The sequence below is a fragment of the Plecotus auritus genome, assembly GCF_963455305.1.
Source record: "Plecotus auritus genome assembly, chromosome: 12".
Lineage (NCBI taxonomy): Eukaryota > Metazoa > Chordata > Mammalia > Chiroptera > Vespertilionidae > Plecotus > Plecotus auritus.
In genome coordinates, this window is record NC_137778.1 from 14079687 (window position 1) to 14189961 (window position 110275).

Genomic DNA, 110275 nt, shown 5'->3' on the forward strand with positions numbered 1-110275 from the left:
ACAAAATGACATCCCAGCCAAAACCGGTTTGGCTCAGTGGATAGAGCGTCAGCCTGCGGACTGAAAGGTCCCAGGTTCGATTCCGGTCAAGGGCACGTAACTTGGTTGCGGGCACATCCCCGGTAGGAGGTGTGCAAGAGGCAGCTGATCAATGTTTCTCTCATCGATGTTTCTAACTCTCTATCCCTCTTCCTTCCTCTCTGTAAAAAATCAATAAAATATATATTTTAAAAAAATGACATCCCACTCACTGAGTGGGAGAACATATTTGCCGATACGCCTGATAAGGGGTTAATATCCAAAATGTATAAAGAACTTATAAAACTGAACACCAAAAAAAGAACCATCCAATTTAAAAATGGGCAAAGGACTTGAATAGACACTTCTCCAAAGAGGACATACAGATGGCTAATAGACATATGAAAAGATGCTCAATGTCACTAATCATCAGAAAAATGCAAATTAAAACCACAATGAGATAGCACTTCACACCTGTTAGAATGGCTATTATCAATAAATCAACAAACAACAAGTGTTGGTGAGGATGTGGAGCAGAGGAAACCCTGTGTACTGCTGGTGGGGCTGCAGATTGGTACAGCCACTGTGAAATGTAGTTACATCAAAAAATTAAAAATAGAACTGCTTTATGACCTGGCAACTTCACTTCTGGGAATTTATCCAAAGAAAGCCAAAACACAAATTCTATAGAATATGTGCACCCCTGTGTTCATTGTAGCATTATTCACAATACCCAAGATTGGGAAGCAGAATGAAAAAGCTGTGGTACATTTACACAATGACACGCTGCTTGGCCATACAAAGGAAGAAGGAAATCTTACCTTTTCTGACCAGCACGGTAGACATAGAGCATTTTGCTAAGTGAAATAAGCCAGTCAAAGAAAGACAAATACCATACGATTTTACTCCTATGTGAGAACTAATGAACAACATGAACTAACAAGCAAAATAGAGACAGACTCATAGATAGAGAGCGGGCCAACAGCTGGCTGGGATGGGGGCACTGGGTGGAAGAGGTGGAAGTGGGTATGGGGTGGGGATGCTAATGGACAGAGACTTGATTTAGGGTGATCCACACAATACAGTGTACAAATGATGTGTTGTAGAATTGTGCTCCTGAAACCTGTATAATTTTGTGAACCAGTGTCACCCCAATAAATTAAAAAAAAAAAAAAAAGATTTGTAAAAAATCCTTACTTCATACCAGGCACAAAAATTGACTTGAAATGGAATACAGGCCTGGATGTAAGAACTAAAACTATAAACTTCTAGAAGAAAATATGGGGAAAATATGTCACCAAAGGCATGACCCATAATAGAAAAAAAATTGATAAATTGGATTTCATCAAAATTAAAAAAGATAATTTTTGAAAAATGCAACACAAAAAAAAAAGGCAAGTCATTGATCAGGAAAAAATATTTGCAAAACATATATCTGATATACAATTTGTATTCACAATATATAATGAACTCTTAGAATTCAAGAACTCTTACAAGTCAATAATAAGAGGACAAAAAAAAAATTTAAATAAGCATAAAATTTGGATAGACATTTGCCAATGAAGATATGCAAATGCCAAATGAATGTATGGAAAGATGTCACATCATTAGTCATAAGAAAAATGCAAAGTAAAACCACAATGAAGTACCTATGACACCCACTAGAATGACTAATACTTTCAAAGATTGGCAATACCAACTGTTGTCAGGGTTTTAAAGAAATTGTAACCCTCCCATCAGGCCAGTAGAAATGCAATATGATACAGTGATACAGCCACTTTGGAAAACTGACAATTTGTAACAGATTCAATGTGCATGTACAATAAGACCCAGTAATTTTACTCTTAGGAATCAACCTAAAGAGAAATGAACATGTATGTCCACTCAAACGCATGTATTGACATGTTCATAAACCACATTATTTATAATAGCCCCAAACTGGAAATAATCCACATGTCGATTGGATGGTGAGTGGATAAACAAAATGTGGTGTATCCATACAGTGGCATATTATGCAACAATAAAAAAGAAGAAACTACTGATATATAAAACAAAACGAATGAACCTCAAAAGCATTATGATAATCGATACAAAATACTACATATTTATTTATATAAATGTTCCAGAAAATGCAAAGCCATAGAAACAGGAAGCAGATCCTCTCTTGCCAGAGTCCAGGGCTGGGAGTGGGGGTTTGCCTGTGATGAATTTGTTCTAACATTTCATTGTGGTTATGGTTGCACAGATGTGTACATTTATTATAAGCCATTGGTTGGGTGAATTTTGTGGTATTGAAAGTAGAACAATAGAGTTGTTTAAAAAGGTGGGGGAGGGAAGCATGAAACAAAAGTATGTGTAACGGATACAGCAGCTCCATATGGGGTAGGTATCACATGAGAGGCCCTCACTGTGCCTGTAGAAGTTCACAAGGAAATTCCCAGGATAGAGGGGCAAGGTTGTGGAATACTGGGTGTGTTGGAGTCAAAGACATTTATTTGTCAGGTTTTGTGTGTTTTTTTTTCTCAGACTAAGCCCTTCCTGAGCCTATGCCTTTCCTTCTGTCCTGTTTGCTGTGAAAGGGAAGCTGTGGCTAATCAGCGTTATAAGACCACTAGTGCCCCGGTGCACGGATTCGTGCACATTGAAAGGAAATTAATTAGAAGAAATATTTTAATATCTTCAGAGGTACGTTGTGCCAGTAGTTGTTCTTCAGACATATTCTGTTGACAACACCGCTTTCTTTCAGCTTCAGAATGTCAACAAAAACAACCAAATTCAGGATAGACAATGAAAGATCAAAACCCATATGTGCAATTGGCGCCAGCAAGAGCTTTATATGTATCATGCATGTGTGAGTCAATGTTTATTTTTAAATTGCCAGTGTGCATCATATGTGCCGGTCAGTCAGTTGGTTGGACGGTCAGTTGGTCACTTAGCCTTTATATATATAGATTGTTTACAATCTCTCCACATAGAGTATGCACCATTCTCAAAAAGAAAAAATATCAATAAATGGTCTTCCTTGTTCCCAACCTATTACAAAGTCTAACAAACCCAAATTGTGCCAATCAAATCTTACTTCATGGCTCCCAAGGCTAAATAATAACCTTAAAGTCTGTATTTGAATGCTTTACAGTGACTATGCAGAATTAATATGTTAAAATGTTTTCCAAGCACTGATGGGGATTGCATGAGTGGATCTTAATAAAGAAACTGTCAAAATGGACAGACTCCAGATTTAGCTAATGATGCAAATGAAGACAGCAGGTCTAATTTTAAAACAAAGAAAACTCATTTGTTCAACAAAAAAGGCTGACAATCAGACAATCAAACCATGAACAGAGAATGGAAGGGGTGAGTATATGTATTGTGTGGAGGAATCCCCTGGAACAAATACAGGTACAGCATAAGCCTTTTCAAATGGGTGCTGAGCCTACACATCCTATCTAATTTTGCAAATTGACCATCACTCCAACACACAAGATGGCCGCCCCCATGTGGTCAAAGATGGCCGCCCCCATATGGACACAAGATGGCCAGCAGTGGAGGGTAGTTGTGGGCGATCAGGCCAGCAGGGGAGGGCAGTTGGGCGGGACCAGGCCTGCAAGGGAGGGCAGTTGTGGGCGATCAGGCCTGCAGGGGAGGGCAGTTAGGGGTGACCCAGCCGGCAGAGGAGGGCAGTTGCGGGGACCAGGCCTGCAGGGGAGGGCAGTTCAGGGGTACCAGGCCTGTAGGGGAGGGCAGTTGGGGGTGAATAGGCCTGCAAGGGACAGCAGTTAGGGGTGACCAGGCCGGCAGGGGAGGGCAATTAGGGGCAAACAGGCCAGCAGGGGAGCAGTTAGGGGTCGATCAGGCTGGCAGAGGAGAGGTTAGGGGGTGATCAGGCTGGCAGGCAGAAGCAGTTAGGGGAAATCAGGCAGGCAGGCAGTTGAGCAGTTGGGAGCCAGCAGTCCTGGATTGTGAGAGGGATGTCCCAGATTGGAGAGGGTGCAGGCTGGGCTCAGGGACACCTCCCCACCATGCACGAATTTCGTGCACTGGGCCTCTAGTAATAGATAAGAATAGAGTGATGCAAGTAGGAAAAAAACACACAAAACAAACAAACGAACCCACACACAGTCTTTCTTAAGCTAAAAGAGCAGCTGCTGCTGGCCGAAACCGGTTTGGCTCAGTGGATAGAGCGTCGGCCTGCGGACTGAAGGGTCCCGGGTTCGATTCCGGTCAAGGGCATGTACCTTGGTTGCGGGCACATCCCCAGTGGGAGGTGTGCAGGAGGCAGCTGATCGGTGTTTCTCTCTCATCGATGTTTCTAGCTCTCTATCCCTCTCCCTTCCTCTCTGTGAAATATCAATAAAATATATTTAAAAAAAAAAAAAGAGCAGCTGCTGGGTGCACATATATAGGGGATGTATGTCCACACCAAAACCCGCACACAAGTGTTTATGGCAGCTTTATTTATAATTGCAAAATATGGAAGCAACCAAGATGTCCTTCAGTAGATGAATGGATGAATAAACTGTGGTACGTTCATAGATGTATCATTGGAAAAAGAGTCTTTGAAAAGGAAGCCTTTTATTAAAAAAATTACATCAGTCCTGGGAGAAGCTCACCCTGTCCCTACTCAGCACTCCCTGCCTCTCGTGGTGCGATCAGCACACTGACACCTGGGAAAAGGTCATTTGATGAAAGCAAAGGTGCTACATATCACTGGGTCAAGAAATTAAATACAGAAAATCCACAGGCATTCATTCATTAATTGCTCAGTGCAGGACCGAGTTAGTGAGCAAGTGAGCATTCTATGTGCTCAGGACCCTGAGGCTTCGCTTTTTGCCTGACAGTGGTTTCTGCTCTATCATATTTTCCGTTACATGCAAAGACTTTCCATTATAACTTGCAATGGAAGTTAGAGGTGCAATCTAAGACCCAAGGAGAGGCTTTTTCCTCCTTGCCTGATCTCATTCATCTCTAAACGATAAAGATAGGACTGTTTACCATGCTTTAACTAACCCACGAACTACATTGATCAGTCTTGTCATGGAAGGGCAGCCTGAGGAAGAGACTGTATCCATCTACTATTCCAGTAGGTGGCACCCTGCTCTCTCCATCTGCACTCTCTCTTCTTTGCCAGCCAGCGCTGCAATCTTTTACCCTTTTGATTTATCCAGCCACACAGCTGAAAGCTATGTCTTTCTAAAGTCAGGATAATCTTAGGGTGTTTAGAAGGAACATATAAATATTTAGCCCTTTTCTTCTGTGTAAAAAGTGTATAGTTCAATCCTGCCCTCATTTTGGTAGATGAATTCCATTTCAACACCGGATTCTGTTTATTGCAAATATTTTGAAAACACTAAAACTGCTAAAGTTTATTTCCTTCTTAGAGTTATTTTATTTGAATTCACACCAACCATTTCTTTGAGGGGCAGTGTGGCATAGTGGCTAAGAGCACCAAAATCAAACTTCCCAGGTTCAAATCCCACCTCTCCCAAACTAAAAATTTGGTAATTTTGGGCAAGTGGTTCCAGAGATGAGTTTTCTCATCCATAACATAGACCTGATGATTCAATGGGTTAATATGAATAAAGCATTGAGCACATTACCTGGTGCATAATAAGACAATAAATCATAGCTACAACTGCAAGTATTTAATGTTTGTATTATATGTCCTGTTCTTCTTCTTCCCATCCATCTTCAAGATCCTTCAGAAAAGTGATCATGTCTTCTCCATCAGATTGGGCTAGGTCCCAGGGTTTGTTTTCTCTGTTCTTCCAGACACCCTGCCTAGGATTCTGCGATTTACAAGGGGACCTGGGAAGATGTTCTTGACTTCCTACTAACAGCCATCTAAAATCCCTCTACCTTGCTTCTTAGACTCCTAGCCTTGGGGTCATGTGGCCCGTACTTGCCACCTCTGTGATTCACTATCTACTCCAGCATCTGATCCCATCACATTTAAAGCTTAGATATTATTCTTGAAACAAATGGACTGCTTTATTCAGTTGATGGAGAAGAGGGGCAGGGAGAAACAAATGAATCACAGTCAGTGCTGGTACCAAGGGCCCTGAGCATACCTGCATATATGCATACTAGACACTCCTGTTTCCAGCCAGTAAAAGGAGATATACCTTTACAAAACACATCGCTTACAGTGTCCTGGGGTGGGGATGGGTAATGAGAAAGGAGGAGGAAGGTATACCGTGTGGGGAACAGAGAGAGATACTAAGGTTCATAGGACATCTGCTTTGTGTCAGGAGAACAGGAATGTCATCACCTCATTTCATTCTCACAACAAGATAGTGAGGTGGCTCTAGAGTCCCAGAGCAATGCCGGCAGGCCCCATTTTGGAATGGAGTGGTTAGTCTGGCTCACCAACCAAAAAGTTTGAATCTGAATTTCTGGCTCTTGTTGAAAAATAAAGACAGGCTGGCACTGAGCCTGGCTGCTCCCTGAGACCCCATACGTGCTCTTAAATGCACCAATGTTCCTTCCCTTCCCCAACATTTAAAAAAAAAAAGATTTTTGAAAAATGCAACACAAAAAAAATAACCTCCCGGCTGTATGTTTCCTGCCTGGCTCCTATGCACAGCTGAGTTGGCTATATCATTATTTCCCCCTTTTACTGGTCCGTACTTGAAGCCCAGGGCAGTTAAGTAACTTTCCTATGGCTGCCAAACTGAAACCGAAGAAGCTAGAATTGAAATTTTGGTCCATTTCCACCCAAAGTCTGTGCTCTTTATGTGCCATCCATTTCCACAGAGGAGATTTATATAGACTGCACACATCATTCAGAACATCTGCTCATGGAGAGAAGTAGTGTAAAAGGGCGCCCTATATTTAGGAGTTGGGAGACCTGCATTCAACTTGTGGCAATAGCACTTGCTGAGCGCCTAGCTTTCAGTACATCACTTCATGTCACTTCTCTGGGCCTCAGAGAGCTCCTCTGTGAAACGGGATGACCAGGTCTACTTCACAAGGCTGTTTTGGGGATGGGAAGAGATGCTGGGAAGCTCTTGGTATGAGGCAAGCTCTATACCTCTGAGAGACTGCCAGGCCAGCAGCAAGGAGGAGGGCAGGTGAATACTAACTGTGACGGTGTAGTGTTTGTAGGACTGTGTATAGTACTATTTTCACCCTGAAGGAAGGTGGGTAAGGACAATTTGAGCCAGACCTCAGACCTTGGCTAAAGGGTCAAATGGGATTGGATTGGCCGAGCCTGGTTATCCCTGACACGAGGGTGCCCCTGGTGTTATGGTTCAAACCCACTTGAGAGAAATCAGAGAGGCTTTTTATTTGTAGGTATTAATGATTCTAGAGACGGTGGGTTAAAGTTCTATCTGCCCGCCCAGCCAGCGAGATTCAGTGGCGGACCGTTGACCTATGAACCAGGAGGTCACGGTTGGATTCCCCCAGGGGGCATATACCTGGGTTGCAGGCTCAGTCCCCAGCGAGAGGCGTGCAGGAGGCAGCCGATCAATGATTCTCTCTCATCATTGATGTTTCTATCTCTCTCTCCCTCTCCCTTCCTCTCTGAAATCAATTAAATTTTTTTTTAAAAAAAGTTCTATCTGCCCTGGGTAACTCAGGGACTCCTGCCCATTACCTTCCAGTCCCATGCATCTGAGGGTCTGGATCCTGCACCCACCTTTCCAACTGCTCCCTGGGGCCCCGCCCTGGGCCCCGCCCCCCGTCTCGGGCCCTCCCCTCCTCCTCCGAGGGCGGGGCCCTGCGCTGGGCTTGGGGGCTGAGAGCGCCCCGCCTCGCCGGCCTCGCTGGTCTCGCCGGTGCCTGCTGCCCGGAGGAGCCCAGCGCCTGCGGACGGGCGCCGGCGGAGCCCAGCGCGCCCAGCCACACGTGAGTCCCGGCAGGCCCCGCCCGGGGTGAAGCGCCCTCGGCTGTGGGGCTGGGGTGAGGGGACTCGGGAGCGATTTCGGCTGGTCCCGTGTACTTTGAAACCGAAAGTGCCGCAGCCCCGCGCCCCGCGCCCCGCGCCCCGCGCCCCGCTGCTGGGGCCCCGGGCGAGTCCCCGCCTGGCGCAGGAAGGCCAGCGGGTGCGGGGTGGGGCACGGAGAGGGCTTGCTTCGCAGAGGAGGGGTGTGGCGAGGACGGACACGGGTCCCGGGCTGGGGAGCTGCTCTAGAGCGCGGTTGTGGGCTGGAGGGCCAGGTTCGAGTTGGGGTGCGCCCGCACACCCGCACCCCAACCCCCTGGATCCTTCTCTATACCCTTAGGCATCACCTCCACTTTTGCAAGACTTTCCAACCAGAGCACTCCAGGATGAAATGAAACTTTAATATTGGAATGAATGGAAACCTCAAAGGAAGGTGTCTTGGAGGGAAACCAAGACTCAGAGGTGAATGAGTTTCCCAGGGACAGGCAGAGAATTGGTGCCATCCGGGTTTTCCACACCACAGTGCCTCCCCCGTGTTACCCGTCTGCGGGGTTTTGGCAATTCTGAGAATGTTCAATGAATAGTGGGGCCTCGTTCTTTTTTTAAAAATCCTCACCTGAGGATATTTTTCCATTGATTTCCTTTTTCTTGCCTTTTTTTTTTTTTAAGAGAGAGTGGAAGGGAGGGGTGTGGAGAGGAGAGTGAGAGAGAGGTTGCCTTTCACACCAGACCGGGGCCAGGGATCCAACCTGCAACCACGGTATGTGCCCTTGATCAGAAATCTAAGCCACCGCCCTTTGGTTCCCAGGCCCACGCTCTAACCAAGCCGGCCAGGGCTGGGACCACGGTTCCTGACTGCTCACCCCACTGCAGACTTTCTCAGCTGGTTCTGCACCCTCCTGCAGAGTTTCCTTATTTGGCTATTTCAGATTTACTTTCATCGGAACTCAAGTTATCTCGCTGTGGCAGGCAGGCTGGCCAGCTCTGGGCCCGCCTGAGGTTGGTGAAGTGAGGCCTGGCTCCATGCCCAGGCTGCCCCTCTGCACCCCCTACCCTCCACGGCCCTGGGCTCTGACCCGTGCCTGTGAGAACAGGCATCCAGTAACCGACTTAATTCAGTACATATTTGGGCACAGGTGTTGTGTGGGAACTGGGGTTGGGCCAGTGGAATAAGCTTCCTTCCATCAGAGACATTTGCATTTTAAAAGGGCTGAGGAAGACGTCACATGCCAAAAAAAAAATGGGTTGAAGTCCTCCTGGGAACAGAACCGTGCTGGGTGTGTGTGAAATGATTTCAGGCGGGGAAAGGCTGTCTAGGCCTTCTCAAATCCAGAGTGCAGCTGCCCACTCTGCCTTAGACACACTGCCAGGGACAGGGCTGTTGGCACAATTGACGGTTTGGGTGAGAACCTCCCAACTCTAATGTGAATGCAAGAGACAGAAGTTGCTGCAGGAAATGACTGTGAGAGAGAAGCAGAAGATGCCTACCCTCTCTAAAAAAGTTTTTCTTCTTGTTTGTTTTGAACTCAGTGGAGTGGTTTGGGTTTCGGATCCTGGAGTCCCCTTCTCTGGGTCTTGGCCATAGGCAGGAGACAGTCTCCTGTTGGAGCCAGCTTCTGGAAGTCCTGCTGGAGGGGAGGTGATGGAGGAGGTGACTTTCTCAGGTCCTCTGGGCCGAGGTCTGGGGCAGTGGGGATAGGATGGTCACTGTTTTAGTCTGTCAGCAAGCCTCAACCGGGGTACCCTGGCTGTGGGAGGCAGGGCAGTGGGAAGAATATGGTATGGAGATGGGCCCCCTCCACCGGAAGGACTGACTGGCGGCTTGCATAGTCCAGTGGCGATGGTTTGCAGAGTGATGGAGCTGGAATGGAAGCCTCTCAGTCAGTCCTGATAGGCTAGCCCGGGGCAGGGCTCGGCAGCATTCGCACAGGCCTTCGGTGATGATCTCGGCTTGACCGGGGAGGACCCTGAAGGAAAAATGATAAATCCTTGCTTTAAAGCCTTTTCCTTTTGAAAGCATTTTCCCATTGCTCTTGTCCTTTTGTTCTCATTTTGCCCTCCATGATACCCTTATGAGTCAGGCCAGAGCAGGCTTCTTCTCCACACTTCCCAGGCAGTGACGGAGCAGCATGGAGTGTAATCGGCAGTTTAGGCTCCACCGCTGGGCCAGGCCGGGCTCTGGAAGGTGTCTGGCTCCTCTGCCCCAGGCCCCTCACCCTGGTTTCTCAGAGAGCTGAATCTGCCCACCGCTCCTCAGTCCCAGGGGTCAGCAAGGGGACCCTGACTCTGGCAGTGCCTGTGAGGTCTGTCTCTTCATCATGGAGCAGATTCTCCTGTAGATGCCCAGGCCACCACGTGAATAGACAGCCACTCTCCCAGCCCTTCGAGCTGGGCGTGCTGGGGGCAGCTCTGTGTCTGTTCCTGCTGGTATTCTGGAACCTGATGCAGAGTAGGCCTAAACAAATGTTTGCATTGTATTCATTTGAGATGTGTCTCCCACGGGCTCTGAGCTGCCAGGGACTGGTGGCTGGGAGCATGTGCAGGGTGGGGCTCTGCGGAGAGAGGTTGAGCTGCCAGCAGGACCGGCTTAGATCCCAGAGCTCAGAATAGCACCGAACAATTTCCAAATAACCTGTCCCACCTGAGCTTCTCACTGCCTTCCTGAGAGAAGAGAGATGCGCATGCTGTTGCTTCCCTGGTTGCCAGCTGGCGCTCAGAAAGATGTCATAGCATGCAGGGCCCGGCCAGAGCCCTGGCCCAAGTCTGCTGATTTCAATCCCTGTGCTTTCCTCATAGTACTTGGGCTGAAGGAAGATGGGATTGTGGGCAGGAGGGGTGTGAGGGAACCAGAACATCATTCATAAAAGGCTGCCTGGTGTTTTGACACTGGTGGGCTCTTTGAGAGCTGACAGCCCTCGGGGAGGGGGAGCCGTGGCTAGCCCAGTCTCTGAGGAGCTTTTCCTGCACAGGTGGTGACTTTTCTGCCGTTTCTCTGGGGCAGGAGCTCTCACCCCAGCAGAGTGTAGTAGGTGGTCTCTGTGTGTGTCGGGGTGGCGGGGAACATGTCACGGGCCAGAAGTCATCCCCGGGGCTGGTGGGCTCCTGCCACTGCTGAGGCCGAGGTTGGACCCCAGGGAGTGTGCCACTCTGCCCAGAGGACAGATTTATTTGGAGGGTCAGACAGTATTTGACTCATATGGTCCCCGCAAGCCCTGTCTTGTGAGGAAGTGGCTGGAGGACCAGGGAGAAAATAGAAGTGAAAATACTCCTCACTCCTGACAGAAAATGTCAAGTCCACTTGCAACGACAGTGCTGAGCACACGCTGCATATTGTTGTCTGGAGCCGGTGGCGGTGCGTGGATGGCGCTGTAGCAAGAACAGGTTCACCCGCTTATGGGTGCGAGGTCTGTGGGCCCAGCGCTTTTTACAGTTTTGTTTATTGAACTTATTGGGGGGCTGGTTAATAAAATTACATGGGTTCCAGGTGTACAGTTCTATAATACATCATCAGTATATTGTATTGTGCTCACCACCCCAAGTCAAGTCTCCTCCCACCACTATTTATCTCCCTTTTACCATTTCAGCCTCCTCCCACCTCCTTTCCGGCCCAGTGTTAAATGACAGCTAGTGGGCATCCCTCCTGGGGTGTGTGGGGAGGGAACCCATCTTACTTTCTGCAGATCTTCAGCCTCGATTTTTGTCATGTGCTCCATCAGCGTCCCCTCTCATCGGTTCAGAGCATCCCTGAGTGTCCCCCACAGCTTTTTTCTCTCCTGTCCCGAGCACCCACCAAGAGACAGCCCCTTCTCCACGTGTATGCCTGATTCAGCACTCTCCTCCCTCTGACACAAGACAGTTCCTGCCATTGCTGTCTTAAAACTGATCCCCCCGTACACATGCTGTGTTAAGCATAAGGCCCCATGTGTCCCCAGCCCCTGTCCTCTCCCTCACTGACACGCTTCTAGAGTAGCAGCCAGCCTTGCACCTGTGCGTGCACCTGTTGCGCTGCTGGGACCTGGCTTCCAGGGCCTGGTAATCCTCTGTCGCCAGCCTGCTCCGCAGCTGCTGCCCATCTCCCTGGAGGGTGCCACACTGTCCCCACCGCCATGCCCTTCGTGACCTCGAGCCTCTCATCCTCCTCCCGCCCTGCAAGCGCCCACGTGGGGCTGGGTCCTCAGCTGGCTTGCTATTCCCTGGGCTCCTCTCCCTGGAGCTCCCCTCTGCTCCGAAGGCTAACCACCACTCTGAAGGAAAGCAAAGGAGGAGCAAGTCTCTCACCCAGCTCTCTTCTTGGCCGCTCTGATTTGTGAAACACAAAATCTTCCCTGTGATGGTTGAGGACCCCCTTAGATACTTGTCCCAAGCCACCTCTTCCCCTGAGTTCTCCCTAACCAGAGATCGGTGCTGCCCTCAGTCACCCCAGCCTGTCTCCCTCAGCCCATCCTGATCTGTCTATCCCCAGGGCTGCTACCTGAGTTCAAGTTCGCCCCCCTTCTTCCCTGAGCTACCTTAATAGTGCATTCACTCCCCTTCCTGCCCTTCCAGGTTCTCTCCCACTGCTGCGGAGGGACCTCCTTCATGCACAGCCTAATCAAGACCTACCGCCTTCACGCGTGGCATCCTGGAAATAGTGTGGACTTCAGGATCTGCCAGGCCTGGGCTCGGTTCTGGATTTGTGACTTGCTGGTTATGGTTGTATGGTCTGAGCAAGTTGCCCAACTTTGATGAACTTCTGTATCCCCACTGGTAAACAGAGATAGTAATGTCACCCATTTGGGGGTTGCTGGAAGGATTAAATGAGCACACACACACACACACACACACACACAGAGTCTAGTGTCTGGAGGGTATTTGGTAAAGTTGGTTTTCTTCCTCCTTGTGTTTGATAGCAATAGGGAATTGTGGGGCCTCTGGGAAGGTGGAAAATGTATGTCTAGCCCAGCCGTGGGCAAACTACGGCCCGTGGGCGGGATCCGGCTGTTCTATCCGGTTCTCTTGCTCTCCCCTCCACTCCTTTACTTGGAATTTATATTAGTTCACACAAACACTCCATCCATGCTTTTGTTCCGGCCCTCCGGTCCAGTTTAAGAACCCATTGTGGCCCTCGAGTCAAAAAGTTTGCCCACCCCTGGAGCCTAAAGGCATTCAAATTTAAATTAAAAACAGACAAGCAAGAGAACTGCCCCCTTCCAGGGTAGGTGAACTTATAGCATTTGGTCTGGCCCTGCCAAGGCATTAGGGTTGAGTTCATTAAATGTTTGACCAAATACAGCAGGCTAATTTTTAAGTTGATAACTTTGGCCCTTGAATGATGTTATAGATATCGAAATGGCCCTTGGCAAAAAGAAAGAAGATTCTCCACCCTGCTTTAGTGGGATCCAACTATGAAGTCAGAGCAGGATAAGGAGTGAGGCTGCCTTGATGCGATTCTGCTGGCCAGCGCCCTTTCTGTTCCCTTTCACTGAGGGGATGGCTTGGAACAGCAGGCTGTGCTCCCAGGGCCCTTTGATGCTGGAGGATGGAGGCAGGGGGTGGGGTGGAGCTAAGCAGGCCATGAAAGTCCCTCTTCTGCCTTTATGATGTTGGGAATCTGAGGAAGAGGCTGGGCAGATGCCTGTGGTGCAACCTAGGAAAACTTACCAGGCTTCCCCAGGTTAAAGGGAAAATAACTGGAGCTTACCAGTATGTCTAAGTAGCTGCAGAATAAAAGAAGCGATTAAACAGGTGTGTGGGGTTATTCCTGAGGCGTGAAGAGGGCTGGACAGGAGGGATAGGATGGGGATATTGGATTGTGGGCAAAGGCATTTCAAAGGGATAAGGGAAAAAGTCAAATAATTGCCTTGAATAAAAGGAACGTAGATTATTGTGGAGCAGGTTAGTTTCCTTACGTTGAGGAATAATTTGGGATGTTACTTCAACCTCCAAATGGCACTCCCCGGACCTTTCTGAGAAGTGCAATGCCATAGATTAGCTGTGGACAGCCAGACAGACACTAAATGCTTTCAGTCCTTCCTTGGTACTAGCAGTTCCGTGTGTATGATTTCACATCACTGACCCTAGATCTTTCTCACAAGCGTGACCTCTCCAGCTCCCATCTCTGCTGTGTCATCACCGTAATGCTCAATGTGCTCAGCATCCACTCTGTTCAGGTCGAATTGCAGAGCTGTGGGGACTGTACACCTGACTTATCTGCTCTGAACTTTCTCCACATCATTTCTTCTGCCCAGAATGCCTCCTGATTTAATCTACAAATTTAAAAAAAACAACCTTCAAAACTCATTTCTTCTTAAGAAAGTTTCTGGTGCCCTGGTTTGATGCTTTGCCGGGAGGACTCGCAGGGTTCAGCATCTGGTCATACCGCGATGATTTATTCCAGTGAAAAGATTCAAAGCTATATAGGCAAAGGGAAAAGGCACACAAGGCAAAGGCTAGAGGAAACCAGGCAGAAACTTCCAAGACTCTCCCCAGGGAAGTCACACAGGACATGCTGAACTCCTCCAGCACTGGACTGTGACAACATATGTGACAGTGTTGTCAACCCGGGAAGCTCGTTAGAGACTCAGTGCCCAGGGTGTTTATCGAGGACTGATCGTGTAGGCACCCTCTGCCCAACATATACCCAATTTCCAGACTTCCAGAAGAAAACCTGGTGCTCAGCATAAACCACATTGTTTGCAGACAGTTTAGGTACAGGGAGCCCCCATATCGGTTAGGAGAACCTTCCCCAAATCCACCTCCCCAAACATCAGCCAGGGGCCATCCTTGTGAGAAGACATCTCTCAGGCTAGCAGTCTTGGGCCTGCTGTGTTAACTGTACTGCACAGCTTTCCCGCATAATCCCACCTGTCAGAGCCTAACTGTGGTGTTGTAGAGAGAATCACCCCAGAGAAGGAGCCAGAAGACATGGGTTCCAGCTCAACATGGTTACCTACTGCCAGGTGAACCCCTTAAATTCCATTCTCCTCCCTCACTTAGAAAAGAATTGTAATTCTTGTTTGTAGACCTTAAGGGTGACCATGAGGACCAAGCAAGATGACATAGTGTCCACCCTCTTGGTTGAGCACCCACTGAGTCTAAGGTGAGTGTGAGAGCACCGTGGGAGTGCAGAGGGGACATGCAATGTAGTGGTTTTGATGGGACACAAGCCTGAGATTGCGTCCTTACCAGCACTTACCAGCTCTGTTACCTCAAACACATTATATAATTCCCCTGAGCTTCAGGACCTGATGCGTAAAGTGTGAATGGGAATAATAAAATTAGCACCCATGCCTCATTGGTTTGCTGTGCAGAGTGAGGGGAACAACTCATGTAAAGGTCCTAGCACATTGTAGGCAGTTATTAACTCACTGAGATATTTGAGTGCTTGCTCTGTGCCAGCACCTTGAAAAAGAGAGACACAGTTCCCTTCTATTTGCTGGTACAGACCAATATTGAAAAGATCATTACATAAAAAATGAATTGTAGCCCGGCTGGTGTGGCTCGATGGTTGAGCATCAACCCATGAACCAGGAGTTCACAGTTCGATTCCTGGTCAGGGCACATGCCCGGGTTCCAGGCTCAATCCCCATTGGGGCATGCAAGAGGCAGCTGATTGATGATTCTCTCTCATCATTGATGTTTCTATCTCTCCCTCCCTCTCCTTTCCTCTCTCTGAAATCAATTAAAAAATATTTTAAAAAATGAGTTGTAATCATAAGTGCTACAAAGAAGAAGTTCAAGGTGACAAAGGGCACATGATGAGGAAAATGGACCTAAGGGGCTCATGAGGCTTAACTGAGTATGTGTGCTTCAGCTGGGCTTGGATGAGTCTAGCTCAGTGCGAAGGGGGAAGACGGAGGAGAGGAAGTTTGCAGCAGAGACAGCAGCGGGAGCAAAGGGAGACCAGCCTTAGGACGCAGGCTGTAAGGAGGGAAGTTTCTGCACTCTTATGAGGAACAGCAGAAAGACCAGAGAGGCTGGAGAGTTAGGGGTGGGAGGGAGAGAGCTCACAGATGATGCTGGAGATGTGGGCAGGTTAAGGATTTGAAACTGCAAGAGCAATGGGAGACTGTGTGAGTGACAATAGCTTGGCATTTTCAAAAGCTAAATCAAGCTGCTGTGGAGGAGCAAGTGGGGGCAGGAAGATGAGGGGGGATCAGCTATAGGAAGAGAGACCAATTACAGAAGACTGTTGCCGTGGCCCAGGTGAGAGGGGATGTGGCTTGAATTGAAGGGGGCGGGGGTGGAGAAGTCGGTGAGATGTGTCCATCAGGTACATTCAGGGGAGCTCAGTAACGGATTGGATGTGGGGGAGAAGAGGGAAGGCATCACCAAGAATGATGCTCATTGTCTGATGACAAAGCAAGATAAAGGTTTGGTCTTCAAGAGCAAGCTCTGGAGAGACAGCAACTAAGGAGAGGCAAATCGGTTCAGTTTTGGATATGTTGGCTTTGGAGTCAGAGGGAGACACTAGTGGGCAGTAGCGTGTGTGGGTCTAGATGCAGAGAGAGAGACAACTGGGAGTTGCTAGTTCATGTGTGGTCTTTCCTGCCAGGACAGTGTGGTTCCAGGGAGCTAGAGGGAGAGAGAATTTTAAAGTGTGTTTTCTGGGGGGGGGGGTTGGGGAGACGGAGAAAAGGGGGGTATCAGCAATGTCAGATGTTGCACAGAGGCCAGGGAAGATGAGACTGAGAATTGACCATGGCATTAGTGACCCAGGAGTCATTGGGACTTGGTGAGAGCAGTTTGGGTGCCTTGATGGGTGTCAGCCAGGCCAGAGTGGGCTGAGGATTGGATAGAAGAAGGGTCTGTGGAGATAGCCACCCCACTGTGTGAGAATGAGGATAAGTCAAGAAGTTTGGCTGTGAGTAGGAGGAATGCTCGAGAAAGAGGAGAATATTTTGTGTTGCTTTAATCTTAGGGAGCTTGGGATAATTTGAGGGCTGATGGAAGGACCCAGCTGAAAGGGAGAGCTAGATGATGAAGCGGGTGGGGTAGGTGATAATTGACATCAAAAGACCCCTGAGGTGGACAGTCTAGCCTGATTCAGAGGTGACCTCTTCCATGGCCCTAGGAGGGGAAGGGTAGAGCAGGGGCCCTGTGCAGGTAGACACGGAGGTCTGGTGGCAGGAAATGGAGGTAGTTCTGGTCTGAAGACTTCTGTTTTTTTCTAAGCAGTAGGAAGTGAAGTTTCGTGGTAAGGCTGGAGGGAGGGGTCAAGGTTTGTGGAGACGAGAAACATTTGAAGTAGATATTAAAAACAAGAGAGTGAGCTGACAGGGGAAACCTGGCCCTGCCCTCTCTTACCCATTGATGCGATGAAGTCTCCAGGAAAAGACCCCAGTAGATGTGATTTGAGATCTCTAGTACCTGTGGGCACCAAAGTAAGGACCCCATACATGCTTATGGAGTTGAGGTGTTGGCCTATCTACCTTTGAGTCCTCCTCAGGTACCCCCTGCCTCCCAGGTACCTGGCTCCCCACAGTGGCACCTCAGGAGCTACTTCACAGGAGTAAAGACACTGGTCAAGCCCTACAGAGACTGGGCCCTTCCCCTCCTGCCACTCACTGCCCTCCCCAAGTCAGCCATCATTCCCAGCTTTGCTTTCTGTACTATAACTAGTGGGATTTCAGGACTTTTCAAAGAGTTGAGATGGAAAATGTGGGCACTGGGAGGCATGCTCAGTGGGAGAGAGGCTGTCCAGCTTTCTGCAGAACGCCGTTAGGCAGCCATTCAGACTGTTCCTAAGTACTTACTGAGCACGTGTCAGGTGCGCTGTCTAAGTGTTGGGACCTCATACACAGAAGAAACACCCCTGCCCTCATGGAGCTTGGTTCTGGCAGGGAAGACAGGCAGTAACCAAGGAAACACACAAGATGCTAGATGGTATTAAGTGCTTCGGAGAAAAATGCAGCAGGCTAGGGTGGTCAGGGATGTTGAGTTTCCATGTGGGTCAGCAAAGGCCTCACATGTGAGGGAACATTTGAGCAGATGCCTGAAGTGAGGGAAAAGCCATTCAGGTGTCAGGGAGAAGACCGTTCCGGGCAGCAAACAGAAGGCTCTTCTACTTGTCAAGAAAAAGCTAGGCCGGTGTGGCTGGAGCGTGTGAATGAGGAAGGTGCTAGGGAATGAGGACAGAGAGGATGGAGGCCAGATTACTTGCGGCTCTAAGGACACTGACATTGAATCTGAATGAGCAGAGGAGTGACATGTGTGAAAGGATCACTGTGTTTAAAAGAATGACTCTGGCTGCTGGGTTATGAATAGACTAGAAGGGGCGGAGGCAGAGGCAGGAGACTAATGCTGTAACCAGTGGGGAGATGACGGTGCTTGGACCAGGGAGGTCTTGCTGGAGGTGGTGAGCAGTGCTTCGATATGCCTGGAGAGAGCCCATAGGATTTGGTTCTCTGTGATGGAGAGTAAGCCAAGTAGGGCTCCAGAGTTTGGGGTCCATTTCACTGAGGGAGAGGAAGGCTGTGGGAGGAACTGGTTGGGTGGGGCTGGATGTGTTACCTTGAGATGCCTCGTAAACAAATGTGGAGTGTGGGTTAGGTGGTTGGAATGACTTCAGTTGAGGTTAGAGGTCCCAACTGCAGGACCTCGGGAGCCCCAGAGAGAGCCTCTTACAGGTAGAGGAGAACCAAAAAGTGCAGTGTCCCCAGGGCCACTGAAATTGGGACACTGTCAGCCTTAGGGGACATTGGCAGGAGCCGAGATGAGCTCACCAGGAGAATGAGTGTAGATGGAAGATCAAAGAGGTCCAGCACCAGCCTGGGTGTTCAGAGAGATGTGAGGAGGAGAAGGTGACCTAGAAGCTTGCATGAGGGTCCTAGCTCAGTGCCTTTCCCATGCTAAGGGACTACAGAATCTAGCCCATGAGCTTGTTAGAAAGCAGCCTTCTAGCTGCTACTGAGAGATCCTCATTCTGAAATCTATTGACTAGGGTGTAGGCTAAGCTATTGTAACAAATAGGCTCCCAAAACAGAGGTCTGTTTTCCTGGGGTAAGGGTCCTAAGCCATATTTTTATCATGCTCCAGGGCACACTCTTAAGACCCAACCACTCTGGAAACTGTTGCTGTCCTTTGGGAATAGGCAAGATCCCCCCTGGACTGGGAACTGACTGGTAATTTGGGGTCCTGTCCCACTTCACCCCCCTCCCACAAGAGGATGAGACACAGGCCTCTGCAGGCAGTGGGCACTGAACAAAAGCTGGCTGGTCCTGAAGGCTAGACATGCATGGACATTCAATGCTCGGTTATATGTCAGGCACCATGTGCTAGTCATTTGCCTGGATTAGCACATTTAATCTCAACTCGAAGCCTAGGGGCAGGTCCTATTATTGTCTCATTTTCTAAATGAGGGGAAGATGACACAGGTAAATGAATGGCAGAAGGGGCGGAACCCCAGAGGTCTGGTTCCTGAGCTGGTCTCTAGGCTGTGCTGCCTCTCATGAAGAACCCCTTTGGTGCTGGTTGGGATGTAGTTCATTTCCCCCTGGCCATGTCACAGACCAACGAGCGCTGGACTTGGAGTCAGAAAGCCTAGATCCAAGTTCCTGCCCTGCCATGTGCTAGCCATGTGATAGGGGGCAAGTCGCTTAACAACTCAGAAAATGCTCTTCTGCGGAAGTCTAAGGAAAAGAAAGAACGCAGCCAGCTTCTGCCCTGGAGACACCGAAGCCAGCTGTTCCGTGGACAGGACCATGGGTTGGTGGGCTGTTGTCACCTGTTGGCTGGCTATGGTGGTGTCCCCCAGTCCCTGCGTGGTCGCCTGGCCACATTAGCCCTGATGGGAAGTGGGCTCATTACCTCATTGGAAATACGATGATGGAAATATTGCCTCAGGATTCGTTTGAGGACTGGGTATGATATTGTATGGGGAAATACCAACTGCAAAGTAGTAGCATGCGTACGGTGGTATCACTGTTATCGTTGTCATCATCAGCATCCCAGCATCCCAGCATCTTGGAAGATCGAGTGCGGATGCCCTGAGATGACCCAGAGAGCTGTCCCAGGTGCGGTAGAGCCGAGGAAACCCAACAGGCCTTGCGTCAGCCAGTCCCTCTGTACACTCCCTTTTCCCCCTGATGCTTCTGCGGGAGATTTGGTTTGATGAGTTTCACTGTTTTTAAGAAGCTGTGAAACTCTTGGCTAGTTGGTCCCTTCAGTCTTCCCACGGTTGACTGTCTCGGTTGTGAGGGAATGTCACCCTTTCACAGTTTCTGCTTCTCTCGGGTCCCCTCTCTGGGCTCCCCTCCTGCTCTCCCTCTTCCTTTGTCCTGACCCGGCCTGCCAGCCCCAAGCATCCAGCGTTGTCAGGAGGCCCTACAACGTTCTGGGAGCGGGACTCCAGGAAGGCTGCCCATGCGTGGGTAGGGCATTTGGGGTGTGCCTGGAGCGGCGGGGTTCTGGAAGCTTCTCCGCTCAGGCCTGGGTGAGGAGGGGATGGCCCCATCGGTCTCCCAGGGAACACCGACTCATGCGCCAGCCACGGACTCTCCCAGCTCTGGGCAACTGGCAAGGACAGTATGTCACATGTCCGTGGTCAGCTTGGAGACATGAATCTAACGCAGGGTAGCATGAGCATCTGCGGGAGGATGAAGCACAGCTAGAATGATTCTGGCCTTTGCGAGCTAAATTCACCGAAAGGTCAAGCCAAGGTTTCTGAGTCCTCCGCCACTCGTCTGTTCTGTGGGTGGTCTCAGATCTCTCCCCTTTCCGGAGCACCCTAAGGCCGTGGAGAGTGGGACCAGGCAAAGGCCCTGCCAAGTCCTCCTTAGAAGTGCTTCCGAATTCCAAACTAAATCCAAACTGGGGTTTGTTGGCTGAGTATCTGAGCTCCCAATCCCCTCTGCTTGTGGGGCCACTGGAATCTCCATCACCTTCCAAAATGTCCACCTGTCTGTGTGAGAACAGTGAGTGGTTAGGAAGAGCGGGGGATGGAACTGTGAGTCTGAGATGTTGGTGAGGAGGGGGACACCTGCATTCAGAAATAGGGCGGGAATGAGGGAGCCTTTCACATGCAAAGAGGTGGGTGTCTTGGCAAGAATGAAGGGTAGCGGGCTGACCCAGCCTCAGGGGAGCCCCACAGAGAGCCTCTTACAGGCATAGTCAGGGGTGAGAGGAGAACCAAAAAGTGCAGTGTCCCCAGGGCCAAAGGATCAGGGAGTTTCTAGAAGGAAGTACCAAATGCCAATATGAAGGGCATGAGGGCAGCTGTTGAGGGGAGACTAGTTGACAAGTCTGATTACATGATTACAGTTAAGATTGCCCAACTAATATAATAGGATTTTCCAAACTACATAGGGCCTCACACACAAACCCCAACACTCAGGTGATTCGGGTGCCCCAGCTTGTTCAAAGGCAGGGTACAGATGAACTTGGGAGAGGAGGGACGGCTGCCGGGAGGAACCTGTGGCATCTGATGAGGGGCACAGGTCTGCAGGCCCAGCTCTGGAGCCGGGGAGAAGGGAGGTGAGGGAGAGAGTGGCCGGTGGGGATGGTGAGGTGAGGGTGGTGAGGAACCCCGCCCACTGTGCTGGGTTTCTGTTTCCCCATCGGTGTCTGCACTGGTAGGTTCTCAGCAAAGGAATTAGTGAGTAACTGAAGGAATAAATGTTTAGTGGGAGGTAGTCCAGTATAACCATGAACTCTGGGGCAAATGCTATTCATAATAATGGCCCCCCCTAGCACTTATTATTTACCACCGTTATAAGCTCTTCATGCGTGTGTGTGTGTGTGTGTGTGTGTGTATGGGGGTGGGGGGATGTCAGCAGTCTTTTTCTGTAGAAAACCAGATAATAAATCGTTGAGGCTTTACGGGCCGTATGGTCATCTCTCCCAGGATAGTCAAAAACAGCCGTAGACCATTTACAAACAAATAAGCGTGGCTGCATTCTGATAAAACTTTATGTATAAGAACAAATAGTGGGCCAGCCGACCCCTGATGTATAGTATTAACTTGTTTAATCTTCCAAAGTGATATCATTGTCACCATTTTGCAGGTGAAGAAACAGACGCATAGAGAGTAAGTGGCTTGCCTGAGGTCACATGGCTAATTCAGCAAAAGAACCAGGATGGGTGCCCAGGCAGGTCCACTTCAGAGTCACAGGGGTGCCTACTGTACACACGGCTCTTGGCAGACCACAGAGAGGCAGGGAGGATCCCCTCCTTATCCCCGGAGGGCCTCCACTGCTTCCTGGCCAGAGGGCCTGTCCAACCTCACATGGTTGCAGTCAGAACGCAAACGAGCCAAAGCCTGAGAATTAGCTGGTGCTGAGCCTGGACATAGACTCAGTAACTGTAATCCTGGCCCGGACCCTGTTCCAGCCCTTAGGTTTCAGTCACCTCTGTTTGTATCACCCCCCTTGCCCTCTGTCTGCCCTATTCAGATTTGCCCTGCGTTGTTTTCATGGCCCTCCTTCCAACAGCTCTTTGCCACCGAGGCCTCACGTTAATTCTGAATTCCCCTCTGATTTACCACACTGGTTGAGTGCCCTGTGCCAGGCAGAGGCTGGCTCTGAGGACCTGGGGGTGAATGAGGACAGCCCCTCCCTCGAGGAGCCCGCTGAGCGGGCCCTGGAAGGCAGTGGGGACTGGGATAGAGTTGGGGCTGAAGGTGGGGGCTGCGAGTCCTGGAGTCAGAGCTTCCTAAAGAGGAAGAAGTCCTTGTGTGGGAAGATCAGTAGCATTTTATTTTGTTCTCTTGGTCTAAATTCTGAAAGCAAATCTGAAGGGTCTCCTGCAACCTTGCTGGGAGCCAGGCAGACTCTGGCTGGTCTGAGCAAGAGGGGGAGTCCATTCCAGGCTTCCCTCCGAGTGAGACTGGCGTTAGGGTTAGCGCAGCAGCGCAGGGCCCGGGAGGGCGGTGGGGAAGCCCGGCAGCCCTTGAGCCCTGCCCCTTCACCGGCTGTGCTTAGCTGCACTCTCGCTAAAAGAGGAACCAGAGGTTTCCTGACAACTTGGGGAGAAATCACACTTCTCTTCAAAGGAATTAAGCGCGCAGCCAGACCATTCTTCGTCCTGGGTCCAAGAAACGCTCTTCTGCGAAAGTCTAAGGAAAAGAAAAGAGAACTCAGCCAGCTTCTGCCCTGGAGACACCAAAGCCAGCTGTGCTGTGGACGGGACCATGGGGTGGTGGGCTCCCGTCACATCTGGCTGGCTGTGGTGGTGTCCCCCCGTCCCTGCGTGGCCGCCTGGCCACGTTAGCCCTGATGGAAAACGGGCTCGTTCCGTCTGCGTTTCTCCAAGGCCCCTCTCCTTGTCCAGCCCGCATGGTTAAAGGTTCATGCAAGAGAACCCGTTTCTCCCAGAGGCCGCCCTGTGGCTGGGTCGGGGTTGTCGTGTTAAGCTCTGCGGTTAGCGGAGAGGAGGACAAGGGCAGGGGTTGGAGCAGAGGCCCAGCTGCTGTCTGAGGGGTTTCTTCTTCAGAGGACGGACCTTTCGGGGCCGGTGCAGACAGAGGCTTTGTAAGGACTTCGAGCCCATCAAGTTCTCCCTTGTGCCATCCCTGCTGTGCCTCTTATCCTTTCCTGGTCGGAAGGGTTCTCCCTGGAAGAGCAGGGTCTGAGAATTCAAGGGCCAGAGCAGCCCCGAGGGAGGCACTGCCTGTCTTCCTAGCAGGTGAGCGCCTGGTACCCGAGCGGGGCTGTGCCCTTATCCGGTGCTGCCCGGGGCGTGGATGCCACGGTCTCCCTGGGTCACTGCGTCTTGGGACTTGCATCTTCTTCATCACTAACCACCATCTCTCCTCCTTTAACTTAAGCCCAGGCTCCTTCAGTGGGTCTCGGTGGCTTTGGGGAATAATGGGTTTGTACCCAGCCCCCGTTATCCCAAGTGAACATCCGGGCGTTGGCTTCTTATGTTCCTGGCAAGGCCTGAGCAGAGCTGAAAAGAGGCCACAGTCCTCAAGCTCCTCCCAGGCGCCGCTCTCATTTCCCTGCAGCCCCTGCACCCTGAGGGTTTTTGTCTCATCCAGTCATTGGCAGTAGGGACCCCAGGCCTGGGCGGTGGGGGGAGAGGGGGGGTGCGTCACACAGGCGGAATGGGGATTACTTGGGGGAAGCAGCACCGACCGGATTAATTTCCAAATCGGGAGTCACACGGGGCCAGGGCCCGCTGCCGCGGCCGGGGTGGGTGGAAGGAGAAGACGGCCGCTGCAGTCCTGCCTTCGAGATTTTCCATCGCTCTCTCTGGTATGTCTTCTCTCTCCAGGCCTTACTTTCCTGACATAGAGAACTAAACCGATTATGTCAAATGCCACTGAAACAACCGCCAAATGATTTGTAAAGAGAAAAACATTGTAATGCCCTGGGCGGTTTGAAAGTAATCGTTGATACCACAAAGGAAATGAGGCCATTCCTGGGAATTTGTATAGTTTATTCTGGGAGAGCTATCAGATGTCAGCTGCTCTGACTCACCCCCACTCTCCTGGACTGTCCCGAAGGCACCCGCCTGGGTACATCCCCGACCCACATCCTTCGCTGCCTCTGCGTCTCTCCCTCATCCTCTCCATGCTGCCTCGGCTGGCCCAGCCTTCCGGACTGGAACCTGGGTGGTCGTCCTCCTCGTCCCCTCCCTCAGCCCTTCCACCAAAGCCTTTTCTAAATCCATGCACCTCGGAGCCTCACAGACGTGACCTCTCCTGGCCACTGCCGTAGGTCAGGCCCCCACTCTCCTCTGTTCTGTGTGGCAGCCTCCTCCCCTAAACTCCCTGCGTGGTCCTCTCCGTGTATCGTCCCTAAAAAGATAAAAACCATGGGAAACTTGGGAATTCCCGACTGTGGCACACATTCAGGACTCCTCATGCTGTGTTCCTCCCCTCTCTCCCCACACCTGCACCTCACAGAAGCCCTTAAAGGTGTTTCTGACAGATGACATGGTATTTTCTCTTGTGGTCCTCAGCCGAACACATTGCGTGTTCCGTCAGCAGCAGGAATAGGCAGTAAGGGGATAAAAAGCTCTATTAGTAATTACGATGGCTTTGTTTTCTTTTTTTTTTTTTTTTTTGCAAAACCTGAGCTCTTGCTGTTCCTGTTACATAAGCTCTTATCCCCAAAGGAGAACTATTTTAATAAAATGGCACTGTTACTCATTTCCACTAAATAACTGCCTGGGAGTGACAGTGAACCAGCTTCCAATGTTGAATTAATTAGAGAAATGTATTTGGTAGGCAAAAAAAATTGTCAGCCTTTCTAGTGCTATTATTGGGGCTGTCTCACGTCAGTGCGCACAGGAATTGGTTCCATTTCTGGAGCCGGGTCCTGGACCTGAAGAACTTCAGAGGAAGGAGACAGACCCTGCTCAGCTGGATTTATAGAAAAGAACACCACCCTGAAGCTCCCGAAGTCCATGTTGTATAGCAGAACAAAAGCGCTTAAAAAAAAAAAAAGTCTGATTAAATAACAACTCAGTTTCATAGTTGGAACTGAACAAGGCAACAGACTGGAGGATGAACAAGGTCAGTGGATGACGTAGGCATGCCGACCAGGGCAGGGCAAGGCACACTGTGGAAGGCAGAGGGGAGGGGGGTGGCATGTTGGTCCTCAGGCCTCTGCTGGTCCTTTACCAGGAGCAGGAGTCTGTCTGTGAGGGTCATGTGTGGTGGGCCCTGACAGCATAAAGACTGACAGGACCCAGGCCCACCGGCAGCCCGAGAGCAGTGGTTCCCACAGTGTGTGCCAGACCGGCAGCCTGAGAGCAGTGGTTCCCACAGTGTGTGCCAGGGGCGGTGGGGGTGCTGGAGCAGCTCTCACCGGGAAAGCCGCTAGTTAGTGAGCTCTTACTTAGGTCAGGTATGTGCAGGTGCAGAAATCGGCAGATTTTGCAAACTGGAGCTTCCCCCCAACAGAGCAGATTGTTAAGTGTTTACCACCACCACAGCCTGGGGCTCCCTGGGGCCCTTTCAGGGGGTCTGCATGGCCAAAACTATCTTCATAATAATTCTACGCTACTGTTTGCCATTTTTACTCTCCTTTCATGAGCATGCAGTGGTGTTTTCCAGAAGCTACTGTGATACTGCAACAGACGGAATACAGAGTAGATATGAAAATCCAGCTACCTTATATTCAGCCCAGAGATGTGCAAAAATCTAAAACAACACCACACTCTTCTCACTAATTTTTGTTGTTTTGGAAAATGGTCATTTTTCAAAAAAATTTTATTTAACATACTAGAGGCCCGGTGCATGAAATTCGTGCACTGGGGTGGGAGGGGGGGGGTCCCTCAGCCCGGCCTGTGCCCTCTCGCAGTCCAGGACCCCTTGCTCCTTGCTGCCCACCTGCTTGCTGTTCCTTAGTGCTGCCGCGGAGGCGGGAGAGGCTCCTGCTACCCCTGCTGTGCTCACCAGCAGTGAGCCCGGCTCCTGGCTGAGCGGCGTTCTCCCTGTGGGAGCGCACTGACCATCAGGGGACAGCTCCTGCATTGAGCTCCTGCCCCCTGGTGGTCAGTGCGTGTCATAGTGACCTGTCATTCCGCAGGTCATTCCGCCGTTCGGTCGATTTGCATATTAGGCTTTTATTATATAGGATAACTGGCTCATTATTATCTAAAGTGAATTAACAAAATATTCTTCAAAATGTCTCAATTTTAATCTCAAATTTGATAAATATAGGTAGATACAACCCACATAAAAACTCTTTGGTGTTCTTAAAATTTTTTAGAGCAGTTTTAGGTTCACAGCAAAATTAAATGGAAAGTACAGATATTTCCCATACACTACCTGTCCCCTCATATGCACAGCCTCCCCCATTGGGAACATCCCTACCGGAGTGGTACATTTGTCACAGTTTATGAACCTACATTGTGTAAGGGAGGAAACTAATTTTCCCTCTACCCTTCTGAGTTCTTAGCTGAGACCTGTAATGAAAGACACATTAACAAGAGAAAACCAAATGGAAGTTTATACACCTCTTATGCATGGGAGATACCTAGGGGAAGAAGAGGAACTCTCCAAGATGGCTCAGAACTCAGGCTTGAACACCATTTTAATAAGGAAAGGGTATGTGTGTGTAGATCTTTTGGGGGAGAGCAAATGAGTTTTAGGAAAGATGAATGGGCCCTTGAAAGAATATACGGGAGATGAGAGTTTGTAATAAAGTTGGTCTGGGTGTCAACTTCTAGTTTCTTCTTCTGTGATGAGTCAGTCTTCCCTGGTTGATGAAACTCTCAGAAAGGAGATTTGTGATAACTGAGTTCCTTTTCTTTGGAGGACCTGTCTTTAGGCAGATAAGATATTCAGAGAAAGCCACTTCCTGCATTTGCTATTATTTTTCAAGTGTCAAAATAATCAACATACCAATGCAGCATATTTTGGGGTGGCATGTCCTGAACTTCTATAGATCTATTTTGGGGTGGCATATTCCACTACCCTTCATTCAACACATCATTATCACTCAAAGTCCATAGTTTACATCAGGGTTCACGCTTGCCATTATGTGGCACCAATTTTTAGCTGGTGTGCTGCAAGAGGCATGCTGGTGTGCCACAATAATTTTTAAAACATGCAACACCTGACTATAGTCAGGGCACTAACCTCTTTTCCCAGAGTTTGTCAAATAAAAAAAAAAAAATGACCACAGCCAACACAATAGCCGTGTGGTGTGAATAAATGAAAATGATACCTATTTTTTTGGTCAGACCAACAAAAAATATATTTTTTGGTGTGCCGCAGAATTTTAGTCATCAGTTTATATGTGCCATGAGATAAAAAAGGTTGAAGATCGCTGTTCTGTGGGATTGGACAATTGTATAGTGACATGTGTCCACCATTGTAGGATCATACAGAGTAGTTTCATGGCCCTAGAAACCCTTAGTGGTCCCCTCTTCTCCCCCCCCCCCCCCGCCCTCCATCCTAACCCCTGGCAACCATTGATCTTTTTACTGCCTCCATAGTTCTGTCTTTTCCAGAATGTCATGTACTGAGACTCCCCCAGGATGTAGCCTTTTCTACTGGCTTCTTTCACTTAGTGACATGCATGGAAGATTCCTCCATGTTTTGTCATGGCTTGATAGTTCCTTTCTTTTTAGTGCTGAATAATACTGCATTGTCTGGATGTACCACGCTTCATTCATTCACCTACTAAAGGACATCTTGAATACTTGTACGTTTTGGCAATCTATAATAATAAAAGCCTAAGTGACCATTGCAACCGAATGGACGACCAAACAGGCTGCGTGGGGCAACTAGGCCAGCAGGGGGGTTAGTAAGGGACGACCAAACAACCAAGCAGCAGGCTGCATGGGGTGACCAGGTCTGCAGGGGGGACAGTTGGGGGCAACCAGGCTGGCGGGAGGGGGGGGGGCAGTGAGGGGCAGCCAGGGTGGCAGGGGGGCAGTTGGGGGCAACCAGGCCGGCAGGGGGGGCAGTTGGGGGTGACCATGCCGGCAGGGGGGGCAGTAAGGGGTGATCAGGCAGGCGGGCAGGTGAGCAGTTAGGAGCCAGTGGTCCTGGATTGTGAGAGGGATGTCCGACTGCCGGTTTTAGTCGGACATCCGGCAGTCGGACATCCCCTGAAGGGTCCCAGATTGGAGAGGGTGCAGGCTGGGCTGAGGGCCCCCCCATGCACAAATTTTGTGCACCGGGCCTCTAGTTATAAATAAAGCTCCTATAAACATTCGTGTGCAGGGTTTTAGATGGACATAGGTTTCCAATCCTCTTGGGTAAATACCAAGGGCTATGATTGCTGGATCAGATGTAAGAATATGTTTAGTTTTGTAAGAAACTGCCAAACTGTCTTCTGAAGTGTTACATTCCTACCAGCGGTGTGTAAGAGCACCAGTTGCTACACGTCCTCACCGTTGTTCCCGGTGTTGTTTTAGCTTGCCTTTCCATGATGACATAGGATACGGAGCATCTTTTCGTATACTTATTTGCCACCTGCCTATATTCTTTGGTAAGGTATGTTTTGGATAACATTCCTTTATCCTATATATCCTTTGCAAATATTTCCTCCCATTCTCTGGCATATCTTCTCATTTTCTTGATGGTATCTTTCACAGAGCAGAAATGTTTAATTTCAATAAAGTCCAGCTTATTAATTCTTTCATAGGTGGTGCCTTCTTTGGTGTTGTATCTAAGAAGTCATTGCCAGACCCGAGTTTATCTAGAGTTTTTTTCCCGGTGTTATTTTCTAGGAGTTGAATAGTTTTGCGGTTTACACGTAGGCCGATGGTCCATTTGGAGTTAATTTTTGCGAATGGTGTAAAGTCTGTGTCTGGATTCATTTTCCTGTGAACTTGCAGGGGTTCCAGCACCATCTGCGAAAAGACTGTCCTTGAGTATTGTATTGCCTTCGCTCCTTTGTCAGACAGCAGGTGTCTGTATTTACACGGGTCTGTTTCTGGGCCCTCTGTTCTCCTCCGCTGACCTACTTGTCTGTTCTTTTACCGGTACACACTGTCTTCATTACTGTAGCTTTATAGAAAGTCTTGAATTTAAGTAGTGTCAATCCTCCAATTTTGCTCTACTTCTTTATTATTTTGAGCTGGTTTTTCTGGGTCTTTGGCCCCTTAATTATTAAGAGTCTAAAGGGGGGAGGTCCTGAGACAAACGTTTGAGAATCGCTATTGTAGAGAGAGATGGACAGACGCACAGATGAGTGCATTACATTCTTAGGACAGGAAAGAGGATCGAGTGTAGCAGAGGGAAACCCGAACTGAGTGTTGTACGTCCTGCTGCCTTGTCCTGGGGGCCGAACACCCTGCTGCTTTAGGGTGCATCTCTGAGTCCAGATTTAGAGGCCGTGCGACACAGACAGGAGCCTGGTCTCAAGAGAGACACCGAGAGAGGTACAGGGTGTGCATTGTCAGCCTCCCTCGGACTAGAGAACACAGGGCAGTGGGGCCGTTGGGAACTGGTCTTGCACTTCCCTGAGAGGAAGGCGGGTCTTGGTTGTTGGGGTGGCGCATGCAACTCCAGGGCTCTGCCTGCTGGCCTTCATAACTAGCATGTTAAATCTCAAGAGTAAACCATGTTAAAAAGGGGAACAATCACATCTTATATCACCTACCACCCTCTACGTTCTGCAGGAAACACATGCAGAGAAGAAAAGGACGGGCTTCAGCCTCAAACCCCAGAACAAAAACAAATACCTCCCCAGGCCTGTTGGACTCCTCCGGAGAGAAAGTGTTATTTGCTGAAAGAGGCCAGTTGCTTCCTCTGCTCCCTGCACCTGGGCCACACCCCAGACTCAGACCCCTCCGGCAGTGAGAGAGGCCAGCAGCTGGCTTGAGCAGAGCTGAGGGTTGAATGGAGCCGCCTTCAGATCAGGCCACACAGCTGCTCCCCGACCCAGTTGACCTCATCAGCTGCAAGAGCATCATGAGGAATCCCAAGAGCAAGCCAAAGGAAGCAAGGCCGAGGCCAAGCCTTCCTGTACCCGAGCCTTGTGGAAGTACATCGCCCCCAGGGACCACCCCAGATGGCTTCCCCTTCATTAGCCCCAGGCCCCGCTCTTGGCACTGTGCCGAAGTAACCGTATTTCTGGGGGACACTGGTGGGTTCAGAGGGCCCCTAAAGGTCCAGACATCAGGCGTGTGTGCTATTATACAGGGAGAAGGCCTAGAATTTTTATCGAATGTTCAAAGGCAAGGGGAAGTTCTTTCTTAAAAGGTTAAGAATCACTATGTCAGAGGTCAACAGTCACTTCAGCAGCTCTGTTGAGGGTTTTCAAAATGTTCATTTAATAACATCAATTCCAAAAAAATAGCTCAGTTGTTCTCCAAGCCTGGCTCAGTGCTAAGAGCTGGAGATGCAACAATGAACAAGAAAGACCAGATGCCATCCGTGTGCCATTGAGGAACACAGATACAAATCAAACAATCACACACACACACATACACACACACGTGTCAAGTTTCAAATCATGTCTTGCTATGAAGGAAAGGAACCTGGTTTTATGACGGATATAACAGCGGATGTTTAGTTTTTGTTTTTATATGTTTGGGGGTTTTTTTTGAATAGGCAATGCACTCATGTTAAAATTTTTTCAAAAGAATTATACAGTGACACATCCCACCCACCCTAGCCCCCAGCCACTCCCTGAGGGCCATGCATGTTCTCCGGACTGGTGAGTGGCCTCTTGCTGTTAGAACAGGAAGAAAAGAGCAAGCTTACTCGAGAATATGAAGCTTGAAATGAAATTTGAAGCATGAATGTGAGTTAACTAAGTGAAGGGGACTAGAAAGAAACGCAGAAAGTACTCTTGACAGAGGTGCTAGCTTGTGCAAAGGACCTGTGGCAAGAGACAGCATGGTGTAATAGAAGAACTGAAAGAATGCCCATGGCTAGAATGCAGAAAGCAGGGAGGCAGAAGCCCAGGATGCTGGCGGGTGGGAAGGATGCACTCTTGCAGACTGCTCAGCTTTAAGGTTTTCCCCCTGGAAACCCATTGAGTGAGGAGGGGAGATATAACCGAGATAACCGGCACTCACACTTGCATTTTGTATGGAGAAGGGATTGGAGGGGAAAGCAGTTAATGGGTTCTTACTCAGCTCAGGTGAGAAATGATGTGGGTGGTGGTGCTTTATCTACTTACAGCAGGTCCTCGAATAACAACATCATTTTTTTTTATAATGTTGATGAGATGCTGTAAGAACTTCACTCTTGCTTATATCCACTGCTCTATGGTAAAACTGGTTTTGTGATCCGTTGTTTTGCGGCAGTTCCGGGAAGCGTTCCATGACGTTACTGTACACTGCAAGCAATGTGTTGGGGGGTGTGGTTCTTGCTTCTGAAAAAAACGCTAACAAAACGTTTGTTTCAATTCTCTCGGTTGAGTGCAAGAGAATTCACAACAAGAGTTTGCTTAGAATGTAGTTGACACCTGGCTAGATTTTGTGTAAGCACGTGGCCAAACTGACAGAATAATTTAGCGTTCCTGTGAAAAGGAGGATGGGCCAAGGGCTGAATCTCCTGGAACCCTGCTGGAAGACACCTGGTCCAGCCTCCCACCTGCTCGCCCTCTGCAGGAGCCCCCCAGTGGCAGAAGGCTGTCACTGTGGCCACAAGGTCATAGCAGAGTGACCATGTGGGGGATGCTCAGTAAGCCAAACTCCCGGTGCTGGAGTTGTTTGGGTGTGGGCACACAGTTTTCCTTCTGTCCCCCTGACCCCCAGAATGGCTTATCCTGAGGAGCAAGGCGGCATCCCCTGTGGTTTCATCCGCCAGAATTCCGGCAACTCCGTTTCCTTGGACTTCGAGCACCACACTGAGTACCGGTTCGTGGAGCAATTAGAAGAGCGATACAAGTGTGCCTTCTGTCACTCGGTGCTTCACAACCCCCACCAGACCGGTTGTGGGCACCGTTTCTGCCAGCACTGCATCCTGGCCCTGAGGTGAGTGGGCCGGTCAGCTCCGGCCACAGCAGGCCAGACCAGAGGGGGGTGTCCTGGGCTCTCAATGTCACGTGTGGCCTCTCAGCTGTCATCGTGGTTGTGAGAACCATAAATCTGAGGAGGGGCTCTCCCAGGCCCCTCCAGTGAGACCCTGCGGAGCCATCTTCGATTTTTGCCGCTCGCTGACCCTTTTCAGCTTTGGTTGAAACCCAGACCACGCCTGTTTGCATGTGAGGACAAGCCTGGAAGCGCAGTCTGTGTTCCCCAAGGGCCTGCAGTCACCCTGGCCCTTCCTTGCCTAAGGCAGCGGTGGCATCGCGTTCAGGAGCAATCTCGCTGGCAGGGGGGCTGTTCTTTCCTGGGGGGCTGGAAAGCCTGGCTCGTGCCCTGTTGAGGGAGCAGACCAGGAGAGACATAAAAAGCAGGCGTTTAGGGCTAATCAAGGGGCAGGAAGGAAGTTGTATCCTGCCCAGCTGAGAAAGGGGGTTATTGCAGCACACGCCCATTCATTCATGGCCTCGTTCATTCGGTGCCCGTGTGTGCCAGGCACCTTGCTAAACTAACCTCTAGGGTCCAGAGTTAGAGAGCTGGAGGTCCAGTGTGGAACAGGACCCGGTCTCTGCCTTCTAGAATATTCCAATCCAGTGAAGCAGACAGGCGGTGGTATAGTGTAAGCAAAGGAATGGAGAGGGCATTTAACTCTGTCTTGGGGACTCACTATTTGACTTGAGTCCTGGGAACGAAGGGGAGTTTTTTAGGCTGGAGAGGTGCTGGAGTTGGGGTGCTGGGAGCCTTCTGGGAGAGGGAATAGCATGAGTAAAGACAGGGCCTGGGCCAAAACCGGTTTGGCTCAGTGGATAGAGCATCAGCCTGCGGACTGAAAGGTCCCAGGTTCGATTCCGGTCAAGGGCATGTACCTTGGTTGCGGGCACATCCCCAGTGGGAGGTGTGCAAGAGGCAGCTGATCGATGTTTCTCTCTCATCGATGTTTCTAACTATCTCTCTCCCTTCCTCTCTGTAAAAAATCAATAAAATATATATATTTAAAAAAAAAAAAAAAGACAGGGCCTGGGCTTCTCGGGGGAACGTTAGGGGGCCGAGCATGGCCAGAGTGCTGAAGAGCTGTCAAGGTCAACTCTTAATTCTGGCTCTATTTTTATTTTTCTCTCCAGAGAATTAAATGCAGTGCCGCTCTGCCCTGTAGATAAGGAAGTTATTAAATCTCATGAGGTAAGAAAATCACTGCTTTGGGTTAGCAAGTCTCTAGTTGATAGAGAAGCCAGTGTCCTGATTGGACCTCAAGGTTGGAGCAGGAGAGCGGGAGCAGGGGGTGGGGGGGAGGGGGGCGGTCTTCCCTGGGGCCCATATACCTCTGCTGAGGAGTCAGGTCGGACCCCACTCTTGACGCTGTCTGAGAGGCTTGTTTGGATCTTTATTGACTCCCCACGTTTCTTCTCCTGCTTCTTCCTTCCCCCTTCCTATCCCGGCTCCAGCTATCCTGAATCACTTGGAGAAATGAAACACCCTGTTTCCTGGAATTCACTTTCTCATCTGGTTAATTGCGAATACTTCCTTTGGTTATTATGTCCAACAACAGCCTTATTGAGCTAGAATTCACATGTCTTAAAGTTTACTTGTAAATTGTACATGTTTCTTGGGTATATACCTGGGGTGGAATTACTGGGTCAGATGGTAACTATGTTTAACACTCTGAGAACCTGCCAGACTAGGTATTTTCCAAAGCAGCTGCACCATTTTGCATTCCTGCCAGCAATGTCGGGAGTTCTAATTTCTCCTGATCCTTGCCAGGATTTGTTATCATCCATCTTCTTTATTATGGCCTTCCTTGTGGGTATGAAGATATATCTTGTGGTTTTGATTTGCATTTATCTAATGATTAATGATGTTGAACGTCTTTTCCTATGGTTGGCCATTTGTATATGTCTTTTGTAAAAATGCCCATTCACTTCCCTTGCTCATTTTCTCAGTGGGTTATTTTATTTGTGTTTTGTTGTTGAGTTTTAAGAGATCTTCTGGATACAAGTCTCTTATCAGATATATCATTTGCAAATATTTTTCTCCCATTTTGTGGGTCATCTTTTCACTTTCTTGATGGTTTCTTTTGAAGCACAAGTTTTTCATTTTGATGAAGCCTTCTTTATATTTTGTTTGTTTGCATGTTCTTTTAGTTGTACCTAAGCTATGGTCATGCTCAGTTTTCTTCCTTTATTTTTTTAAAATTTGTTTTTATTGATTTTAGAGAGAGAGGAAGTGAGAGGGATAGAGAGATAGAAACGTCAATGAGAGAGAAACATCGACCAGCTGCCTCCTGCACACACCCTACTGGGGATCAAACCCACAGCCTGGGCATGTGCCCTGACTGAGAATTGAACTGGTGACCTCTTGGTTCATGGGTTAATGCTCAACCATTGAGCCATACCGGCCGGGCAGTTTTCTCCCCGACCTGAACACCTGTCTGATACATGCTCCTACGCTGTGCTCTTACGATGCCTTCTGCAAGGCCGAGCATAGGGCAGTGCTATACTGGTGCCTGCCTCAACACTGGGCCAGGGGGTGGAATGTGGCAGCTCGGGATTTGTTGGGACAAATCCAGCCACCTATTTTTGTATAACCTGTGAGCTAATAACAGTTTTTATATTTTTAAATCATTGGAAAAAAATCAGAAGAAGTGCACACAGGAACTCTGTACTATTTTTGCAACTTTTTGTGAGTCTTAAACTATTTCAAAACAAAAAGTTTTAATAGAAGTAAGAATAATGTTATAGTCCTAGCTGGTTTGGCTCAGTGGATAGAGCACTGGCCTGCAGTCTGAAGGGCCCCAGGTTCAATTCCAGTCAAGGGTACATGCCTGAGTTGTGGGCTGTATCTCCAGTGATTCTCTCTCATCATTGATGTTTCTATCTCTCTCCCTCTCTGAAATCAATAAAAATATTTTTTAAAAAGAATAATGTTATGCATCATGTGAAAATTGTATTTCAGTGTTCATAAAAAATGTTCTATTAGATTACAGCTATGCCCCTTTATTTAAGTATTGTATATGGTGGAGTTGAATAGTTCCAACAGAGACCATTGCAACGTGGCCTGCCAACCTGAAAATATTACTCTCTCTCCCTTTATGGAGAAAGTTTGCCGACCCCTGGTTTGTGCTGAAATAGCAAGTCAGCACAGCTTCAGTGATGCTACCTGATGACTAATACAAACCCATCTGCTGGGACAGGAAGCTGAAAGCATCACCCTCAGCCACAGCCCCACCTCCTGACCTTTGAGGATGTGGGGTCAAATTCACCAGGAGCTTCTCTGGACATTGATTTTCTGCCTTCATGTTTAGTGGCCTATCAGAAGTATGTATCTGAGACAGCTTTTCCTTTTATGATGCTGAATCTGACATTTCCATTCCAACCACTGTCTGGAAGTTTCCACCCGACTTCTGAGATGTACTTGAAGACCAAGTTAATAATAATTCATGCTGCTCTAGAGCTTTGGTGTGAGACCTATCATGTTTATCTTTTAGGTGTTTAAAGACAATTGCTGCAAAAGGGAAGTCCTCAATTTATATGTATATTGCAAAAATGCTCCTGGGTGTAATGCCAAGATTATTCTGGGACGATACCAGGTTGGTATTACGAACAACATTTGCCTTCGCCAATTTCCAGTGACGTGCATTGAACACTGTTTTTGTGATAGTTACTGGGCTAAGCATGGGGGTGGGGGGACGGTCATCGGGCTGCCCTCAGAGAATTCCTACCTAGAAATTCTGCAGCACAGCATGCGAAGGGCTAAGCTGTGAGTGAAGAGGTTTGCTCTATCTGGAAGGCATGGAGGACGTGCTACCCGAAAGAGGCCTTACATTGTGGGTTAGGGGCATGGATCCAAAAGTGAAGATGTGAGATATGCTGGGCAAAAGGAACGCTTAAGCAAGGGCATGTCCTTTGGGGGGAACTGTGAAGGATTTGGGGTCCCTAGGGTGGGAGCCAGGGTATGACTGCCCGGAGGCGTTTGCAGATGCCAGAGTGGTTGCTTCCCAGCAGCTGTGGGCCCTGGCCTCTTCGGATTTATGATCTAAGGCGGAAAAAAGATCAGAACAGAGATAGGATGGAGTTTAAAGGTGAAGCATTGTTATGAGATGCAAACAAAAGGTATAGGGGAAGTGAAGGGGCGTGAGCTTCCTATCGGATGAAACTGTCCTACCCTGTCCTACCCAGCTCTTCCATCCAGCGGGAAGCTTGTGAAATTCAGGCTGGAGATGTGGCTCCGCCATGGCAGGCCCCTATCAGGTGTGATCACACTACGAATGAATAAGGCTCAGGCATCCCAAGCTTCCAGGGAATTGCTCGGAGGCTGCTGAGATTTTCCACTCCCGCCCACACATTTTGGAACACATTCTTTTCTCCATCAGACCTCCAGACCCCGCAGGCACTGAGCTTATAAATGTGCAAATGATTTCCTTGTTAGCCCAGGGAGTTCTTTGGAGGTTCACGGAACTTGGCTGTGTTTTCCTATGACAGCCCCTGGCCACTGGCTCTGATAGTCAAATAGTCAGGTCCCGAAGCAGAGCCTCTTTCCAACTTTGTGTTGTTGCTAAGCCTGAAAGAGAAACGAGGCTCAAGTGGACGAGGGATCAGCTTTAGTGACCAGATCATGAGCTTCTAGAGGACAGTGGCTGGTTTCTTTTCACCTCTTTCTTTCATATTTCCCCTCATTCCCTGTCCTCCCCACCTTGTGTGACAGGGTGGGGGATCTCACAGATAGCAGAGTCCTGATGAACGCTGACTGTTTTGATGAGTTGAGGGTAACGTCAGTGAATTTTGGATAAGATGTGGATTTCAGTTGTCATCACCATTTGTTTCTTACCAGCAGAGGCAGAGGAAAATAGGTGTATTTATTTATCTCCCATAGAAAAACTCCTTGCTCCTTTTTTTTCCTTCAGAGAAGGAGTCAGCAAACTGTGTCTGCCAAGAGCCAGACAGTAAATACTTTAGGCTTTGCAGTGTCTGTCACAACTGCTCAGCTTTCCCATTTTAGAGGCTAGATCATCTGAGAACAAATAGATAGGCATGTGGCTATTTTCCAATAAAACTTTATTTACAAACACAAGTAGCAGGCCAGGTTGGCCCAAGGACTATAGCTTTCCGACCCTGTTTTAAAGGATTTTTTTCAGGCAGACAACCTTATTAGGATTTTGATAACTTGTCAGAATCACAGTAACTTACAGTCATTCAAACGTTCTATTAAAATATGCCTGTTTTCATAAATCTCTAATGTGAAGACAACTAGAATGAACACTGATAATGTCATTATTCTCCTATATTCCAGTTAAAAACATTTCCTGACCTTGTAAGACTGGCCATTCCCAGCCTCGTGGGCCTGTGGATCCTATATGTCCTCTACTTCCTTTTCTTGACCACTTTTGGACCAGCTTCCTCTCCCTCCCTTTTCTTCCTTTAATCCCTTCTTTTCTTCCCCTTTCCCCCTCTGTCCTGGCTTTTCCCATCTGCAAATTAGTGCCTGGTGCTAGGGGTGGGGATAAAGAGTGCACAAAGGAAATAAAAAAATATTCTTGAGATCTGGTCAATTCATTGGCAAGCCTTAAGGAAATATTCAAGAACTAACCTGAGAATATGAGCACGTTCCTAGGTAATCTAAAATAAACTTGTTATACCTCCTGATTCCCCCATCTTTCCGCATCCTCCGAACTCCCACCTCGCAAGGCTGCCTTTCACAGCCTGGGTCCAAGCAGCCCTCTGTCCAGCGCTCAGAGACCGCAGGCAGGGCCGTCCTTCCTCCCGGCGCCCCCTAGCGCTCTCCCTAGGCCTTTCAGCGCCTCCCTTCCCACTGCCCTGTTCCGTGTTTGTCGCAGGAGCACCTTCAGCAGTGCTTATTTCAAGCTGTGCAGTGTTCCAATGAGAGCTGTCGGCAACCAGTCCTTCGGAAAGATCTGAAAGAACACTTGAGCGCAGACTGCCAGTTTCGAGAGGAAAAATGCCTTTATTGCAAAAAGGAGGTGGTAGTCATCCATCTACAGGTAAAAAAAAAAAAGATTCCTCACCTTTATGGAGCTGAATTCTGCTTGAGTGATCACAGGGAATCAGATGGGCTACCAGAAGCCCACCTTTCTGGATTTATTTTTGTACAGAAATACTAGGTCTAAAGAATAACTTTATGTGAGAGAGGTTCTGTGAAGGACAGAAGCCTTCTTGGTGGTATTCATGTATCATTGGCAAAAATATTGTTTGGGCACCTGCTGAGGATGAGTGTGCAAGGAGTGACGCTAGAGACGGGTCACAAGGAGGTGGCGGTACTGTCTGTCCTCGGGATGCTGTGGTCTGACCGGGGAGGTTGACTGTAGGCATAAAACAAGAGCATGGGCACCTTCACCTGTGCCAGAGGAGCCACACTGATGACTCCCACAGCCTGCCCTCTTGGAGTCCTGTGCCCTCTGACTTCCTTCGGAATAACTGGGAAATTTAATGGAATTGAACTCCTTTATACCAAGAAAGTGGCCATCTATATGCAATCCTTTCTGGAAGTAGGCCATACCTTCCTGACGGTAAGCCACATACATAGATTCCCAGAGAGACATGTGTATAAACACTCTGAGGGCGTAAAAGGGAACCCTGGAAAGCAAAGGTGGCTTTGTCTCATCACACCTCCTCTGTTTCAGAATCATGAAGAAAACTTGTGTCCCGAGTACCCAGTGTCTTGTCCCAACAAGTGTCTGCGGGTTATTCCCAGAACTGAGGTAACTGTAAATAATTCTCTCAGTAGATTTCATGTAAGATAAGGTTTTAGCAATCATGATGGGGTGTGTCTGACAAACCGCCTAGGCGAAGGCCCAAGGCTTCGGTGACACCCATGATAACCATGTCTCTGTCTTCCCCTCCCATTCCCGAGAATTCTCGTCCGTTTTCACCATAGCACTCCCCCCACCAAGCCTTAGCATCGCCTTTTCCTTCTCCTGTTCCCGCCCTTCTTCCCAAGCCTCCCTTGGCTCCCTGCTTGCTGCAGTCACACCAGACAGTTGGAGAATGGCCGATGAGCTTCTGTAGCGTGAGGCTGTCCATTTCGTAGGTGGATAAACACCTGGCTGTGTGTCCTGAATCGGAACAAGACTGTCCTTTCAAGCACTATGGCTGTCCTGTAAAGGTATGGAGCGCCTTTTTGTTTCTGCCTCTACATTCTGCTATATAATTCATTGGGTGAGTTCCTTGTACTCTTCGATTCCATCTGGGATGCAAAAGGACATTCACTTACGAGAACTTTAAGACTGGGAATTGTATTTGTCAGGGCTCTCCAGAGAAATAGAACCAACAGGAGATATGTAATATATACTTAAATATATATAATATATATTTATATTTGTATATATATACATATATATGCATATATATATATATATATGCATATATATTTGCTATATGTTTGTCTTTGCTATAAGGGGTAGGGTTTACCTTTCCAGTGCATGAAATACAGAATTGCTTTCCAGCTCTGAAAGAAATCGTCTTTATAGTTAGGCCCAAACTTCCAATTGGATTGTATTCTAGAATTTACATCAGTAACAAAGCTGGGGAAGGGATTTATTCTCTGGCCAAGGGGCCAACCCTAAACAGAAGGGAAATCACTGACAAATGTTTGCTTTGAATTCATGGATCACCCAGAATCTCTAAGATTTGGTTTTATTGGTAACATAGGCACTTTGCAATGATTGTGAGGGCAATAAATTTGCTTGGGTTGGAATTATAATTAGGTTGCATACCTTCAGCCTGTGATAGCAAGATGGTGATAGAAGAATGGAAATGTGCTTAGCAGGAGGGAGAACTAACCTAGCTTAGAACTGATCGGGAGCTAATTCACCTAGGAGATAGGTTTTATGTGGGAAGAGTTGAAAGATGATAATAATTACATTTAGTCCACAGTCATATACAGGGTGGAGCAAAAGTAGGTTTATAGTTGTTCGTATGGCAAAGAAGACAATAATTAATAAATAGTAATATAAGAATAGCAGCTCTCTCTATGGAGCACACTTATGCCTTCTCCACCTCCTTCTCCTCCCTCTCCCCCTGCCCCCGGGCACATTTGCCTTACCTCTCTTCCTCCTAAGCTCAAAGGGCCCTTCTTTTGTCTCTGTAACTTGTTTCCTGAGCCCATTTCTTCTACCTCTCTGACTTTCTAAATAAACTCTTCCTTATAGTTTGAGCCTTGGCTCTGAATTCTTTCTTGGCCAGAATTCAAGTACTGATGTTGCTGAACCAAGGTCCAGTCATTGGTAACATTCTGGCGCCATTTTCACCACCAGCATTATGGTGCCGTAACTCGGATACCCTTACCAGTACTCGGATTGTTTTATTATGGTGTAGTGCAGCAGGATTCCAGAGGATCCCATCCAGGGCCACCTTGCAGACGTGGACTGTACTAGGTACAAACAGGGGCCTGTTGTGGCCCACTGGCCTCTTGCTTTGCAATGGTGGACTTGAATGAGTTTTCCATGGAAATCCGGACCTCTCTGTTTTAAAGTAAGAGGCTGACTTTCTTTGAGCTGTTTTGTGAAATCCTCAAGGTGGAGCTAAAGGTTAAGGGGTTGAAATAACTTAGGCTAAAGAAAAGGGTCAGTATAATGATGGACAGGACGGGGAAGGGTGGCTGGTTTTTCAATTGGAATTGCTTTCTGAAGGTCTGAACAAAACCTTTTGCTGGGTAAATGAGAACCTGAACTTATTCGGTTCCAAAGATAAGGGGCACATCCTCCTCCAGCTCTGATCTTGGGTATTCTTAGGCAACTAAGAATCTCTGTAGAGGTATCAGAGGTATCCCTCACGATATACAGGAGCCCCATAGGGAAGTCCAATTCAACTGTAATTAAATAACTGACTCCTGCCCTAGCCAGTTTGACTCTGTGGATAGAGCATCAGCCTGGGGACTGAAGGGGGTCCCAAGCTCGATTCCAGTCAAGGGTACGTACCTCAGTTGCAGGCTTGATCCCTGCCCTAATCAGGGGTGTGCAGGAGGCAACCAATTGATGTCTCTCACATTGATGTTTCTCTCTGTGTGTCTCTCTCTCCCTTACACCCTCTTTAAAAATCAATGGAAAAATATCCTTGGGTGAGGATTAACAACAAGGGCAAAAATTAGTAATTAACTCATGTGGGGATGAGCACGTAAAAGTTGGTCGCCTAGCGCTCTAAGTCCTCACGGCTGTATTGGGCAGCCGGGGAGAGAAAAGAAACACATAAGAGAGTTTGAGATGACTCGGGAAGTGACATCCCCCTGGAGCTTACCCACAAGCAGCACACAAACTTCAACCCCCTAATACAATCTCCCTAGAAATTTGGTTCAGACTCTACCAATCTCAAAATAAAATTAACATGGGGAATTATGCCCCTAAGGCTGGAAACTCCCAGCCTCAGCCCCCATTAATACTCCTGCAGATATACAATAAACAGAAGGCCTTTAGCAATGTGATCGCTAAAACTTTATCTTACATAATACAAGAATAAACTCTGTGTTTCGCGTACTCACAACTGTAAACCTACTTGGCCCCACTCGTTATTCTCAGGGCAAGGAAGGAAATCAGCACTGAGAATTTTGGTAGTGGCCTGATTCTCTGCCCCTGTAAGTTTAAAATTGTCTCATGGGTACTGTAGACTCTTAACGCTGGAAAGGGGACTGGAGGGCCATTTTTTCCCGCAACCCACCTTGAGCCAAGTAAGCAAAGTTGTTAAAGTTCTGTTTCAGCGGAGTATCCCACCACCGTTCTCGTTTGGGGACACTTTCCACCTCCTGCCTTATTTTTCTCTTCCTGTTGAAGGGTAAACGGTTGAACCTGCAGCAGCATGAGCACTCAGCCTTACGGGACCACATGCTTCTCGTTTTAGAAAAGAACTTCCAATTAGAAGAACAGGTAAATGAATAGTCAAGGGTTCAAATATAAAAGGGGGGCAGCAGACTTGCTGGGATTTGCCATTCTTGGTATTCTTATATTCTGTTTCCGTGTAAGTCGACTGGAGGTAGGCCTTTCTCTATTTAAGTGGCCAGACAGAGTCATAGGATTGTAGGATATTAGAAGTGGAAGATGCCTTTGAGATCCTCGTTCAACAGAGGAAGTAACTCAACTCAAAGAAAGTTTGATGTGTTTGTAACTTGTGTCGGGATTCGATCTCAAACCCATGTCCCATAGTCCTATCTGCAGCCTCTCCACACACCTTTTAATTAATGATACCTGGCACCTAGGAGGTGTCTGATGTTTTAAACGAAGCCTATATTACCGTGAAATAACAGTTGACAATCTCTTCTAGGCACTATGGGTTTATGTATTTTGTAGTAAGTCCTAACTCCTGCCTTTGAGAAGCTTTGCAACCTGATAAATGCCCACGTACATATTTAGTTCACCGAGTTGCGATTATCAAGTGAAAGTATGTGTGCAGATGATGATTTTATTGAGTAATTATTATAAGAGTTAATTGTCTTGTTAGCACATCTCAGAGGATCAGACTTTTCAAGCTCACCTTGGGAAGAACACCATCCATCTGCAGACAGGGAGCTGGATTTTCTGTTGCCGGTTATTTTATGACGTCTGAGTTCAGATTAAAGTCCGTGTGTGAGTTCTAGGGTGAGATCCCGGAGAAAATTAGAAAGTCTGATGGAACTGTAACTTTGGTAGAAACCATGCTGCCTGGTAGCCACTCCCAAGTTCTTTCTGTATCATTGCCTCATTCGTCCATCCATTCATTTAACAAACACCTCCCGTAAGTCAGGTATAATGTTAGTGACTAGGACCACTAAGCTGCGGAAGAACTCACAAAAATGTAGACAGGTAAGTTGCCGAGCCTCACAGGACATGCTGTGGGGGTACCCGATGTCTGGGTTCAGACGTTGCGTCAGCATACTCCAGGGGAGTTGGGAAAGGACATCAGAGTTACATCTTGAAGGAAGAGAAGGTCCGTCAGTTAAAATGTCGTGGAAAGAGGACATCCCAGAAGGGGAAAGTTTGTGCCAACACGGGGAGGCATGAGAGAGGCTGATGTTTCAAGGAAATGTGCTTTTGGGGTGGAAAGATACCCAAGTGAGCGACAGGGAATGGCCGGAAGTCTGGTGTGTTGGATCCAGGTTGCAGTGGCCTTGCACGTGAGCTAAGACGTGTTTGAACTTGATGCATTCAGTTATTTTTTCACTCATTAATATTCTGCCTAATACTAGAGAGGATTTAAGGGCCAAAAATTTGAACTAATGTTTTGTCAGTAATAGGGAACTAATGGAGGCTTTTACATTGGAAAAATACTTGGCCAGCTGATTGTTTGTTTGGTTTTAGAAAGTAAGACAGCTGGCAGTAGCATGGAGGATGGATAGAGGGAGAGAAGAGAAGAGAATGAGGACAGCGGGACCAGGCAGAAGGGTGTTACAATAAACTAGACAGTGTAGCAGCAGAGCCAGGAAATTGATGAGCGAGAGCTCAGTGCCAGAATGCCTGGGTTCCAGCACTGGTTCCCCACTAGTCCCATGAGTTAGAGGATGCTACTTCTCTCTTCCCCGATTTCCTCAGTGGTGAGGGTTAAATGAGGTAATGTATTTAAGCTCTTAGCACAGCATTTCAATATTAGGTGGAGACAAGATGCTGGAAGAGGTGATGGGGATGGGGAAGGATCGATCAAGGCTGTGTCAGTGGGAATGGAAAGAGCGTACTGGGAAACATTCAGAGATTGGATTGGGATGCTGCAAGCGTAGAAAGCAAGGAAAATGGTAGTGGTCAGGAGCAGGTTAGATGTGAGGGTGGGGAGACTCCTGAGTTTGCTTTTTTTCAGGGAGATAAGGCTGGTGCATAGGTGGAAGTCAGCTCTTGGGATCTTAGTAGATTCTGGGTCAGAGATCAGATGGTTGTTGCAAGCTATTTGTGCCTTCATTCATAATGCCTTCTGTGTGCCAAGCACTTTGTGAGTCTTTGAGGATAAAGAAATGAGATGTAGCACCAACAATTTAATGAAGGAAAAAAAAAACTAAATAACAACAACAACAAAAAGCAGTAAGAGTAATGAGGGTAAGTTATACACTAGATTATGGTCACGGTGTCATGGAACTTGTGAGGTGGCCTGGGTAGGTGGTCCTAGTAAGGAAATGTAGTTCTGAGAGGATATGCTCTTAAGTGGAGGCTTAGAAAGCAGTACTTTCTAGATGGAGGAGAAAGTATCTGAGAGAGCAAGGCTTGATGGGAAATAGAAATTGTGTAGTCACACTGGGCAGGGCGCATGTGAAATGCGAATGGGCATGAGGCTGGAAAGGCAGCCAGGGAAGACCCAGTAGGGCCCTGGATGGCCTGTAAAAGGCCACTAGAGATAGGTACGTGGGGGTGACAAGACCAGATCTGTCTCTTCATATTATTGTGGACACCATATGGAGTATGCATTGGAGAAAAAGAAGATTAAAGACAAGAAGCATTCATTCACTCATTCAACAAATATTTATCAGGCACCTACTGGTGCCAGGCCCATTGCTGGGGTTAGAGTGGCCTGTGGGATCCATGCCAGTCCCGGCTCCCATAGAGCACCCTTCTGGCACATGTGTGAGGGAGAGTGTAGGACCAATTATGCCGCCGTTGCAACAGTCCTGGTGGGAAGTTCTGAAGGCTGAAACAAGATGAGGTGAAATGAGAAATGGATATTTTGTTTGTTTTGTTGTGTGTTAGGAATTTAAGTTGGCAAGTATTGCTGAATGAGTGGATATGAGGCTGAGAGAAGAGTTGTCTAGGTCACGCTTAGATTTTTAGTTATTTCTTTCAAATAGATTACGAATTCTGAGAGAGTAGTGCGTTTTGCCTACCACTGGCTAGCTCTGTGCTGGGCAGATTACTTAAACTCTCTGTTCCTCTGTCTTGTCATCTGTAAAATGGGACTGATATTCATACCTGACTCACAGAGTTCTTTGAGGATAAAAGAGCTCATGAATTATAAGGCTACTAGAGGCTCGATGCACGTAATTGATGCAAGGGGCTCAGCCCTCGCAGCCCTGGCTTCATCTGGAAAGTCGTCTGGAAGGTCATCCGGAAAGATGTCTGGAAAGTCATTCGGCTGTCCGGTCTAACTAGCATATTACACTTTTATTATTACAGATGATAGACAGTCAGCAAATTTCAGCTATTATTTGATACTATGCACATGGCCTCTAACATGGTATGGTGATCAGCACACTGTGGTTCTGTAATAAGTGCATACTGAGTGAATGAAGAGAACCAGGTCAGTAAATTCAGCCACGTGATGTCACTATCATTAGATGAACCATCATAGCGGGTTAGGCTTAGGAAAAGCTGATGAGAAATCTGTGGATCGGGTCTTTTTCAAAGCACCTGCAAATATTTTCCTAGAATTATATAGGAATCTACCTGTAAATATTTTCCTAGAAATACACACACACACACACACACATATATATATATATATAGTTTTCCTCAAAACACTTTCTTACCTGCAATAAACTATATTAATTTTAATTTGTATGCATGCATTTAAATGACCTCATTCACATTCCTGTTATTAGATTTCTGACTTATATAAGAGCCTAGAACGGAAAGAAAGTAAAATCCAGCAGCTAGCAGAAACCGTAAAGAAATTTGAAAAGGAGTTCAAGCAGTTCACACAGCTGTTTGGCAAAAATGGAAACTTCCTCTCAAACATCCAGGTGAGAAATGACCTTGCTATTCATAGCCAAGATTTAGTCTTCAATTAATTGGCAGTGAGGGTTTCTCTTATAAGGTTTTTTGTTGTTAATCCTCACCCAAGGATATTTTTTCCATTGATTTTTAGAGAGAGTGGAATAGAGGGAGGAAGGGAGGGGGGAGAAAAAGAGAGAGATATAAACTTTGATGTGAGATATAAACTTTGATGTTGATTGGTTGCCTCCTGCACACTCCCTGACTGGGGCCAGAGATCAAACCTGCAACCCAGGTATGTGCCCTTGACCAAAAATCGAACCTGTGACCCTTTGGTCTGCAGGCCGATGCTCTAACCACTGTGCACACCATCAGGCCTCTCCCTTTGTTCTGTTCGAACCAGTTGAGAATAAGCTGCATATATTGTGGCATTTTACCCCTCCATACCTGAGTATGTATTTTCTAAGAATCAAGATCTTTTACAGAACCCTAGTACATTTAGCAATGTCAGTAAATTTAACATTAGTTCTTTTATATCATTTATGGCATTTAGGGTTTTAATTAATGTTGGGCCAATATTAGTCACTTGGTTCATTGAGAACATCTATAGTTCTGCATTTTATAGTCAACACAGTGAAACTATTAATTCTCTTGGGAAGAAAATGCTTTGAATACTACTAAGATATAGCAAAATTATTTGTAAATCATGAATGTGAAATAACCATAAACAAATTCCTAATGAATAATGTCTTTATTGTGATTATAAAATTATAAAGTTTGTAGTGAAAAAGATTTCAAGACATGTGGTATGGGCAATAGTTTTGAAATTTGGATCCAAGAAGATGCAGGCCATATAGTTTGCATACTTTGTCAGCACACTGTGTGTGTGTGTGTGTGTGTGTGTGTGTGTGTGTGTGTGTAGAAAAGGAAATGCATTATATGTTACCATTTAAATTCTTTTTCTGATACAGTGAGAAGTCAGAATTAAAGCATTGGGGAGGGGAACTATAGTTTTATCGTACTTAACCTCTTCCATTTAAAGAGAGCAATCAGAAGTTCAGGCCTCATCTCGGGCACTGTGTACACCTGTAGTGCTCAGGCCAGAACGGGTGGGCTGACTTCCAGCTCCTTCTCTGCCTTCTCACAGAACAGAAGTGAATCAGGAGGGTAACTTCTAAGAAGGCAGTGATAGGTAAGAGGAGAGACAACATGAGACTAGAGATCTAAAGAGAGGTTAGATAACTAAGTGAAGAGAAATTGAGAGAGGAGTAAAAATCAGGTGAGGAGAAACTTAAAGATTTGGAACAGGAGCTGGGTTAGAGAGGAGGAGGAGAAGGAGGAGGAGGAGGAGGAGGAGGAGGAAGAGGAGGAGGAGGAGGAGGGAGATATAGGTGGTTAATCTCTCTGCATCCTCATTGAATTTTCTGTTCTGGACTATGTAGTTTTCATTTCATTAATTGATTAATTAAATGTGAAATGTTTGAATTGAAAATTGCATCTTGATGAATTACTAAGATATTGACTAAGATAGTAATGCCCATTTTGTACTGAAAGGTTCTTGCCAGTCACATTGACAAGTCGGCTTGGCTAGAAGCTCAAGTGCGTCAGTTATTACAGATGGCAAACCAGCAACAAAATAAATTTGATCTGGGACCTTTGGTGGAAGCGATTGATACAGTGAAAGAGAAAATTACCCTGCTAGAAAGCAATGATCAAAGATTAGGTATGTCTAATATTTTCTACTTCCCTTCTGATGATTCTTTTGTCTGCAGGTGTTCATGAAACAAGCTAACACCTGGCCAGATGGAGTCAGAGCTGTCCAGGGTAAACTGGTTGAATCTGGTATTTGCGAAACAGAGCAGCATGATATTCTGTCTACTCAGGCAAAAATTACGAGGATCCATAGTGGGGGCCAGAAGAGGCAAAGGGTAGAAAAGGGCCAGGAAATGCCAGGAACACGGGAATGATGGTTTTTAATTGAGAGTGGAAAATAATGAGAAAGCTAAGAAAAACATGGTCGGCACATTGTTTTCTGTGGAAGCAGACCTTGGAGATACTGAGGGTTTGATCCCAGACCACTGCAATAAAGCAGATAGCGCAACGAAGTGAGTCCCAGGTTTTCTGGTTTCCCAGTACATATAAAAGTTATATTTACACTATACTGTGTAGTCTATTAAGTGTGCAATAGAGTTGCCTGAAAAAAAATAATGTACATGCTTTAATTAAATAATACTTTATCACCAAGGAATGCTGTCATCTGAGGCTTCAGTGAGTCGTAATCGTTTTGCTGGGTGACGGCTCTTACCCTAGTAACATCGAAGATCACTGATCACAGATCACCATAACAAATGTAACGAAAAAATATGATATATTGCCACAATTCCCAAAATGTGACACAGAGATAGGAAGTGAGCAAATGCTGCTGAAAAATTGGTGCCGTGCCGATAGACTCGCCTGAGGCAGCGTTGTACAGAGAAATATAAGAGGGTTTGGTTGTTTAAAAGCATCCCGGTTTGAAAACTAGGGGCTCACATGCTCACACACGTTAGTTGAATGCTGAGTGTCTTCTCTACACGTCGGTGAGTTTCAGTTCAAGAGGACACATTCAAGTTTGCTTGGTGCCGCTCTTGCCAAGACATGAGATTCACTGAGTTGCTGTTAGTAATACAAATGGCCCATTGGTGGACATCGAATTCACTTCATCTTTAGGATGTCAGAATGTTATCGGTTCTTTTCAGATAGCAAAATTCCACTTTGGGCAAATTCTAAAGACAACTCAGGCCTACAGCATCTGTTTGTGTGTTTGTTTTTCTTTGCAGTTGTTCTGGAAGGGGAGACGAACAAACACGATGCCCACATTAATATTCATAAAGCACAGCTGAATAAAAATGAAGAGCGATTCAAGCTGCTGGAAGGCGCCTGCTACAACGGAAAGCTCATCTGGAAGGTGACTGACTATGCGACGAAGAAGAGGGAGGCGCTGGACGGGCACACGGTGTCCATCTTCAGCCAGCCCTTCTACACCAGCCGGTGTGGCTACCGCCTCTGCGCTAGAGCCTACCTGAACGGGGACGGGTCCGGGAGGGGGACGCACCTGTCGCTGTACTTTGTGGTGATGCGAGGGGAGTTTGACTCACTGTTGCAGTGGCCATTCCGGCAGAGGGTCACCCTGATGCTTTTGGACCAGAGTGGCAAAAAGAACCACATTATAGAGACCTTCAAGGCTGACCCCAATAGCAGCAGCTTTAAACGTCCCGATGGGGAGATGAACATTGCCTCCGGCTGTCCGCGCTTTGTCGCTCACTCCACTTTGGAGAATGCCAAGAACACCTACATTAAAGATGACACCATCTTCTTGAAAGTGACAGTGGATTTAACTGACCTGGAAGAGCTCTAGTCACTATTTCTCGGGGGATAAAAGGACTTCTTGGGTCCAGGACCATGGAGGAAACCTTTGGTTAGCACAGTGACTGAATTTCAACTCAGTCCACATTTGTATTTGGCTTTTGCCCTTGGCATTCGAAGTCACTTTAAAACTTCCTAAGTTCTGTCTTCTTTCCCAGTTTGAAACTTAAAACACTTAGGATATCCTCTTATTTATATTTTTCTATCTCTTAAAAGATGGTAAGTTTCTTGAAAGCAAGATCTGGGACATCTCTTTTTTGCTCGTGCTTAGTATGGGGTCTCAGAGTAGGCTCTCTATGTTAAATGTCAATGAGGACACAGATGTAGAATTCCCAGTTGAAAATGCTTGGTATTTGGTCTGCTGGTTCTAGACTTGACCATATGCCTACAAAAGCCGTCTTCTAAGGTGTATTGTTCCAGATCAGTAGATGGATGGTGTAATTACAAGACAGTATGTCCAGTTGGAACAGACGTTTTTGGGTCAGATACTGAATTAATACACCTCTAAATATTTTCATGAAAGTCACCAGTAGTCAGCAGACACAATTTTTGAAGGCTGCATAAGTGGTGACAAGAGTAGGCATCTTCATTCTCCCTGCAGAAATAAAGAAAAAAGTACCACATAACATATAAAAAAGGAGATATAAACATCCAACTAAAGTCCAGATTTTATTAGGGTCAATCATGTGGAAAACTGTTTTTATAGATCAAAAACAAATATTAAGAGTTTAATAATGTTCAACTTAATGTATATTTGTATATGTATACAAATAATTTAAAGGTATTTTGGTAATAACAGTAAATTAATGTGAGGATGGGCAGAATTTAGTATATGATGGAGGAAATGTCATATAAATTAATGAGGAATTTAAAACCTAGGGAAGACATCATTACAATTTCCCATGGGTGTCAGAAGCACTCCCATCCAAAACTGATTGCTAAAAACAGTTCTCCTATTCTTACTGAGAAAATTTTTATTTCATAAATTGGTATGAAAATGGGTATTTATATAAACTTGTAACTTTTCTTGTTGAAAACCTAAGTACTCTGTGAAGAAATGATTATGTTCTTATGCATTTTTCTGTATGGGTCTGAAGGTGTATATTCAAGTCAAGACTGAGTCCTTCTGATGCTTGATAGACCTGAGGTTAGCAAAAAATACCCGGTTTACCTGAGTCCTAATTCATTCTCATGCAACTGAGCACCCCCCTCTCCCCTTTTGGCCTGGCTCCCTTGATCCTGCAAGGACAAGTGCCACCGGCTGAGGGCCACTCAGCGCAGCTCACTGAGGCAATGACCACGCACCTTACAACTTCTAAACAGTTAACCTGAAGAAGCATGATTTATACCAGTGGCTTCTGGAATAACTGAAACTTCCTTAATCTCTTCTGTGAAATTTTCAAGATGCTAAAAAACTAGTGCAGAAATCATCTCAAAGGGGTTAAATTCAAAGAAATAAGTTCACAATAGAAACACACTCAAGAACTACACTGTAGCTGCTGGTGAACCCTGGTACAGTCAATGGTCAACATGTCAGGTCAGACAAACTCAGGAAGCCTTCCTCTAGACCACAAAGGTGGTTCTCTGTGTTCGTTTTCAGTGTTTCTAATCAAGTTCAAGATCATCCCTGTACTCCTGGGGAGTGGGAGATCATATTGTTGTAACTAGTTTTAAGTAGGTGATGTGAAAAACATTTAAAAGTGAATTTACTCAAATACTAGTTTTGTGTTTTATCCAACTTCTCCACATAAAAAGTATAAGTGGTGGCATGGTTTGCTTACAAGTTCGGAATCCCTTCATCATTGAAACAGTGATCACAAAATGAGGTATCCTAGAGTAAAAAGTCCTCCTTTCCTACAAAATAAGAGTTACAATTTTTGTTTTAAAGAGGCAGATCCATGTAAAATATTTTTCCTCTTTTACAATATGAAATCATTTTTATCTATGTCAATAAGATTTCAATTTTATTTCCATTTTTATTTTATATCAATTCCTGGTGAAGAAAAAACAATACACTAGGCATAAAAGAGGCATTAACCTTGAGAAATATATGTGCAGGATTAAAGTAGGGTGTGGAGGTGGGGTCATATTAATGCATAATAACAGATCTGAGTTCTAAACCCTGATTTCCAAATTTGATGTGTTCAGAGAAACAAGAAATAGTCACAGCCAAGTTCAACTCATAGGGCCAGCCTTGGATGCAAGTAAACAGGAGATACCAAGCCTTTGTGTGGTCCCTCAGACAATCCACTGACACCGACTACCTCTTTTCTTTTAGAAAATGGTTGGACACATGGGTCTTAATCTTACCAAGAACTCTGGGCTGGAGATAAAGATTTGCTAGATACACAGCAGGGAAATCAGATGGTGAAATCACCTGAGATCACTACTTTTTAGGGGAGGAGTGAGAGGAGCCTACAAAGAATGTGGAGAAGGAATGTTCAGAGGCAAGTACAAGGGAGATGGGAAAGGAATGTCCATAGGACCAAATGCCACCCTGAGAACAGTAGTTCCCGGTGCACCCACAGCTGACTCTTGAACTCATTATCCACCCCCATGCTGCTCCCGCCTCTGTATCTCTGACTCTGGCCTTTGCTTAAGCTGCAGACTCCTAATATCCAAGTACCTGCTGATCATCTAAATTTTGAAGTCCTACAGGGACTTTAAAGTCAGCTTTACTATAACTGAACTGGAAATCTTCCCACGCTCTCCACCACTGCCAACCTGAATCCTCTGTGTATTCTACCCCAGATAATGACATCACCATCAAATGAGAAGTTTGGACACTGATCTAGATTCCTCCCTCACTGTCTCCATCCAATCACCCCCCAGTTCTGCCAATATGACCCCCAGATAACTTTTTAAAATTATTCCTAACTACTTACCCCTACTGCCTACGTTTTAAAAAAGGTTATCTACCAGAAACCTTCAAAAAACATGAACACATAATATGCAATCCAAATAACTTCTGGAAAGAACTACCCCTGATGCTATTATACAGTGTTGTACTGAATTTGGGGGGGGGAAAGCCAAAATTGATATTTACAGATAGATTAATTCTTACCTATAAAATCCAAAAGAACTGTTAGAATACAAAGGTTCAGCTGAATTACCAGACGGATCAACATACCTGGGGTCCATTATGAAGAGTAAACTAAAACAGCAACAAAAGCTGGTAGGTAAAAACCTAAAAGAAAATGTGCAGACCAGCCAGCAAACTGGAAGACTTCACATGAATAACAGGGAAGACTCCAATTCCCGGAGCAATAACCACATTACCAGACGGTCTCCATATTGTAGTGGTATCAAATCTGGGCAAATTAATCTACCAAAAAACAAATCCCAGAAAACTTCGCCACATGGCCACAATCTGTAACAGAACCTGAAATGAAATCTCAAACAAGTTCCGGGAAAATGCTGCCATTTGTTGACACTCTGTTATTGAATTTGGCCCCACGATTTGAGGTTCTGGGCGATGTACACGGAAACACTGCAACGAGTCAAACGCCAGACATTAAGCCAACCCCGCGCCCACAGGCCTGACTGCAGGCCCTGCGCCGGAAAAGCCACGTGGGCCCCGCCCCTATCTGTGTCGTGGGCGAGACGTTTCCGGTCGCTGGCGTGCGCATGCGTGGAGGCCCCGCCCCGCCCACCCCCGCTCAGTACCTCGTGGTCCAGCGTCGGGCTCCGCGGCGGCGGGCGTAAGCTCTCCTGGTTCCTCAGCACCCTCGGGCCGGGCTGAAGCTGGCCCAGGAAGGTCGTTTCCCCTGCAGTTTACAGTAAGTGTTGGAGCTGTGGCCAGACAGAGGCTGCGCGGGCGTTTTCTTTTTATCTTTCCCCCAACTCCCTCCCCAGCAGGCCTCTAGGTCAAATCCACGACTGTGGGCCTCTCATCCCCAAATCAGGCCTCAGGGTTCCCCCAGGAGATGAGCCCTTTCTGGTAAGCGTTTCTTACTCATAGTCACTGGCTTCTCAGATCCATAGTAAATCCTCAATATCGTGGATAGTTTCTGCGACTTTAAGTAAAACAAGTATCAGGAAAGTCATTTTATCATAGGCTGATATAAACAAGCAACATTCCTAAGGCATCTCATCAACCACACCAGGTTGAGCAACACCGTGTTATTGGAGGTCCTGCTGAACTCTGCAAGGTGTGACCTTGGTCTGACCCTGTTCTCAGGTCTTGCTCTTCCTCGCATTTTGAGGGTCCCGCCCCTCTCTCTTTCCCCCCTCCCCCCGGAAATGTTCTTTCCTCCAACTCCCTTTGGGAATCTACTCTTTGTGGATGCTTCTGAATCTTTCCTCTTTTCATGAAAATCTCTCCCAAGAACCACCCATCTTGGTGCAGGGTCCCTTCCTAATCTCTCCTCTTATTAAATAAAAGAAACAATTAAGGAAAGAATCCCTTAAGAACAAGACACTGACCTAAGCGTTTTACACGTATTTTATTTAATCATCGCACCACTCCTTAGGTAGATACCAATGAGAATACCGAGGCACAGAGAATTTACATAATGTGCTTGCAGTAACAGCTGGGTGTGATGGAGTTGAAATTTGGATCTCCTGTGTAGCTTACCCCAAAGCTGGTGCTGTTACCACTTTGTCTTTTCCATACACCTGGGCATCTCCCTTTTAGGTGTTTTTCATGAGGAATTTTTTTCTGAATGCTGTCTAGAATGTTCCTGTTTCTGAAAATTTGGCCGTTGTCTACAAACTTTCTCAGAGCTGTCCACACTGGCCCTTGAGTGTTCCATTTTTATCAGGTATCTAAGCTCTGAGTTTAGTAATACATATTTCACATCCTCACCAATGTACTTGATGCTTTGTTATGTACTTCTAACCCAGTCCTCATTAATCAACCTTCTTCCCCTGTATGTCATTATTATTATCACTGTTGTTGGCAAACATTTGAGCAGTTTACATAAGACAAGATAATTGCAGCCCTCCCCTCGGAAGCCTACATGTAAAAAACACCTGATTTAGAGACATAAAATGAACTGCAATTCAAAAGGCAAGGCTAAGGCAGATGTGAAGGGTCTTTATCTTGTAGGCAGTGTGGAAACATTGGAAGTTTAAGAAGATAAGTCTGGCAGCAATGTAAAGGATGTGGAGAAAGGCAGTGAGACTCATTAGGTGATAGATGGAATATTTTAGGTAGGTAGATTAGGGGTCTTAAAGGGCTGTGCCAAGCAGTATTGGGCTTAGGAGGAATTTGCAAGGACAAACCAAAAGGACTTGGTATCTGACTGAATATGGAATTGAAAGTCAGTGATAAAAAGGCTTGAGGCTAGTACTGCTGCAGGTATGTCCTTTCTCTACTTTGTCTTGTATTTAATTGTACTAGGTCCGTGGTTAGCAAACTGTGGCTCGCGAGCCACATGTGGCTCTTTGGCCCCTTGAGTGTGGCTCTTCCACAAAATACCACGGCCTGGGCGAGTCTATTTTGAAGAAGTGGCGTTAGAAGAAGTTTAAGTTTAAAAAAATTTGGCTCTCAAAAGAAATTTCAATCGTTGTACTATTGATATTTGGCTCTGTTGACTAATGAGTTTGCCCACCACTGTTCTAGGTCATTTCTATAACATACATGCTCTAAGAGGAGATGTCTTTACTGATCATGATGGACATTAAAAAGCACAATAAGGGAATTCTACAAACAACTCTATACTTATCTCAGATGAAATGGATCACCATCAAAACTACCAAAATTCACCCAAGAAGAAAGAGATAAGCTGAATAGTTCTATACCAAAAAGGAAAACTCCCCAGTGCCATGTAGTTTCACTGGCGAATTTAACCAAACTTTTAAAGACAAAGTAATAGTCATTCTACGCAAGCTATTCAGAGAATAGAAGAGGAAGGGAAACTTCCCAATTCATTTATTAACCCAACGTTTCCTGATACCAAAACCAGATTTAAAAAAATTGAAAACCAAATCAGTGTCCCTCATAAACAAAGATGCAAAAAAATTCTTAAAAAAAAAAAAATTAGCAAATTGAATCCAGCAATGTGTAAAAGAAAAACACTTTGTGACTAACATTTATCCCAGGAATTCAAGGCTGGTTCAACATTTGAAAATAAATTAGTATATCTTACCATATTAACAGACTACATAAGAAAAACTACATGTTCCTATCAATAGATGCAAAAAAAACAAAAACAAAAAAAATAAGCACTTGACGAAATTCAATATTGATGATTTTAAAAACTCAGCACCACGAACCCAACAGATTCAGCTGTGTTCTTTAAAAAAGAAAAAATCGACTCAACCAAGATGAGGAAAATTGTATTTGGAGCCCCAAACAGAGTCTAATCCATCTAGAAGTCATTGGTGCTTTAAAAGCTGTAGAAATGACCACTGTCTATAATCCAGAGAACTAGCAGTGTGACTTGCTGCATAAGAGGACTCAGTAGCTGGAGCTTCTGGCCAGCTGAGCTTTGCCTGGCCTGGCCTGGGCTTCCCAAATAAGTCTGTTTGCACCTGCAATTCAGCACCCCTGCTCCCATCTCCATCAAAGAGGCTATATTGCTGAAATGGTAGAGAGATGGTGAAGAGTGAGGAGAGGTGGTGGTAGCATTTGATACGGTCTTGATAGTCTCTCCAGGAGATGGCATTCACTACTTCTGTGTGTGTGTGTGTGTGTGTGTTGGATTTCAGAAAGGGACAAAGAGAAACATCAAGAATGAGAGACTGCAGCCATTTTGCTTAAGAAGAAGGAAAAAAAAAAAAGAATGAGAGAGAATCATTGATTGGCTGCCTCCAGCATGCCCCCTACTGGGGATGGGGCCCACAACCTGGGCATGTGCCCCGCAACCTGGGCATGTGCCCTTGGCTGGAATCAAATCCAGGACCCTTCCGTCCACAGGCCGATGCTCTAGCCACTGAGCCAAACCAGCTAGGGCTCTATACTTTGCTTTCTGTCTTAAAAATTGTCTCTATTTATAGAGAGCAAATAGAATGTGTACTTAAGTTACATAAAATATGTACCTGTGTTCATGTCAGTGTTCCAAAAACAAGCAAATGAATAAATAACAAACTAGGGATAGCAGGGACTCTGATAAAAGGAATCTACAAAATCTAGAGCTAACATCATGCTTAATGGTTAAAGGCTGAATGTCCCCTAATCCTGATATAATATTGTATGTCAATTGTAATTCAATTAAAATTGTTATTTTTTATTTTATCTTTATTGCTGAAAGTATTACAGATGTCCCCCTTTGTCATAGTCCCCATTGATCCCCTCCACCCCGTACCTGCCCCCCACCCAGGCCTTCACTACACTATTACCTGTGTCAATGGGTTATCCATATGTGCATGTAAGTTCTTCGGTTAATCTCTTCCACAAACCACCACCGCCCCCCTCGCCTTCCCTCTGAGATTTGTCAGTCTGTTTCCATGCTTCTGTGTCTCTAGATTTATTTTGTTCATCAGTTTATAAAATTGTTTTTAAAAGATCATATAGCTGTGCTTTGTGGGGGAGAGATTGTATAAAATAAAATCAGGAAACCCAATTATTGGCTGTTACAGTACTTCAAGTAAGAGATTTTGGCGGTTTGGGCTAGAACAGACTTTATCAATTTTGTCATTGGGACTGGATTATTTTATTTTTTTAACATTTTGATTTTTTTACAAAGAGGAAGGGAGAGGGATAGAGAGTTAGAAACATCGATGAGAGAGAAACATCGATCAGCTGCCTCCTGCACACCTCCCACTGGGGATGTTCCCACAACCATGGTACATGCCCTTGACCGAAATCGAACCTGGGACCCTTCAGTCCACAGGCCAACGCTCTATCCACTGAGCCAAACCAGTCAGGGCGGGGCTGGATTATTTTAGTTGTGAAGAACTTTCCTGTGCATTTTAGGATATTTAGCTATATCCCTGGCCTCTAGCTACTAGATTCCAAGTAGCAACTTAAATTGTGACAAGATTCCAAATTGTGATAACTAAAAATTGTTCCAGATGTTTAAAAAAAAAAAAAAGACACATAAGCCAATAAAACAGAATAGAGTGCCCAGAAATAAACTCATACATATATAGTCAATGCATCCTTGACAAGGGTACCAAAAACACAATGGGGAAAGAAGTACTTCTTCAATAAATGGTAATGGGAAAACTGGACAGACACAAAAATGGATTACAAGCTTGAATATAAGACCTGAAACTATAAAACTCCTTTAAGAAAACATAGGGAATAAGCTCCTTGACATCCGTTTTGGTAATGATTTTTAAAATGTGATTTGTGTTTTTAATCATATGACTGTGCTTTGTTATATATCAGATCTTGACACTCCCCTGCTTAAAAGCCTCCAGTCACTTCCCACTATCTATACTAATCTATACTAATAAAAGGGTAATATACTAATTAGACCGGATGTCTTCCCTGATGTCCTTCCTGACAGCCGGGACCCAGGCGGCGCCCCTTGGGGTCCCGGGTGCCTGTGGCCAGCAAGAGGGAGGGAAGCCCGGGTCCTGGTTGCCTGCGGCCGGCCGGAGGAGGGAAGCCTGAGTCCTGGGTGCGTGGGCCGAGGCAGAGGCGGTTAGGGGCGATCAGGCAGGCAGGCAGAGTTGTTAGTGGTTAGGGACGATCAGGTAGGCAGGCAGGCAGGTGGTTAGGAGCCAGAGGTCCCGAATTGCGTGCACCGGGCTTCTAGTACTTAGGATGAAATCCCAACTCCTTAACATAAAGTTGGTTTTATACTTTTACATTGCCTGGTCCATGTCTACCTCTTAGCTCAGTTCATGCCATTCCCCTTTGACTACTGTGCTTGAGATTAACCTTCCATCTTTCTGAATATCAAAAAATGCTAAACTTGTTCCACCTCAGGGCCTTTGAACTTATCTTCCATCTGATCAAAAGTTTTTCCTACAAGTTTTTCCTTTCACTTGGTTGGATGATTCTCATTTTTCTAATCTCAGGTCAAATGTCACCTATTTAGAAGCAGACATTCCTATCCAGCAGGGCACTTCAATTATAGCACCTGTTTATTTTCTTCATAACAATTATTCTTAGAAATTATTTGGTTTCTTCTGAAACTAGAATATAAGCTCTGTGAATGTAGAAATCTTGTCTGTTTTATTCACCACTATATTTCTAGTACTGGATTGGGGGCTTAGTGAATAAATTAGGTGTATAAATGCATGTATTAGGAGAAAAATGGTTTTACTTACCGAAATGGCTAAGTCTCCAAAGAGCTTAGTTTTATTTTAAAGTGCAGAGTGATAAGAGATGTTCCAAGGAAAGTGTTTATTAGAGATGAGGGAGTAAAGAGCTGGACAAATAAAAGGGCGGGAGGAGTAATATATTCATTGCAATTGTGTGACTAGATGAGATTTCTAAGAGAGCACTGTTTCTCAAAGTGTGGCGTCATGGCTTCTTGAATTGCTCAAGGTCTCCCTCCAGATCTTCTAGTAAGATCTCTGGGTGAGGAGCACAGGAGTTGCCTTTTTAAAGCTTCTTTGTCTTTCTTATGTGTATTAAAGTTTAGGAACCAATGGAATAGTGATAGAGAGGAGCAATCAAAAGCTTCATCCCGAAGATGGCCTGTGTTTAAGGGTGGGAGGAAAACATGAAGCCCAAGGAGATAGGAATGATGGGCTGCAGGTACCAGGGAGAACATCGAGTTCTGAAGGGCAGCCACAATCGCAGCCGTCCTTCATGGGTCTATTAGTCTGCTTGCGCTGCCACAGAGCTACAGTTCCACAGACTGCATGGCTTTTAAACAACAGGAATTTATCTTCTCACAGTTCTGGAGGCTGGAAAGTCCAAGATCAAGTTCCAGCAGAGTTTGGTTTCTGGTGAGAACTCTTTATGGCTTGCAGACAGCCTCCTTTTTGGTGCATCCTCACATGGCCTTTTCTACTTGGGTTGCTCCTGTGTGTGTGTATGTGTGTGGGGTGTGTATCTCTTTCCTCTTAGAAGGCCATCAGTCCTATCAGTTAAGGGTGCACTGCTATGACCTTATTTAACTTTACCTCCTGAAGACTCTCTCTAAATTCAGTCATATTGGGGTTAGAGCTTCAATAGTAAATGACTTTTGCAGGAATACAGTTCAGTCTATAACAGTTGGTGTTTCCCTTCGTCAATGAAGAAAACCAGTTTGACATAATGTAATCCATAGTATCACCACATCAATACCAAATTCTTGTTCTTGTAGGTTACAAAGCAAAATTCAACTAAAACAGGGTTCTTATTTTGATCAAATCTGTATGAGATTTTTGCCAAGGTTATGGAAATACATACTTGACTTTTGTTTTGATGGCAGATACTCAAATTAGGGTTATGAATGGTTATCATTTAATAGAAATATAAAACTATTTTCTGAATAACACCTGACCCTCTTTCCATTCAGAATTTAAAATGTGGTTTCTATTTCCTTTGTTCCAAAAACCATTATTTTGCTTTTAAATTGTCTAATGACTTGTCAATATTTTGGTTTTACAGCCATGGCAGGCAGGTTTTGTAGACATGAATAACAAGTCCCCACACACAAGTCCTGAAGATGCCAGCACCAGCAGAAATGAAGGTAGGAGCTTTTCTCACTTTAAGACCTTTTCAGTAATTCCACATACGTTCTATAAATTATTTGTTTCTCTTTCATTTGTTGCTAATATTTGAGAGAATAATTGTGTCATATTTGATATCAAAGGCAAACACAAACAAACAGGAAAAAAAGAGCAAAGCCAGAAACACCACCAACCCCAACATAGATCAACATCTTTTTCTTCAGATGACCGTGTGTTTCCCTCTTCTTCTTCGTCTTCTGAAAGCGAGACAGATTCCAGTACTAACGGTATGTTTCACCCTGTTAGGGTTTTTTGTTTATAAGTTAAATTATTTAGAGAAAAATTATTAAAACTATAATAATTTTTTTTATAATAAATTATAAAAATCCTTTATAACTTCTGTTTATTCAACAAATGTTTATTGAGAATACTCACTGTGCTCCAGGCATAATGGTAAACAGGCCATGATCCCATCAGCCAAGAAACTTTTATTTTATTGGGCAATAAAGACAAATAGTTCATTGCAGTATAGGTGAGAGCTGTGACTTGGTATACATGAGTTAAGGAGACCAGGAAAGGCTTTAAGAGGAAATTCTATCTAAATTGAGAATTGGAGGGGGAGGAGGTATTTTCCAGACAAAAGCCAGGGGAGTAGAATTCAGGAAGGTTTATTATAAGCTAAAGGAATTGCATGTGCTAAATAACCACTGATGACATTTGGGTTTCTGATTCTTAAGTAACATGCTTTCACTTCTGTTTCTTGATTTATCAGTGGGCTAATATGAGTTCTTGGTTGTAAGTAAAGGAAACAACTCTGGCTGGTTTAAATGGGGAAGGCATGAAAGGACATTGAAAAACCCACAGAATTGCCAAGAAGCTAGAGAATTAATCTCTGAATATGGATAGGAACAAAGTGAAACTTTGCAGCTAGAACCACAAGCAAAGTCATGCCACAGAGCTCAGTCTGCTAAGGGCACACTGTAACCACTGCCATTCCTACGCCTGGATCCCTCAGCCTGCATTGCCATGGTCACTAAATGCCACCACTGTCATCACTGCCACTGCAGCCACTAGACACTGGATATTTCTGCCATCACTACAAAGTGCATTCTTCAGTATCTCTGCTTCTTGTGTCACCAACTCCTAGGCAGTGATTGACTAAGCCTGATCACATGTCCATGTCCCAGCTGCATGGGAAACTGGAAAAGCTAGTATTGGCCTTTTCAGCACTGATGGTGGGAGGCATACAGAAGAACCTTCACCAAACATAGAAAGGAGAATCAGATACCAGGCAATCAAATTATAGCAAATGTTCTCCACATTCAAGTGTAGGCAATATCCATTGATTAGTTCACATTAAATTACTCCTTTGTGTCACCTGTTCTTTCCTCTCTGTGTTTGTTAGTCGTAGTATAGTTTTTCCATTAGTTAATTTGGCATCAATATTATACTTGTAATTCTACTTTTTGTTCCATCAACTTTAGTCAATTATTTTACTCTCTTTTATATAGGCACCCCCCCCACCCTTTCTTTACTCCCATCTTTTCTCCCTACTGTATATATACTTTTTGTTTTCAGTAGTTAATATTTATAGTATGATCTACAACCAAAAGTAACTCATTCATTTTTTTGTTCGTAGTCTCACTTTAAAGGTTCAAAACCAGTAATCAGCATTTAAATTACTATCGCTCTATAAATATATTTATTGCAGTGCCAAGTCGTGTGCTAGGGTTATATTCCCTTTCATGGACCTAATATCCTGTTTACTGGGACTCAAAGGAGAATGTTTCCAGTCATGATATCAAGTTCATTGATAGTCCATCACTTGCTTAAAACCATGCCATGTGTTAGTATTACTTCATATTTGAACTGACTTTCTTGTATAGTTTGGTTTTTCTTAGAGTTTCTAGTTCTAACATTTGTTTTTTATTGTTGACCGGAAGTTAATGTAACGTTACTATAACAAAAGGTTTCCCATCCTTTCAATCATGAAGTTTATTTCTTTTCCCTAGAGATGTTCTTGCTTGCCTGTTATAAACTGGATCATTTCTAATTCTTTTAAAATCTAATTCTTTTAGATTCTACCAACAGAAAAGTTAAGACAAAGAGAGGACAAAAAAGGAATAAAAGGAGAAAAGAAAGAAAGGTAGGTAACTTAACTTAATATAAAATTTGGTTATAGGATTCTGTACCTTATTAATTAAAGAAAACAAAATCAGGGAAATTTTTAAAAATATATTTTTATTGATTTCAGAGAGAAAGGGAGAGGGAGAGAAAGAGAAACATCAATGATGAAATGATGAGAGAGAATTGATTGGCTGCCTCCTGCATACCCCACACTGGGGATTGAGCCCGCAACCCGGGCATATGCCCTGACTGGGAATCAGACCATGACTTCCTGGTTCATAGGTCAGTGCCCAACCACTGAGACACACCATGTGGGCTCTACATGGAATTTTAATGAGATACTAGAGGCCTGGTGCACGAAATTTGTGCACGGTGGGGGGTTGTCCCTCAGCCCAGCCTGCACCCTCTCCAATCTGGGACCTCTCGAAGGATGTCTGACTGCCCATTTAGGCAGTCGGACATCCCTCTCACAATCCAGGACTGCTGGCTCCCAACTGCTCACCAGCCTGCCTTCCTGATTGCCCCTAACTGCTTCTGCCTGCCAGCCTGATCACCACCTAACCACTCCCCTGCCAGCCTGATTGATACCTAAATGCTCCCTGGTTGGCCTGATTGCCCCTAACTGCCCTCTTCTGCTGGCCTGGTCACCCCTAACTGCCCTCCCCTTCATACCTGGTCCCCCCCAACTGCTCTCCCCTGCAGGCCTGGGTCCCCCACAACTGCCCTTTTCTGCAGGCCCAGTTGCCCCCAACTTCCCTCCTCTGCCATTCTGGTCACCCCTAACTGCCCTCCCCTGCTGGCTTGATCACCCCCAACTGCCCTCCCTTGTAGGCCTGGTCCCTCCCAACTGCCCTCCCCTGCTGGCCTGATCGCCCACAACTGCCCTCCCTTGCAGGCCTGGTCCTTCCCAACTGCCCTCCCTTGCTGGCCATCTTGTGGTGGCCATCTTGTGTCCACATGGGGGCAGGATCTTTGACAACATGGGGGTAGCCATCTTGTGTGTTGGAGTGATGGTCAATCTGCATATTACTCTTTTATTAGATATGATAAGGGAGGAAGTGTTTAACAGGGTAGTTAACATGGAGCTAACCCAATACTGTCCCTTTTCTTAAAAAAAAATACTCAGAAAACTACACAGACAAATAAAAACTTCCCAACTTTGAGTTCAATTTCAGGGAGGAAGTGAAGTGGTAGATGGGTGAGGAGGCGGGGGGCGGTCTTTATGTTTCCAAGGTATGGATGGGGAGAAGATACTCACCTAGTTCTCAGTGTTGTCTGTTCATACAGGTATATTCTGGGATGTCTATCATTCTGTCTGGCACTGACATGTCTTCATTCCTGTCTGCCTGTCCCTTCAGGTATAGTGGCTCTCTCTGTTACTTCCATGTCACATGTAAAAACCTGGGCATAATTCTGCTTCCTCACGGCCACTCAGGGTACTAAATGCAAGGCTCTTTAAAGCCTGGTCAACATAACCTCCTCTCCCAGTCATGGTTACTATCCCAAGCCTCAGAATACAGCCTCCTTCCCCCCACCTTAGATTTCTGTGGAATTTTACTGCTTCCTGGTGCTCTATGAGTCAGGATACAGGGCCCTTCTTTTTAGAATCTATCCATGTCCATACTCTTAGCACTTCCCCACAATATCTTCTTCCCCTTAATCTGGAGAAATTTCTATTTTTATTGCAACTTGGGCTCAGGTTGTGGGGAGGTGAGACTTATTCTTATTCTTTTCAGTTGTATTTCTTCCTAACATGTTATCTACATGTGGAAGCTTCTCTAGTCCCCTAATGGCTTACATTTTTAGAAATCAAGTTCAGGAAGACTCCCCCCCCCCCCACCTTTACTACCCTGGTTTATTTCTTCCTAAAGCAATGAGCTCACAGCTGCCTATCTACTTAAAAGGAGTATAGGAGGAGGAATAAGGAAAAAATGAACTAATAGAGAAAAAAGTATTTCAAAACTAGTATCCTGTGTTAGAAAAATTATTGAAATGACAAATTTAGGGAATATTTGCTAATCAATATTTACTGTGTACCAGAGATGTTCTAAGAACTTTACACGTATCAGGTAATCTAATCATCACAGTAATTAAATAAGTACCATTACTATTCTGATTTTAGAGATAAGGAAACAGATACAGAGCAGTCAAGTAATTGTACTAGGTGTCTGTCTGTTTTTCAGTAGTCTCAGAACCTGTATTCAAACTCAAGAAGTCTGGCTCTGTAGTTGACTTTTTTTTTTCCAGCAACCAGAAGCTTTATTGTTTCTATTTGATTTTTTTCCTTAAAAAGCAGCCGATGAAATCTGAAATAAATAATAGCATGGAAGTCTTGCACGGGTCCAGTTTTAGTACAGTGGCCCTTTCCCATTCCTCTCTTCAGTTCATACAGTACTTCACTTAGCCACTCGGAAAGAATTTATTTTCTTAATATCCACTGGGTTCAGAATCAATGTCCCTTTTGGAATTTTCCAACCTGTCTAATCCGTCCACTTGACAAAATACTGGGAACTGATCTCTTCTTTTTGGATTTCCTGTCTTCCTGCCCTTTCCTCTTCTTTTTTGAAAAAAATATCTGTGTCCTAGGCCATTCTTTCCTCTTCCTTTGCTGCCTTTTTTTCTTTGATCTGCTCCTGCAAAACCTTGTAATTCATACAACTCTTTTTGGGAGGCTGCACACCCAGCATAACCTCGAGTTCAGAGGAGAGGGAACTGCTGCAGCAGGAGGGGCCGGGGCCTGCAGGGGCACCAGTGGGGTTCACAGGAGGGGCACATTGCAGCTCTTCTCTGAGCTCCGGGGAAAAGCTCGGGGCCTCTTCCTCTGGCCTCTTACAAGAGAACCAGCTGGGGGAGCAGGCTCTGTCCCCAACACCACTGGAGTCCCCACATCTCCCTTCTTGTTTTCCCTTTTCTTTCTGATCCTTTTCTGTTCTGCTTCATCTTCTGTCTCTCCAAAGTCGTAGCGGTTCTGGAGCACAGCGTCCAGAACAGACAGGAGGGCCCCAACCCCTGCTGGTGTCGGGCTCCGTGGCACGGGATGCTGAGCCCACGCCCTCGCTTGCCTGTAGTTCACCGTAACTACTATGACATTGGTCCTCAAGTGACCCCCCTTTCCAAGGGACACTTGGAAATTCAGAGAGCGTATGAATCGGGTTTTCATGAAGACTGGCATGGGTCAGTGGTTGAGCCTCGACCGTGAACAGGAGGGGGCAGTTCTATTCCCTGTGGGGGCATGTAGGAGGTAGCTAGTAGGTGGTTCTCTCTCATCAGTGATGTTTGTTTCTCTCCCTCTCCCTTCCTCTCTAAAATCAATATATACTTTTTTTTAAAAGATTGGGAAGAATTAGTGGATAGGGGCCCAGAATGTTAAATATCCTATCGTGTGAGGAATGGTTATGAACAATAAAGGATTCCTCTAGACTCTACATAGAACACCTGTTGAGAAACCATACATTACACTAGTATAGGCTCTAAATTGCTGAGATTGACTCAAAAAGTTTTTTTTAAAACATAGACTACTCTTTATGGAAAACATTGCAAATGTTACCTGAAAATAAATTGATAGGCAGTGGAAACTTAGTTCTTTTAAGATTTTTCAGGGAATAGGTAAGTCTGATATTATATATAACTAGAGGCCTGGTGCACGAAATTGTGCACGGTGGGTGGGTGTCCCTCAGCCCAGCCTGCACCCTCTCCAATCTGGGACCACTCAAGGGATGTCCGACTGCCCGTTTAGGCCTGATCCTACTGGTAGGATTGGGCCTAAACAGGCAGTCGGACATCCCTCTCACAATCCAGGACTGTAGGCTCCCAAGTGCTCACCTGCCTGCCTTCCCAATTGCCCCTAACGGCTTCTGCCTGCCAGCCTAATCACCCCCTAACCACTCCTCTGCCAGCCTGATTTATGCCTAACTGCTCCCCTGCCAGCCTGATTGTCCCTAACTGCCCTCCCCTGCAGGCCTGGTACCCCCCAACTGCTCTCCCCTGCAGGCCTGGGTCCCCCCCAACTGCCCTTCCCTGCAGGCCTGGTTGCCCCCAACTTCCCTCCTCTGCTGGCCTGGTCACCCCTAACTGCCCTCCCGTGCAGGCTTGACCGCCCCCAACTGCCCTCCCTTGCAGGCCTGGTCCCTCCCAACTGTCCTCCCCTGCTGGCCATCTTGCGGTGGCCATCTTGTGTCCACATGGGGGCAGCCTTCTTGTGTGTTGGAGTGATGGTCAATTTGCATATTACTCTTTTATTAAATAGGATATTCTCTTCTGGAATATGAAAGGATATAGATTGCCTTTTAATTGATTTTATAAAATTAATAAAGGAAAATTAGATTTTTGAAAAATATTAGAGACAATGAGGAAATTTTATTATGATAAAAGGGTCAACATATCAGGAAGATATAACAAGTATAAATGTACTCATGCTGTTGTGAGTTGAATGGTATCCTCCCCCAAATTCATGTTCACCCAGAACCTCAGAATGTGACCTTATTTGGAAATAGAGTCTTTGCAGATGTAATTAGTTAATATAAGGTCATGCTGGAAAGGGGAACTGGAGTGTTCTAGATTCCATGACTGGCATTGTTATAAAAGGAAAGGACACACAGGCATGAGTTCAAGAATAAACCCTTACATTTATGGTCAGTTGACAAAAGTGCCAAGGTAATTCAGTGGAGAATGATAGTCCCCCTAACAGATGGTTCTGGGACAATAAACTCTCCAAATGCATACAAATATTTTTGAAGATACGTAAAAAATCTGTAATATTTGTTGTAGACTTTGGGAAGAATTAGGTAGCTGGATGACCAGAGTGAAAAGGGGACTTTTTATCTTTTAAATTTCAAACCATGTGGATATAATCATACTGAAAAATAGTTAAATAAAGTCTATGCACTAGCCGGTTTGGCTCAGTGGATGGAGTGTCAGCCTGCAGACTGAAGGGTCCCAGGTTCAATTCTGGTCAAAGGCACATGCCCTGGTTGCAGGCTCGATCCCCAGTAGGGGGTGTGCAGGAGGCAGCTGATCAGTGATTCTCTCTCATCATTGATGTTTCTCCCCCTCCTTTTCTCTCTGAAATCAATAAAAACATGAAAGAAAGTCCTTGTATCTCTGTCTTATTGTAGCAATCATTAATAGGTTTGTTTTTAGTTTTTGTTTTTTGTTTTTTCCTAGGACAAAAGATGAAACATCAAGAAAAAGAAAGAGAAGGGAAAAAGGAGGAAACAACCACATGATAGCACCTTTCCAAGGTCTCATGAACTTCCTGTTTAAGGAGTTTATTTTATGATAACTTTTAGTTTGGGTTTACATTTTTTCTGGTTTGTCAAGACCACAGCAGTTACAGTGTCCAGTATGTTAAAGAAAACAAAATTGTTTGTTGGTGACATACATTGTAAATATACTTAAAATTTAGATTTTTGTCATCTCTTAAATATCTTGATCAAGATTAGTAGAGCAGACCCACATGCTTCAAAATATCAAAAATGGCCAGTTGGATTATTGTAATCTCTGTACCCTGGGAGAGATGACATACAGTAAGTTGTCTACTTTCAAATTTTATTTTAAAAAGTACATACTAACATATTTTATAAAGCTTGTTAGAGTACTTTAGTATAATTAAAATACAGAATTGCAAGTTCTTAGAAAAGGAATCTGTTAAAAAGAAAAATATCCAATGATTCTTAAATATCAGAATGACAAAGTTGGTTTTCATCTTGTCTTGTCTTGTGTTGGAATAGTTAGGATACAATCTGCTCTTCTAAATCATCAGGTGCTTAGAAATTATTTAAGTTGCTAAACATGATATCTAAACTTGAATATTTTATGTATTAGTGATTACTCTTCTTTTTGTATTTGTCCACGTTTTTATGGGCTTTAAGAAGGCAGAGACTTCTAGAAAAGAAATAATGCCCATACAAATTGTATGGGTATCCAGAGCAATGATTAATGTGTTTCAGATTAGCAGATCATGCATGCCTCCCCAAAGGAGATCATAGTATTTGATTTGAACCTTGAAGGATACATAAGTTTTATTAGGTAGAAACTTTAGAATTTCACCTGGTAGTTGGCATTGGATTTTATTGTTATGGAATTAGAAACTCACTAATAAGCTTCACTTCTCTCAAAATTGAGGCAATACTGATAATTAAGTACTTGATTGACTTGAAATAATTTGGGGTTAGAAGTGGCTGAACATTCTAACATTCAAAATAAATATCCAAGATTTGCAAATACAAGAAATTTACTATCTGTTATTTCCATTGCTATTTTTTCTGTTCATTCTTTCCAAGTCCTTATTTGTGGGGTTTTCCCCCACAGGGCAACCTCTTAACATTTGAAATTTAGATTTTCGTAGGTGTACTTTATTTTTCTCCCATTTTTTTAGGCCACAGAAAAGGGAGTTGCTGAAAGAAAGCCACTGTATATAAAACATTTAATCTGATGATAAACCTTGATAATTAATAGTATTATTTAAAGTTTAATGACTATATATTGAGTTTGAAGTAAAGCTCCACTGTTAATTTAACTTAGTTTTCAAGGTTTAATGTGCTCTCATCTTAACATAATGTGATCCAAAGTTTGTTTTCTACACTAAGTATCAAGAAAAGTGTAAGTATATATAATATAGCAAGTCGTGAATTTATTCTAATCAATTTTAATTTTTGTCTGCAGAGGGTCTGAAACCAGGCTAAACTTCTTGATTTCCAAAACTCAGCCTTTTGAAAAGTTTAAGGTGGCCAAATGAGGATGCAGAGTCCAGCACTGTGAAACCACAGAAACACTGAAGAGCTGGGGGAAGGTGTCTCACACCACGTATAGACTCCTGAGAACAGTCTTCACATCCTCTGTAACCACGCAATAAAGAGTTGGGAAGTCACATTTTACTTGCAAAGGTCCGCATCCAACACGCGAGAGCCTGAAGTTGAAGCCGGTGGTGGCAATGGTAGGATGCTTATGCTGTATTCAGGTGTTAGGGAAAGAAACTGAGTCTGCTCTGGTGAATATGCCTAATAATTGCATCTAAACTTACACCCAAGTCCTACACAAAGCAGAAGACTTGCGGATGGCATGGAAAAGACAGGCTTATCCATGTGCTTCTTACTTAGAAGCATAAAACTCGGGAAGAAAGACTGTTTTTAGTGATGCCCCCTTCTTTCAACAAGTAGTATCTGTTTTCATAATCTCAGTATTGTTGTGGAGCACGACGTAGTGTTCTTACTTTTGTTACTCTATCCTGGCTACACATTTCCAACCAAAAGTTTTCGTCTCAAAGGCCATCACATTGTTTCATAAAATGAGGAAGGAGGAAGCCATTCCCCAGGTCAGCCTTTCACGTTGCCTCTTGGGTTTTACACATTGCTGGGCTTTTTGGCCAGTGGGGTGTATGGGTGAATGCACACCCAGTCTAACATGTAATTGGTAGTTGCCTTTAAAAGAAGGTCTAGTTATAAGTGAATGAGAAGAGAGGGCTAGGTTTATATTTTTAATTGGAAGTTGAGGTATTGTTGTTCAGGCAAAATACCTTAAAAAAATCTTAAATGCCATTCTTTGCTGAGTTTAAGATTTTATCCATATTGCTATACTGTAGTGTTGTCACTGAATGCAGTTCCTTGAAGGGCCCTCTCCCCCCAGTAATAGTAACTCAAAACAATAATAGGATTGTACTTAAATTATCTTTATCTTTGATCACAGAGAGGTTTCACATAATTATACATCATCCCCCCCCCCCCAATATTGTCTGGGGCTCATAGTATCTATGTATTAAGAAAGTTACTTCCTTATATTTGAAATGGTGACTTTGACATGTGCTAGCAGAGGACTCAGGTGGTTTTTCTTTTTTTTTTTAATATTTTTTTAATTTACTGAGGAAATAAAGGTATTTTAGTTTATGAATAGACTTTCCCCCCAGGAAAACTAATATTCATAATTATGGGATGAGCATGAAGAAGAGTAAAATAAAATGTAGGCACTAGACATTAAAATTATTTCAAAACTTTTTTAATTTGTAGGCTAATTGAAATAGAGCACATGCTTTCTGGAGACGAGACTGACAGCACAGACGGAGGTCTGGACAGTGCATCCCTTCTCCGCCTTCTCTCCTAGCTCCAGGCCTGCAGTTACCCATGTGAATGGTGTTTATAATGCGTCAAATTACTTTAAAAACCTCACTTTGGAGAACTATAATCCTTTCCAAGATAAAAGTTAAATTGGCTGAATTGTAAATTTCAGACAAGCATGAGGTAGTTTTTATGTTTTTCAATTATAGTTGACATACAATATTATGTTAGTTTCAGGTGTACAAAATAGTGATTTGACATTTATAGAACTTATGAAGTGATCACCCCAATAAATCTAGTACCCACCTGATAGCGAGAGAGAGTTTTAATGAAAAAAGCCTGAAAAGAGGCTTGTAAAATACGTTCTAGTAGAAAAAACTGCGGGGCTGTGTGTGATCAGGAGCCGTGAGCCCCCATGCTGATTTATCCCTCCCGAACTTTTCCCTCTCCATTTCCTCATAGGCAGGGGCTGAGGTTCCAGGAAGCTGATGAAGCATCAGGGCCCTGCCAAGGCCAGCGAGGGTCCTAGGGTCCTTAGCACTGTGCTTACATGGTCTTGAGCTTTCGTAGCACCTGGTGCAGGGCCGGAGGTCTTCCTGCAATATGGAGCCAGAGAGTAGATTATGGAAAAGTAATTATATCCAGTAATTAGATATGTGAAGCTAGAAAAGATGATTAGTTTTCATCAATATCTATCCAAATAAAGATTCGGTCCACAACTTGATACACTTGATAATGGAGCCTATAGAGTTGCAAAGGCACCGTGCTTGTTTGTTTGTGGGAATCACACAGAATAGAATTAATCTGAATTCTGCTTTATGTAGGGCACAGACTTACAGCCGTGCTACAGCTCGTGTACCTGTGGGTGAGGACACATTTGTTTATTTTGCATCCTTTCATTTAAAAATAATTTTGATCAACCATGAAAGAGGAAAAGCTGAATCTTTCAGTTCTCTATGTATAAAAAAAGATACAAAATCATTACAAAGACATTTACACTCCCTCAAATAAGTAAAAAAAAGCAATATAGAGGTATGTCCAACAGTTAATAAAATTAGAATGTTTTTCTGGATTTTGAAATATTTTGCTAATTGTCAAGTTACAAAATTTGTGATTTCTGTTCTAAATAAATATTCACATCTGTAGTACCTAATTTTGTATTCTTTTTCTTAGTGGGCCCTCCAAATTGCATATGCTTTAAGTTCCATAAAACCTAGCTTGCCCTGGCCAGTGGTTAAAGCATCTGCCAGCACACAGAGGGTCTTGGGTTCAATTCCCTGTTAAGGGCATGTGCCTGAGTTGCAGGTTTGATCCTCAGCCCTAGTTGGGGCACATGTGGTAGGCAACCAATCAACGTGTCTCTCTCACATTGATGTTTCTCTCTCCCTCCCTTCTACTCTCTCTAAAAACAAAAACAGAATGGTAGATTTACACAATGGAATACTCCGCTGCGGTAAAAAAAAAAAAAAAAGTTCTTACCATTTGCAAAAGCATGGATGGACCTGGAGAGCATTATGCTAAGTGAAATAAGCCAGTCAGAGAAAGATAAATACCACATGATCTCACTCATTTATGGAATATAATGAACAACATAAACTGATGAACAAACACAGACCCAGAGACAGAGAAACATCAATCAGACCATCAAACCTCAGAGGGAAGGTAGGGGAGGGTGGGGTAAGGGTGAGAGATCAAAGGACTTGTATGCATGCAAATAAGCCTAACCAATGGACACAGACACCAGGGGGGTGAGGGAATGAGTGGGGGGGTAGGGAGGATGATGGAATAAGGACACATATGTAACACCATAATCAATAAATTAAAAAAAAAAAGCCTAGCTCTGTCCCTGCTCAATGTACAGTGGAGGAGCTAAATTACATTGCTTTGAGAAGTTTTTATGGACCAAGCCTGAAGTAGCCTTTCACACATTCTGAAACGACAATCAGTGGGTCCCGGCTGCCTGTCACTACTTGAGCCAATTAAGCAGAGACAGGGTTGAGTCATATGTATGTGTTTATTCCAATACTGCCGGCAGGATGGGAGAGCAGCAGGTCATCCATAAAAACCTGCTCTCCACGCCCCCCCCCATAAGGAAGTTGCTTATATTGAGTAGGACAAAGATTACATGGGGAAGTAGGCAAAAGGAATAAAAATGCGTATAATGGTTATAGATTACAGGTAATTTGGGCTGGGGTAGCCCTCTGGGACTCAATTATTTGGACAACAAGGTGGTTCATCTTTCCATGATAACAGATGAGAATGGACCACATTCCAAAGTTGACTCCCAGATCCAAGGTTGACTTCCAGGCGGTGGTGTGTGCGAGGGGGTGAGGAGGGGAGGATGAGTGCAACTCCCGCCAGGTTAGCACATTTGAGTGCATGTGCACAGACTGACAGCCATGGATGCTAACTGGAATGCAGTGCACTCAAATGTGCTTTCTTTAATCAGAACAAAACAATCACTGTTAACAGAGCATGATTAATATTTCTTATAACTAATAGCTAGTCTCCAATATTCTATTTCTGCCCCTAACACTCTTGGGAAAGCCTGCCTCCTCCAGGAAGCCTTCCAAAGTGATTCAGAGAAGAGCTGAAAGCTCAGCTTTGTGTTCTCTGTCTGAAACGCTTAGAGATAACCATACCCCTGCCCATCCCCTTTATGGTGACTACACACAGAGGCAATCAGTGAATATTTGATGAGTGAATGAATGAAAGCATGAATTCCTAAGAAGTGTACTGATCACTTACTATGTGTCAGGCATATCTTGGGAAATACCAACTGAAATCAGACCCTGGCCTCATAGAACTTATAATGTAATGTATGATACAGATCGATAAATACATGCCTCTATGTTCATTCATAGCTTCACTCTGTCCCTGCCCTGTGTAAGTTGCAAGTTGGTGTCCATATGCATCCATCTGACAGTACATTTGTAAAGTACCTACTGTGTGCTCAGAAGGTGGATACGCAGGGATCAAACACTTGGTTCCTGCGCTTAAGGATTTCACAAACTATTGGAGACAGTGGAATGGCTGGGAGTGGGGACGGGGTGAACAGAAAACCACGCACATTGACATCACTGTGACGAGGATTTTGGGGGCCATTCGGACAGCAGAAAAGATCTAGCACTAAGAAGCAGTGCAGCTTGTGGAAAGAACCCTAGCTTTCAAGTTCAGCCTGGCCACTTGCTCGTAACCGAGGCAAAACATAATGCATCTCACCTCATGGTCAAGATCAAATGAGATAATTGCAGGCGAAAGCACTTTGGAAATTGCAAAGGACCATTCAAATATTAATAAAGGAATTTTTTTCTTTTCCTGTGTTGTCCCATTCCATCTTGTCTGCCACAGACAGAAAGGGATCAGACATTTTTTTTCTTGCATCTGTAGTGAAAAATTAGAGGAATTTTCTCTCGATGACAACACCGTTTCTGCCCATATCAGTATTGTTGGGCAGGCTTCTTTGGATAAAAGTTGTATTTCTCCCATCCCTTTTGCACTTTGGAGCAGTTTCTTTGCCTAGTGGCTCATTTTCTTTTCTACTGAGGAGATGCTAACCCCAACAGTATCTCCTCTGCCCTGTGCTCTGGAGCCTGGATGCTTTGTGAGAGCCGAGCAGAGAGACCCACAGCCCCGAGGAGCTACCAGAGTAGCTTCTACGCTGTTTGCCTCCGGACTCAGCTCCTAGTGGGAGGAACAGCTCGTCCCCGGAATGGAATTGTGCAGCACCAAGTCCTAGCCGGAGGGGACCTGGGCTGGAGAGCCACCAGGTTTGGCCACAGGCTTTGGGAAAGCTGCATTTGTTCCTAACTGGAATGCAATGCACTCAAATGTGCTAGCAAATGCTGCCATCTCTGTTGGCTTGTGAATGCCCTCAGTAATATAAAACTCTTGGACACGTTTAGGAACTTAAAAAAATTATTTTGTTATTTTTCCCTTGACTATGATAAAGTCACGATTTGGAGTCAATGATTTTACTTTCAGATGAGCCCCCTACTCAATATAGCATGCTAATTTAATACTGTTGTAGGCTGTGGGAAGGGAACCTTAGGTGTCTGACCTGTGGGGTCAGACCGGACCTGGGTTCAGCAGCCTAAGGTTCTGGCTAGGAAAGAATTCAGAAAAAGACCCAAACTGTAAGAGAACATTTACTTGGTCACTTACAGAGGTAGAAGAAGTAATTCCTAGAAGAAGTGGGCTTAGGAAACAAGTTATAGAGGTAAAGGAAGGGCCATAGGAGCTTGGGAAGGAGGAAGCTAAAGGAGAGGAAGGGAAGGGGGAATGGGAAAGGTGGGCGTGCTCCCTGGAGAGAGAGTGCATTGGGCGCTCCATCCTAAGGGCGTTAAGGGCAGAGATTTTAGGGGAGATCCCAGGGCAAGATCTTAATAGAATATTCAGTAGTTTTCCAGGTGTGTCCTTTCAGAGTTGTGGTCTCCACTGAATGATTGGCCGGCACCAGGGCGGGAGGTTATTATTCAATACAGCTGGTCCTAACCTCAGCCATGGATGGTTTTGCTGCTTAACTGGGCCTGGAGCTGAAATACAGCTGAGGCCTCGTTATTATCTCTAGGGAGGAAAGATCAAGGGGTCCAAACCCCATGACCAGCCATCTGCTTGGGGAGGAAAAGTCACCCTGGGGACGAGGTCCCTCCCTCCAAGTGATTGTCCATTGTTAGGCACCTGGGGTCTTGCTGGCCTTCTGTACCTAGTCCATCATCCTTGCTCTGCTCATGCCTGTCTAACTGCTTATATCAATACAATATGTAATAATATTCACAAGAAAGAAACAACTCCCAATTTCCCCATTTAACAAATGATGCAAGGTGTTAAATTAATTTACAATAACTGTAAAAAATGATTTGCTGATGAATGAATTTTGAAATAATGGATCATGTTTTGTTGGAGAGCCATGTGAATATATTAAGACAGACTGACATGTCACTACGTGTTGAATGATAGCATCAAAAAAAAATACATACACGTTTTTCACTAGCCACTCTTAGAATTCTTGAGATTTCCCTCAAGCTTTTTTTTTTAATATATAAAGTTTAGTGTTTTGTTTCTAAATGGCAGGAAAAGGGAAGGTTTTAGCTGGCTATTTGCAAGCATGTTTGAGAAAATAAAACACATGGAGGTGGAGAGTATTTTAATCAAATGAGAAGTCAGATTATATATACTGTCACTATCAATTTTTAGCATTACTTCAACGTATTAAAGAATCTGGGTTGCAGACCTACTGGTCTGGCTAGGTCAGTGGAGAGAGCGCTGTCCTGTGGACTGAAGGCTTCCCAGTTCGATTCCGGTCAAGGGGATGTACCTCGGTTGCAGGCTCAATCCCCGGCTCTGGTCTGGGCACATGCAACCAATCGATGTCTCTCTCTCTCTGTCTCTCGCCCACCCTTCCACTCTCTCTAAACATCAATAGGAAAGAAATAGCCTCAGACGAGGATTAACAGCAACAACAAAAAAGAATCTTGGTTGCTGTTGAAAGAATTTTAATCAAATGAATACAACAAGGATCTGAGTAATTTGCAGAGGAAGCCATTAACTTCCTGCATATTAATACTAATGTTTCATAAGCGCTCTAAGTTTAAACAACACTTCATTGTGGCATTAAATTAACACAGTATGATCAAAAGTAAAACAGATCACAACTTTCTTGTCAATGTGTGGATTGATTAGATTCTTATTCAAGGAAATAAACTGTATCCTTGGCTGGGTGGCTCAATTGGTTGGAGGTCGTAATGTATACCAAAAGGTTATGGGTTCGATTACTGGTCAGGGCACATACCTGGGGGGTGCAATCGATGTTTCTCACATTAATGCTTCTCTCTCTCTCTCTCAAATCAGTGGGTATATCCTCAGGTGAGGATTAAAAAACAAATTGCAAAAATCATTTGTTGGGAATAGAGAAATTTGAATATGGACTGGGTATTAATGATATTTTAAAAAATCACTGTTAATTTTGTTGGGAGTAATAGTATTGTAGTGCCACAGGTAAATTTCCTTATTCCTTTGCAGTGCATACTAAAGTATTCAGCCGGTTTGGCTCAGTGGATAGAGCGTCGGCCTGCGGACTCAAGGGTCCCAGGTTCGATTCTGGTCAAGGGCATGTACCTTGGTTGCGGGCATATACCCGGTGGGGAGTGTGCAGGAGGCAGCTGATCGATGTTTCTCTCTCATCGATGTTTCTCTCTATCCCTCTCCCTTCCTCTCTGGTATTCAGAGGTACAATGTCATGGTGTCTGGGATTTATTTTAAAATACTTCACAAAAAAGAAAGCAAATATAGTAAAACGTTAATAACTATTAAACCCTAGTGATGGGACTATGAGAGCTCCTTACACTTTCCCTCTATTTTGCTGTTTGAAAATGTTCACAACAAAAACACAAAGTGAAATAAAATGGAACCGCTGAGTGGTCCAACCCCACTGGCTCCCTCTAGTGGCCAGTGGTGGTGAGTTGCATGCAAACAGATAATCCTGGAAGTCTTGAGCATCCTTAACCCCAATCCCTTCAACAACCAACAGCTGCTATCACACACTCACTAGGAGCCTCTCAAACTGTTTTGTTCTTTGATATGTTACTGAGTTTTTGAACCAGAAATTGAGGCGGACATCCTTACTCCCTTTAACAACCTGAATCTCACAGATTTGATTCCCAATTGGGATTCACTGCAGGAGGACAACCTGAGGCTGGTGGGTTGTCTGTTTTACTGAGATGCACGGGGAAGGCTTCCATGGCCAGTTACTTCAACTTAAAAAGCAACACAACACTGAGAGCTTCGGGTCTCCCTTTTCCCTGGGGAGAAGAGGCGTATGTAGGGTGGTGGGGAAGGAGGAAACATCAGACATTCTGTTAACTGACCTCCTCTGAGCCCCCACCGGGTTAGCCCTGACTGCATTTCCTCCTGTTGGCCCACATCCAGGGCACCCAGAAAGGTCCAGGCTAGTAGATCCTTTTCTAATTCTCTTCCAAACCTTCTGCCCCTACCAACTGAGTTATCTGCTCACCACATAGGTTCTCTTCTATTTTTTCCAAAACTTGTTTGTACCAGTTCTTACTATTACTGTATAATTAAAGACACACAACCCAATGCACCTTACGTGTAGCACTCCTATCAGACAACCCACACATGTCACACACACACAAAAGTGAACACAGCCGGGGCCTACATTAAAAATTTTGCAGTTAAATGAGCCATATTTTATGTCTTAACATAAAATATCTAAGACGCTGAAGATGTACTAGTATATTTTTATTTAAGTCCTTCTTAACTCTTACCAGTTATGTGAATGAGCAAATCAGCTCCATCTTGACAGTGTTGGGTGAGAGGTTTTTTACCATCCTACGATTCTCTGTCCAGCTTTGAGGGAAAATAAAAATTTTTTTCCACTGAGCTGTGTGAGGGACTATATGGATTTTCCCCTGCTGACTTATCTTCTCCTGGCATTTTATTTACATTGAGATTCACTAGCTTAGTGCCCTTGGTGGTCCGGATCTGCCTCTTGCTTCAACAGTGTTTGGACGAACAGACCCAGGGACCCCCTTCCAGCCTCCGGCCACTGTCCAGCGTCTTATCCAGTCCCCACCTTCAGAACCACCTTCAGAACCACCTCCGGGACCAGCCAACACACTGGTTTCTTTTCAACCTTAACTCCTTATCGCCGGACAACCATGAGCTCCCAAATTCGTCAGAATTACCCCACTGAGGTAGAGGCTGCCGTCAACCGCCCAGCTCCCCTGCCCCCCTGCCTCTGCGGGCCGCCCACACCTACCTCTCTCTGGGTGAGTTGGTGGAGAAGAGGCTCGAGGGCTCTGAGCGTCTCTTAATGTTGCAAACCCAGTGCGGTGGCCACTCTCTCCCCCAGGACACACTGAGGCCTCCCCAAGGTGAGTGGGCAGAACTCAGGGCGCCAGGGAGGCCACCCCGGCCTTGGAGAGGAACCTGACCCAGGCCCTCTTGGAGCTACAGGCCCACGCAGACGCTCAGTTCTGACTTCCTGCAGAGCCACTTCCGGGTGAGGAGGTGAAACTCATCAGGAAGATGGGCCACACCTGGCTCCCCTCCGCAGGCTGCCGGCCCCCAGGCTGGGCGGGGCCAGGAGCTCTTGGAAAGGCTCCCCCTCCAGCACAACTAGGAGCCTGTGGAGCCCGGAGGCCTTTGAGGGGCCCCTCTGCACCCCCTGGTGTCTGAGCCTCTCCCGGAAACTACTGGCTATTTCTTTAGCCACCCTGAAGCCCTCTCCTAGGCACTGGACCAAATGAAACAATAAAGCTTTTTGCAGGGGAAAAAAAAAGATTCACTTACATTTTCTCTTTTTTTAAAAGAAATCTTTATTTATTTTTGTTGTTGTTAATCCTCACCAGAAGGTATTTTTCCATTCATTTTTAGGAAGAGTGGAAGGGACTGGGAGAGAGAGAGAGAAACAAAACATATCGATTGGTTCCTGCACATGCCCCAACCAGGGCCGGGGACAAGCTTGCAACTGAAGTACTTGCTTCACTTGCGTTTTCTGAGTGTGCATGGATAACTGGGGACAGACACTTCCCCCACCATCCCCCACACCCCACTTCAGCCCAGAGTGTGTGAGGATTCACTATGGGTGATCCCCACATTGGAGACTCCACGTGCCCATCATCAAGCTCTAACCTGTAGGAAGGCTCTCCTAAAGCATTTCAGGTGCCTCGAGGTCAGTTAGGGGCGTGGGCTCTGGGGAAGGCCGAAGAGCAGCTATGGCCAGATTCAGAAGGGGCCCTGGAGTCAGAGACCCGGACTCCCCAAAGCATCGAGCGGGGAGCTGAGCTTCTAGGAGGAGCTGCTGGGGACTGGCCACCTCCCAGGAGATGATGCCCTGGGGTGGGGTGACAGCAGCCTACCTCGGCCCCAGCTATTTTCTTGGAGAGCAGCTTAGCCCCCCAGGCCAAGGCCAAGGCCAAGGTAAGACAGAAGTCAGACTACAGGCAGGTGCAGATGTAGTCCTTGGACCTGTCCCATCATAGTCCAGGACTCCAGGACTCAGGGGCAGAGACAGTATACCGGGACAACCTACCCCCCACAGGGATCCGTTTAAGGTGGAAGAAGCGTGGCCTTCTCTGAGCCTCAGAGTCCTCATTCAGAAGTCAGGAGAGTGGACCTGGTGACCTCTGTGGCCGCTTCCAGCTCTGCTCGCCCACGAGGCTGGGACCCACCTGCAGTGGTGGGACCCGCCAGTCACCAGCAGAGAATGGACACCGCCCAACAGGCCCCTCATCGTAACCCAGGGAGATGGGGTAAATGGGACAACCCTGGAGTTGGGGTGAGGACTCGGGTCTTGGCAAAAAGTCAGGGCAATTCTTCCTCTTCCAGACAGAAGCAGAAGGTGGGGCTGTGGTCTGTCTGCCGAGACCCAGGGGAGGGAGGGGGCCCAGCAGCAGCTCCAAGCCCTGACCCTGGGCCCTGCTTTAGTGGGAGGGGTGGGTGGGCAGGGGGCTGGCTCCATCTCACAGGAGTGCCTTGGCATGGGGCTGCCCGTGGCCGCGTGGCAGGAGGTTCCAGGGCCCGGGATGGTCAAAGGCCTTTCATGCCCTCCCACAGGTAGCTTTGCCCCTGGGCAGGAGCAGGTGGGTCAGTCCTCCTGGGGCGCCCTGAACTCGGGCATGCTCCAGGCCCGGGGCGGCGGCCGTGCATCCCGCTCCACGTCCCCCGAGATGGTGGGGATGTCGCTGGCGAAGGGAGAGATGCGCGCGCGGGTCTTGAAGGTGGCCAGCGCCAGGCCGCCGCGGGGCCGCAGGCTCCACTGCCGGGTCAGCCTGTGGGCCTCCTCCTCCTGCTTCATCCTCTCCAGGACCTCCTGCAGCACCGAGAGGAAGAGCCCAGACACCTCCCGCACCTCGGGCTCCTGTTCCGCCAGCAGCTGCCGGAACCTGCAGGGAGGGGAGGTCACCTGGTGGTGGCACCTGGCCTCAGGGGCTTCCATGGGCACCCCCTAAGGTCAAATCCCAAGTCCTCCACGTCCCCACTTCTCCTGAAGTAACTCAGAGTCACCCCACCTCCTTGTTGCCCCAGCCCACCTCTAGTTCGAATCCCAGCTCTGCCACTTCTGGCCTCCATGAGCCTCAGCTTCCCCGTCTGTAAAGTGGGGTCACAGCCACTTTTCTGTGGTGTAATGAGCTAACATGCAAAACCCTAGCACTTGCCCAGGTTATCCACATCAGAGTGGGGAGGGGAGCCCACTGCTTTCACCTTCCGGGATATGAGGCTTTCTGGCTCGTCCCCTCCCTCCATTCTCCATTCCCTGCCCACTGACTGGAGTGGTCTCTCTGAAGTGTGTGTCCCATTCGGCCACTGCCCTGAGATTTTCCTTCCACCGCGCCCATGGCTGTTTGCCCATGCACGCCAGGTCCCCCGCTATGTCCCCATCTGTGCTCCAGCCGGGAGTCACACATGTGCCCCCGGCCCCAGGTTCTCTGGCTCCTTGCTGGTCCCTCTGCCGAAAATGTCTTTGCTGGGTCTCAAGAATGAATGGTAGTTACCAAGTCGTTTACTACATAGGTTCTTCCACCATACTGAGTCAGGGCTGCTCCAACCTCTCAGCAGTGACGGGAGGCAGCCAGTGTGACAAGACAATCACCATATGCATGTCCCCAGCCTCCCCGTCACGTATGAGGTGTGGTTTGCCAGGTTAGATTCCCTCATCAGCGCCAGCCCCCCAAGACTGACCCCTGCCCCTGTCCCCAGGGTGCTCCTGGAACTGGATACTTTGGGGGAGGGGGCTCGCATGGTACAGAAAAGTGGAGAGGGTGAGATTCTCAGCCCGGAGGAAGAAGTGGGAGGGAGTTAAAGACAACAAAATCCAGAGGCGTGTAGACAGAACTGGGGAAGGAGAAGAGTTTTTAAGGGGCATTTCAAAGAAAAAGGTGTACAACAGATACACTCGTTAAAGATGGGTGAGAGAAGCCGGGCCGGTGCGGCTCAGTGATTGAGCATCGACCTATGAACCAGGAGGTCATGGTTCGATTCCCAGTCAGGTCACATGCCCAGGTTGCGGGATTGATCCCCAGTGTGGGGTGTGCAGGAGGCAGCCAATCAATGTTTCTCTCTCATCATTGATGTTTCTCTCTCTCTCCCTTTCCCTTCCTCTCTGAAATCAATAAGAAAAGTATTTAAAAAGAAAAAAAGATGGTGAGAGAAGATTCTGGGGATGGGGGGGTGGGCGGGGATTTTAAGATGTTTTATTGTGGATCTGTAGCTCTTTACTAGTGTCTGAGAAATGCAGATAAAGAAACCGAGTTACTTTTGAAATCGGACTAATGCTTCTTTGACTTCAACAGGAATCCATGTGATGCTGGAGTATGTAGGTCATGGTTTGTTAAAGTTACACTTATACTCAGGAATATTGTTGTACACAAGCTCTTAATGTTCAGCGCCCTAGGGCTCTGCACCCCTTACACACACAGACACACACAGACACACACACACACACACAGAGACACACACACACACACACACACACACACACACACACACACCCCTCAGGCACGCCAGTTTGAAACAGGATAGGTGTTATTTGGGAAAACCTCTCTAAAAAGGCAGAGTGGAAGATGAACTAATGGAGGAGGACCCAGCTTGTTAAAATCCAGGATAATAACCACCAGGACAGGGAGATCAGCAGGTTCAAAGGCCCGGGGTTCTCTCCTATCAAAACGCATGAGCCTGGACCAGGAGCCACCCTGCCTCCCTCTGAGCCCCCAGCACGGCCTGATGTCCCAGGGCCTCTTTCAGATTGTTCCTCCTGCCTTGCTCCTTCTAACCAACGACGGGTCATCCAGGCCCCCTGGCCCCAGTCCCGGTAACTAACCCCGGGCCCTGCCACTGCAGCCACCCTCCCTGGAGCCGCAGCTCAGCAGCTGGGCCAGGGCCAGGGCCAGGGTTACCTGAGGATGGCAGGCCCACAGCAGGATGGGGGGATCTTGGCGCAGACATCCTCTAGTTGCAGCCGCTCACCAGGGCTGAGGTCGTAGGTGGCGCGGGGCGTGCTGGCCAGCCAGCTGTAGTCCACTCCGGTGCAGACCTTCCTGGCCGCGCCGCTGCGCTCCCGCTGCTGCCTCTCGGCCTCGCGCATCTGCCCTGCCAGCTCCATCATGAGTGTCTCCAGCACCATCTCCGCCGGGCTCCGGGACGACAGCCGTGGCAGTGCCTCGTTCCACCGGAGCCACGGGATGAGGGACATGGCGCCCTGACCCTGCTGAGACAGGGCAGAGTGCCTGTGTCTTTCTTAGGCCCTTCTGCTGGTTAGGGTGGGAAGAGCAAGGAGGAGGGAGGAGAGCTGGGACCCGAGTAAGAAGACCTGCTCCGTCCTCACTGCTGGGTGGCCTCGAGTAAGTCGCTTAACCCCTCTGAGCCATCATTTCTAATTCTATAAGACAAGACGGGGCTGTTGTGAGAACCAGTTGTGAATAAACTTGGGATGTCCCAAGCACCCCATAAAAGTGAGGTACTTTCACGGTGAGAATAATCCCTAAAACATCCAGATGATTGAGCCCAGAGAACCTGCCTCCTGAATCCCTGCTAACACCAAACAAAGAAGGAAACCTGCTGTGGATGGCTGAGCACAATCTTATCCCAATGATTGAAGGGCAAAGATTCACACACACAATACAGATGCTTACATACTATGGCAACCCAACAGGAAAATACCCTAAGTTTCTCAATGTCCCAGCCTATGGCTGAAGGACGCTTAGAATAGTATGGGCTTGACATCATCCTGCAAAAGACACAACTTACCTTCCATTCATTTATCCATTTACTCTTCATTCATTCATTCAGGGGCACTCATCAAACACCGTGTGCACATCGGTGCAGGACAACTGGGAAAGCCTGTCGGGGGCCCTGCTCTTCAGTGACACTGAGCGTGATGAGTAAGAACCATCACATCGGTGGAAAGAAGTCGTCGTGGCTGGTAAAGCATAGAGTGGGTACTGACAGGGGAGGGAAGGGGTGACTCCCGATGGTGAAAAGGACCACAGAAGGCTTTGTGGATGAGAGGGGTGAAGGGTGAGTGCAGGCTTCAGACACATGGACTGAGGGAGAAGGTTCCCAGGTGAAGAACCCTGACCTGGTCTGCAAGGAGTATCAGGTATGAAGGCAGAGCCCGAACCCATCAGCATATTCCCACAGTCCTGCTCAATATGGGTTTGGTGACTGACTGACTAGATGAATGAATAAAGGGGTGAGTGGATGAATGAATGAATGGGTGAATGAATGAATGGGTGAATGGGTGGATGAGCTGCCCTTTCAGGCATGCCCTGCTGCCTGGCAGGGTTTGTGCCTGACAGCAGTGAAGCTAAGTGCCCCTCCTGGACTGAAATCTGAGTGGGTCTCTGAGGTGCCCCAGCTCCCCTTTCTCTGCCTTTTCCCCTCCAGGGAGCTCCCCTTCCGTGAGCCATTGGTCCTCTTCCTGCCCAGACTCCCCTGGTGCGGAGTAAAGAGATTCCATGAGCTCAGTCTCTACAGCGTGGCCATGAGGCATCTGTCACCTCCTGAGGACCACACGCTTTTAGGCAGGCCACCCCCCCCCCCCCCGCCACCTCTCTGTGCCCACAATGCTCAGCCCAGAGACATGAATTGTTAATCCTGGAGAATCACACACACATGGGAACATTATTACGGGGTAGAAGCCGCCTTCTGGAGTGGCACAAATCAAATTGTCTCCTTGTCCATGGAGACTTGAACAGCCAGTTGCCTTAGCAATCGTCAAAATTAGGAAATGTAAAAACCGTTCCCCTCCATTCAGCCTGAGGCTATCACCAGTGGGGGCCTCAGATTCCATCCCGAGTCCTCCCTGGGAGGCGGGAGGGAAAGACCGACTGTCAGACCCTCCTCGTGGGGTCCAGGCAGTTAGGGCCTTTTCTGCTCAGTCCTTAGCCACTTCGTGTGTTCAGAATACCGAGGCTGGGCAGGAGCATGGGGAACGGGGGCGATGGGGTGGGTGGTGGGCCATGGGCCGTGGGCCGTGGGCCGTCCTGAGCACCAGGGGCCTCTGCCGAAGGCCAAGGGATTCGATCACTTCAGGCAGAGGGAGGCCTTGTACTGACGTACTACCTTTCCTGAAGTGCCTGTGTTTTAAAATACATGGGCCAGCCAGAGTACAGAAGCATGAACCGGGTGTTGAACCTCAGAGGGAAGGCAGGGGAGGGTGGGTGGGAAGAGATCAACCAATGGACTTGTATGCATATATGCATAACCTGTGGACACAGGCAATGGGGTGCTGAGGGCCTGGCGGGGAGGGGAGGGGGAGGATGGGAGCAGGCTGGAAGAGGTTAATGGGGGGGAGGGGAGACAAAGACCTATGTAATACTTTCAACAATAAAGATTTTTAAAAATTAAAATAAATAAATAAATGATGAGCATTTCAATGCCAAATAAATAAATAAAGTACTCGGGTCAGGTTGATGCCTAGCACCAAAAGGTGTCATTTCGAGTGTCCATTCGCCCCACTGAAGGATACTCCAAATACACATAGGTCAACAGTGCCCGCAGGGACTAGGGACTGTGCTGGGCCATTCCACAGCTCCGTGCCTTCATCAGTGTCCCTCCCTCTGCCTAGAGACACTTATGAAATAAAATAGGCACTTCTCCCTTCTTTGTCAATATACCTTTATAGCAACTTGGAGGGTCAGGTTGGAACTGAGGATGCTTGGCCTCCTTCGAGTTCTCCGCTGGCATGTGGCAGTGTGGGCTGAGCCAGCTGCTGGCCCTCAGCCTGCCCCCTCCCCTTCTCACACCCTGAGGGGCCTTGCAAACATGCATGAGACACCCCAGCCTTCATGTCCAAGCCTCACCCAGGACCCTACCAACAGCTGCCCCCTTGGATCCCCTCAGGCTGGTCCACACTGGTAATGCCATCCACCCTCGGGGACTGGGCCCATGGAGGACACCTGCTCAGGCTCAGGAAGTGGGCAGGAGGCTGCCTGGACAGGGATTTCTGGATCTCAGTACCTAAGGCCTGATCTAGAGGGGAAGTGACCTCAGATGGACACAGCTCCTTCATCTCCCGGACTCCTCACCTCAGGTGAGGCTGGGCCAGAAGAAAGCCAGAGCGTGGGCCGGAGCAGGGGCCCGCTTCCCAGGGTCAGGCCTGTGCCCCTGAGATAGATGCTCCACCCGCATCATCAGACGGCGGGGCTGGGTGGCGTGACCCCACACGAGTCCTGGGCTCGGTGAGTGCTTAGCTTCTCTGGCCTAGGTGGTGCGGTCTCAGGGGGACAGGGACATGTTCTGAATGTTCTCCTCCCCCAATGGCCATTCCCTCTGCCTCCAACCCTGGCCGGAGTTGGAGGCTTGGACAGAGACAGGGTTTCTGCCCGGCTATTTCTGTCCCTGGTGCCAGCTGTTCTCCCCGGAGGCTCTTTGGCAGGTCTGATTAAGTTCTTAAGGACAAAGCAGGGAGGCAGGTGGAGGGAGGGAGAGCAGCCAAGAGAGGCGGGCCGGCCAGACAGCCCCAGAGCTTTATCCCAGGGTCTCCCCAGGTCCTGACCCACAGCTGAGACCCCGTGTGAGTTTGAGCTGTGGCTGAGTGTCTAGGGAAGAAAGTGATGGCAGGAGTGGTCTGATAAAGACACCCAGAGGTTCGTCAGAAGAGCAGGGGTGGTCTTTGCTGAGTGCTCTGCACAATTGGGATTCTCCCCACCCCCCTTGTTCTGGATTGACCCCTGTGGCAGAGCCAGACTCCCCAGTGTTAGCGTCAAGGCCCCTCACTCCTGCTCACCCCCGGCCCTGGGAGCATGCACCGTGGTGACTCCGGAACCTTCCCGGGAGGAATGCCTGTTTCCCATTCAGTCAACAGCTCCAACAATCTGCCTCTGATGCAGGAACATTGACTAAATCCTTGTTTAAGAAAAAATTAGGACATTTCGGGAAATTTCAATATGAGCTTGGGGTTAAGGAATGAGTATTGATTTTCTTAGGCATAAAAATGGTATTAGGGTTCTAAGGGAATAATGAAGAGTAACTGATGTGTTCATGGCTGAAGTGTCATAATGTCTGCAATGGCCCACATTCAGATCCTTCAGAGAACGTTACACGTATACGCACACACACAGGGCAATGTGGCAAAATGCTAACAATTGTTTTATCTAGGGAGAATTTATGGGTGTTTATTGCACTATTCTTCTAAATTTTCTGCATTTCCATATTCATAATTGAACATTATTTTTTAAAACATATTTTTATTGATTTCAGAGAGGAAGAGAGAGATAGAAACATCAATGATGAGAGAGAATCATTGATCGGCTGCCCCCTACTGGGGATCGAGCCCGCAACCAGGGCGTGTGCCCCTGACCAGAATCGAACCCGGGACCCTTCAGTCCGCAGGCCGACACTCTATCCACTGAGCCAAACCAGCTAGGGCTGAACATAATTTAAAAGTTGGACAAAGTCTAGCTCAAAACTCACTCTTTGTACGAAGCCTTCTCAATTCACTCTGTCTGGGGGCTTGACTTGCTCCTCAGCGCCCCTTCCCGTGGTTTATGTCACATCCGTTTGGGGCGCCGTGGCATTTCTCACGGTCCGGCATGGGTGTGGAGGGAACAAACCGTGGTGGGTACTGGGCGGGTCTGGGCTCTGCAGCCTGAAGCCCAGGCCTGAGTTCTGACCCACTCAGGACGCAGCAGACACGGGCGGGAGTGTGCAGTGTGCCTGACACCATGCCGGTGGGGGGCTCCCTGCAGGAGCCGACATTCCAGAGAGCCATGGAGCAAGGAGACAAGCCATCGCAGCACTGCTGAGGGGCATCCCAGGGGTGCAGCCCCTCTGTCTGCAGGGTCACAGCTGTGGACCGGCTACCATGCCAAGGAAGGGCGTGCCCACTCCGGCCCTGGTGGATGGCCTGCTTGGATGAGGAGGCTGGTTTTGGGCGAGAGTGCAGGCTTTAGTAGAGGGAACCTAAGTTCAATGCCCACAGCCTTCCCTCCCTGCCATAGGCTGCCTGTGCCCAAATCACCTCCGTTGCGCCAAGCCGCTGTGTCCCGGTCTGTAAGATGATGTGATAAGGGTAGCAATGTCCATGTAAGTGCTAACTAAACTAACAAGGTCTGTGACCGTCCCTCAGTGTAGTGTCCTGGGGCCCACAGGGATCATTCAGCGGTTAATGAACTCAGAATGGGGGGAAAACCACCTTTGCTTCCACTAACTGGAACTGAAGTGTAGTGTTTCCGCCAGTTATGAGCGTGTCCCCAGACCTCAGCAGTCCCATCGCTCCTGTGACTGTATCCCCAGCAGAGACCACAGGTACAACACCGCAATGCTGTCACTCTGGAAATAGCACGTCAGCTCATCACTCCTGCGGAATCATGGTATTTGTTAGAGTCGACCTGCCGCTAGATTTTATGATTTTACACTAGAGGCCCGATGCACGAAATTCGTGCAAGGGGCTCAGCCCTCGCAGGCCCGGCTTTGTCCTGAAGGTCGTCCGGAAGGTCCTTGGTCTGGCTCAGTGGTTGAGTGTCGATCTATGAACCAGGAGGTCAGAGTTCAATTCCCTGTTGGGGTACACGCTGGGGTTTTGGGCTTAATCCCCAGTAGGAGGCGTGCAGGAGGCAGTTGATCAATGATTCTCTCTCATCATTGATGTTTCTATCTCCCCCTCTCCCTTCCTCTCTGAAATCAATAAAAATATATTTTAAAAAATAGGTTGGTAGCTGTATTTTCATACAGCTGGTTTCTTTTGTGATCTTAATAAACTTAATCTTATGCCTTTAGAAACATTTTGCTGAAAATGTGTCCACAGGGTTCCTTCCAACGGGTGGGTCTATAGCACAAGAAGTAAGGGACCCCCTGGTTTGGTGCCAGCTTGACCCCAATCCTGTGCCTGGCCTTGCCCAACCCTGGCTTCTGGGGAAGCTGAGCCCCCTGCCCCCATGAAGGGAAGGCTCAGGGATGAAGCCTCAGTTTACCCAGCACCAGTAGAAAATCCCTCACTTGTTCGGTCTCTGCCCTTTGGCATCAGTCACCCAAACCCTTTCTCTTTCATTCTCTGCTCTTCCCCCTCCTCCTTCCTCTCCTCCTCATCACCCCTTCCACCTCCACCCTCTCTGGGCCTTCCCTTCGGCCTATTTTTACACATCCCTGAGGACAAAGTCTTTTCTGTGGCTCCCTGGGCGAACCTACACCAGCTGTGGCTCGTTAGATACGCCCAAAACACACCTCGGTGACTCAGGGGCAAAAGGGACCTCGTTCCAGGCGGTGAGCAGTGGGAAGGGGGCCGGGACAGGGACCAGGGCGGTTGGCGGGACAATGTGGGTTGTACGTCAGAGCTGGAAGCTAGGCTCCGACGCCCTTGCAGGAGGACAATGCAGTCCCTGCCAGGAAGCTGCTTTCTGGCTACAAGGGGATCCCCACCCAGGCTCCCCCTCTGACGCCGGGCTCTGACAGCGGAGCTGGGCAGCTGCAGGCCAGGGCGAGGGGCTGCCCTGCACGGTCCCCAGGACCCTGAGCACCTGGGCCAGGCTGTCTGAGGGTGCCCGCTGCCTCACTGAGCAGGCAGGCGGCTCTGCTGCAGCTGGGCCCTGGTCTGGACAGAGGCCCCGACGCGGCTGCAGAGTTGGGGCTCCCCTCTCTGGATGACCTTCCTCCCCGCCCTGTTTTCGCCAAGGTCCAAGGCCAACTTCACAGACTGCACACTGACCTTATTTTTGTTTGGCATCACGGAAAAATAAGAAACGTCATTCACCACGCCAGGTGTGGCCCAGCCTGACCTGTGCACCTCTGCCCACCTGACCAACACCTGCTCACCTTTTAGGACCCACCTGGGAGGTCAGCAGCCACCCCCTGCAGCCCGCCCCTCGCTGCCCCACACCGAGGCAGAACGGCGTGCCTGCCGCTGCCTGGCACCGCGGCCTAGCCTCATGGCATCCGAAACAGACATGTTCCTCGTTTTACTGTTTTCCTCTCTCCCCACCCGGCTACAAGCTGTGTGAGGGCAAGAGCTGAATTTGTTGAATCTGCTGGCATGCAGTAAGCACTTGCTTTTGTGGGTCCTGAACGAATAAATGAATAAATGAACTAATGAACTAATGAATGAATGGCATTCTTCCTCATTCTGAGGCAGAGGTGCAACCAGGAGCGGGTAGCTCAGGTCCTAGAGACAGAACACAGCTGATAGGGGCTGATCCCATGGTCACAGCTCAGACTTTCCCTCCCAAGCTCGACCCCCTCCCTGGAGTGCAGCCAGCCGCCTTGTCCAGGCTCCCTCTCCTGGGTGGGCTGCTGGGGACTCACATTCAGCTCTGTGGCTGGGGCTGAGGCCCACACATCAGCCATGTGTCCTGGTCCCAAGACTGAACCACATGCTTCGTAGGTGCTCAAGTCACAGCTCTCGAATGGATGAGAGAATCTCTGATTTGGCTCTTCCCCTGCCTGCGTCCTCCCCACGGAAGCAGGAGAGAAAATGCTGGTTCCAGAGCCGACGAAAGCTATGGCTTCCCCTGGATTTATGAAGCCGGGACAGGCCACGGCCCGAGGATGCTGCAGAGCTCACCGCCCACTCTGGTGGAACAGCTGAGGGTTGACGGGCCTCCCTCTGGCCATCGGGGCCCTGGACTCAGACACCTCAATAAGCTGTCCCCAGCCTGGGCCACCCCTCCCAGCTCCAGGCTGGCGGGGCCTCGGCCGTAACTTCCTAGGACGTAGGAGCCTCCGTCTCCTGGGGAGATGCCCTCTTACCTGGCTTTCCAGCGGGGGTCCTGCTTGCTGCTTCCTGGTCTGGGAGGAGAGAGCGTCTGGCTTTTTTCAGGGAAAAGCAGAAAGTTGGGCAGCCAAGGGAGGGCAGGGTGGAGAGAAGCTACGTCCTAAGCGTCCCCCTCCTGTTCCTCCCGGTGGCTGGCCGCCGTCTCTGTCTGTCTCTCAGAAGCTGTGCTGAGAGAAAGCGACGCTGACCACAGGAGGCAGCCAGCCTGGCGACGGTGGAGTGGGTGCCTGCGTCCCAGGAGGCCGGAACCGAGCGCCTCCGGTGAATGGGCGGGGCCAGCTCCTGATCCGTGGTTGCCGTGGAGACCCACCTAAGCCTCTTTCACCTGCAGCTCTGTCATCTGTACAGGGAGCTGCCTGGCCTGACGCAGACACCTGAGCAGCCTCAGGTGGTGAGAGAGGCCTGGACCAGATGGCGTTCTGGGCCCCTTCCTCCCCCAGCCGCACTCCGGGTGGCCCACACTGAGGAGCGAGACCTCACTCACCGCACCCTCCGCAGAGCCCTGGGGGACCCGCTGTGGATGGATGTTTCCAGCTGGTGTGTGGATAGGTCCTGGCTGGAGGTCACCTCTTCCCACCTCCTCCCCCGACCAGGAGAGGGAGGGGTGCTTCTAGTGGCCTGAAACACCCTTGCCTCACACATCCTTACCTGTCCTCCTCTTTGCTAATGGAAATTCTCTGCTTCCCTCAAGGCAAGCTCAAGTGCAGAAAGCTCTGCCTCGCTGGAGCTGGAGGAGGGGCGAGCCTGAGGAAGAATCCAGGGAGAAGAGGGAGCGTGCACCGCGGGTTACTGGCTGAGGTGCTGGAGGTGACGTGGAACTGGCATCCCACACTCCCTGGGCCCCTGCCTGACTCCACTAGTCACTTGCACTGTTCTGGCCACGGTCACCAGTGAACCAGGCTGCAACTCACCGACATTCGGTGGCACCGAAACGGGGACCTGCTGCCCTGTGAGAGGCACGGGGTGCTGTGCTGGCCACTGAGCTGCCTTATCGTAGCTCCCAGGTGAGGCTGTACCAGGTACCAGGTGAGGGAGTGACTTCTTGGCACATCTAGTCCCGACCGTGGAAAATAAAGCAGAAACATCGCCAAGAAGAAATGGACCTGGGTCTGATGAGCTGGCTCGGCTTGCCCACCTGCCTGCCTGTTTGTTTTGATTGTTTCCCTGGGTGATAAGCCACTTGGTGCTTGCTCTGTGGCTGGTGCCATTAGATTAGCTGCCTTCCTGCCGCATCTGTCTTCTCCAGCAGGGGTCTGGAGTCAGGAGCCTGACCAGTTCACAGCACAACAGTCACAAGGATTGGGAGGGTCGCTTGGGGACGAGAGGCTCCCACATTTCCAGGAGCTGAAGCTGACCTCTTCCGAACCACGGTTCCCAAGTGGCTTCCACCCCAGGGCCAGCTGAGGCCGGGGCAACTTGGAACAGAGGACTATGAGTCCTCGCCTCTGAGCATCCCACCACCATCCTGGCCCTTCCCTGAGGGCAGAATTCCAAGGCATTTCCAAGCTGGTGGGGAGGGAGCAGCGGGACTGGAAGGCTCTGCCCTCCCTTTGGGAAAGTTGCTCGAAGTGGCAAGGCAAAGGGGCCAGTGACCACCCCTCCTGCATGCACACGCTGTCTGGAGCACTTTTCTGTGCAGGCACAATGCTGGGAGCTGGCTGGGGAGGGGTGGTGGCCTTCTCCTCCACTCTCCACACTTCCCAGCTAAACTTGCAGGAGAGTAGACGTCAGGGAGCGTATTAGAGTTCAGAGCTAAAGGCTGTACAATCTTGGGTCTACTCCTGACCATTCTGTTGGATTGAAGAAGTTCATCCCCTTCTACAGCCATGCATTACCTCACCCTCAAACACCCACACGGCGATGTAAATGAGTTCTTACGGGTCAACATTCAGAGCCAGCAAAAAGGTTCCATTGCAGCAATGTGCCCAGGTGAGATGTGAGCTTCAGATCCTGGCCTGTGACTCTGGGGAACACGCACACAAGTGACCAGGTTTTTGCATCCTCCTCCCGACACAATGGGCCGCCTCCCTGCCCTTTGCAATGATGCCTGTGACCAGGAGAGGGGACCATGCCCTCCCTCCATCCCTCCCCTGCCTGCTGCCCTGATACCATACTCCAGAGAGAGCTTGCTGTTTGTGTGATTGCTAATTTATTTCGATTCATTGGCCTGCAGAGGCTTTGCGATTATCCATGCTGACTGTGAACTTGTACTTAGAGAGAGAAGGTGGTGGTTATTTTTCTCTCGTTTGGCCTCAGTGGAAGTTGCTGAAGCGTAGTTAAATATGCGGCAACCATTCACGCGGAGGAGCACCAGCGGGGCCCAGGACACTGCCTCACAGATGGCGTTTGATTAATAAATTGGAGACATGGAATTATGAAGCTGCTGGGTGCAAAGCCGGATTGAAAACGGTGGGGACCTAACTCTGTGTTTCCTCTAGAAGCAATGGTTCAGTCTTGGCTAATTCCGTGTTTGCACAACTTTTAGGACAGGACTGCAGGTAATTAGAATCAGCTGTGCCCAGAATTGTCTGTTGGCCCCTGAGACTCCTATCTGTTTATGCAGAAGTCAGGTGCCAGGCCTGAGAGGGTACCTAAGAGGCTGCTTAGACAGCTAAGCCGTGTTCCTCCTGCCTGCCTCAGTCCCCGGGGCCACCGAGCTGGTAAACATGGCAACAAGAGTCACCTGCCCTCATTACCTGGCACCGTCCTAACTCAGACATCTCTCCCTCAGCAGCCAAATAGACACTGAAACATTCAAGCTCTGGGCTCCCGCTGCAGACCTATCGCTTGCAGAGCTGCTCTGTCCCCAAGGATTCACTGAGGCCTCACTGCACAGATGCCCGCGCGTGGCTTAGCCACGCCTCCAGGGTCCTGAAATTGGTACCAATTACACTTGTTCAGAATCCGCCTTCCTCCAGAAACTGCCTGATGGAGGTACTACAATACGTTGGTTAATGACATGATTCATACATACGTTAAAAATACACACAACAAAATAACAAATTAAATTTTAAAAAATGGATGATAAGGAAGCCCCTGGCCAGGTAGCTCCGTGTGTTAGAGTATCATCCCGAGAGGCCAAGTTTGTGGGTTTGATCCCGGGTCAGGGCTCACACAAGAATCAAAACCAATGAATGAATAAATAAGTGGAATAACAAATCGGTGCCTCTCTCTCTCTCTCCCCGCCCCCTCTCTTTTTCCTCTTTCCCCTCTCTCAAATATTTTTTTTAATGGATGCTAAGGACCAGACTATGGTCTTGAAATGCCATTTATCCTCAGAATCAATGAGGGCTTCTTGGAGGAGGGGCTGATTCCAGGTCTGGGCATGTACAAAATGAAGCTAGAACTTACATTAAACCAGCAAAGATGGCTCGGGCCTACTGGTCGGATGGCAATGTTGAATCCATGTTGAATCGGTGCTGTTTTGGTGAGGTCTGCAGCCAGGCTGACCCGTGGGCAGCCTCTCGATAATGTGGGCAACCCACCAGGAGCTGATGGGGGCCTCCAGCCAGCAAGAAGCCGGGGCCTCAGTCCCATAACCTCCAAGAAATGAATTCTGCCAGCAACTGGAGTGAGCCTGCAGGCAATTCTTCCCGAAGGTGAGCTTCCCGATGACAACACATCACAGCTAACGCCTGGGTGCAGCCTTGAAATCCCAAGCAGAGGACCCAGCGAAGCTGTGCCCAGGCTCCTGACCTGCACACACTGAGAGGTGGCAAATGTGCATGTTTGGAGCTGTGGAGTCTGTGCTACTCTTGTTACACTGCAATAGAACACTGACACAGCTGGGGACGTCCCTGTCAGCCCCCGGCCACAGGGTAGGGAAGCCACTACTCCCCTCTCCTCACCCCACTCCCATCCCAGCCGAGCAGACACTGAGGGCCAAGGCCCCGATCCAGTGACTGGGAGGGGATGAGAAGAGGCTCATGTCTCCTCAGGTCCCCCGGTCCCCAGGAGGCTGCTCCACCTGCCACACAGCCTTCCCAGACACAAAGGCAGGACGTAGTACTGTCCCTCATGGGGCGGGAAGAAGCCGGGGGGCTGCCTGGAGATCAGCCATCAGGCCAGACCAGGGCAGAGAGTACATCGGTGACCTTCTTCAAGGCGAAGGTAGGCCCTGCCCGAGTTAGGTAGCAGGGTGGGAGTTTCAGGAGGGTGACCGTGAGTTACTCTGACCACGACCTTGGGCCAGCAGGGCCTGCAGGGCAGCCTTCATCAGTGGTTCTCAAACTTGAGCAAGCGTCGGAATTCCTTGGAAGGCTTGTTAAAATCACAGCTTGCTGGGCCCACTCCCGGTAAGTCTGATTCTGTAAGTCTGATTGGGAGTTGGTCCTGCCCAGTGCTCTGTAACTGTGAGCAGCAGTGACATCTCGTGGTGAGAAGGGGAATGAACCTTGGGCCTCCTGTGAGGCTGGGCCTCGGAGGTGCCCATGGGTCCAGAAGGAGGCCAGGGCGGCACTGCCCAGACAGAGTGGATAGGCTCTGTCCTTGCCCCTGAGTGTGCAGGCACCTCCGTGCCTCATTTTACCCTAGAAACAGGGAAACCAAATCTTGTTTCCTAGAACTTGGAGTTTCTTTTCAGAATACTTCCACCCTCATTTAAAATATATATATTTTTATTTATTTCAGAGAGGAAGGGAGAGGGAGAGAGAGAGAGAAACGTCATTGATGAGAGAGAATCATTGACTGGCTGCCTCCTGCACGCCCCACACCGGGGATGAAGCCCACCACCCAGGCATGTGCCCTTGGCTGGAATCGAACCATGACCTCCTGGTTGATAAGTCGACACTCCACCACTGAGTCATGCGGGGCTTATCCTCATTTTAATGAATAAGTTTCTATCCTGGTCTTTTCATCCCCAAAAGGCGAGGGCCTGGGAACCAACGCCTTGAAGTCTCAGCCTCAGATGGGACTCTCCCAAGTCAGGTAACTGGCTTCTTGCATGGGGGGGCCTCACTTAACTGCTTTCAACCCAAAGGAGCATTTGGTAACCTGAACGGTGGTCCCTGGTAGCTTGGCATCAGTCCTTGGCAGAATTTCCTGACTAATGCAGCAATGATTTGTGAACCTGGGCGGTGCCAGCCCTCTTTTCCTCACGTTAACTTGGTAGACCAGCCGGGCACCTGTGGGGACGTGGAGGGACGCTGGGCCTGTGTCTGAGGCCCGGGTCAGACCCCCTGCTCTGCTTCTGCGCTGTGAGACCTCAGGAATCTCATCTCAGTTCTCTGAGCATGTTCATCTGGAAAATGGGGGGTCTGAAATCAGTCATTGATGCAAAAGTAACCACCAGGTTAACGTGGATGGTGGGGCACCAATTCTGGGTGACTCAGAAGGGAACAGGGGTACAGACCACCCTCTGCAGGGCTCCGTTTCTCTGCACTGTACTCAGCTGGGGAGAGCTCTCCAGCCCTCCTCCTCACTCCCCACCCCAGGGACCAGTTTACCCTGCTCACCCGTCAGCATCCTTTGCATCCATCCAACCTCCCACACATGCTGCTGCTGGGCGCCCTGCCGCTCACCGTCAGCAGGGGGTGTCCTGGGGCCGGAGAGGGTGTGTGTGACAGTGAGTGAGTAGGTGGCACCATCCCACAAACCCTCCCCGCTGAGGTGACCCGGCCAGCTCAATGTTATCCCCCAACAACCCAACCCCTGCCCTGGACATGCCAGATTTCACAAAGTAGCCTGTGAGGTTATCCAGGGAACCAAGGTCAAGAGGTAGGGAAGGTCAGCCTCTTGCCCAGCCTTGTCCAGTGGAACTTTCTGGAATGCTAGAACTATCCTATATCTGTGCTGTTCAATACAGTAGCTATTGAGCACTCCAAATGCAAATTAGAAATTTTTTATTTCATTTTTATGAATTTAAATCTCTAAATAGCCACAAGTGGTTAGTAGTTCTAGTGGGGCCCATCACTCCTTCACCAGCCCCTCTTCCCCACCCCCAGCCCCCGCAATTTGTTCTGGAAGCGATCAGATAATTAGTTGACAAGGAAAGCATATAACGAATACAATGTGAAACATTTGTCCCCTCCTCCACCAGGTTCAGGACCTCAAGCCAAAGAAGCTGGTAGGGTTCAGAGGGGCCACTCCTGAGGTTAAAGCCCTCTTGGGTGCCAGGAGAGCTCCCCAGTTCTGCTGTGGGGGTCATAAGACCACCAATGGAGATGCTCAAGAATTCCAGTGCCTCCCACCTCCAAATCCCAGGGAATGTTACTTTCTCTGAGTCCTGGAAGTCATGAGGTGGAGGAGGTCAGTATCATGTAACCCGGCACCTATAAGCAGGTCAAAGGTCGCTGCCCATGTGCACCAGGTTTCACTTTAACCACAGAGGAGGATCTGATGTGACTACACTGAGCAGGCTGACCCCGGGTGCTGTCCCTGCTTTGAGTGGAGGGGAGTGAGGACCCCCAGGTGCTGTGGTCCCAGAGATGACGCTATAACAGCAACCAGAGATAGCAGGCCAGATTGTCCCCACAGCCCAGAGCAAGTGGGGTGCAGATCTGCCCCCTGGATCCCTGCACCTTCCCCCAGCCTGACCCTTTGAACCCCAAGGGGTGGCTAAGAGGGTGCAGGGGGTGAAAGGGTCAGGCAATGGGCATCAGTGAAGGAACTGGGGCCATTGTGCTCTGAGCCCAATTGGTTACTGCATACCAATGTGATGGCATCTCACTTCTCGGTGCCGCATCTCTGTTCCCCAGCTGAAAATGACACTGATAGCAGCTGTCTGAGGGAGTGCTGCTATGGAGTTCACATCAGATAACACCACGTCCATTCACTAATCCATTCATTCATTAAATGTTTACTGAGGACGTGCCTGGAACAGGACCATTGGCTTCTCGGTGGCAGCAGGAAGACCAAGGACCCCTGTGGGAGCCTGCTCACGGCATTGTAGATACCAGACACGGGCGATTTTCACACAGGCTTTGCAGCAGCCTTTCTTAAACTGTGAGCCGAGGCCCACCTCGGGGAGGAGGAGGGGAGGAGGAGGAGGGGGAAGGGGGAGGGGGAGGGGGAGAGGGGGGAGGGGAGGAGGAGGAGGAGGGACAGGAGGAGGGAGGAGGAGGAGGAGGAAGAGGAGGAGGGGGAGGGGGGAAGGGGGGAGAAGGAGGAGGAGAAGGAGGAGGGAGGGGGAGGAGGGAGAGGAGGAGGAGGAGGGAGGGGGAGGAGGGAGGAGGAGGAGGATGGGAGAGGGGGAGGGGAGGAGAAGGGGGAAGGGGAGGGGGAAGGGGAGAAGGAGGAGGTGAAGGGGGAGAAGGAGGGGGATGGAACTGGAGAATGTAAATGTAAGGGAGAGGTGTGCCGCAGGGGAGCAGGGAGCAGGGAGGAGGAAGAGGCCGAGAGGGAGGAGGAGGCTGGCTCGCCCAGGTGGCCTCACTGCCCTGTGAGCTCACTGCTTGTTGCTGGTCCAGGTAGCACCAGCCAGTTTCTCCCGGAAGCTCCTGGGGACTTGCCCAGCTGGGTGTGACCTGATAGCCCCATATCTGCCTGGCCCGCTCCTGAGCCTCTCAGCACTGGCTTCTCAGGTTCCAACTTCCATCGCCTCTCACTTCCTCACTCCTGACCTCACTGTCACTTTCTCCCTTACCGCCTTCCCTCCCCGCCTCAGGAAGAGGGTGTAGACATGGAGCCGCCGGCACAAAACCCACCTAAGAGGCCGCTGTAGGAACCAGCCTTGCCCCTCATGTTGGGCCAGGCTTCCTGGGGCCTTTCCCGCTGAGAGATTTGGCCCAGAGGGCCTGTGCCAGCCTTGCCTGGTGGTGCTTTTCAGTCGGCTGAGGGGCTGAGCCCGGGCAGGAAGGTGGGGATCTCTCATCAGTGCAGGCAGTGTGCTGGGACTCCTGGATGCAGTGGGTGGTGGACCAGACTATGTGGTCAAAATGAGCTGGGACTGCCTGGCTGTGTGGCTCAGTGGTTGAGTGTTGACCCATGAACCAAAAGGTCTCCAGATCGATTCCCAGTCAGGGCACATGCCCTGATTGTGGCTTGATCCCCAGTAGGGGGCGTGCAGGAGGCAGCCGATCAATGATTCTCTCGCATCAATCTTTCTATCTCTCTACCTCTCTCTTCCTCTCTCTTTAAAAAAAGAAAAATCAATAAACACATATTTTAAAAAATAAACAAAAATGAGCTGGGACCACAGAAGGTGGAGGTACCAGAAGAGTGGAGAGAAGCAAAGATGGGGGGGCAAGCCTGGTCCCGGGTACAGCGGTGGTGTGCATACGGTCTGTGATGGAAACTGGCACATCAGCCTGAGGCTCCAAAGTCAAGGCTCAATCTTGTGCTGTTACATTTCTCCCATCAGGCTGGGCGCTTCCCTAACTCAGCCATGTTCCCTCTTCATCTTACACCCTCGACACGCCAGGTGAGGAGTTGGATCCTTAGCGCTTGCTCAGCACGGCCTGGGCACCTGGGGCCCGGGGCCAGGCCTCCTGGGGGGAGAGCAGAGTCCAGGTGCTCCCAGGCACCCTGAGCGGCCCGCTTAGCCAGTCTGGGCCCAGTTCTACCGGCTGTCAAGCTCGGCCTCCTGGGCAGACAGTGCTTGGAGAAGCTCAAGGGCCGTTTCCATGCAACTGGGTGAACACTCTTCCCTTCCCGTCACCCTCTGGATGTTCAGATGAGCCTGTTGGTTCCAGGTGGAGACCTACCAGGGACTGAGCACCTACTGTGGGCAGAGCTGGGTGCTCAGCGTGTGGTGGTCACCGTCTGTTTTGCCTGCTCGTCATTCCTTCCCCCTTATTCTGGCCCACCTACCTGCAGTCTGTAAGATTCCTGGGGGTCCCATCACCAGAAGTGAGCACCTGGCCCAGGCCTGGCCAGTAGGAGATTCACCCCACCCCCCCACCCTGGCCACAGCAATCAGTGGAGGAATCTGCGTCAAGACTTTTGCTGGAACAAGTCGGGGGGATAAAGCTCTCTCTGGCAGAACATATGAACCTGAGCCCGCTGGTGGGCATCCTGCCACCGCGGGAGGAGAGCCAAGGCAGGCAACAGAGAAAGACGCCCTCAAGTCCTGAGGACATCCCTCGAATTCTGGGAGCTTCCACGCCTGGAATCATCAAGCTATGGAAACATCTACATTTCCTTTCTTGCCTAAATTAATTGCAGTTGCATTTTCTGTCCCTTGGAATGGAAAGAGTGAGAAGGAAGGGATAGAGAGAGAAGCATCCATCAGTTGCCTCCTGTAGGCTGCCATGGGGTGCAGGGACGAAATGAAGAGAGGAAGTGAAATGGGTTTTACCTTCTGAAAGGTCCCAGGCTGAGGGGAAATATAGTTTCATTATTGAGTGTCTGATCTTCCATTTGTTAAACATGAGTGTGTGTGTGTGTGTGTGTGTGTGTGTGTGTGTGTGTGTGTGTGGCATTTACATTCAGAAAAGTTCTTATACTTTTTGTTTCTCTACCAAGTAATAGATATTCCAAATGAGAAATTTACCAAAAAAGGAAAAGGAAGGAAGTTTATTTGGATCCCACTATCTGCTGTTATTCTTTTTCAGTGCGTTTAACGAGGACAGTAGGGTCACACTGTACATGTCACGTCAGTCTTTCTGCCCACTTGCACGTGGTGACCTTCTTTGGGAACACTGAACGGAAACCACTAAGAGATAAGGTTTGTGGCAAGACAAAGGTCACATACATCTCACCACTCGCTTCCCATCTTGTTTCAGACCGAGGCACAGGAGGCCACCTGTGGACAAGAAAGTGGTGATTTCCCCCCATCTTGCTCACGTGGGGAGGTGGTGCCAGTCACGGGGTCAGGAAATGCTGTGAGAGGACCAGGCTGAGGAGACGGTACGGGGCTCGGTCTTGGACACACTGAGCTGGAGGAACCTTTCAGACACCCAAAAAGAGATGTGAAGCAGGCAGCCGGATGCCTCCGTCAGGAGCTCGGAGATCGTGTGTGTGTGTGTCATCTGCAAATTGTGTGCACGGACCCGCGGCGAACCAGCCGGTGTGGGTTCTGATTTCAGCTCACTGCTCTTCAGCGACAAGTCACCGCCCTTTCTGGGACGCGGGGTCCTCAAGGGTTCAATGAGGGGTGGGCCAGAGCTCCATCCAGCTCTAACATTCCCGGAATCTGTGAGCATGAGGCTAAGGCATGGCCTGCATCCAGCCCCCAAAACCAGGAGAAAATCTCCCAATCTGGGGTGTGTTCTGGCTCTGTTAGACTGGCCACGGGGTGTTTTTATTGGGACCCTGGCTGTCCCTTCCCTGGGCAAACCATAGACCATCCTAAGCATCCAAGATTCCTGTTCTTAGGTGGGACACTAGGCCCCTCATCCTTGTTTGAAAGGAAGAATGAACTACATAAGCTGCTGTGACACAGGTGAGGCAGATTGTCTGAGGAAGGTAAAGGTCAAAGGTCACTCCCCAAGGTTTTCTAATCCTTCCTTGCCCCCAGCCTGCTCTCTCCTGAACTTTCTGCTCTCTGCACTCTTCCCGAAAATGTGTTGCTGGCTTTCCATGTCATGTTTGCTTATTTCACAAATGGCCCCGTTCCTGATGATGTCCCAGGTTCTAGTGAACTTTCCCGGCTCGAGCAGCAAGCCCATGGAATAGTGTCTTTCTGGAACCGTCTGACACCCAGCTCCCTGTCTTGAACCCTGGCCAAGAGCTAAGAACCGTGTTTATTATGTGCTAGACACTGGACATATAAAATAAACAAAACGCAATCTGAACTCTGGAGAACCTTCCTCCCAATGGTTCTGAAGAGCGAGCGGGTCTATTTTCCCCTAAATTCACTACCAGCCTCTACTCCATAGTAAAGCCTCTTTTCTGCTCAGTCTCTCAGCCTCTGAGTTTGTCCCAAAGACATTGGTACTGGTGGTTATCACTTACTGAGGGCTAATTGTTATCACTTACTGAGGGCTTGACAGTCTCATGTCAAGCACGTCACAATTTTCATCTCATTTAATCTTCAAAACTACCTGTGAAGTAGGTTCTGTTTCTCCCACTTTACTCTTTTTTTTTCTTTTATTCCTCCCCTGAGGATATATTTTATATTGATTTTCAGAGAGAGAGAGAGAGAGAGAGAGAGAGAGAGAGAAAAGCATTGATCAGTTGCCTCCGGTAGGCGCACCTACTGGGATCGAACACACAACCTAGGTATGTGCCCTGATCGGGAATTGAAACCGCAACCTTTTGGTGCATGGGACGATGCTCCAACCAACAGAGCCACCTGGCCAGGGCTCTCTCTCTTTACTCTTGAGGACCTAAAAGGGATGAAGTCACATGACTGAGTTCAAACAGGGGGATTCAAACTCAGGTTTGGTCTGACTTAAAAATGCCAGGCTCTACCCACTTTACTCTGCCATCTTTGTCAGGATGGCTGGGTGTTTCCTGCCTGAAAACTTGGTGTTAGCCATAGGAATGCAGGAACCTTGTCTTATTCAGCCCTGATCCCCAAGCACCTAGCACAAGGCCTGGCAAATATTTGCTGAATCAATTTGAATGAATTGAAACACTTTGAACCCCTCCCTCCCCACCCACTATTATCAACCACAGCTTTGAAAACAATCAGCTGCAATGTGTTAAGTACTTAATAGCATAATGGGAGTAAATCTCTAACTTGGGGGGGGGGGGGGCTGGGATACCCTCCAGGTTTAAGACCCACAGGGTAGTTTATTTTTCTTTTTTAAATATATATTTCTCATATGTCACATATTACACTGTAGATGTTTTTATTTATTTTATTTTTTAAAATATATTTTTACTGACTTCAGAGAGGAAGGGAGAGGGAGAGAGAGCTAGAAACATTAATGATGAGAGAGAATCATTGATCGGCTGCCTCCTGCCTGCCCCCTACTGGGGATTGAGCCTGCAACCCAGGCAGGCTCGAACCTGGGACCCTTCAGTCCACTGAGCCAAACTGGCTAGGGCAAAGAGCAGTTTATTAAGCCCTTGGTAAATGGACTTGCATTTCTCAGTTATATTTGAATTTGAATTTCTTTTATACCAAGGATCCTAGTTCTGTGCCAAACCTATTTGCCGGTGACCTTTAATAAAGGCAAAAGGTGTTTTTTTTTATGGCAAACAATGAAGCAACACTTTTGAGAAGAAAGGATAAATTAAAGCAAAGTTCATTATTTCCTACATATGTTCTTCTGTTGAGAACATAGGTGTTGGTGTGGCTGTATTTAAGGTCTCCACAGCCCTGCAGGTCAAAGCACACCCTCCTTCATGCTCACCGTCCCTCCCTGTCCACCCTCCCGTCCCCTCCAGCCACAGGGATCCAGCCAGGCTTTCTCTAGCCTCGGGTCTTGTCTTTGCAGTTCTCTCAGCTTGAATCTCCTTTCCCTTCCTCTTTGCCTCATTAAATTTTATTCATCCTTCAAATTCTAGGAAGTCTTCAGTGCCACCACCACCCCCCCAACCCGCACCCCCCCGACACACACACCATCTGGGCTCAGTGGTTCTCTTATGTCATTCCTGTGACACCAGTAACATAACAGCAGTATTTTCTTATCTGCATCCCACATTCCACCTACCCAGACACCCTACGTATTCTAGTGACCCCCGCAATGAGCACAGAGCCTGGTCCAAGGGAGGGATCATCACATGGCCTTGTGGTCGACTGCTTTACCACCTTATCCGATAGTTGTAGAACCACTTATTGAGTAACCTGGGTGCCAGGCCTCTGATGTGCCTCATTCCAGCGACTCCGCAGAGGAGATGTGATCACTCCTGCTTTAAAGAGAAGGGAGCTAGACTCAGATGCCTTCAGTAACTTGTCAAAGGACACATTCAAAAAGAGGCGGGGCTGAGGGTGAGCTCAGGCCTTTAGGACCCTGTCTGCCTGGCTTCAAGTCACCCAAATCTCTGTCAGCTCCAAATCCCAAACTCAAAAGAAATGTGCTAATCAGCTGTGTGAGCTCAGATAGGTCATTTGACCCCACTTGGTCAAGATTTCCCAAGTGTAAAGCAGGGAGGGTGGGCTCCCTGAGGGGAAGGTGCACTGTAGCATAGTGGTGGTGGGACTGCAAAGGTGAGGAGGGGATGGAGCTTGGCCTGAAGGCAAACAGCCGGGAGCACAGGCCTCGCTGGAGTCTAGCAGGTTTCTGACCTGCAGACGTGCACAGAGCCTCGCTAGCGTCTGCAGATCCCACCCACGCCTCCCCGCCCCTGGGAGAGTGCCTGCAGCAGGTGCCTGTCACCGACTCTGCCTGTGCAAAGAGCTCCTGGGTCTGCCGCGCCTGAGGGTGTGCCAGGCAGCCAGGTTGTTTGTTTCCTGGCTCTGGAAATTGTTTCCCGCCTCTTCTCTGCCAGACATGAACTGCTCCTAGGAGTTGAATGGACAGCCCCTGGTGCAGGCTGGCCATTCCTGCCTCTGGGGCCCTCGAGGCCACACGGTGTGCCCAGCCTTCCCCAGCCCAGCAGGCTCCCGCCCGCTGCCCTCCGGCTGCCCCATGGCCCATCTGCCTCTCAGGCAGTGGGTCCGTGATTCCAGGATCCCAAGGCAGAACCGAGTGAGCCTGTCAACAGCAACAGTGGGGAGGCTTGCTCTCAGTGGGGGAGGGCCTGGAAAGGCTAACGGGGCTATGGGGTCATAATTATATGTTCGTGGTAAAAAAAAAATCACAGAGATGACAAGAGAGTGAGCAAAGAAAACTGAAAGAAAATATGCAAAGAGGGAGGACCCCCCCAATACAGGGTGAGATTGAAATCCCCCCAGGTTCCCAATTCCTGCCCCACGGCATTCTGGGATTAGCCACCCTTGACCAATCAGATGCCAGCCGGGGATTGGCACCCCAGGCCCACCAGGAGCCCCGGCAGGACCCCTGCTCTTGTTTGATCTTGAGTCCAGCCAGCCATTGTGGATGCATAAGGGAGGGACAAAGGGCCCTGTCCCTGAGGGCACCCTCCCTGGTGCCCCGAGAGTCCCCCCCCCCCCTCCGCCTTTGTAAACGCTGTGGCTGAAACAGGGCCACTGGGAAAAAGAAAGGTGTTTGATGTCAGAGCCTGCTTTGCAGCAGGAAACAAGACCCCACGTTTTCAGGAAGAGGCGCCTCATCTGGCTTCCTTCCTTCCAGCCTGGTCTAGAAAAGCCTGGAGCCAGAAAGCTTCTCATTCCCAGGCCCCCGGACCCCATCCTCATCCTCTGAGCAGGCTCCCCTTCTCCCACACACACCCCCCTACCTTGGCTTCCTCACCATGGGGGCCCATCTCCTGCTCAGACTCCAGGCACGTGGTCCCCACCTCTGCAGCCCCAACCCAGGGCTGGGTATGTGTACTGGGGGAGGGGGGTGGCAGCACCTCAGAGAAGAAGGGAGAGGGAAGAATGGGGCCTGGGGACTCTCCCCAGCCTGTACTCTAGCCAGTTCATGAAAAGCATGCAAATGCTGTGCAAAAATAGCATGCAAATTAGCACATCTTTCACCTATTTATCCTCTGGGTCCGCCCACCAGGGTCCCATGATCCTTAGTCCAAGACAGGGAGGTTTGTTAAATTCTCCCCGACCTAACAGCCTGGGGGATGGGGGGGGGGGGGGGGCGGGGCACTTTATCCTACCTTCCCTCTCCCCCTCGCCCCTCCTTCCTCATTCCCACCCACCTTGCCCACTGCCTGACCTTTGGGAGTTTGAGAAACTACCGTGTGTGTTTGTAGCTTTGGCTGTGACACCTTCAGGAGGGGCCTCTTCCTGGGTTCAGACCTGAAACAGTGGTGGGAGGAGCAGAATAGGGGAGCCTTGCCTGTGATTCCATTGCAGGCTTTAGACCCCTGGGCACTTCGGGAAAGTCCACAGACTCTCCAGGCAGCGCATGGCAAGGGTGTACTCTATTATTATGATCACCGCTTCTATCATGCTGTTTTACCATCAGGAAGGGAGGCCCTGGAGGCCAGAGGATGGGATTCATGATACAGAAGCAGAGTGGACTTTAATATAGTAATCACTGCACAATTTATATGTATATCAGCACATCACATGGTACCCTTAAATATATACATTTTTTATTTGTCAAAAAGGAGGAGGAGGAGGAGGAGGAGGACGGTGGATATCAGCCCTGAGGTAATCAGCCAAGTTTAGAATGTAGCATTTGGAGAGGTAGATGGAGGAGTCTCCTGTACACTGGTTCTTCCCTTGGGCCCTGCTCCCATAGGGAGCTGTCTCAGGCCACCTAGGAGGGACGGAAACAGCTCTGTCACCTGTTCTCACAGTAACAGGCTGGAAGCCCTGCCCCATGCCTGTTCCATGGCTGCCTCCCTCCCGCCACCAGCAGTGCAAGCTCATCAGGGTCCTGCCTCCTCCCCAGCCTCCTTCCACACTGAGCTTGGCCCAGACGTAGGGTAGGGAGGAAGCCCTGAGACCCTTTCGCCTGACTCGCCTGGGAGAGGAAATGCATGAGCCAGTGTCAAAGGTTAAAAAGCCACTTGGGGTGGGTCTCCAGGGCGGTCAGAGGTCTTTCAGAGGGAGGGATCACCGGGAATGTCGGACCTAGAACCTTGGGAAAGGGTCCCTGTCCTGCCCACCACAGAGTCCGGAGGAGCAGTGAGTAGGACCCAGGTCTCCCCTAACTAAATTTGAACTTGTGGCTTCCACCCTAGCCACACCTTCTTCAGGGCCTGGCCTCCAGGAGTGGAGACAAGCGACTCAGTACACATTCCTGTGACACCAAGTAGAACTCTACCCTCACACCCGCAAGGGAGAGATTCTCTATTCCTTCCAAAAACTTAAAGGAACAGTGACTCTGCAGCCCACTGTGGTGCCCACTCTTCAATTTACGCCCCTCTACTCCTTTCAGCTGCAGTCCGAGGCCCTTGCTTCTATTTGTTCTTAGGAAAGAGAATACTGAGTCTGAAACAGGTCTTGATGGAGTCAGCCCGATGGTCTCCCCATCCCGCATCTCTGCCTCCTAGATCAACCCGCCAGGGGTCCCAGGAGAATGAGCGACATTTGTTAATGTCATTGTGTGCCTTACCTGACTCACCTGCAGAACGTCATGGGAGGGTATGGGCTTACAGGCAGGGAAACTAAGGCTCGGGAAGCTCCACCATCTTGCTCAGGGCCTCGCTGTGAGTAAGGGAGAGCCAGGACTGGGATCCAGGTTTGACTTCCCCTAATGACCACTCTGGACTCCCTTTTACTTCATTCTCCCCAGTGCTCCTAGGCCATGGCGGCAGAGGGGAGCCCACCAAGTAAGGGCTATGTGGACCTTTTTTATTTTATTTTATTTTATTTAACTTTGGCAACCTCACATCACATCAGTGGCAACGATAGGGCAAGTATCCCTGGAAGCCGGTTCTTAAAACTAACTGGGCAATCAATCCGCTCTGCTGGTCAGTCCTCTTCACAATCCTTCCCTGCCTGGTTCCTGCCTCCTCGCCTAGGAGTCCTACCTCTCTCCTCTCCCTGGGTGCTTGGCCCGTCTCCTCAAAGCAGCTATTAATTCTGATAGAATGGGGCAAGGAGGGAGCTGAGTAGAGAACTGAGGAACAGGGAACAAGGCCAAATTCTTCTAGGTAGGAGATTTCCATCCATAATTTCATTCAAGAATAAATAGCACCAGTTCTAGCTGGTTTGGCTCAGTGGATAGAGCGTCGGCCTGCGGACTGAAGGGTCCCAGGTTCGATTCCAGTCAAGGGCATGTACCTTGGTTGCGGGCACATCCCCAGTAGGGGGTGTGCAGGAGGCAGCTGATCGATGTTTCTCTCTCATCGATGTTTCTAACTTTCTATCCCTCTCCCTTCCTGTCTGTAAAAATCAATAAAATATATTTTAAAAAAAAGAATAAATAGCACCACCCGCATCTTATTTATGGTGAGATTGGCAATGTCACCCTGGCACTAGTCCAATCCAAGGGCATCATGGGACAGCTCTCAGAGCACCTGGACTGTCTCATGGGCCAACCATGGAGAAGCCCCACCCAACAGACACCCCCCCTCTCCACCCAGCCTTCCACCCCCACACCCCTCGGCTTCACGAGGAATCTTTGATTCCCTATGGACCCCTGAGAGCTTCACCAGGACATGGAGATCCTGGCTCTGCTCCCCAGTGTCTCAGTCCAATCTCGTGGGAAATGGCCAGGGAAGTTGGAGGGGGATAAGGCAGCATACTCCTGACTTTAAAAGCACTCCAGTCTCCCAGATATTGCAGCTGGAAGGATGAATTCATAAAGCCTGGGAAACGTTTTGGCAAATCTGCTAAAGCTAAATATAAGCCTACCTAGCAAGTCCACTTCTTATGACTAATCAATAGAAATTAGTGTTTCTGCTCACCGAAAGACATATACAAGAGTGTTCCTTGTAGTTTTATTCCTAGCGGCTCCAAACTGGAAATAACCTCAATGCCCATCATGGGAGAATGGAGAAATGAACTGATATATGTATCTGCTACACAGTAGTGAAGAAGAATGAACTGCTACTCAGAGCAGCAACCACATACTTCACAGACATATTGTTGAGCAAAAGAAGCCAGACACAAAAGAGTATTCGAGATCTGATTCCATTTCTATGAAGGTCAAGAACAGGCAAACTAAAATATAGTAGCACCTCTGCCCGAGGCGAGGCTATTTCCGGGGAGAGTACATGAGAAAGGCCCCGGGGTGCTGGCAATGGTATATGTTTTTCTGGCTGGATGTTTCACCAGTAGATAGCACATTTGTGACATATGTAAAAATCCATCCGGCTGTACCCTCGAGATTTGTAAACTTTATTATGTAAGTTATATTCACTGTCCACCCACAAAAAAAACACAACAACAAAAACCTCCAAAAAGAAGGCAACAAAGTATTAGATGGTTTTGTGGTTTTGTTTGGTTTAGTCTGTTTTTTGTTTCTGGTTATTTCGCTGCTGGGAAAAATGAGCTGGCTGACTCAAGCCTAGCCCAAGTCCGTATTATTAAACACAAACACTATTTCATCACATATGGCCCAGGTAGAGAATAGCTGTTGCCCAGGGTCTCAGCTAACTCAGAGACTGGCTTCCTGTGAGTGTTCGAAGGTGTGCATGTTTGTGTATGTGTGTTATGTTATGTTCAATCCGGCGATAAACTGCCAGAGGACAGGGATTGTGTGTGTGAAATTCCCCTTAACACTCTGTACCACCCACACAGAGATTTCTTTCAACAAAACGTATGGTGTGCCTACTATGTGCCACACACTACTCCGAGGACTGGGGATATAGCAATAAAACACACACACACACAAAAGCCCCCAGCCAGCTCTGATGATATCAATCAAGGCTCGTAGACAATGGATAGAAGACATAGGAAAGATCTCGGGTAGACCCTACATCCTCTGTGCTTCCTTCTCTCATAAAGATCCCTGAGCTGCTCCTCTGTGGGCTGGAAAGGAGGGCGGGTGTGCACCAGCAGGTCTGCTCCCACAGTTTCGTTACCAGTCATGCTTGCAAGTGGCTAAACCTGGTTTTAGCTCAGAGCGTGTCTCCCCAGAGCAGGCAGGGACAATTCCTCAGATGTCAGGTCACGAGGAAGGCAAGTGAGCTGGAAGGGTCACGCGCTACAGAATGGGCACATTTTGTTTGACTCCTGGTCCTATCACCTCTTCGCTGTGTCACTTACTCCTCTGAACTCCTTTTTTTAAATTTTTTTGTCGGTAAATGGGATGGCCATACCTATCTCAAAGGGCTGTTTCTATGGATTAAATGGGATCGATCGGGCTGCTTGGTTTCGAAATAAAGAGTAGCTTTTCAGCTTGATTGGAGAGGCAGACACACACCCAAATGGAGTCATTCACCCACCTCCCACTTCAAGTATGCTTGTTCCACTTCCTCGGCCTTGCTCACAGCTCTTCAAACTCCTACACCTCTGCCAACTCAGGGCACGTCCCACCTTCAAAACTCAAGACACGCCTTTCCCGACTAGCTTGTGCCTTCAATGCAAACATCCCCACTTCAGACCTCCATGTCTGCTGCGAGTGGACTGCTGCTCGCATGGTTAACTCCATTGTTTTCTCCGTCAGACCAGCGAGGGTTGTGGGCAGGGGCTGTGCCTCCCAACCAGATTAAAGTCCAGACACCAGCCACTCGGGAGCCCTTCATGCATGACCTTCACGCAGAAGCTACACTCCTTTGTTTCAAGGTCTTGGCCCGTGCCACTCCCTGAGCCTGGAATGCTGTTGCTCAGCCCCTCTCACTCCCTACTCGAAGCAAGCTGCCAAATGAACTCTTAGACACCCTCCAGGACTCAGCTGAAGTGCCACTTCCTCCAGGAAGCCTCCCTTGACTCTCAGACTAAAATTCGTTGTTTTATCCTCTCATGGCATCCAGTGGTTTTCCTTCAGAGCACTGACAGCTAACAGTAATGAAGTAACAGCAAGGCTCCTTTAATATTTGTCCCCATTAAACTGGAAGTTCAAAGTGGGCAGGTACCTTGTCCCCAGTGTATTCTCAGCACTTAGCTCAGTGCTTGGTAGATAGTGGAATTGTAATGAATACCTGTTGAATGAATGAATGAATGAATGAATGAATGATTATAGCCTCTCCCCATGACTCCCAGGTTCCAGTATAAATTTATCCACAGAACACCCTCGATGGCCAATGAGAAGGACAGACATAAAGACCTTCTGCTTCCGGCTGAGATATATTTCTTCCTGGAAACTGGTTGCCTTTCCTTGCTTGAGCCGTGAGTCTCCAGGTTTTCTGCTCATTGCAAACCAACCCTCCCAACCTGCCCCCAAGGAACACATTCCCCAGTCAGAGGGAGCCGCATGAGGGGGTTTCCTCACCAGGAGAGACTGGGCAGCAGGCTGGTGCCACAGCAGCGACCACAGGCTAAAAATGCCCTGCTTTGCATTCTGTTTGCTTTGAAGCACACCTGGCGGACATGCACCAGAGCCTGGGAAGGGCGCCTCACCACTCACCCTTTCTAGCTCCAGGAAGCAGCCCCCACAGCCTCCTTTGAAACAGCTGGGCTGGATCCTTGAGTCCAGACCCCACACCCTCCACCTCCACCCTCCACGTCACGCCTGTATTTTGCTTTTGCCCACTTCTAACAGGTGGTGGTTGCCCCCACCCAAAACCTCAGGCAGCAGCCAGAACCCATGGACTGCAGAGCATCGATCCCCGCCCCAGCGGGCCCTGGCCAGGAAAGTGCTGACTCAGGAGGCCCAGGTCTGCTTACTGCCCGCTCTTCCTGCTGTGACACGTCTTCACTTCTCGGGGCCTGTTCCCTTGGTGGTAAATGGGGGTGAAAGTGATTGTACCTGTGCTTCCCACCTCCCGGGGTTGTGGTACAAGCCAACCAGGAAAGTGGAGAGGAGGCCCTGTAATGGGCTGGTCACCGTACTGGACACCGAGGAAATGAAGGTGAAGGAGACATTCCCTGTCCTCAAGGAGATTAAGTCAGCAGTGAAGAAGCAAGAGGAATGGGAGGGCTTCCACCAAGGGGGCCACAAGGAGCAGCAGAGGAGCAGATGCCAGGGCCATGGACACCTGCGGAGTGTGTGAAAGATTGTTGACTGTGTGGTTCAGTGGTTGGAGCACGTCCCGTACACTGAGATTCCCCGTCAGGTTCAATCCCTGATAGGGGCGCACATGGAAGGCAACCAATGGATGTTTCTCTCTCACATCCATTTCTCTCTCTCTCTCTCTCCATTCCTCTCTCTCTAAAATCATTGGAAACATATCCTTGGGGATTAAAAACAGGTGGT

General features: G+C 48.0%; 2 protein-coding genes and 1 pseudogene across 5 annotated transcripts; 1 reads left to right on the forward strand and 2 right to left on the reverse strand.

Moving 5' to 3' along the window:
* Positions 1-7764: 7764 nt before the first annotated feature.
* Positions 7765-50983, forward strand: TRAF5 (TNF receptor associated factor 5). Of its 3 annotated transcripts, none has more exons than XM_080648446.1 (11): positions 7765-7866; positions 31997-32215; positions 33388-33445; positions 35748-35849; positions 38094-38258; positions 38898-38975; positions 39305-39379; positions 42039-42131; positions 45755-45895; positions 47421-47589; positions 48686-50983. In XM_080648446.1, exons 2-11 carry the CDS (start codon positions 31998-32000, stop codon positions 49261-49263), a joined length of 1677 nt encoding a protein of 558 aa, XP_080504572.1. In that variant the 5' UTR covers positions 7765-7866; position 31997; the 3' UTR covers positions 49264-50983. The 3 variants fall into 3 exon arrangements, with proteins under 3 accessions (XP_080504572.1, XP_080504574.1, XP_080504573.1); XM_080648447.1 differs by lacking the exon at positions 7765-7866 and adding an exon at positions 24012-24075; XM_080648448.1 differs by lacking the exon at positions 45755-45895.
* A 13314-nt stretch (positions 50984-64297) lies between these two features.
* On the reverse strand, positions 64298-65073 carry LOC308237250 (40S small subunit processome assembly factor 1-like; annotated as a pseudogene). The gene has a single exon. The product of its transcript is annotated as a 40S small subunit processome assembly factor 1-like (transcript).
* Positions 65074-79556: 14483 nt separating this feature from the next.
* On the reverse strand, positions 79557-82160 carry RD3 (RD3 regulator of GUCY2D; the record flags this gene model as incomplete). Its single annotated transcript, XM_080648330.1, has 2 exons — positions 79557-79854; positions 81865-82160. The coding sequence occupies 2 exons, from the start codon at positions 82158-82160 to the stop codon at positions 79557-79559; spliced, it is 594 nt and encodes a 197-aa protein (XP_080504456.1).
* Positions 82161-110275: the final 28115 nt, after the last annotated feature.

Coding starts and splice junctions, on each gene's coding strand:
- TRAF5 (XM_080648446.1), top strand. CDS start 31,998: ATGGCTTATCCTGAGGAGCAAGGCGGCATCCCCTGTGGTTTCATCCGC. Junction 38,976..39,304: donor GGGTTATTCCCAGAACTGAG/GTAACTGTAAAT, acceptor TCCATTTCGTAG/GTGGATAAACACCTGGCTGT. Junction 45,896..47,420: donor ACTTCCTCTCAAACATCCAG/GTGAGAAATGAC, acceptor TTGTACTGAAAG/GTTCTTGCCAGTCACATTGA.